Source organism: Canis lupus, chromosome 25 (assembly GCF_003254725.2).
Source record: "Canis lupus dingo isolate Sandy chromosome 25, ASM325472v2, whole genome shotgun sequence".
NCBI lineage: Eukaryota > Metazoa > Chordata > Mammalia > Carnivora > Canidae > Canis > Canis lupus.
In genome coordinates this window covers 25372601-25516779 of record NC_064267.1, presented here as the reverse complement: position 1 = coordinate 25516779, position 144179 = coordinate 25372601, and the positions used below count along the sequence as shown (strand labels likewise).

General features: G+C 34.7%; 1 protein-coding gene and 1 long non-coding RNA gene across 7 annotated transcripts; one reads left to right on the top strand and one right to left on the bottom strand.

Annotated features, from left to right (window-relative positions):
- Window positions 1-54785: 54785 nt before the first annotated feature.
- ADAM29 (ADAM metallopeptidase domain 29) lies at window positions 54786-128200 on the bottom strand. 4 transcript variants are annotated; one of them, XM_025462882.3, is made up of 3 exons: window positions 128099-128200; window positions 114939-115040; window positions 54786-57664 (listed from the first exon to the last, which is right to left on the bottom strand). In XM_025462882.3, exon 3 carries the CDS (start codon window positions 57460-57462, stop codon window positions 54817-54819), a length of 2646 nt encoding a protein of 881 aa, XP_025318667.1. In that variant the 5' UTR covers window positions 57463-57664; window positions 114939-115040; window positions 128099-128200; the 3' UTR covers window positions 54786-54816. The 4 variants fall into 4 exon arrangements, with proteins under 4 accessions (XP_025318667.1, XP_025318666.1, XP_025318669.1 ...); XM_025462881.3 differs by having other exon boundaries at window positions 54786-57619; XM_025462884.2 differs by lacking the exon at window positions 114939-115040 and having other exon boundaries at window positions 54786-57619; window positions 128099-128193.
- Window positions 128201-128212: 12 nt separating this feature from the next.
- On the top strand, window positions 128213-138253 carry LOC112670119 (uncharacterized). Of its 3 annotated transcripts, none has more exons than XR_007405919.1 (5): window positions 128213-128242; window positions 129354-129461; window positions 136883-137019; window positions 137203-137226; window positions 137529-138253. It is a non-coding gene; the product is annotated as an uncharacterized LOC112670119 (long non-coding RNA). The 3 variants fall into 3 exon arrangements; XR_007405917.1 differs by having other exon boundaries at window positions 128216-128287; XR_007405918.1 differs by lacking the exon at window positions 137529-138253 and adding an exon at window positions 137377-137516 and having other exon boundaries at window positions 128216-128287.
- The last annotated feature ends 5926 nt before the right edge of the window (window positions 138254-144179 follow it).

Below are 144179 nucleotides of genomic sequence, written 5' to 3'. Positions count from 1 at the left end.
ACCTACAAAGATAATCACAAATTGAAACTAATACAGTAGATGAATTCTGCCTAACTTGGAACTCAACAGAAATGGAATCTTACAGTATTATTTTATCTCTGACTTCTTTCAGTTTTCCTTGAGACTGCAAGATTTATTCATTTTACTATGTATGCTTAGCTCCTCTATTGTTCATGTTTTATTTTACAATTGTTGCACAGAGTTCCATTGTGCAATATTATGTATTATTTATCCATCCTACTATTTAGAATTTGGGTTATTTCCAGTTTGTGACAATTTTATTTTATTTAGTTTTTCAAAGATTTTATCTATTCATTTTTCTGAGACAGAAAGAAAAAGAGTGCATTAGTGGGAGGAAGAGCAGAAGGAGAGGGACAAGCTCCACACTGAGCTTGGAGCCTGATATAGAGCTTGATTTCACAACTCAGAGACCATGACCTTAGCTGAAATCAAGAGTCAGACACTCAACCAACTGAGCCATCGAGGCACCCCTGTGACAATTTTAAATAAAGATTCTATGAGCATTCTTGTATGTGATCCACATAAGCACTCCTTGATGTCTATAAATGCAGTAAATCTTAGAATATATTGATTGGGATTTATTTATTTATTTATTTTAAATATTTTATTTATTTAGTTATGAAAGACGGGGGGGGGGGGGGTTGGGCAGAGACACAGGCAGAGGGAGAAGCAGGCTCCATGAAGGGAGACTGACGTGGGACTGGATTCTGGGTCTCCAGGATCAGGCCCTGGGCTGAAGGCAGGAACTAAACCACTGAGCCACCTGGGCTCCCCTATTGATTGGGATTTAAAAAAATTCTATGAATCATCTCTATTCCTCTAGTTTTAATTGTTAATTACTGCCACATTGGTCCTTCTCTTTTTATTTAAAGATTTTCTCATGTGTCTGATCATAATCAATTGGGCATCTGTTCATAAATAAAACATTGATTTAACGTAGGTAATTTGAAAGAGTTTTTCCATAGTTATTTACTTATCAGTTTTCTTCATTTCATAATAGGAAGATTGAGGGCTCATTGAATGTGCAAAAATACAATCATGTCTTTGCTAGTGATTATAAAAGCAACAGACAAAATCAGAAACTATTTCAAATGCCGGATTGTGGAGGACTATGCAACTGGGCACTCTACACTCATTAGGTATCCTAATACTGACTTTTCCATTTTTACTGGCTGTGAATGGATACTCAGAACACGTTATAGATATTCAGCAGTCATATTACCATTATTTTCATGTCACTTCCTCTTTTTTTCCCTCCCTGAAACTTTTTGGGACTCTGAATGAAAGTGAGATTTCCATGCCCCACTTAGACTTTATGAAGTTTCTAGTTCCAACATGATGATTCCATATTTCCAATACTTTAAACAGATGATGTCTATGAACTCTTCCTGTCCTCTCCCAGTAATGATGTTTTAAATTTGTTATCATGTGTCTTCCCTTAGTGACAATCCATTTGTATTAAGGAAGATTCTGTCTACCATTTTGAATTGCTGTATTTAGGTGGTGTGTGTGTATGTGTGTGTGTAGATTAATTGTCACATTTTTTTTGCAACATTAAATTTTGAATTTCTTCTTAAAAAAAAAAGATTTTATTTATTTATTCATGAGAGACACAGAGAGAGAGAGAGGCACGGACACAGGTAGAGGGAGAAACAGGCTCCATGCTGGGAGCCCAATGTGTGACTCAATCCTGGGTTTTTAGGATCACACCCTAGGCCAAAGGCAGCGCTAAACTGCTGAGCCACTCAGGCTGCCCTAAATTTTGAACTTCTTGAGGTCAAGAAGAATTATCACACTCTCTGGTACTCAACTTTATAAACTTCTCAATACGATCAAAACTTATAATCCATTGAATTTATCACATTTAAACAATCTTTGCCTGTGCATGTCCTCCACATCCCATACTCAGTATAGTTCAAATGTCATGGGCAAATTTCACAAATTTTTTGTGTATTTGTTTGAATCACTTGTTTTCACTCTGTGAGTGATCCCTATATGGAACAAGACTAATCAAAATCAAAAACTATTTATAGGCTAACTATGTACTCATGATCAGAACTATGCTGAGGAAAACCTCAAATTCTGAAGAGTAGTTTCTTTATAAATTCATTAAAAATTAAGCTCACAAGCATGCTTAGTATCAACTGCTAACTCAGACTGATACCTATTTTTACTAGATATTTATGGTTTATTATTCTCTTAGTCATATGGATCACTCTTCTCTTCTCAATCTTGGAAAATCTCTCCTAAATTGACTCTCAGCTAATGGTCTTATCTAATAGTTTTATATATAAAGTAGAAGCAATCAATTTTCTACAAACCATACTTTACTTATGGGCATTCATGCCCATACATTCACTTTTTTACACTGGTTCCTGTATATAGCCAAATCCTTCACTTTTGTACTAGATTCTATTACCACTTTCTAAACATGCTTTTATTCCTTTATTTCTTCATAGCTACTTTTTTCAAGCTTACTAATGTCCTCTATGTTATTAACTAAAAAATTCAGATCTCAATTTTTATATCAGTCAGCTCAATCAGAAACAAGACGAGAATGCCAATTCTCATCACTTGTTCAGGATGGTATTAGAGGTCCTAACCTGAACAATCAGGGAAGAAAAAGAAATAAAAGTCAGCCATATTGTAAAGTAACAAAATGATCTCTATGTAAAGATAATATCATATTTTATATATAGATATATAAATATGTATCTATATCAATATCCCTAAAGACTTCACCAAATAATTATTGGAACTAAGAAATGAATTCAGTAAAGGTGCCAACTATAAAATCAATATATAAAAATCTGTTACATATCTCTACAGTAATAGCAAACTAACAGAAAAAACAAAGAAAATAATTCCATTCATAATTGCATCAAGCCACTCCCACCCAAAAAATACCTAGAAATAAACTTAACCAAGGAGATGAGAGACCTGTACAGTAAAAACTATAAAATATTGGGGAGAAAGTTGGACAAGACACAAATAAATGGAAAGATATTCTATATTTATAAATTGGAGGAATTAGTATTTAAATATCCATACAACCCAAAGCGATCTACAAATTCAATGATATCTTTATCAAAATTCCAGTAGCATTTCTTACAGAAAGAAACCATCAATCCTGAAATTTCTATGGAACCATGAAAGACCTTGAATATACAAATCTATCTTGAGAAAAAAAGAACAAAGTTAGAGGCATAATACTTTCTGGTTTCAAACTATATTACAGAGCTAAAGAATTAAAACAGTATGGTATTGGAATAAAAAGAGATGCATAGATCGATGAAACAGGAAAGTCCAGAAATAAATGCACACATACATAGTTAATTAATTTACAACAAAGGTACTAAGAATATGCAATGAGGAAACGACAATCTTCTCAATAGATGGTGTTGGAAACATTGGAAACCATATGGAAAAGAATGAAACTGGTTGACTGTCTTATACAATGCAAAGTAATGAACTTAAAATGGATTAAAAATTTGAATGTATGACCTAAAACCACAAAACTCCTAGAAGAAAACACAGGTGGTAAGTCGCTTGATCAATCCTGGTGATGAGATTTTAGATCTGTTCCAAAAGCAAGGAAATAAAAGCAAATCTAAAGATATATATTCAGTTTTTGTAAGTTATATATTTTTAGGAATTTATCCATTTCTTCTAGGTTGCCCAATTTGTTGGCATATGATTTTTCACAATATTCTCTTGCAATTATTTGCATTTCTGTAGAGTTGATTGTTATTTCTCCTCTTTCATTTCTGATTTCGTTTATTTGAGTCCTCTCTCTCTCTCTTTCTGTCTTTGATGAGTCTGGCTGCTGGTTTATCAATTTTGTTATCTTTTCAGAAAACCAGCTTCTGGTTTAATTTGTCTGTTCTATTGTTTGTTTGTTTGTTTGTTTTTTTTTTTCAGTTTTTATAAGGTTTGAGCATAAGATTTGGGTGTAAGATTAGGTAGTTTAACTGAGATTTTTCATGCTTCTTGAGGCCTGTATTGCTATAAAGATCCCTCTTAGGGTTGCTTTTGCTGCATCCCAAACATTTTGGTCCATTTTATGTTCATTGTCATTTGTTTCCATGTAATTTTTAAAAAATTTATTCTTCGACTCACTCATTGTTTAGGAGAATGTAATTTAAAGTCTATTTGTCCAGTATAAGTATTGCTACTCTGGCTTTCTCTTGACATCCATTTGCATGATAGATGTTTCTCATCCATTCATTTTCAATCTGTAGATGTCTTTAGGTCTGAAATGAATCTTTTATAGGCAGCATGTAGAGGGTCTTGTTTTGTTTTTCTTTTTATCCATTCCATTACCCTGTATCTTTTCATTGGAGCATTTAGTACATTTATACTCACAGTAATTATTGATAGATACATATTTATTGTATTTTGTTACTTCTTTTGTGGTTGTTTGTGTAGTTTCTCTCCGATCCTTTTTTCTCTTGCTCTTTTTCATGGTTTGTTGGTTCTCTTTAGTTATATACTTGGATTATTTTCTCTTAATGTTTGTGTATTTATTACTGATTTTTGATTTGTGGTTACCATTAGGTTTATATATAACATCTTGCACATATAGCAGTCTTTATGAAGTTGATGGTCACTTAATTTTGAGCCCATTCTCCATTCCTGTCCCCCTGACTACACACATATATTTTAGGTCCATGGTGTCAATTTTACATCCTTTTATTCTGTGAATTCCTTGACGGATATTTACAGAAATATTTATTTTTACTTTTTTTATGTTTCCTACTTTTCATACTCTCATTTATGGTCTTTCCATTCCACTCAAAGTGTTTTTTACTATTTCTTGTAGGGCTCTTTTAGTGGTTATAAATTCCCTTGGTTTTATTTGTCTGAGAAACTCTTTATATCTCCTATTCTGAATGATAGCTTAGCTATATAGAGTATTTGTGGCTGCATATTTTTTCCTTTCAATACTTTGAATATATCATGCCACTTTCTTCTGGCCTGTAATATTTTTGCTGAAAAACCTGATCATAGCTTCATGAGGTTTGCCTTGTATAGAAGTCTCTTCTTTTCTCTTGCTGCTTTTAATTTTTTTCTTTTTTGCTAGTTTTGTCATTTTAATTATTATGCTTCTTGGTGCAGATCTCATTAGGTTGATTTTATTGGGGGATCTCTGTGATATTCTGTATCTGGATATCTATTTCCTTCCTCAAATTATGGAAGTTTTCTGCTATTAGGTCTTTAAATAGGTTTTCTGCCCCCTTTTCTCTCTCTTCTTCTGGGATCCCTATAATGCAAATGTTATTTTGTTTGAAGGAGTCACTGAGTTCCCTAAGTCTATTCTTATTTTGCATAATTCTTTTTCTTTCACTTGCTCAGCTTGGTTAATTTCTGTTACTTTGTCTTTTGGGTAATTAATTCATTCCTTTACCTTATTATTTATTACATTAAGTGTATTTTTAATTTCAATTATTGTGTTTTTCAATTATTGTGTTTTTCATTTAGGATTTTATTTTATACTTCTTTGTTAAGGGACTCACTGATTTCCTCTTGTCTTCAGTCCAATGTGTATCTTAATAATCATTCCTTTAATTTTTTGCCAGGCATAAATTATCTGTTTCTTTTAGGTCTCTTGCTGTGATTTTGTCCTGTTATTTCATTTGGAACATATTCCTCTGTCTCTTCATTTTGCCTAATGCTTTCTCGGTGTTAGAAAAACCAGCAATGTCTGTTGCTGTTGAAAATAATAGATAGGTGCACACTTTTAATAAAATGTCCCTGACCCTCTTCTCACAGGATGTTGCCACTAAACTCAGGCTGGCCTGGGCTATTCCACAGAGTGCACACACAAGTGGGGATGTGGTACCATGAGCTGTGTATGTAGGTCCTCTTCCCCTGTAGATGCACAGTCACTGGGGAGACCGGTATAGCTAGGACCACTCTATGAACTGTGGGCAAGCAAATCATAGTTGCTGTTTTAACAAGGTACATACATCCTTTCATAGGAGGTCAGGAGATCCAATATTGGCAAGGTTTGCATGAGTCTTCTGGGGGAAGGGACCTGCAATGCCACAATTGAGGCAGGCCAGATGGAGGATAATTGAGGCAGGCCAGATGGAGGGGGTTGGGCTGTAGAGTAAACAAGTTAAGTAGGTACCTCCCTACAGGCAGCTGTGCATTCATGATGGGAGATGGGGGACATTAATGGCATCTGCCAGCTTCTTTTTCTTGGAGAAGTCCCTGAGCAAACTCAGATTAGTAACTAACTCTCTCTGGTGCATACCTTAGGCATTTTTCAAATTGCTGCTTCTAAGATGTATCTCCTTGGGCTGTTTGTTGTCCTATTTCTTTAAGGGTGGGGACTCAGCTTCCTATCAACCTTTGGGCAGCTCAATGATTTTAAAAGTTCCAAGCTTTAAGTCCCACTTGCTATAAGAATTCATGGTATTTGGCCCCTCTGATTTTCAAAGCCAAAAGCTATGGTGACTTATCTTCCCTGGATAAGCTCCTTGATGTGATAGTTTACTTCTTATCCCTCTCCATGCCCACAGCTCCTTCCCTTCAATGGCCAGATCTAAAGGTTTTAGATCCCCACCATATCTATGCCTTTCCTACCCTCCTCAATTTGGCCTCTTGTCTACATTGTGGAGTTTGTTTTGCTAGTTTTGGGGTCATTTTCTAGGTTATTTGCATTGATGTGAGTGTTACCCAGCTGCATCCATGGGACACAGTGAACCCAGGGTCCTCCTACTCTTCCATCTTCCTCCTTAGCCCCTATTTGACCACTATTTTTCCATAGGGAAGATGTGAAGACAACTGAAGTGTCCATCAATGGCAAATAAGTAAAGAAAATGTGAGTCTTGGGAAGATAGCATAGCGAGAAGATCCTGAGCTTCTCTCATGGACATTTTGTCTGCAACTACATATGTGCAACCCACTGTGAAAGTTACTTGAAGACTAGCATGACAGCTCTTGCACAGCTAAGGATAAAATAAATACATAAATAAATAAATAAATAAATAGCCACATTGAGAAGGGTAGGTGGGGCAGAGACATGGTTGGAAACCAAACTCTCAGCATGGCAACCCACAAGTGGAAGGGATATCATAGGCATGGAGGTCCTTCCTCAGAAATAACTTGTTTGAGTCCCACATTAATCATCCTCCAACTTTGGGATCTTCACTGGGAAGACCATTCCCCATAAAGTCTGGCTTTGAAAAATCACTGGACTTAGCTCAGAGAGCCAGAATGTTTTAGGAAACTGAAACTTTATTCTTAATGGGACAACACAATATACCATTCCATCCCAAAACCCAGAATAGAAGCCACAGTTTGTAAAGTGCCTGAGTTATAGGTGAAAGTGACTTAGTGACTCTTTAGGGCATTGCCAGAGGAGTAGAAATTTTCAGAAACTTTCCTCAGGAACAGAAGTTATATTTGGCACCATTTTTCCTGTTCTCCTTTAGCTCAGCTGGCCCAACTTTTGTGGGGGCCAGTTCTGACACTCTCCAAATACCTAGCTAGTGGCACTTTCTCTGCTTTGGCATTCTCCAGTGACCTGGCCTATCTTACCCACACACCCCAGAGGAACCATTCCAAAATGAATCCCACCACACCAACTGAGAAGCCTTGATAAAGACTAGCATTCCCCCAAAGGGACTACTGCCCTATGAATACATTGTATAGCCCTGGCCAGGACCAGCACCTCTCCAAAGCAACTCCTGCTCTTAGGAGTAAGATGAACCTATCTAATAGCTCACCCACAGCTGTTGCACTTAAGCTTCTCAACTAGCTGTGCTGGGGTCTAGACTTATCTAAAGGCATTCTTGCAATACCAGCAGCCTGGCCTTATAATCAGCCACTCCAAAAGTCCACCAACATGCCTGTACACCAATATGCCTGCCCACAATCCTGGCCCAATCACAATAGAAGGGCTCACACAGCTAACCAAAGAAACGTTCCTGGATTGCCAGGTTCTCTTGGTTGGAGGTATTACATTATTGCACCTCACAGGATGCTATCTACACAAGGCTACTACTTTTAAGATCAAGAGACAAAACTGATCTACCTAATGCATGGAAACAAACACAGAGAGTCTGAGAAAAAGAGACAAAGGAATAAGTTCCAAATGAAAGAACATAACAAAATTTCGGGGGGGGGGGGTACTAAATGTAATGGAGATAAGCAATCTATCTAAAAAAGAGTTCAAATTTACGGTCAAAAGATGATCATCAGATTTGAAATAACAGCAGATTAACATAGAAGAACTTCAACATATAGATAGAAAATATAAAAAGAATCCAAACAGAGATGAAGAATATGATAACTAAAATGAAAATTACCCTAGAGGGTATCAACAGCAAATTAGAAGAGGTAAAAGAATGGATTAGCAATCTGGAATATGAGATAGTGGAAATTATTGAAGCCACAGCAAAAAGAAAAAAATAATAATGAGGATTGTTTAAGAGACCTCTGGGACAACATCAAGCATACTAACATTTGCATTATAGGTGTTCAGAAGGACAAGAGGTAGAATAATTATTTGAAGAAATAATGGTTTAAAACTTTCCTAACTTGAGGAAGGAAAAGGGATCCAGGGTAAGGATTCACAGAGACCCCCTCAGAAAGATGAATGAAAGGAAATCAACACCAAAACAAGTAATAATTAAAATGGAAAAAAAAAATAAAGATAAAGAGATAATCTTAAAAGCAGAAAGAGGAAGGCAAACAATTGGATACAAGAGAAACCCCATAAGGCCATCAGCTGATTTTTCACCAGAAATTTTGCAGATCAAAAAGGAATGGTATGATATATTCAAAGTGCTGAAAGGAAGAAATCTACAACCAAGAATACTCTACCCACCACGATTATTATTCAGAATTGAAAGGGAGATAAAGAATTTATCAGGCAAACAGAAGTTAAAGGAGTTAATAAACATTAAGCCACCCTTATAGGAAATGTTAAAGGGACTTGTTTAAGTGGAAAAGAAAAAGCCATAACTAGATAAAAATTATGAAAGAAAAAATATTCACTGGTGAAAAATATATATATATTAAGGTAATAGATCAATCACTTATAAAGATAGTATGGAGGTTAAAAGACAAAAATAGTAAAATTAATTATATTTTCAAAGGGATACACAAAATAAAAAGATGTAAAATATGATGTCATATTCATACAATGTGGAGCAGGGGAGTAAAAATATGGTGCTTTTAGAATGTGTTCAAACTTAAGTGACCATCAATTTAAAATAGACTACTATGTATATAGTATGCTATATATGAACCTCAGCAAATTGAATTTGTTGGTTTCCCCATACAAAAGTTTACACTACATTATAGTCTATTAAGTGTGCAATAGCATTATGTATAAAAAACAATGTCAATAACTTATTTAAAAATACTTTATTTCTAAAAAAATGCTAACCACCATCTGAACTTTCAGTGAGTCATAATCTTCTGCTGGTGGAGGGTCATGCCTTGACACTGATGGCTGCTGATTGATCAGGGTACTGGTTGCTGAAGGTTGGGATGGCTGTGGCAACTTCTTAAAATAAGACAATAAAGTTTGTCACATTTATTGACTCTTCCTTTCACAAATAATTTCTCTGTAACATGCAATGCTGTTTAATAGTATTTTACTCACTGTAGGACTTCTTTCAAAATTGGGGTAAATTCTCTCTAACCATGCCAGTACTTTGTCAACTATATTTGTGTAATATTCTAAATTCTTTGTTGTCATTTCAATAATCCTCACCAGGAATATAGTCTATTTCAAGAAACCATTTTCTTTGCTCATCTATAAGAAGTAACTCCTCATCTGGGATTGCACATGTTCAGTCACATGTTCAACGTCCATTTATAATTTTAGTTTTCTTTCTATTTCCACTGCATCTAGAGTTATTTCCTCCACTGAAGTCTTGAACTCCTCAAAGTCATCAACAAGGGTTCATTCAACTTCCCCCACACTCGTTAATGTTGATATTTTGACCTTTTCCCATCATCACAAATGTTCTTGATAATCAGATGGTGAATCCTTTCCAGAAGATTTTTGATTTACTTTGCCTAGATCCATCACAAGAATCACTATCTATGGTAGCTAGACACATATTAAATGCATTTCTTAAATAATAAGACTTGAAAGTCAAAATTATTCTTTGATTTATGGGCTGCAGCATGGTTGCTGTGTTAGCTGACATGAAAATGACATTACTCTCATTGTACATCTTCATCAGCGCTCTTAGATGACCAAGTGCATTGTCAATGAGCAGTCTTACTTTTTTGTTTGTTTGTTTTGTTTTGTTTTGTTTTTTGAGCAGTCTTACTTTGAAAGGAACCTTTTTTTCTCAGTAGTAAGTCAACAGTGGGTTTAAAGTGTTCAGTAAACTGTGTCATACAGAGAAGAGCAGCCATCCAGGCTTTGTTATTCCCTTTTTAGAGCACAGGCAAAGTAGATCTAGCATAATTCTTAAGAGGCCTGTTTCAGAATAACAAATGAGTATTGGTTCAATTTAGCTGCCTTATCTCCTGACAAGAGAGTCAGCCTGTCCTTTGCAGTTCTGAAAGACAGGCAGACATTGACTTCTTTCTAACTATGAAAGTCTTAGATGGCATCTTTTTCCAACAGAAGGCTGTTTGATAGATATTGAAAATTCTGTTGTTCAATGCAGCCACATTTATTTACTATCTTATCTACATCTTCTGGATAACTTGCAGCTTCTACATCAGCACTTGCTTGCTGCTTCAACTTGTACTTTTATGGTACGAAGATAGCTTCTTTTCTAAAACGTCATGAAGCAACCTCTGCTAGCTTCAGACTTATTCTGCAGCTTCCTCACCCTTCTCAGCTTTCAAAGAATTGCATAGGGTCTGGGTTTTGCTCCAGACTAGGCTTTGTCTTAAGGGAATATTGTGCCTGGTTTCATCTTTCATCCAGACCACTAAAACTGTCTCCACATCAGCAATAACTGACTTACACTTTCTTATCATTTGTGTTTATTGTACTAGTACTTTTCATTTCCTTCAAGAACATTTCTTTGTGTTTACAACTTGGCTAACTCTTTGGTCAAGAGGCCTATATTTCAGCCAATCTTGGCTTTGGACATGCTTTTCTCACCAAGCTTATTTCTAGTTTTTTATTTAAAGTGAGAAACATACCTCTTTCTCTTATTTAAACACAGGCAATTGTAAGGTTTTGACTGACCTAATGTTGACAATGCTATGCTTCAGGAAATAGGGATGCCCAAGGAAAGTGAGAGAGATGAGGGAATAGTTTAGTCAATGGAGTAGTCAAAAGACATACAACATTTATTGATTCAGTTCACTGTCTTATATAGGTGCAGTACATGGCAATCTAAATAAAAATAGTTAATTCAGTGATCAAAAATCACTATAATTAATATAATAATAATGAAAACGTTTGAAATATTGCAAGGATCACCACAGTATGATTTGAAAAAACAAATTTAATATCTGTGAAGAAGGAAAAAATGATAAAATAGACTCATTGAACAATGGAACATAATATAGAATCTAGAAGTAGACATAGGCAAATATTGTCAACTAAGTTTGGGAAAATCACAAGGACAACTTGATGAAGAAAAACAATTACAGATCAAAAGGACATCCATATACAATACTAATGAGACTAGTAATAATAATAACCCAGATAGAGACCTTACGCCTTAACATCAAATCTCAAAATGAGTCATATACCTATACACAAAATACAAAACTGAAAAACTTCTAAGAGATAATGTGTGCTTTCCATGGATTTGATGAAAAATATTTAGATGAACCCCAAAAAAACCACAATCCATGAAAGAAAAATTGATAAGTAAAGCTTTATTTAAATTAAAAATTTATACTCTAAGGAAGACAATGTTAGCACAAGTTTAAGACTGAGGGAATAAAAATCATTTGTATATCATATACCTGATAAAAGATATATTGAATATATACAAAGAACTCTTAAACTCAACAATAGGAAAACAAACAACTGAATTAAAACTGGGCTAAATATCTGAGAAGACGTCTCACCAAAGAAGATATACACATTGAAGATAATAATGGGAAAAAATACACACATTAGTTTTATTGGAAATATGCACATTTAATACACTGTATTTTTATTTTTTCATTTCATGTTTTATTTTTTTAATTATTATTTTTATTGGAGTTCAATTTGCCAACATATAGCATAACACCCAGTGCTCATCCCGCCAAGTGCCCCTCTCAGTGCCCATCACCCAGTCACCCCATCCCCTCTCCCACCTCCTTTCCACTACCCCTTGTTCGTTTCCCAGAGTTAGGTGTCTCTTATGTTTGTCACCCTCACTGATATATTCACTTATTTTATCTCCTTTCCCTTTTATTCCCTTTCACTAATTTTCATATTCCCCAAAGGAATGAGACCATATAATGTTTGTCCTTCTCCGATTGACTTATTTCACTCAGCATAATGCCCTCACTCAGCATAATACCCCAGTTCCATCCATGTCGAAGCAAATGGTGGGTATTCATCCTTTCTAATGGCTGAGTAATATTCCATTGTATACATAGACCACATCTTTTTTATCTACTCATCTTTCGATGGACACCGAGGCTCCTTCCACAGTTTGATTATTGTGGACATTGCTGCTATGAACATTGGGGTACAGGTGTCCCGGCGTGTCACTGCAACTGTATCTTTGGGTTAAATCTCCAGCAGTGCAATTGCTGGGTCATAGGGCAGGTCTATTTTTAACTCTTTGAGGAACCTCCACACAGTTTCCAGAGTGGCTGTCCCAGTTCACATCCCACCAACAGTGCAAGAGGGTTCCCCTTTTCTCCGCATCCTCTCCAACATTTGTTGTTTCCTGCCTTGTTAATTTTCCCCATTCTCACTGGTGTGAGGTGGTATCTCATTGTGGTTTTTATTTGTATTTCCCCGATGGCAAGTGATGTGGAGCATTTTCTCATGTGCTTGTTGGCCATGTCTATATCTTCCTCTGTGAAATTTCTGTTCATGTCATTTGCCCATTTCATGATTGGATTGTTTGTTTCTTTGGTGTTGGGTTTAATAAGTTCTTTATAGATCTTGGAAACTAGCCCTTTATCTGATAGGTCATTTGCAAATATCTTCTCCCATTCTGTAGGCTGTCTTTTAGTTTCGTTGACTGTTTCTTTGGCTTTGCAGAAGCTTTTTATCTTGATGAAGTCCCAATCATTAATTTTTGCTTTTGTTTTCTTGCCTTCATGGATGTATCTTGCAAGAAGTTGCTGTGGCCGAGTTTAAAAAGGGTGTTGCCTGTGTTCTCTAGAATTCTGATGGATTCTTGTCTCACATTTAGATCTTTCATCCATTTTGAGTTTATCTTTGTGCCTGCTGTAAGATGGTCTAGTTTAATTCCTGTCCAATTTTCCCAGCACCATTTATTGAAGAGACTGTCTTTTTTCCCCAGTGGATAGTTTTTCCTGCTTTGTTGAATATTAGTTGGCCATAGTGTTAAGGGTCCACTTCTGGATTCTCTATTCTGTTCCACTGATCTATGTGTCTGTTTTTGTGCCAGTACCACACTGTCTTGGTGACCACAGCTTTGTAGTACAACCTGAAATCTGGCATTGTGATGCCCCCAGATATGATTTTTTTTTTTTAAATTCCCCTGGCTATTCGGGGTCTTTTCTGTTTCCACACAAATCTTAAGATGATTTGTTCCAACTCTCTGAAGAAAGTCCATGGTATTTACATAGGGATTGCATTAAATGTGTAAATTGCCCTGGGTAACATTGACGTTTTCACAATATTAATTCTTCCAATCCATGAGCATGGAATATTTTTCCATCTCTTTGTCTTCCTCAATTTCTTTCAGAAGTGTTCTGTAGTTTTTAGGGTATAGATCCTTTACCTCTCTAGTTAGGTTTATTCCTAGGTATCCTATGCTTTTGGGTGCAATTGTAAATGGGATTGACTCCTTAATTTCTCTTTCTTCAACGCTAGGAGCCTTTCCCCTAAGATCAGGAACACGACAGGGATGTCCACTCTCACCACTGCTATTCAACATAGTACTAGAAGTTCTAGCCTCAGCAATCAGGCAACAAAAATAATTAAAAGGCATTCAAATTGGCAAAGAAGTCAAACTCTCCCTCTTCACAGATGACATGATACTGTACATAAATACACTTTAAATATAGTTTTGCCACATGATCCAACAATCATGCTTCTAGATATTTAGGAAACTGAAAATATATCCGCAGAAATGTATGTGCATGTTTATCACAGTTTTGCTCATAATTGCCAAAACCTAGAAGTAACAAAGCTGACTTTCAATAAGTGCCTGGTTAAATGAACTATGGTACATAGAACAATGCAATTTTTTTCAGTGATAAAAGTAATAAACTATCAAACTATGCAACACAGATGAAAATTAAATTCATAGCACTGAGAAATGGGAGTCTCAAAAGGCAACACATTATATGGTAGTTCAGTCTAGTTTATGATTTTTTTTTTTTAAGGTTTTATTTGTTTATTCATGAGAGACACAGAGAGAGAGGCAGAGAGACAAAGGCAGTGAGAGATGCAGGCTCCATGCATGGAGCCTGATGTGGGACTCAATCCTGGACTCTAGGATTAGGCCTTAAGGCAAATGCTTAACTGCTGAGACACCCTGGCATCCCTAGTTTATGATATTTTGGCAAGTCAAAACCATATAGATGGAAAACAGAGCAGTGGCTTAAAAATGCTATGGGCTAGGTTGGCGAGAGAAATGAAAACGTGAAGACTAAGGATTTTTTTTTAACACAGGGAAACTATTCTGTGTGATATTATAATGGAAGATATGTGATACTTGAATGTATCTTTAATGCACAAAGAGAAAACTTAAGCAACTTTCAAAAATCAATGCTAAGTTATAGAATTCTGCAATGCAATGCTGACAACAGCAAAAGAAAATTTTAACTGTATTGCAAATATGATATTTCACTGAAGTGAGAAGGAAAAAATGATGATAACCTAAATAACTTTGGAATGGGTGGAAAACTGGAAAACAAATTCTGTGTGGTAAATTTGTTTGTCATGAGGATATCCAGTGGTTATATCCTCTGCATATACAGTGCATATACAGTGATCTTGAGCAAATAAGTAAATAAATAGTAAATGCTAAGAGTGAAATCCCTCAGTATTGCATTGTTTGAGGTGAGAGAGTACAGATAATCAAGAGGTAAAGACAAGAATAAACCATATGGTAGTAGAGTAGGATAAGATATATCAGCACATCAGAATGAACTCATTTGTAGCTTAATATAGATTGTTACTATATCTTTATGTGGGTGTTTGCGTATGGGCACACATGCAAACTCACTGCCTATATCTTAGTTTCTAATGCTATTCTACAGTAAAAGGAATTAGGGCTTCTTGGACAGATGACCAATTCTAGAACTGACACAGGTACAAAATGAGCCTAATACATCTTATAATACCAGAGTATTTCAAATAAAAAATGACCTTCTTATGTTAAAGGGATGCAGCAACTAACTGAAAATCCTTCAACGACCAAAGCTAGAGCAATCTGAGTGACAAAGTATAAAGTCAATATCCTGAGTTCGTACTGATATGGATAAATTACCAAATAAATAAATAAATGGGGGAGGACCAATTTCCTACACAGAATAATTCTAAATAATCTATATAGATATTCCCTCAAGGAGTTGGAATATGTCTCCACACCCCATAACTGTGGGCTATGTATAGTGATTACTTTTCAAAGAGTACAGTCTAGAAATAGGATTAAAGGAAGTAACATTACCTGTAGAAACCAAAGGCTAATTCAGCAAGATAATTAAGGTTAACATCATCACTGATAAATCCTGCTGATAGCGTGTACTCCTGATAGCATTGTGATGAAAATGGCAGTCTACCTCTGTGATCCTCCTCCCTAAAATCCATAATCCCAGTTAAGTCAAAAAAAAAAATCAGATAAACCTAAATTGAAGGACTCTCTATAAGAAATCAGACCAATACACTGAAAATGTCAAGGTCATCAAAAATAGGCAAATCTGAGAGTCACAGCTAAGAAGAGTCTAAAGAAATAAAACACCAAGTGTAAGGTCTTATCTCTTATAGAAAGCTGGGATAGGAAAAAAGGTCAGGTAAAATTAATTTTTTTAAAAATATGGACTTTAGTAAATAATATTGTATTAGTTTTATAAAAATTAGTTGTAACAAATGTACCATAGTAATGCAAACAGTTAACAATAGGATAAACTCAGCATAAGATTTGGTTTCCAGGATCTCTGAACTATCTTTGCAATATGTTTTTAACCTAAAATTATTCCTAAATAATTTATTTAAATAAAGAAATAAAAATAAGTTTACCTTATCACTCTAGCATTGAAGTAGGGAGCCAGACCACAGTTTCATGTGTAATTTTTATTCTTATGACTATCTAGGGGGAAACAACTGACAACTTTGATTATGTTTAATGTCATGCATGTTCAGAAATGACATTGGCTTTTAAATCTTTCCTTTATATACCTTCCATGTATGATTTTTGTAGTTTTTAAAAATCTCCTTTAATGATTGTTTTAAAATAGATTACAATAATTTTACAAAGTTTATACTCTCTACTGTATGCTTCTTTGAAATCATCATTTATATTTGGCATAGAACTTTAGGATTAAAGAGAGATAATGAAAGACATGAAATTAATGCTTGCAAAATAACTAAAATTTATTAATGAAGTTGTTAAACCATAGATCAATGTTACATTATTAAAGAAAATACATGCATCTTTTTACAGACACTGAGGCTGTATTCTCAGGAGTGAGGGGCCCAACAGGATTGCCACATAGGGCTTGTAGGTTTGGTCTTTTATTAAAAGCCAGCCAGGGAACCTAAATCTTTTTAACATATCCATTCATATCACCATTGAGTAGGGACTAATGGTAACATTTTAAATGACTTACTTCCTTTTTAGAGTCAATGATTCCCTTGGTTACCTTAGGGCAAGGTGGTCTGGCTTGTTCTCTTATCTCTAGTTTCCTTACACCTCAGCATTTTGGGACTTTTGTGAGTCTACATCTGTGGTCCCGTCCTAGTCCTGCCTAGTCCTATTTGTCCCTAACTCAATATGTATGACAAAAAGTAAAATAAAGATTCACAATTATTTTTCTTTCATTATTATTAGTATAACAGACCGATGAAAAAAGTTTAGATCGATATTTAGGCAGCTGTGATCTGAGGTAAGAATGTTCATAGGTCAAATAGTGAGATTATCAATTTTTTGTTTTACACTTTGCTTAGTGGTCCCATGTTTAGTATAATTATTCCAAGTACAGTTGACCTTTGGACAAGACAGTGAATTAGGGACAGAGCCAGACTACCCTGCCCTACATGTGGGTGGGGAGGGTGTCTTTTTTTTTTTTTTAATGATAATTATCTGTGACCCACAAAGAATAACCAGACTTTATCAAGGAAGTAAGCCATTACAGATGTTATCACATTGGGGCAGCCCAGGGTGGCTCAGTGGTTTAGCGCCACCTGCAGCCCAGGGTGTGATCCTGGAGACCCAGGATCGGGTCCCATGTCGGGCTCCCTGAATGGAGCCTGCTTCTCCCTCTGCCTGTGTCTCTGCCTCTCTCTCTGTCTCTGTCTCTCATGAATAAATAAATAAAATCTTAAAAAATATATATGTTATCACTAGTCCTTACTCCATGGTAATATCAATGGATATGTTTAAAAGGATTTAGGTTCTCTGATTAGGCATGCAATTAAAGACCAACCACACAAACTTCAGTGGCAACCTTGTTGTGACCCCTCACACTTCTGAGATCTTTCTGTCTTTGCTTAATAAACTTCTATCACTTTACTTACTGTCCTTTGTCTGTGAGACTCCATGGGACAAGAACCAAGCTCTCCCGTATCAATGGGAGTTAGGGACATTGATCTCCTGTGAAGTAGAAAATACACATGTAACTTCTGATTCTCCAAAAATTTAACTACTAATATCCTACTCTTGACTGAAAGTCCTACCCATAACATAGTCAATAAAGAAAAGAAAATATTAAGAAAATCATAAAAGGAGAAAATAATAAGTTTTATACTTATCAAAAAGATCTCGAACCCATGTAGTTCAAACCCATGTTGTTTAAGGGTCAGCTATATTATATCTTCCTCTACATTCTAATTTTCCTGATAAAATTCCCATTACATAACTACATTACTAGGTCATTTGAATTTAATCATGCTGATTATTGGTACAAAGAATGTCTTTTGCAAAATTATTGAATTTAGAACAAATTGGATTTATTAATTGCAGAGACAATATGTAATGATTAATTTCCCCTATTAAACAAAACAAAAATGATTTTAAAATTATTAGAAATTTTTCATTTTATAAAGGGCTCCTTTCCTAAGTCAATCATTATTTTATTTCAAAATATCAGTGCTATTTAATTAATGAATCCTGCTAACTAAAAGAGGCTTTTGATCTTTTTTTTATAATAAATTTATTTATTTATTTATTTATTTTCTTTTTTTTAAATTTTTTATTCATTTATGATAGTCACAGAGAGAGAGAGAGAGAGAGAGAGAGAGGCAGAGACATAGGCAGAGGGAGAAGCAGGCTCCATGCACCGGGAGCCTGATGTGGGATTCGATCCTGCATATCCAGGATCGTGCCCTGGGCCAAAGGCAGGCGCCAAACCACTGCGCCACCCAGGGATCCCAATAAATTTATTTTTTATTGGTGTTCACTTTGCCAACATACAGAATAACACCCAGTGCTCATCCCTTCAAGTGCCCCCCTCAGTGCCCATCACCCATTTACCCCCACCCCCATCCTCCTCCCCTTCCACCACCCCTAGTTCGTTTCCCAGAGTTAGGAGTCTTTATGTTCTGTCTCCCTTTCTGATATTTCCCACACATTTCTTCTCCCTTCCCTTATATTCCCTTTCACTATTATTTATATTCCCCAAATGAATGAGAACATATAATGTTTGTCCTTCTCCGATTGACTTACTTCACTCAGCATAATACCCTCCAATTCCATCCACGTTGAAGCAAATGGTGGGTATTTGTCGTTTCTAATGGCTGAGTAATATTCCATTGTATACATAAACCACATCTTCTTTATCCATTCATCTTTCGATGGACACCGAGGCTCCTTCCACAGTTTGGGTATCGTGGACATTACTGCTATAAACATCGGAGTGCAGGTGTCCCGGCGTTTCATTGCATCTGAATCTTTGGGGTAAATCCCCAACAGTGCAATTGCTGGGTCGTAGGGCAGGTAGGTCTATTTTTAACTCTTTGAGGAACCTCCACACAGTTTTCCAGAGTGGCTGCACCATTTCACATTCCCACCAACAGTGTAAGAGGGTTCCCCTTTCTCCGCATCCTCTACAATATTTGTGGTTTCCTGCCTTGTTAATTTTCCCCATTCTCACTGGTGTGAGGTGGTATCTCATTGTGGTTTTGATTTGTATTTCCCTGATGGCAAGTGATGCAGAGCATTTTTTCATGTGCATGTTGGCCATGTCTATGTCTTCCTCTGTGAGATTTCTCTTCATGTCTTTTGCCCATTTCATGATTGGATTGTTTGTTTCTTTGGTGTTGGGTTTAATAAGTTCTTTATAGATCTTGGAAACTAGCCCTTTATCTGATATGTCATGTGCAAATATCTTCTCCCATTCTGTAGGTTGTCTTTTAGTTTTGTTGACTGTATCCTTTGCTGTGCAAAAGCTTCTTATCTTGATGAAGTCCCAATAGTTCATTTTTGCTTTTGTTTCTTTTGCCTTCGTGGATGTATCTTGCAAGAAGTTACTATGGCCGAGTTAAAAAAGGGTGTTGCCTGTGTTCTCCTCTAGGATTTTGATGGAATCTTGTCTCAGTTTTAGATCTTTCATCCATTTTGAGTTTATCTTTGTGTTATGGTGCAAGAGAGTGGTCTAGTTTCATTCTTCTGCATGTGGCTGTCCAATTTCCCAGCACCATTTATTGAAGAGACTGTCTTTCTTCCAGTGGATAGTCTTTCTTCCTTTATCGAATATTAGTTGACCATAAAGTTGAGGGTCCACTTCTGGATTCTCTATTCTGTTCCATTGATCTATGTGTCTGTTTTTGTGCCAGTACCACACTGTCTTGATGACCACAGCTTTGTAGTACAACCTGAAATCTGGCATTGTGATGCCCCCAGCTCTGGTTTTCTTTTTTACAATTCCCCTGGCTATTCGGGGTCTTTTCTGATTCCACACAAATCTTAAAATAATTTGTTCTAACTCTCTGAAGAAAGTCCATGGTATTTTGATAGGGATTGCATTAAACGTGTATATTGCCCTGGGTAACATTCACATTTTCACAATATTAATCTTCCAATCCATGAGCATGGAATATTTTTCCATCTCTTTGTGTCTTCCTCAATTTCTCTCAGAAGTGTTCTATAGTTTTTAGGGTATAGATCCTTTACCTCTTTGGTTAGGTTTATTCCTAGGTATCTTATGCTTTTGGGTGCAATTGTAAATGGGATTGACTTCTTGATTTCTCTTTCTTCAGTCTCATTGTTAGTGTATAGAAATCCCATTGATTTCTGGGCATTGATTTTGTATCCTGCCACGCTACCGAATTGCTGTATGAGTTCTAGCAATCTTGGGGTGGAGGCTTTTGGGTTTTCTATGTAGAGTATCATGTCATCAGCGAAGAAGGAGAGTTTGACTTCTTCTTTGCCAATTTGAATGCCTTTAATGTCTTTTTGTTGTCTAATTGCTGAGGCTAGGACTTCCAGTACTATGTTGAATAGCAGTGGTGAGAGTGGACATCCCTGTCTTGTTCCTGATCTTAGGGGAAAGGCTCCCAGTGCTTCCCCATTGAGAATGATATTTGCTGTGGGCTTTTCATAGATGGCTTTTAAGATGTCAAGGAATGTTCCCTCTATCCCTACACTCTGAAGAGTTTTGATCAGGAATGGATGCTGTATTTTGTCAAATGCTTTCTCTGCATCTAATGAGAGGATCATATGGTTCTTGGTTTTTCTCTTGCTGATATGATGAATCACATTGATTGTTTTACTAGTGTTGAACCAGCCTTGTGTCCCAGGGATAAATCCTACTTGGTCATGGTGAATAATTTTCTTAATGTACTGTTGGATACTATTGGCCTAGTATCTTGTTGAGAATTTTTGCATCCATGTTCATCAGGGATATTGGTCTGTAATTCTCCTTTTTGGTGGGGTCTTTGTCTCGTTTTGGAATTAAGGTTATGCTAGCCTCATAGAACGAATTTGGAAGTACTCCATCTCTTTCTATCTTTCCAAACAGCTTTAGTAGGATAGGTATGGTTTCTTCTTTAAACGTTTATTATAATTCCCCTGGGAAGCCATCTGGCCCTGGACTTTTGTGTCTTGGGAGGTTTTTGATGACTGCTTCAATTTCCTTCCTGTTTATTGGCCTGTTCAGGTTTTCTATTTCTTCCTGTTCCAGTTTTGGTAGTTTGTGGCTTTCCAGGAATGCGTCCATTTCTTCTAGATTGCCTAATTTATTGGCGTATGGCTGTTCATAATATGTTTTTAAAATCGTTTGTATTTCCTTGGTGTTGGTAGTGATCTCTCCTTTCTCATTCATGATTTTATTAATTTGAGTCTTCTCTCTCTTCTTTTTAATAAGGTTGGCTAATGGTTTATCTATCTTATTACTTCTTTCTAAGAACCAACTCCTGGTTTTGTTGATCTGTTCCACAGTTCTTCTGGTTTCGATTTCGTTAAGTTCTGCTCGAATCTTAATTAACTCTCTTCTGCTGGGTGTAGGATCTGTCTGCTGTTTTTTCTCTAGCTCCTTTATGTGTCAGGTTAGCTTTTGTATTTGAGTTCTTTCCAGTTTTTGACTGGATGCTTGTATTGCGGTGTATTTCCACCTTAGGACTGCTTTTGCTGCTTCCCAAAGATTTTGAATGGTTGTATCTTCATTCTCATTAGTTTCCATGAATCTTTTTAATTCTTCCTTAATTTCCTGGTTGACCCTTTCATCTTTTACCAGGATGGTCCTTAACCTCCCCGTGTTGAGGTCCTTCCAAACTTCTTGTTGTGATTTAGTTCTAATTTCAAGGCATTATGGTCAGAGAATATGCAGGGGACGATCCCAATCTTTTGGTATCGGTTCAGACCCGATTTGTGACCCAGTATGTGGTCTATTTTGGAGAAAGTTCCATGTGCACTTGAGAAGAATGTGTATTCAGTTGAGTTTGAATGTAAAGTTCTGTAGATACCTGTGAAATCCATCTGGTGCATTGTATCATTTAAAGCTCTCGTTTCTTTGGAGATGTTGTGCTTAGAAGACCTATCAAGGGTAGAAAGAGCTAGATTGAAGTCACCAAGTATAAGTGTATTATTATCTAAGTATTTCTTCACTTTGGTTATTAATTGGTTTAAATATTTGGCAGCTCCCACATTCGGGGCATATATATTGAGGATTGTTAAGTCCTCTTGTTGGATAGATCCTTGAAGTATGAAATAGTGTCCCTCTTCATCTCTCACTACAGTCTTCGGGGTAAATTTTAGTTTATCTGATATAAGGATGGCTACCCCTGCTTTCTTTTGAGGACCATTTGAATGGTAAATGGTTCTCCAACCTTTTATTTTCAGGCTGTAGGTGTCCTTCTGTCTAAAACGAGTCTCTTGTAGACGGCAAATAGATGGGTCCTGCTTTTTTATCCAGTCTGAAACCCTGCGCCTTTTGATGGGGTCATTAAGCCCGTTCACATTCAGAGTTACTATTGAAAGATATGAGTTTGGTGTCATCATGATATCTCTTCAGTCCTTGTTTTTATGGGTTGTTCCACTGAACTTCTTCTTAAAGGGGAATTTTAAGAGTCCCCTTTTAAAATTTCTTGTAGAGCTGGTTTGGAGGTCACATATTCTTTCAGTTCCTGCCTGTCTTGGAAGCTCTTTATCTCTCCTTCCATTCTGAATGAGAGCCTTGCTGGATAAAGTATTCTTGGTTGCATGTTCTTCTGATTTAGGACCCTGAATATATCCTGCCAGCCCTTTCTGGCCTGCCAGGTCTCTGTGGAGAGGTCTGCTGTTACCCTAATACTCCTCCCCATAAAAGTCAGGGATTTCTTGTCTCTTGCTGCTTTAAGGATCTTCTCTTTATCTTTGGAATTTGCAAGCTTCACTATTAAATGTCGAGGTGTTGAACGGTTTTTATTGATTTTAGGGGGGGATCTCTCTATTTCCTGGATCTGAATGCCTGTTTCCCTTCCCAGATTAGCAAAGTTTTCAGCTATGATTTCTTTAAATACATATTCTGGCCCTCTGGCCCTTTCGGTGCCCTCGGGAACCCCAATTAAACCTGGATTTTTCTTCCTCAGGCTGTCGTTTATTTCCGTTAATCTTTTTTTTTATTTTTTTTATTTTATTTTTTATTTATTTATTTATTTGTTTATTTCCGTTAATCTAACTTCATGGTCTTTTACTTGTTTGTCTATTTTTTCCTCAGTTTCTCTTTGCCATCAACTTGTCTTCTATGTCACTCACTCGTTCTTCCACCTCGTTAACCCTCATCGTTAGGACTTATAGTTTGGATTGCATCTCATTCAATTGATTTTTAATTTCTGCCTTATTGGATCTAAATTCTGCAGTCATGAAGACTCCAGAATGCTTTTTTTTTATGCTTTATGCTTTTTTCTAGAGCTGGAATGCTACAGTGAGAAGAGTTCACGCTTCTATCAAGGTAGGAAGACGGGGGAAAAAAGCTTTATGCTTTTTTCTAGAGCCACCAGTAGCTGTATAATAGTGCTTCTGAATTGGCTTTCTGACATTGAATTGTAATCCAAATTTTGTAACTCTGTGGGAGAGAGGACTGTTTGTGATTCTTTCTTTTGAGGTGAGGTTTTCCTTCTAGTCATTTTGCTCAGTGCAGAATGGCCAAAAACAAGTTGTATTTGGGAAAAGGAGAAAAAGAGAGAGAAAGAAGGAAAGAAAAGAGAAAAAGAAAAAAGGAAGAAAAAAAGGGAAGAAAAAGAGAAAGAAAAAGAAAGGGAAAAAAGGGTGGGGGAAGCAAACAGAAATCAAAAACGAAAAAAAAAAAAAAAAAAACCCACGGGCGAGTATCTTCTGATTCTGTGTACTTTAAGTCCCTTGACTTCTCCTGGAACTTGTCCGTCTAGCTGGTCTTCTGGGGGAGGGGCCTGTTGTGCTGATTTTCAGGTGTTAGCACTTGGGGGAGCTGCTGTGCCCCTGCCTGGTGCAGGGCTCAGTGGGGGTTGTTTACCCCGTGAGGCCGCAGGAGGAACAGCCCCAGTGGCGGAGGCCAGCTCTGGAGCCCTAGAGTCAGCCCCCGCAGGAACTCAGGAGCTCTCCGTCTGCAGGGCCTGGTGGCTCCAGGGCGGGGCCGCTGATCTGCTCAGCTGGGGCAGGAGCGTCCTTGCTGGTCCTGGGCCCTCCCGGCCTCTGCCTGTCCACTGGGGGAGGCCGGATCCTTGGCTGTGTCCCACGCCAATGCTCCCGGGGCCGCACAGCCCCCACACGGAGTCTCTTCCTCTGCCGGAGCCGCCGCCGAGCTGCTCCCCGGGCCTCGCAGCCCCCTCCGCGGAGCCGCCGCCCAAGCCGCCCCCCCAGCTGCTCCGGGTCCCGCCGTGCGCGCTGCAGCCCTTAGGGAGCTCGGCGCACTCTCCCGGGGCGCAGTTGCTCTGTTACTGTCCCCAGGAGCCCGAGGGCATCCTCGCCCTCCTGGGTCCTGCTCCACCTCCCTGGGAGCCCCTTTCCGCCGGGAAGGTTGGTGCAGCTCCTGCGTCTCCGGGACGGGGCTCTCCTGTCCTGGGGACACTCGCCCCGGCCTCAGCCCGGCTCCTCGCGGGGCCCCTCCCCCTTGGAGGCCTTTTGTTTCTTTACTTCTTTTTCCCCGTCTTCCTACCTTGATAGAAGCGCGAACTCTTCTCACTGTAGCATTCCAGCTGGTCTCTCTTTAAATCTCAGGCCGAATTCGTAGATTTTCAGGATGATTTGAAGGTTATCTAGGTAATTTGGTGGGGACAGGTGATTTGGGGACCCTACTCTTCCACCGTCTTGCCCCTCCTCCGGCTTTTGATCTTAATATTCAAAAGTTCTCCCCTCTGCACTCTCTAATACAATTCCCATTATATGTTTAAAATTAGATTCACTTTCATTCTATAAAAGGACTTATCTAATTGATTTTATTATTTTTTTCTGTTATTCCATTTTTTAAAGTTTTTCTTTTAATATTTAAAATAATATATTTATAAATATACAATGGAAGAAAACAGGTAAGAATTCCTGCCTATCCTAATATAATATTTGTTTTAGCATTGAAATCACAATTTAAGGGTTAAATTTTGATTTTTATTTGTAACTAAACCAAACAAAGACAAGAGGTTAGAGCCATCAAGCTTGGCCATGAAGCAAATGGAACAAAGTTTGCAGATTTTGTTATTTTTTTTAATTCTAAAACTTTGAGTGCATTGAATTATTTTTAATTTTGATTAAAGTATAACATACACTAAAAAATGAACATATCACAGATATAGATCAAAGGATTTTCATGGTGAAATATGTCTATTTAACCAATATTGAACTCCAGAATCCTAAAATTACCAGCACATCAAAGGAATCCTTTAGGTTCCCTCTCCTTTTACCCCTCTTGAAGAGTAGGTCCTATCTGATTTCCAAGAACATAGAAGAGTTTTCACTTATTTTGTGACTTATAAAAATGGAATTATACAATATGCATTTTCTTTTGGCTAGTTATTTCATCAGTATTTTGTTTGTAAAATTCATATCTTTATATGACTTTACATCATTCATTCTCATTTCTGTGTATCCCAGCATTTGAATATAAGACAAGCTACTTATCCAGGCTACTGTTGATGGACTTTTTGGTAGTTTCTAGTTTCTTGGCCATCATAATTAGTATTTCATTAAAAAAAAAAGATTTCATTTATTTATTCATGAAAGACGCAGAAAGAGAAGCAGACACATAGGCAGAGGGAGAAGCAGGCTTCCTGCAGGGAGTCTGACCTGGGACTCAATCCCAGGACCCGGGGATCACGACCTAAGCCAAAGGCAGAAGCTCAACCACTGAGCCACCCAGGCATCGTATAATTAGTATTTCTATGAACATTTTATTACATGTCATTCAGTAACAATATGGAGACATTCCCATTGAGTCTATAACTTGGATTGGAATTGCTCCAGAGTATGTACCATCAAACTTAGTAAATACTTCAAAAGCAGTTCTCTAAATAGAGGCATGTTTACATATCTAACATCAATTAATGAGAGTTCCAATTAGTCCATATCCTTACTAACGCTTGACCATTCCAAAATTTTTATTTTAGTCACATTTGTGTAAGTAATATGTTATCAATTGTTGCAGTTTTAATTTCCATTCCCTTAACTATAAAAACTAAATACTTTTTCATGTTTACTGACCATCAAGAATCCATCAAGACCCAATTTTCTATTGGGTCATCTTTCTTTTACCTCTTTGGTTCAAAGTAGTTCTATATATTATGAATATATACCATTTTAATATTTTTTGCAAATACATTCTCCAAATATCCTAATGGCTTATATTTTTATTGTTTTAATGAAAGTTTTTGATAGAGAACCTCTTAACTTCAAAGTGTGATTGAATTTTTCTTTTAAATTTACAGATTTTTTTTTTTTTTTTTTGGTTTGAATAAACTTAGCCATTCCCAAGATTATAAAGTTGACCTGTGGGTTTCTTTTCCAATGGTTTTATTGATTTACCTCTAGCATTTATTATTAAATTCTTCTGAACTATATAGTGTGAACAGAGAAAAAGATATATCATTTCCATATGGATACCCAATTGACCCAGAACAAGTTATTAAAAAGACTATTTGGTCTCTCCATTCTATTTCGTTGGTCAGTGTCCACACTCTTAATTTCTATAGTTTTATCATAGTTCAGGATGCCTGGTAGCATAATCCCCTGCTTTTTTCTTCTTCAAGTTGCTATAGGAGTGGAAGTTTGGATTGGTTGTGTCAGAAGCTCCATATACATTCTCACCAGCACATCAATCACTTATCTAGTGAAAGCTGTTTTTTTTTTTTTTTTTTTTTTTAATATCTGGAATTTGCCTAAGGAGATATAACAATTGGAGAAAATCTACCCATAGATTATCCTAATTCTTTGGAAGAAGAGGGATAATCTGTGAGCTCTAATCTCCTACCCCTCTCAGGTTTTATGTCATATGAATTCTGTTCTAAACAGGTGTGGCCAAAATGATGGTGCCCACTTTAACTCTCAACTCCAAACATGGAACTCTGGTTTCATTCAAGCAGGTGCAAGCCACTTATGCAATGTTGTGGAAGCTCACTCCAGGTGGCCATGGCCTAGCCCAACCACTCAGCTCCCACTCATAGTTTGGTTCTGCTCCAGATTAGCAGATCCAGAATTCAAACCTCATTCCAAGGTTTCATGTTAAGACCAGCAAATCAAGAAGACCAGGAAACACTAGGCCTTATACAGTGGAAGAGTTACTTCAGAAGTAGACCATTATACTAAAGACCGAAATATCAAGGCATAGACTATGCCCATATAGAGAACCAGTTTGTTTTCTATATTTAGGAATCTGTTTTTTTCTTTTTTAATTTGTTTCTTTTTTCTTTGTTCATGTGTTTTGTTTCTTAAATTCCACATATGAATGAAATCATAGAAGATATAGACAGCTTACAAACACATGAAATGATGTTCAACTCTACTAATCATCAGGAAAATTCAAATCAAAACCAAAATGAGATATCACCTCACACCTGTTCAGAAGAGATAAAATCAAAACCACAATATAACATGTATTGGTGAGGATATGGAGAAAAAGGAATCCTTATGCATTGATGGTAGAAATGCAACTGTGGAAAACAGTATAAAGACTCCTCAAAAAAAAATTGAAAATAGAATTACCATATTAATCCGTAATTCCACTATTGGGTATTTTCTCAAAGAAAACAAAAACATTAATTCAAAAAGATGTATGCAGCCCCATGTTTATTGCAGCATTATTTATAATAGTCAAGATATGGAAGCAACCCAAGTGTCCATTGATAGATGAATGGATAAAGAATATGTGGTATATATATATAGACAATAGAATATTACTCAGCAATAAAGAGAATGACATTTTGCCATTTGCAACAATATGGATGGACCTAGAGAGTTTAATGCTATGTGAAATAAGTCAGTCAGAGAAAGGCACAAACTATTTTAACTAAGTGACTCATGCTGACTTAGTTGCTAGAATTAGCAGATCCAGAATTCAAAACAACTATTATAAATCTATTCCAAGAACTACTATTCAAAAGAAACTACTTTATGAATAGATAAAAATGTAATAACCAAAGAGAGAATATCAATAAAAGATAAGAATTATCAAAAAAGAGCCACATGTGAATTCCAGAGTTAAAAAGGCAACAAATCCAATGAAAAATCTCTAAAAGAATGACTTGATTTGGCACAAAAAAATTCAGTGAACTTGAATATATATAAATAGAGAGGATGCAATATGAAAAAAATAATCAAAAATGAAGAAAAATAATGCAACTAAAACATGTTGGACCAACATGCCCATGATGAGAGCTTCAGAAGCAGAAGGGAAAGAAATTGGGGGAAAAAATATTCAAAGTAATAATGACTGACATATCATACTAAAAATTATGAAAGTCCAAGACAATAAAGAAAGTCTTAAAAGCAAAAAGAAAAATGATTTATCAAGTATAAGGAAAGCACAGTAAGTTTGACAGCTGACTTCTCAGAAAAAATAAAACTCCAAAGGCAGTGCAATCACATACTCAGCATGCTGATGGGAAAAAAAAATCAAATAAAAATCCTATATCTAGCAAAAATATCCCCTCAAAATCCAAGCATAATCAATGATGTTTTAGATTTTAAAACATAACAAATAAAACAAAATACAAAAAGAAAAAAATAGAGTGAACTTGTTTTCAGGAGTCTTGCCTTATAGAAATACCAAAGGAAATTGATACTTCTTTTTTTTTTTTTTTAAATTGATACTTCTTTTGGAAGAAAGTGACACCAGACTGTAATTCAATCCCATACACACACACACACACACACATACACACAAAACAAAGAATACCACTCAAGGTAATTATTTAGATACTGATAAAAGATAGTGTAAGTACATATTATTCTCCTCTGATTTTAAAATTATTTGCACAAAACATTAATTATAAAATTATATTGTTGGACCTATAATATAGGAATGTGATGTATTTGACAATAGCAACACAAAACAGGAGGGTAGGACTGAAGTTGGATTAGAATAAGGATAGACATCATTTCGAATACACAGAAAAAATTAAAGTCAGAAAGGGGAATAATATTTATCTGTAACCTCTGACATGTACACTAACATTGTTTGGCTAGCAAACTAAAACTTAAGTTGTGGGAAGATTTATCGGATTTATTTTCTAAACTCAAATTTGTCCTCTTCTTTCTTATAGTAAATCTGAACTACTGTGATTTTCTTCCTCTGGTTATTTTGTTCAATTTTTTTTAAATGTAAAACTTACTTATTTGACAGAAAGAGATAGAGCACAAGCAGCAGGAGAAGCAGAGGGAGAGGGAGAAACAGGCTCCATAGTGAGGAGGGAGCCCAATGCAGAGTTTGATCCCAGGACCCTGGGATCACGACCTAAGCCAGACGCAGATGCTAAATTGCCTGAGCCACTGGTGCCTCTATTTTGTTCACTTTTTAAAAAAGGAAAATAAATGTAAAAATTAAAATAAAGAAAGGTCTCAACCAAAATGGTAGCAGGTACCTCTTTTCAGGAGTTAGGGGTGGACGGAGGACAGCTTTCAGCACAAGCGTCACTACGTTTTTTGTCATTTTAAAGGACCACTTGACATTGCAGTGGCATTGATTTTTATTGTTTTAGATCCCCTCTATGTTATAGGTCTGAGGCAAACAATCACTTTTCAAAAAAGAGAATTGGACATAAGATGTAGATATATTTTGAACTACATTCTGTGCCAGCTTTCACTTCATCCAATATCAGGTATCATCATCCCATAAAGGTAGTCTGCATCCCAGTGTTGAAATGAGTCTAAAAAATAGTAGAATGATCTCTTAAAAAGTGAATTTTTTTTCATGCTGAACTCTTCTGTACAGGATATCTTAGAAAATACATTTTACATGCTTACCACAGTGACCAAAACAATTATTTTGGGTATTTATTTCTCTGTTACAACTTTGAGTTGCACTCTTTGTTTCATGGCCAAAAATTTCCCTAAGTTGTTCATCATGGTTATTATATTTCTTTTCATAACAGTAGCCACATTCATGGGATCCTGTTCTGCACATACACATCTTCTGGACACTGAAAAGATATCCTATTGCACCACAATGGAAATTCATATTCATTCTCTTCTTTTCTACAATTTCATCTGATGGCATGAATTTGTAGTCTGCAACAAAATATAAAAGCACAGTAAGCCTCAGGACTCAGCAGAGTTTGAAAGAACACCTCTCTTTTATACAGTGCTCCAAGGATCTCTTCTTAGGGAGATCTCTTCAAGCTCCTCTCCTTCAACCACACCGTTGCCACTGTGCTGTAGAAAGATATCTCTTGAATTTTAAGAGTTATGCATAGATCATTTTTATACAATGGTGTTATAAAAATAAGCTGTATTTGCTGCATTTATTTTAAAAACTGCATTTGCTAAATTTACTCATCTCTAACTTTGTTGGATACATTATATACACTTTTTACTCATATGTACACATTTTTTTCATCATGTTTCATACCCAAATTATGATTGAGTTCATGAGTCACAGTGAATGCAAAATCTCTCAAATTGATTCCTCTGAAACTTTCAAATACACAATCAACTTGATGCTTACATATCCCTGCACATAAGTGATACTCAAAGTAATGTCAGAATATTTATTTACAAAAAGATGGAGGAACATCAGGATGCAGGAGAGAATTCAGGCTGATTATCTTCCAAGTGCAAAAATCTTTCAGTGACTTATCTTTATCAATTGTTTGCATGGGGTTTCCTTGACTCCATATCACAAACCCAAATAAAACTGCATCAGTTGCCCGTGAATCAAAATAAGAATTCACTATATCAGTTACAACGCAGATTTCCTCTTGCATCTTTGAGATATTACTTTCTGAATAAAGAAATCAAATATGGTCCACCAACAACTATCAGTTTAACAAGATATATGTGATTCTATTGTCCCTCATAAGAATTGTGTTTCAGAGAGGAATTATTCCTCTCTTAAAACTTCAATTGTTCTACTTCTGTTAAGCCACATTTTATGGGTGGAAATTTTGTCTCCTCAATCAATTTGTCAATCTTATATACCAGATGCTTAAATGTAGCAAAAAGCCTTTTGGGCTCAATTTCATAAGCAATATCATTTATTTATAACATTTCTCAAAAGCCACCAAAGCTGAGGGAAACCAAGGGTTTCAGGTCCCTTTTCATATAATCACAATAGTAGCAGTCATTTTGACCAAAGGCTAGTCCCTGATTTATTAATGAGATGCAGTAAAAAATGGAGGCTCTAACTGCTAGGATAAATGAGGCAGATGAGAGAATTACTGACAAAGAAGACAAAATGATGGAGAAAAAGAGAGATAATTACTGGATCATGAGGGGTGATTTCAAGAAGAGAGATAATTACTGGATCATGAGGGGTGATTTCAAGAGATAAGTGATACCATAAAGTCAAACAATATTAGAATAATTGGCATCCCAAAAGAAGAGGAAAGAGGGGAAGGGGAGGTAGAAGATATATTGAAGCAAATTATAGCCAAGAAATTCCCTAATCCAGGGAAAGAAACAGGCATTCAAGTCCAGGATGCACAGAAAACCCTGCTCAAATCAATAAAAACAGGTCAACTCCACCTTCTTGCAAATCTCAAAGACAAAGAGAAAATCCTGAAAGCAGCTTAAGAGAAGAGGTCCATAACCTGCAAGGGTAGAAATATCAGACTGGCAGCAGACCTATCTACAGAGACCTGACAGGCCAGAAAGGATTGGCATGATACATTCAGGGTGGTATATGAGAATAATATGCAGCCAACAATATTTTATTCAGCAAAAATATCATTCAAAATAGAAGGAGTGATAAATGCTTCCAGGACAAACAGAAAAGAATTTGTGATCACTAAACCAGCCCTACAAGAAATACTAAAGGAGTTCCTTTAAGCGAAGAGAGAATCTAAAAGTAACATAGACTAGAAAGGAACAGAGGCAATACAGAAACAATAAAATGTAATACAGGTAATAAAATGGCACTAAATTCACATCTTCCAATAGTTGTGCTGAATGTAAATGCATTAAATGCTTCAATCAAAAGACACAGGGTATCAGATTGGATAAAAAAGCAAGACCCATCAATATGTTGTCTGCAAGAGACTCATTTTAGGCCCAAAGACACCACTAGATTGAAAGTGAGGGGGTAGAAAAACATTTATCATGCTAATTGACATCAAAAGAAAGCTGGGGTAGCAATTCTTATATTAGACTAATTAGATTTTTTATTTTTTAGTTTTTTAAAAAAGGTTTATTTTTTTATTTTAAAGAGATAGAGAGAGGGATAGAGGGAGAGAAAGTGAAAGAAATAGTCTATGTGGGGGGAGGGACAGAGGGAAAGAGAGAATTCACAGGCAGACTCCCTGTTAAGCATGGAGCTGATGTGAGCTCAATCCCAGGACCCTTAGACCAGAGCAGAACCAAGAGTTGGACACTCAATTGAGTGAGCCACCTAGATGCCCTCAAATTAGATTTTACAACAAAGACTGTAATAAAAGATGAGGAAGGGTACTATATCATAATTAAAAGATCTATCCAACAAGAAGATCTAATAAGTGTAAATATTTATGCCCCTAACATGGGAACAACCTATTATATAAGCCAATAATAGCAAAATTAAAGAAACATATTGGTAATAATACAATAGCGGTAGGGGACTTTAACACCCCCACTCACTGCCGTGGACAGATAATCTAAGAATGTCAACAAAGAAACAAGGGCTTTGGATAACACATAGAACCAGATGGATTTCACATATATATTCAGAGCATTCCATCCTAAAGCAACAGAATACACATTTTTCTCAAGTGCACATAGAACATTTTCCAGAATAGATCACATACTGGGTCACAAATCAGGTCTCAACTTCACTCGGATCATTCTCTGCATGTTTTCAGGCCACAGTGTTTTGAAACTGGAGCTCAATGACTAGAGAAAATTTGGAAATAAACCAAGTGCATGGAGGCTAAAGAGCGTCCTACTAAAAAATAAATGAGTCAACCAAGAAATTAAAGAGGAATTTAAAAATTCATGGAAACAAATGAAAATGAAAAAAAAAAAAACAAGCTGTTCAAATCCCTTGAGATTCAATAAAGGCAGTCCTCAGAGAGAAATATATAGCAATAAAAGTCTTTCTTAAAAGACAAGAAAGGTCTCAATTATACAAACTAACCTTACCGCTAAAGGAGCTGGAAAAAGAACAGAAAATAAAGCCTAAACCCAGCAGGAGAAAAGAACTAATAAAGATTAGAGCAGACAAAAAAAAAAAAAAAAATTAGAGCAGAAACCAATGAAATAGACAACAAAATAACAGTACAAAAGATCAGTGAAATTAGGTGATTCTTTGAAAGAATTAATAAAATTGATAAACCCTGGCCACATTTATTAAAAAGAAAAGACTCAAAATTGTGAATGAAAGAAGAGAGATTACAATGAATACTGAAGAAACACAATTATAAGAACAATATTATGAGCAACCGTATGCCAACAAATTAGGCAATCTGGAAGAAATAGATGAATTCCTAGAAATGTATAAACTAGCAAAATTGAAACAGGAAGAAATAGAAAACCTGAATAAACACATAACCAGCAAGGAAATTGAAGCAGTAATCAAAAATCTCCCAACAATGAGTCCAGGGTCGAATGGCTTCCCAGGTGAATTCTACCAAACATATAAAGAAGAATTAAGGGGATCCCTGGGTGGCTCAGCAGTTTAGCGCCTGCCTTTGGCCCAGGGTGTGATCCTGGAGCCCCGGGATCGAGTCCCGCATCAGGCTCCCGGCATGGAGCCTGCTTCTCCCTCCTCCTATGTCTCTGCCTCTCTCTCTCTATGTCTATCATAAATGAATAAATAAATAAATAAATAAATAAATAAATAAATAAATAAATAAAAGGACAAGGACCATATGATACTCTCAATAGATGGAGAAAAAGCATTTGACAAAGTACAGCATCCTTTCTTAATTAAAATGCTCCACAGTGTAAGGAAAGAGGGAACATACCTCAGTATCAAAAAGCCATCTACAAAAAACCCACAGTTTTTATTCTCAATGGGGAAACACTGAGAGCTTTTTCCCTAAGATCAGGAACATGATAGGGATGCCTACTATTATGACTGTTGTTCAACATAGTACTAAAAGTCCTAGCCTCAGCAGTCAAACTCTTACTCTTCACAGATGACATGATATTCTATGTGGAAAATCCAAAAGAGTAGAAAAATTGATAGAACTCAAACAAATATTCACCAAAGTGGTATAAATTCAGCAAAGGATGTAAAATAAATGCATAGAAATCAACTGCATTTCTGTACACTAACAACGAGATAGAAGAAAGACAAATTAAGGAATTGATCCCATTTATAATTGTACCAAAAACTGTAAAATAGCTAGGAATAAACCTAACCAAAGGGACAAAGGATATGTACTTAGAAAGCAATAGAACATTCATGAAAGAAACTGAGGAAGAATTAATACTTACTCTTTGAAGCTCTTTCAAAATATAAAAATAGAAGGAAATGGAAAAATGTTCCATGCTCATGGATTAGAAGAACAAATATTGTTAAAATATCTATGCTACCTAGAGCAATCTATACATTCAATGCAGTGCCTATCAAAATACCATCAAATTTTTCACAGAGCTGGAACAAATAATCCTAAAATTTATATGGAACCATAAAAAACCCTGAATAGCCAAGGAATGTTGAAAAATAAAACCAAAACTGGTGGCCTCACAGTTCCAGACTTTAAGCTCTATTACAAAGCTGTAATCATCAAGACAGTATGGTACTGGCACAAAAACAGACACATAGGTCAATGGAAAAGATTAGAGAACCCAGAAATGGATACTCATCTCTATGCTCAACTGATCTTTGACAAAGCAGGAAAGAATATCCAATAGAAAAAAGTCTCTTCTACAAATGGTGTTGTGAAAACATCAGAAGAATGAAACTGGACCATTTTCTTGCACCATACTAAAAAGTAGACTCAAAATGAAAGGAATACCTAAATATGAGACTCAAAATTCTATAGGAGAACATAGGCAACAACCTCTATGACTTCGGCCACAGCAACATCTTGCTAGACATGTCTCCTAAGGCAAGGGAAAAAAAAACAAAAATGAACTATTGGGACTTCATCAAGATAAAAAGGTTTTGCACAGCAAAGGGAACAGTTGACAAAACCAAAAGGCAATCTTCTAAATGGGAGAAGATATTTGCAATTGTCTTACCAGATAAAGGGCTAATATCTAAAATCTATAGAGAACTTGTCAAATTCAACATGAAAGAAAAAATAACCAAGTCAAGAAATGAGCAGAAGACATGAACAGACATTTCTTCAAAGAAATATAAATGGTCGACAGACACATGAAAAAATGCTGAACATTACTTGGCATCAGGGAAATACAAATCAATGCCACAATGAGATACCACCTCACACCAATCAGAATGGCTAGAATTAATAAGTCAGAAAATGAAAGATGTTGGTGAGAATGTAGATAAAGGGGAACCCTATTATACTGCTGGTGAGTTGCAAGACGGTAGGGCCACACTGGAAAACAGTATAGAGGTTCCTCAAAAAGTTAAAAATAGAGCTATCCTGAGATCCAGCGATTGCACTCTAGGTATTTACACAATAGATACAAACTTAGTGATCTGACGGGGCTCTTGCACCCTAATGTTTATTTTTTTATTTTTTTATTTTTTAAATATTTATTTATTTATTTATTTATTTATTTATTTATGAGAGAGAGAGGCAGAGACACAGGCAGAGGGAGAAGCAGGCTCCATGCAGGGAGTCCGACGCGGGACTCGATCCCGGGACTCCAGGATTGCACCCTGGGCCAAAAGCAGGAGCCAAACCGCTGAGCCACCCAGGGATCCCCACACCCTAATGTTTATAGCAGCAATGTCCACAATAGCCCAAACTATAGAAAGAGATCAGATGTCCGTCAACAGTTGAATATATATATATATATTACTCAGCCATCCAAAAAACTGAAATCTTGTCACTTGCAATGGCATGGATGGAACTGGAGAGTGTTATGCTAAGTGATGTAACTCAATCAGAGAAAAGACAATAATCATATGATCTTACTCATCTCAGTCATATGTGGAAACAAAACAAAATCATAGGAGACAGGAGGGAAAAATAAAACAAGATGAAATCAGAGAGGGAGAAAAATCATAGGAGATTCTTAATCATAGGAAACAAACTGAAGGTAGCAGGAGGAGAGGAGGAGATGGGGTAACTGAGTGATGGACATTAAGGGAGGCACTTGATGTAATGAGCACTGAGTATTATTACTGTTGAATCATGAACTCCACCTCTGAAACTAATAATACACTATATATTAATAAATTTAAATTTAAAAATAAGGGAATTACTACTTACAAAGACCATGGCATTGGGAGTACCCAACCAAAGACCACCCAGAAAGGGCTAGAAACTCTTCCTTCCAGAGGAGAGTGATCCTCACATGTACCAGCGTCTCATTCACAACCATTATTGAGGAATCATATGGATCCACTGATGAAAACAAAAGAGAGCAAGTATAGAAATATTGCTGTTCTGTCTCCTCCATCTAAGCTGGCTGTATGCAGTGCTGATTTTTAAGGATGTATCATTTGGGAGATTGAACCATCAGATAAGCAACACTATAAAAATTAAAATAGGTATGGGAATGAGGGCAGTTATGAGCTTACTGGAATGAAGAAGAAGTGTCTGGGATGAAAGTGATTAGTATTTGACTCAAGACATGACTCAATATACTGCCTTGGATGTGTTCTTAATATTGGGGAAGCTGAATGAGATTGGAAAGGTAAAAGAGACAGTGATGAACTACTAGTAATTATCAACCTATCAACTATAGGTTAATTATTAAACCTGGATAATTATTAAACCTGGATAATAATTAAACCTGATAATTATTAAACCTGGATAATGGACACGTGGATTCGTTATACTACTCCCTAAATATATCTATGAGTATTTATCTAACCAGTTTTTAAATCAAAAACGTCTTGGGGAAAAGATGAACATAAATCTTGCTTTTCTGGGAGTATTTCTTTTTTTTCCTTTCTTTCTTTCTTTCTTTCTTTCTTTCTTTCTTTCTTTCTTTCTTTCTTTCTTTCTTCTTTCTTTCTTTCTTCTTCTTTCTTCTTTCTTCTCTTTCTTCTTTCTTCTTCTTCTCTTTCTTTCTTCTTTCTTTTTCTTTTGTATATTATTTTTTTATTGGAGTTCAGTTTGCCAACATATAGCATAACACCTTGTGCTCATCCTGTCAAGTGCCCCCCTCAGTGCCCATCACCCAGTCACCCCATCCCCCTGCCCACTTCCCCTCCACTATCCCTTGCTCGTTTCCCAGAGTTAGGTGTCTCTCATGTTCTGTCATCCTCACTGATATTTTCCACTCATTTTCTCTCCTTTCCCTTTTATTCCTTTTCACTATTTTTTATATTCCCCAAATGAATGAGACCATATAATGTTTGTCCTTCTCCAGTGGACTTACTTCACTCAGCATAATACCCTCCAGTTCCATCCACGTCGAAGCAAATGGTGGGTACTCATCCTTTCTAATGGATGAGTAATATTCCATTGTATACATAGACCGCATCTTCTTTATCCACTCATCTTTCCATGGACACCGAGGCTCCTTCCACAGTGTGGCTATTGTGGACATTGCTGCTAGAAACATCGGGGTGCAGGTGTCCCGGCCTTTCACTGCATCTGTATCTTTGGGGTAAATCCCCAGAGTGCAATTGCTGGGTCGTAGGGCAGGTCTATTTTTAACTCTTTGAGGAACCTCCACACAGTTTTCCAGAGTGGCTGCACCAGTTCACATTCCCACCAACAGTGTAAGAGGGTTCCCCTTTCTCCACATCCTCTCCAACATTTGTTGTTTCCTGTCTTGTTAATTTTCACCATTCTCACTGGTGTGAGGTGGTATCTCATTGTGGTTTTGATTTGTATTTTTCTGAGGGTATTTAAATTTATATATGTTGACTTGACATAAATATTAATAATTTTTCCTTTGAATTTCAAATAGTAAGTTATTTGGTCACACTACTCAAGAGATGTATATGTAAGAAACAGTAATAAATTATTTTGAAAACTCTTTCATGGTAGTTCACATATACTGCCCTATAGCACAATAACTTATTTATTATTTCCCCCATATTATTCTCTTCTAACCCTGTAAAACTGCAAGGTGTTAATTTCAAGGTGTTAACTGTTAGTATTCACTGTAATGCTAGGTTAGTTCAATTAATAATAAACAATAGCATAATTTAAATGGGAAGTATTTTTAGATGATAGATGTATGTTACCAAACTGTGTTTATGATTTATTTCATTCTTAAGAAAAAGAACATATTTCAAGTTCTGTGACCATATGAAACTGTAAAATAAACTAAATGAATTAGGAAATAGTTGGAAATTGAGGGACAAGGGAAGTAAGGACAAAAGGAAGTGGCTTTAGAATTGAAGAGGAAGGGGCGCCTGGGTGGCTTAGTCAATTAAGTGTCTGCCTTCAGTTCAGGTCATGGTCCCAGAGTCCTGGGATCAAGTCCAGCATCCAGGTGTGCATCCGGGTCCTTGCTCAGCAGGGAGCCTGCTTCTCCCTCTACCTCTGCCAGCTGCTCCCACTGCTTGTGCTCTCTTTCAAATAAGTAAATAAAATCTTAAAAAAAAAAAAAAGAACCAAAGAGGAAATTAATGAATCTGAAAAAGGGAGAGGAAAATTTTTGTGAAAGGTGGGATTTTCTCTGTGGGGGAAAAGCATTAAACTAGCATTTTTAGAATTGCAAGAGATCAATCTTCAAATGTATTTATTTTGTCTTTGTAAAAATGAAATATCTGGTACTATCACATCAGCTGGAATACTCTCTTGTTACAGTCTTTCTTTATTAAAGAATTAATATAACCAGATAATGGTGCAGACACTACTACACACTTGGGAAAAAGTAAATGAATGCTATAGGCCTAAATAAGCTAATGGCTAGCTTACTAATTTGGGCAGAGTAGTTAGGATACGAAGAGACTTGAAGGGCTTGTAAAATTGCATTCCATATTTTACATATAATGTGCCTGTTTTATTTTTTTAGAGAGAGAATCCATAGGCCTTATCAGGTTATAAAGATATGAGATTATTTAAGTCAATGACAGTAAGAACCTCTGCCCAGTTAAAAAAAGAAATAGAGGAAAGAGAAGTCTGTTATGAGAGATCTAAAACACACTGATCAAATATCACTTCTCACAGAAGGTAATATGAAAATGAAAGATGCCTAATTCAGCACCTATCATCTCCTGAATGCTTTATTCATGTCTGTCTACATTTTCTACCTTGATTCAGTATGTCTTGACCTCTTCTCTCTCTGGAATTATTTTCCTGTCACTTCCTTTTATGAAAAGCAACACCAATTGACTCTCTCTTCACACTTCTTCATGGAGAGCTCCTTGTTTTTAATTCTACTTAATTCTACTAAAACTTATATCTCAAAAATTTGAAGCCCTATAGAGGGGAGGATTCCCATTGTCAGAATCCCCATGTGTCATACAGATTAGATATTTGGTTATAGTTTTCTTTGATTACCAAAGCCCCTTCCAAAACACTAAACTTGGAAGCCATCTCATTAAATCACTATTTACCTTTTTCTAACTCTTACTTCTCAAAGAATTTCATCTCTGTTATATAAATTTATTTTCCACCATCTTATCCATATTCTGACTATGCTTAGCAAGCAAGTGGACAATCTTTGTAAGATTCGGGGTTTTGTTTTGTTTTGTTTTTTACCTTTACAACTCACTTTCATTATCTCTAGCCATCAACCTGTGGCCATGACCTATATTGCATTATCCCTGTCAACCATCCTGGCTCTTCCATCTTAAATAGATCAAAATTTTTATTCTTAGTCTAAAATTATTCTTGAAATAATTCTTAGGGTCTCAAATAACTTTTCTTTCTATTTTATTCCACTTCTTTCAGTAACACATTTTTTTAAATAGACTATTTTTTAAAAAATTTATTTATTTATTCATGGGAGACACAGAGAGAGAGAGAGAGAGAGAGGCAGAGACACAGGCAGAGGGAGAAGCAGGCTCCATGAAGGAAGCCTGATGCGATACTTGATCCCGAGGCTCCAGGATCATGCCCTGGGATGAAGGCAGGTGCTAAATGCTGAGCCACCCAGGGATCCCCCTCAGTAACACATTTTTTTCCATTCCATCCTCATGCAGCCTTGTTCTGAAGTCCATTAATCCAACCACGATTTGCCCTGCTCCTCAATCTAAAAAGAACTGATTCTTTCACTGCTACAATTCTACATTTTTTTTCCCACAAGTTGTTCACATTGACTTTCAATCATGGTTGTTTAAATATTTAAATCAAGAGTTCCTCATTACTCTTATTTAATACAGGATTCAATATTTGTATTATACTTTGATACCAGGTTTCAGATAAGAAGAAAGAACTTGTTTCAAGCTAAACATTATCTTCATTATTAAGGTGAAAAGAACACGTCATTTACATAAGTACTTTCCTGATATTAATGGGTAGGCACCATGCAAAGTGCCAAAAGCACATAAAAAATAACTCAAGATCACAAGATGAAACCTCTGAGGATAAGCATCTCTAAATTGTGAGTAAAATACTAATTTGATCTTTATGTTTTAATGATATACATTTGTTCCATACTTGCTATGGAGTCCTGAAAGTCATTATAATAGAAAGGGATTACTAATGAAAAATATTGTACTGTTATAAAGAAACTTAACCTATATAAAATTTCATCAGAATGTATTCCTTACACCTCAGTTTGGGATCAGATAATAAGAGGAGAGTAGATGTCAAAGAAATTTTGAGCCAGAATCTTTATCCCACTAATTAGGATATCTTCACTAATTAGTATTTGATGACTCCAGAGATCAAATTTTCTGAGAGTATAACATTTTCATTCATAAATGTAATAATGCCACTAATAGTATATGCCAGACTTTCTATGCATCTTATATAAATGCCTTTCCTTTCCAGTTCCTTCAAATTCATCAATATCTGAGCCCTAATTACCACGTCTCTCTTACTCTCATTCATAGCCTAAATCACTGTTTTATAAACTGTAATAACTTCCTAAAACACCTTTTTGTGGATCTCAACAAAATAAAATACAACTGAAAGGATATATTAAAGGGAATGAATCCTAAACAAGATGTGAAAATTTGGCAAGAAATAATCCAATTGTATGTGTGTAAGTGTGTGTGTGTGTGCATGTGTTTGTGCACCTATTCATGAATGCACATGTAGTGGATAATTCTGTTTTCACAGTTAAACTTCTTAAATGACTTAACTAACAGAAAAATTAGTAAGGTCTTCATGATTCTTTCTAACTATATTGCTTATAGTTTTTATCACCAATCTTATATACAAAGATTTTTACATGGAGACTTCACATGGCAAAGACTTGCCCAGTATCTCTCATTTGATTAAGATCAAGATTTAGCTGCCTAGCAACAGGACTTTTTCAGTTTCATACACCATGGCAACTGGCTAAAGTCCCTCCCAACTGTGGCTTTACCACACCCATCCAAGCTTTATTTCTAATTTCTTTCCAATATGAATAAATCCAACTAGCTTTCTTACCCACATCTTACATTCTTGTTTAAGCACTTCAGTTTCTGTACTTTCATTCATACTATTCTCCTGTTCCCGGATTGTTTCCTTAATAATGAATCATATTGGGAAGCCTGGGTGACTCAGCGGTTTAGCGCTGCCTTCAGCCCAGGGCATGATCCTGGAGTCCTGGGATTGAGTCCCACGTCAGGCTCCCTGAATGGAGCCTGGTTCTCCCTCTGCCTGTGTCTCTGCCTCTCTCTCTCTCTGTGTGTCTCTCATGAATAAATAAATAAAATCTTTTAAAAAATGAATCATATTATAGAATACTTGAAGGTCTAGACAGAAAGTTTGCCCCTATTATCAAACCTTCTCTAAGGAAAATAAACATCAATAATTATCTCTAAATCTCTTTTTAATAATTAAACAATATCTCAGAGACTTTAAGTATCTGCACACAAATATGCTTCAACCTCTAAGAGAGAACTGTTGAACTGTCAGCAAGAAAAAAATAAAAGTAAAATTCAGAAGAAGAGAGAAGTGGACAAAAAAAAGTGTGGGAATAAATTTAATAAGTAGATGGACTAGCTGGCAGTTAAAAATGTTAATCTGGGAAGTCTACATTTAGCAGTTTGTTTGGGATAAGTTACAGAAACAAGTTCAGCTATTTATTATCTTTGAGAGTTCAGCTTTAGGACAGGGGGAGATTTTTTCTGATATTGTTTGCCAGTATGATCTGATAACATCTTTCCTTTATGCTTTTATCTAAATAAGTGTAGACCTGTTCCTTCTCCCTAATTGGACTTTCTCATTTTTCCATAGTTTTGGTCACAACCAGTTCACAAAGGACAAAATTGGACCATGATGATTTTAATATTTTTGGCTTAATTTAATATACAGACATATTTAATTGCCTAGGTATTAAGTGGGTAGGAGGGATACATGCATGAGAATATCGATATGCATAGTGCAAAAAATTTGGCTCTATCCAATTTTCTATACACTTTAGTTTTAATCAGATGGGTAAGACTAATGGTTAATTGGCTAACTTTATTTAGCCATGGTTTTCTTTTCATAACTGACTGTTTTATTTGTTTGCAAATCTTAGGCAAGTATAAAAGATGTATTAGTTTTGTTTTAGTTGAATTTTATACTTGAGAATCACTCATTTATTTAAGACGATTTTTTAAAAGATTTTATTTATTTTATTTTAGAGAGAGAATTTGAGCAGAGGGAGGGATGATAGGGGAGGGAAAAGAAGAGAATCCCAAGCGGACTCAGGGTGTTGAACACAGAGCTGATGTGGGGCTCAATGTCATGACCCTGAGATCATAACCTGAGCTTAAGCCAAGAGTTCAGTACTTAACCAATTGAACCATCCAGAAACCCCACGACTACTTTAGGCATTGACTTTATATGTGCCTGTTGAATGTCTAAAGTTTAAGTTGTTTCATTTTGGTGGGGACAAACAAAAATTGTGATCACATATTTTGATCTAGGAACTTTGGGCCAGAGTAAAGCCTGACACACAGAGATAAAAATCTAGGGTCTTGGATCACTCATGATAAGTTACTACATTTGGTTCTTAATAAAATGAACAACTGAAGGAGTTACATAAGTACTTAAAATGCCCACCTGTCCATATACAGAACACATCTTTATATGATAAACTTGAGAAGTCCTTTTGATTAGTTAAAGAGTACATTGGAAGGGTTTTATATTGAGGAGATAGAAATGTTTTATTATGGCTACGGTAAGAAATAATTACCTATATTTAATAGATCTGATTATGGAGGGAAAAAATTATCTGGGGGAGGTTGAACAAATCATGCAATAGTTTTGTATGATTTCCTAAATAAATATTTGGGCTCTAATTAAAAAAAAAAAAAAAGATTTATTTGACAGAGAGCGAGAAGCAGACTCACTCCCATACAAGGAGACTTACAGGACTCTGGGATCATGCCCTGAGCTTGATTCCAGGACTCGAGGATCATGAACTGAGCCTAAGGCAGATGCTTAACCGACTAAGCCACTTAGGTCCCGAATGGACTGTAATTTCTATAATTAGTTTCGTGTCCCTTTATTTTCTGATGTCTTTGGGTTTCTTTGAGGATATGGGAAATATTAGTCATCAGATAATTTTAAGGTTTTATATATATATATTTAAATTATATATATATATATATTTCTTCTTCATCCATCCATTGATGTAAACACTTAGGTTGTTTACATGTTTAGCTTATTATAATAATGCTCCAATGAACATGGGAATGCAGATATCTCTTTGATATAGTGTTTTTGTTTCCTTTTGATAAATACAAGTGTGCTGCGAGATATTCTAGGTTCGGTTTCAAACCATCACAATAAAGCAAATATCACAATAAATCAAGTCAAATGAATTTTTTGGTTTCCTGGTACATATTATGTTTACCCTATCTGACAACCTATTTAAAATGTACAGTAGCATCATGTCTAAAATAACCCAACATATATACCTTAATTTGAAAATACTATATTGCTAAAAAACACTAAGCATCATATGAGCTTTCAGCAAGTTGTAATCTTTTTGATGGTGGAGGATTTTGCCTCAGTGCTCATGGCTGCTGACTGATCAGGGTGGTGGTTGCTGAAGGCTGGGGAAGGGTTGCAATTTCTTAAAATAAGACTGAGCAGTGAAGTTTGCCAAATCAATTAACTCTTCCTTTCTTCACAAACCATTTCTCTGTAGCATGCAATGCTACTTGATAGCACTTTACCCACAGTACAGCTTCTTTCAAAAGTAGACTCAAATCTTTCAAACCCTGTCACTGCTTTGGCAACTATGTTTATGTAATATTCTAAGTCCTTTGTTGTTATTTTAGTAATCTTCACAGTGTCTTCACCAGAAGTAGATTCCATCTAAAAAAGCCATTTTTTTCACTCATCCATAGGAAGCAACTCCTCATCTGTTACTGTTTTATCATAAGACTGCAACATTTAAATATTATAATAATAAAAAGGTTTGAAATATTGTGAAAATTACCACAAATGTGACACAGAGACATGAAGTGAACAGTCTGTTGGAAAACTGGTCCCCATATAAATAATAGTGAAAGGGAATATAAGGGAAGGGAGAAGACATGTGTGGGAAATATCAGAAAGGGAGACAGAACATAAAGACTCCTAACTCTGGGAAACGAACTAGGGGTGGTGGAAGGGGAGGAGGGCGGGGGGGTGGGGGTGAGTGGGTGACGGGCACTGAGGGGGACACTTGACGGGATGAGCTCTGGGTGTTATTCTGTATGTTGGTAAATTGAACACCAATAAAAAATTAATTTATTAAAAAAAAAAGAAAACTGGTCCCCATATTCTTACTTGACTCAGGATTGTCACAAACCTTCAATTTGTAAAATACGCAGTATCTACAAAGTGCAATATAGCAATGTGCACTAGAACAAGGTATGCCTGTACTCAGAAGTGGATTTGCTAGATGATATGGTAGTTCTATCTTAATTTTTTTGAAGAACTTTTATACTGTTTCAATGGTGGCTGCATCAATTTACATTCCTACCAACAGTCACAAGAGCTCCCTTTTATATACATTCTTATTAACACTTATTTCTTGTTTTCTGATAATAGCCATTCTAACAAATGTAAGTTGATATTCATTGTGGTTTTGATTTGCATTTCCCTGATTAGTGATAGTGAGCACCTCTTCATGTACCTATTGGCCATTTGAATGTTTTATTTTGAAAAATATCTACTCATATGTTCTGCCTAATTTTTAAATATGATTGTTTTTTGTAGTTGTTTGAGTTATTTGTATAATTTGGATATTTACTTCTTAACAGATACATGATTTGCAAATATTTCCTCTCATTTGATAGGTTGCTTTTTTATTTCATTGGCTTCTTTTGCTGCACAGAGCTTTTAAATTTAATCCCATTTGTTTAATTTGCTTTTATTGTTAAATAAAAAAAATACTAACAAGATCAATGTCAAGGAACCAGTCTTTAACCCATTTTGAGTTTATTTTTGTGTATGGCACAAAACAGTTATCAGTTTCATTCTTTTGCGTGTGACTGTCCCAGTTTTGCCAACATCATTCATGGAAGAGATTATCCTTTCTCCATTGTATATTTTTGGCTTTTTGCCATAGATTAAATGACCATTTATCTGTGGGTTTACTTCTATGCTATATTGTTCCATTTTATGTTTTTATGACAATATCATATTGCTTTAATGTAGTTTTGTAATATAATTTGAAATCAGGAACTGTGATGCCTCCAGCTTTGTTCTTCTTTCTCAATATTTCTTTGGATATTTGAGTCTTTTGTGGTTCTATGCAAATTTTAGGAATGTCTATTTCTGTGAAAAATGTCATTCAAATTTTCATAGAGATTGCATTGACTTTGTAGATTGCTTTGAGTAGTATGTTCATTTTAACAATATTAATTTTTCTAATCCATGAATAGAAAATATCTTTCCATTATTTGTGTCTTCTTCAATTACTTTCATTGATAGCTCATAGTTTTCAGTATACAGGTCTTTCACCTTCTTGGTTACATTTATTTCTAAGTAAAGCTATTTTAAATGGGCTTATTTAAAAATCTTTTCAGCTAGTTTATTATTATTGCATTGATGGAAAATTATTTTTGCGTGTTGATTTTGTATCCTGCAATTTTACTGAATTTATTTATTAGCTCTAGCAAGTTTTTTAAATAAAGTTCTTAGCATTTTTTACAGAAAATATTATGGTATATGCAAATAGAGACAATTTTCTTTGTTCTTTCATTTTATTTTATTTTTTCTTTATTTGTTCTTTTCATTTCATTTTATTATTTGAATGTCTTTTATTTCTTTTTCTTGCTAAGTTGCTCTGGCTAGTATTTCCAGTACTATATTGAATAGAAATGGTGAGAGTGAGCATGCTTGTCTTGTTCCCGATGATTGAGGGAGAGCTTTCAGCCTCTCCTCATCTAGTATGTTATTAGCTGTGGGCTTGCGACATTGTTGAGTTATGCTCCTTTTAAACCCGAGTTTAAAGTTGAGAGTTTTCATCATGAATGGATGTTGAATTTTATAGGTTTAGTTATTTGTGTATGTTGAATCATCCTTGCATCCCATTTAAAGAAGCATGTGCTTCTTTAAATGTGCTGTTTAATTCAATTTGGGGGTATTTTTTTTTAATTTTTTATTTATTTATGATAGGCACACAGTGAGAGAGAGAGAGAGAGAGGCAGAGACACAGGCAGAGGGAGAAGCAGGCTCCATGCACCGGGAGCCTGACGTGGGATTCGATCCCGGGTCTCCAGGATCGTGCCCTGGGCCAAAGGCAGGCACTAAACCGCTGCGCCACCCAGGGATCCCCAATTTGGGGGTGTTTTGTTGAAAATGTTTGCAACTATCTTCATCAGAGATATAATGGCCTGTGTGTGTGTGATGTCCTTAAATGTGATGTGCTACATTAACAAAATAAAGGATAAAAACTTATAATCATCTCAATAGATGCAAACCTTTTTATTTTATTTATTTTATTTTATTTTATTTTATTTTATTTATTTTATTTTATTTTATTTTATTTTTTATTATTTTATTTTATTTTATTTTATTTTAATTCAGATTCCTTCACAAAATGAGTTGAGCTGGTGCTGGGCTAGAGCATTAATTAGATTGAGTTCACATGCAGTTAGCCCAACTACTAATCTCCTGCAAAGAACTGAACTTATGAATTGATCTTATCAATGGTTGAGTTAGAGGGGAATGGACTATGGTTTTAAAACATTTTAGTTTACCTTTGCATTCAACTTCAGCAGAGCCCAGTAATCCAAGAACAGTGAGAATGTACAAGAGAGTAAATTTTCTCCACTTATCAAAAGCATTTTCTATGCTTCTGATTTCTTAGCAATCTCAGGGGTAGGATGTAGGTCTAAGCCACATAAAGATTTCTGTGACTGGGGTCCTTGCAAACCCAAGTCTGTTCTACCAGTTTATATACTGTTGGCAAAGTCTCAGTTGGTTTCCTTTCTTTTTTGAGACATCATTGACATATAACATTAGTTTCAGGTACACAATATAATGATTAATGTATATATTACAAAATATTATATGTGTATATATTGCAAAATGTTATATTTGATGCTGATATAAATAAAACTAATTTTTAATTTCATTTCTTTATGCTTGGTTGCTGAGGGCTAGAAATTGAGAATGGAAACTGACCTTATAATCAGCTACCTTCTTCCATTAACATAATAATTCTAATAATTTGTATTTTCTAGGTATAATGTAATGTCATCTGTAAATAACAAGTTTTACTCCTTCCATTCACATCCTTTTATCATTTTATTTATTGTATTTATCGTATTATTCTGTCTAGTGTATCCAGTAACATGTTCAGAAGTGGCAAGAAGGTGCCATTTCTGTCTCTTCATCAAAGTCCTTAGAAAGTCTTATATACTTCACCATTATATATAATGTTCTCTGTAGGTAGTTTTTGGTCATTTTTTTTTCTAGAGAAATCTAATTATATTTAGGAAATTCCACCCTGGTTCTTATAAGTTATTTTACAAATGAATGTTGACTTGATGAAATAACTTTTTGTGGCTATTGAGAGATATTTTTCTGTTACTGTTATTGTAAATTATAGAGTTTTTTTAATCAAAAATACCTAAAACTTAAACAATTTGATCATAATGATACATTATAGTTTACAAAAACACTGAAATTTATTTGATATATAAACATTTTAAGAATACTAGATCTAGGCATCTGGGTGGCTCAGTCAGTTAAGTTTCTGCTTTAAGCTCAAGTCATGACCCTGGGGGCCTAGGATTCAGCCCTGCTTTTGGATCCCTGCTCAGTGAGGAGTTTGCTTCTCCCTCTCCCTCTGTCCCTGCCCTCCACTCGTGCACTCTCTCTCAAATAAATAAGTAAAGTCTTTAAACAGTGTATTAGATCAACTCATAAAAGAAATTGCTTTGCAAATTTTGCCCTTATCACGTTTGAGATTTAAGATACCCCATACTCAGAGTTTTGAGCCATTGTTTTTTCCCTAAAGTTCTTGAAAATTAATTGTATATATATCTTGTATTTTTGGAATAGTTGACTTAAAAAATTATCTGGGACAGGCTGATTCTTTGAACACTAATTCAATCTCTTTAATATTTATTTTGAATGTTGGCTTGGTAATTTAGATTGTTCAGTAAACTTGCTTATTTATCCAAATTGTCAAGTTTATTGGTAAAATACTTCCTATTCTTTCCTTATACCAGCTTTTTTTGTGATATCCCCTTTTCATTTTTGCTCATGGTAACCTGTATTTTCTCTCTTTATTTTCTTCATAAGTCAAAAGAAGGTTTTATAATATTTTAATTCAATGAAACAAATTATACTTTTGCTGATTTTCTCTATTGTGCATCTGTTTTAATTTCACTAGCTTTTTCTTCTAGTTTTATTATGACATTCTCTCTAACTATGTTAGATCTAAAGTGTTGCTATTTTCTTAATTTTTGCCATGGAAAGTTAAATCAATGTATCCTCAGTCTTTTTTTTCTAATACAGGTATATAAGACTATATTTTCCTTAAAACACTGCTTCAGTTGAATACTATGGAACTTACTATATTGTAGTTATTTATATTTCAGTTCAACACATTTCTTAATTTTTGTTTTATTTCCTCCTTGACACATAGATTATTAAAAATAATTTTCTTTCCAGCTGTGATATATTATGATCTATAGTAAAAATAAATATTTGGCATTCATCCTTACTTTTGGCAGAGCACCTAAAACCCTTAAAATTTCCTAAGTGAGGAGAACAATACAGTTGTCTTTTGGCTACATTAATGAAGCTGCTTTTGGAAATCACATAAAAATGGTGGCTGGCTGCCAGCATAGGCAACAATGTGATTAGAGAGTTAGAACTTTTAGTTTCACCCTGTCCCCCATCACCACTTCTATGGAGGAAAGAGGAGTTGGAGATTGAGTTAAATTACCAATGGTCAATAATTTAATTAATTATGCCTAGGTTGTGAAGCCTCCATAAATCCCAGGTCAGGGGTTTGAGAGCTTCCTGGTTGTTGAATACATGGTGAGGCATGGAGAGGGGCATACCTGATAAGAACATTAAAGCTCCTTTCTCCTTCCACTTACCTTGCCCTATGCATCTCTTCCATCTAGCTGCTCCTGCTCTATATCCTTTTGCAATAAAACCATAACCTAGTAAGTAAAATGTTTCTTGAGTTCTGTAAACTAGTCTAGCAAATTAATCAACCCCAAGGAAGGGCTCATTAGAGCCTCCAAACTATAGCTGGTCTGTCAGAAGTACAGATAATACAGAAATGTGGGTGTTGTGCGATTTAATTTTGGCAAAGAAAAGTTTGAAGTCAATAAGGGCGATCAGATTGCACAGCTCATTTGTGAACGGATTTTTTATCCAGAAATAGAGGAAGTTCAAGTTTTAGATGACACTGAAAGGGGTTCAGGAGGTTTTGGTTCTACTGGGAAGAATTAACATTTATGCCAAGAATAGAAAATGAGAAAACATACTTTTTTCTTAAAAATAGTTTTTGTTTAAAGTATTTTGATGTTTTGCACATCTGTAAATTTAATAGCTTTAGCTTTTAAAACTGTTTGGTTTTCTTAAGATTAAGGAAAAGATACCTCTGTTGGGGTCCCATAAAACCTTACTTGCTTATGTTTTATGCATTTGATTATTGTATAAATAAATATATGTGATGACCTAATACAAACCGTTTGTTTTTTTAATCAAATGTATATCAATTACAGATCCAAAAAACCTTGTATTATTTAATTCACTAAATGCTACCTCTTAAAGTTATTTCATTGCTTTGTAAATCATAAGCAGTGGCTTTCATTCAATAAATTTTTCTTTCACAGATATAAATTATTGTATGAACTAAAAAGATAAAAAGTTGAAGTTAAAAAAAAAAAAAAAAACAGCAATCTTATAGGCCTGAGCCCTACCCTATGTGATCTGGTGCTATTTCCCAGTAGACAGGGTTAGAACTGAATTGAATTGTAGATTACCCTGTTAGCATAAGAGAATTGCTTGGTGGTGTTGGGTACTGTCACTGTACATTAGAATGGGTGCAAAATTTTAGTTGGTAATCAAAAGTGAGACCAGTGTCAGGATTGTATCAGGCAACTGGAGTTTTTTTAGTTATCTCTAATGAGGTTGACTTCTAGATTAAATATGTAAGCTTTAGAGAAACCACTCTTCTTGATTAAAGCAATATGAAATTTGTTGATGCATTTTTCTGGCCCACCATAAGGTGGCCTTTGGTAAGAATCTATATGCAGATGAATTAAAGTTAATTTAGCCACTTTTGAGTTTATTATTTCCTTTTTTTATATATATATATAATACACCTAGTTTTTAAATATGTACTGAAAATCTTATCCTGCAGATTTATTTTTCTACTTTATCTATCACAATAAAGAGAATTGATTAGAATTATCCCTCTTGGTGATTGTGGATTTGTCTATTTCCATAATTTTCCTTATATATTTGAAGTTATATTAGTGGATGCTTACACATTTAGGGTGTTCTAGCTCTTGATTATTTGCCTTTTATCATTGCAAAATATTCCACAGTTTTTTTTTTCTATTTTCAAATACCTTCATTATATTTGTTTCCCTCACTTGTTTCCTTCTATAGTCATCAAATACTACTTATTATGCACTTTTTCTTCAGTTTCTTATATTTATATAATCTTATCATTTTCATGGTTACCTTAAAGATTGTGGCATGCATTCTCAACATCATGTATCACAATCCATATCATTGATTTACCTCTTCCCAGTACTGTTATATGCTCAGACCTGTTAACTGCCTATTGCATGCCTCCCAGCTTTTGTGATAAATATGTTTGCATTTTGTTCTGTACATATTTGTAATCCATAGATACTAGTAGTATTGTTTTGTACATTAATTTTAATTTTTTATCCACATACTTAGTGTTTTTTGTATATTTTACTCCCACCTGCATATTCATGCTTCTTCCTGGTAGGTTTTTACTTACTAAAAAGAAACATATTTCTTTGAGTGTGAACTGCTGGCAATGATTTATTTACCAAAGGAAAGTTTTGTTCTTCTTCATTCTTGAAGATTGTTTTCATAAATTAAAGAATTCTAATTTGGCAATTATATTTATTGAGTAAATATCTTATTCCATGGGATGCCTGGGTGGCTCAGCGGTTGAGAGTCTGCCTTCAGCTCAAGGGATCCAGGATCGAGTCTCACATCTGGCTTCTTGTGGGAAGTCTGCTTCTTCCCTCTGCTTAGGTCTCTGCCTCTCTCTCTCTGTGTCTCTCATGAATAAATAAATAAATAAATAAATATTTAAAAATATATCTTATTCCATTATCTTCTGCATTCAAACATTTTGTTGAGGACAGCCAACTTTCATTGTCATTCCTCTTAAGATATGATATTATGTACCTGGCAGCTCTTACTTCTCAGTGTCTGGTTTTCAAGTTATACAATGATATTCTTAAGTGTGTGTTTGTTTATACTGCTTGAAATTCATTGAGTTTTTTGGATGGTGTGTTTCCATGCTTCTGGGAAATTCTCTAACTTAATCTTTTTTATTATTTCTATTCAATTATCTTTCTCCTTTTCGATGAGGACTCTAATGATTTTTGTTTTTTTTATATATTTCACATATCACTTATCTTAATCTTTAATATTTTTTGCTATGTGTGTAATTTTTTTCACTGACTGTTCTAGTTAATAGTTAATTGAACAATGCAATATATATTTCAAAGTGTTTACTAATTTCCTAAATTTAGATATTTTATTTTTTCAGCTCTAGAATGATATATTTGATAACTTTGAATAGATTCTAATTTTCTGGTAAAGAGAATCTTTCCTCTTTCACATAGTTCATTTATTTTTCTTTCAGTTTCTCTAAAATAGTAATCATGCTGAATTTTTTTATTATCTTTTTCACTCTGGATCATATTTTGGATGACTTCTGGCTCCTCTTTTACTGTGTTTGTTATTTTCTCTTTATTATTGGTCATAATTTCTTCCTCGATACATGTGATAATCTTATAGTCTGCTACATGTTATGTATAAAGAATCATAGGAGTTTAGGGTAGAATTTCCTTTGACGAGAACTTTTCATTTTTCCTGTTTGGAAGATAGGTCAGGTGACTGATAATTCCAAAACAATTAACAATTGATTTTTGTCAGAAACTCAAGACACATATATCTTACTGTACTTTTTATTGAGAGCCCATATGCTTTTATTTTCTCAGCTATGAAAGCAATCAGTAACTATGTTCTGTTCTGATACGCAAATCTTCTAAACTCAGTTCTCTACCCTATATTCCAATCTCCTTCAAAATCAGGCTAAATTTTTAACGGGAAGGTAATACATGTCCTTTAGGAAAATCCCTTCCACTAGGTCTTTGCCTCCAGAGTAAAACAGATTACAGATATTTCTTCCTTTAAAAGCTTCAACCTTCTCCCCAGCCTCCCACAGAGGACTTAAATTCAGCTAATGTGGTGTAGAGAAAAATGATTTTGAATTTGATCCCTATTAAGTGTCCAATCTATCAACCTAGTCTCTTTTACACACTAAGAAGTTTCAGTTTCTCTTTCTTCAAAAGAGGCCTACTAACTGGAAGGGCCAAGTGGATCTTCCCTTTGAATTCAGAATCATCACACTACAGGGAACAATCAGTTTTGTCTCAGGGAAAAAAGTGTTGACATTTCTCAATGTTTTCCTTTCTTTGTAGTTTTAAGTCTTTTAATCTCCATTTCCTTCACAGTTCTCTGATACTTTAAATATATAATTAAATAAAATGTGTTCGGTATTATACAATTGTTTTGTTTTCTGAGGGGAAAAATGACTTTATCTTCCTAGACTTACCTAGAATCAAAAGCATTTTCTTTATCTCATTTTATAACCAAAGAATCCTCCAAAATGAGAGACAACTGATATTATTATCCTATCCTTTCTTTTTGTGGTTGGAAAATTGCAATAAATTTTAGTACTTTACTCAAGATGATCAAGGTCACTAGTAAAGATATATCAAACAAAAACTTCTGACACCTCCTCACTTTCAGTTTCCTCGTTATGCCAAGACTAGTACTGTAACAGTCAGGATTCATTCAGAAAAAGTAAAACCACATCAGTGATTTTAGAGGGATAGAATTAAGTATAAGAATTGGGTAAAAACATATATGGAAGAATAGAACAAGTTAAGGGAGATACTATGCTGCTAACTGGTGAGTAGCCATTAAATACTAATTGTAAGAGAGTAATTTCATTCAAGGAGTTGAGGAGCAAAGGGAAAAGCTTGGGGGTTACTTAAATCAAAAAGACTGCATAGATGTGACACTCCGAACTCTGACAGTAGGTTCTTCTAAGCTGATGAAGAAGATTTGCAATATTGGTAGAAAGCTAAAAAAATCTGAGACTCAGAACTCTGGTGACAGCACACCAGACAGCTATGCTGCTATCTCTCAGTCTGACAATGAAGTTGGTCTGGAGTAAATTTAATAATAATAATAATTATTATAGCTATAATGTAAACAAATAAATGTTATATATAATAGTATATACATTTACTACGTAAAGCTGCCAATGTAAAACATGTTGAGGTGATATTGACATCAAAAAGTAGATAGATGTCTGGATTTCCAAACTCTCACTCATTCTCCCTGTTCCCTATAGGAAGAAGGCTGGTAGAGCAGAAATGCGATCCCTGTAATGCAGTGTACAAAATGGGAAGGGGATTTGAAGCTGAGAAAGTTACCACGGTAACTTAAAAACACATACACAATCCACGTGCCATGCCTTTCCCCAGAAAATATAGACAAATTTTAGGAAAAACAAATCTTCTAATTGTTTAAAATAATGAAGAGTAAGTATAAATATTTTAGGGATTGCCTTTTTTAATGCACCTTTATTTGGGTACATTCTTTGTGACTGATGGCCTTTGTTTCCCACTTGGGCCAACTGTTACGCTAGATTGACTCTTAAGAGTTTGCTGTGATTTTGAAGGCTGAGCTGAAAGCTTTTGCTGTGATTTTGAAGGCTGAGCTGAAAGCTTTTGCTGTGATTTTAAAGGCTGAGCTGAAAGCTTTTGCTGTGATTTTGAAGACTGAGCTGAAAGTTTTTGCTGTGATTTTGAAGTCTGAGCTGAAAGCTGTTGCTGTGATTTTGAAAACTGAGCTGAAGGCTTTTGCTGTGGCTTTGCAGGCTGAGTCGGAGCCTTTTTCTGTGGCTTTGCAGGTAGAGTCGGAGCCTTTTGCGGTGGCTTGGCAGGCTGAGTAGGAGCCTTTTGTGGAGGTTTTGCAGGTGAAGGTGGAATCATTTTCTGTGGCTTTGGGGGTGGAGGTGGGACTTTTTTCTCTGGCTTTGCAGGTGGAGGTGGAACCATTTGCGGTTGTTTATCAGGTTGAGCCGGAACTTCTTTTTTCTTTCTCCTCATACAAAGACAAAGAAGACAACATAATAAAAGAAGCAACCAAAAAAGTGAGGCTATTAACAAGTACTTCTTCTTTATCTTTTCTCTCTTAGGGGGTGGGCCACTATCAATACTACCTCCATTGCCCCTAATGAGGCAGTTGGGTGGGTCCCAGAAAGAGTTGCAATGGCAGTGATGTTTATTGTTGCAAATGCCCCTCATGTTACAGAATTTAGGCGTACAATTACTATCCAAGCCAGATAAATGGACACACTTCCTGTTCATGCAGATATGTTCTGGGCCACACTCTGTGCCATCTTTCACTTCTCCAAGATCAGGTATGGTCATCCCGAAGTGGTAGTCGATACCCCAGCAGATGACATTATTGAAGTGAGTATGAATCACGGTGGAATGGTCTCTCAAAAGGGGCATTTGTGTCACATTATCACACTGAATTCTCCCACACTGGCTGTCTGAGACATTACATTTTATATATGTAGACTTGAGGATGCCGCAGTTCCCAAAACGGTCCCCACGAGTGTTCATGCTATTGTAGCAACTAGGACTTGCACTTATTGCATCTTCGCCAAAAATCTGCTTACACTGATCATTGCGGTTGTTACATTTCTTTTCATAGCAATAGGCACTTTCATTACAAGGAATTCCATCCTCCACATATACATCCTTTGGGCAAAATGGGGATCTTCCATCGCACCACTCTGGAAGATCACATTCACTGACCTCTTTTCTACACATTATTCCTGGTGGTAATAACTGGCAGTCTTTGCAACAAAGCCCAAAAGCACAAATAGACCCATAGGTCAGAGTGCAGTTTGTCAGACAGCAGGCATCTGTTGAACAACTCTGTAAAGATCCACAGTCACACTCCTCATCTGCTTCAACAATACCATCCCCACAACGCTTCTTTGAAAATATGTCCTTTGGATGTGTCTTGTAGAACAAACATTGTGCAAACTGTAAACTATATGACCAAAAATAAGAATAACTACAATTGCTAAATGCAGTTACTGGTGGGTTTGAAACATGCATTATACATTTAGGATGTCCACACTTACAAAAAGCATCATCATGAGTCATACCCAGATTATGGCCAAGATGATGAGCTATTGCAATTGCAATCTTGTTCAAGGTTTTATTTGTAGTAGTAATAATTGCACAACTTTGCAATGGCTGACACATTCCATTACGATAACCTAAACCACTCATTCCTCGTACTGTTTGATTTATAAAAAGATGTACAGTATCATGTTGCAGGCGCAAACCAAAGTTACTATTTTTCCAAACGCAGAAATATCTCAGAGATCTATGTGCATCATTTACTTGAACATAGTTTCTTTCAGTCCAGAACTCCAAACCAAACAATGACAGTTTAAGACCCATTCCATCATAAATGGAATCCACTATATTTACCATAGCATATAGGTCCTCATTAAACTTTGAAATATTCTTTTTTATATGAACATATAGACTGTGGTCCACCACCACTGCTAATTCCATAATATACATATGGACCCACCAGCTGGAATAAGCACTTTGCTTCTGAGTAGAATTATTCATCTTTTGAGACTCCAGTTGGGATACAGTTTCCTCTTGCATAAAATCAGAGTTCATGCCTGAAATTTGAGTCTTCTCACTATCCATTTTATACACCAGATGTTCAAATTTAGTAGAAAAAGTCATGGGCTTAATTTCATAAGCAAAGTCATTTATCTGTAACAATCCTTGAAAGCCACCAGAACAGGAACTGAGAGAAACCAGGGATTCTGGGTCCCCCTCCACATAACCGTGGTAGTAGCAGTCCTTTGGAACAAAGGGTTGGTCCTCGAGGAGAGCACCTTGGTCTGTGTAGGTGAACACTGGGAGGTGTCTAGACAGCAAATACTTCTTGGCCTTCATGTGGACAATGTGTCTCCTGCCCCCAAAACGAAGGCTGTAAGAGAGCCAGCCAGAAGGCTTCATGCCTCTGCTGGTGTCAGGTATCTTCAAAGGAATCACTACTTCTGGGGTATTCTGATATTGGGGGTCTTCAGCCTGGGGGTATTCACAAAAGGACAGAAATACCCCAAGCCAGGGTAGCAGGGGTATGATCCTCATGTACAGCAGAGCTTTAGTCAGAGTCATTATGAAACCACCATTATGGAAATATTGGTCCAGAAAAGAAGGCAGGCAAAACTTGAGGTCATAGATGCTCTGGCTTCTTATCCTGTGCTGGTCAGTGTGCCGGGCTAATTGTTAAGGATCTATCTTCTGGCAGAGTTGAACCATTAGAGTATCAGCCCTATAAGTAAAACAAAAAGCAACATATGGCTGAACGTGGTTATGCCTGGTGGAGAAAAAGAGAAAGTCATACAATAAAGATATTAGTGTTTTGACCAAGGAATGACTCAGGAAACTACCTAGAATTTGTTCTTAAGTATTGAAAGAGCAGAAGGGGGATAAGGGTATACAGAAGAATGAAAACTGGCCATAGATTTATAGTTAGTAAACCTAGATGATGAGAAAATAAGGATTTACTGTATTATTTTATAAATATGCATATGCATAAACATTTCCAAAATAAGTAGTTAAAATAAAAGGGTCTTTTTTTTAAAAAATAAAAATAAAACAAAAAGTCTTAAGGATAAGGTGATCATATATTGCTGAGAATGTTTCAGTTTATACATGCTAAATTGGCATAAATAATAGTACCTCTTTTTTAACGTAAATGATAAATTACTTATTACCTAAGATACATATTTTTAAAAAATCAGTCTTATGTTATTTTTTAATCTCTCTTATGGTGCTTACCATATACTTCCCCAGAACAAAAAAAAAATGTTTATTTTCATTTCTTTTTTCTTCCCTACATTGTTCTTTTTACTAAGCCTTTCTGGAAATACTAGAACATTATTTGTGTCTTTCACAAATTTTAGTATCTCCTATAATGTCTATCTTAACTCTTTATATAACAAAAATGGTTGACTTGACTTTTTTTATTCCTTGGAGTGTTACTCAAAGGTGTTTATACTTTATTACATTTTTAATGCAAAACATTATTCAAAAATCATGGCCAATTTAGTTTCTGGAATGAGGTCACATAAACTCATTTTCCCTGTTTGTTCCCTCTAAATACAACTAAATACTCTGAAAGTAATTCAGTGAAAAAAATAAAACAACCTCTGAAAGCTAAAAATCAAAAGGCAGACTGCCTAGACACTTCTAGACTTGAGGAATGATAACTAGGTGAATTCACTGAGTTTTCTTTTAATTTCTCATGTATATCTTCCAAATTGGGTGCTGGAGAGGCCTTTAACACAGAACCACCAGCACAGACAAAAACCTCAAGAATAGTTTTCTCTTTCTGGATAAATGACAGAGAATGAAAAAAGCATAATAAAAAAAATAGTAAGGTGTTCTAACACCTGCTCTTGAGCCAAGACACACACACGTGTGATTCAGAGTGGCAACTTCAAAGACTTAGAGGCTAATCCCAAACATAGTCCATAGTCACTGCACTGATGGACTGTTTAATCCCCCTATTTTGGCAATATAATAGCCTTGGTAGGCAAGCCTAATCCTCATCAATAACCAGATAATTAGTTAACTTATCTGCCTTCAGAGGCAGCAGAAAAATCCAAACAATCTGACCCAATGTCAACTCAACAACTAGGGCAGAAAATAGAAGGCTCTCATAAAGCCTGATATCTCCCATCTTTCTACCAAGTGACATGAAGAAACAGAAGTCTGCGGGCTTCTGCTCTTCCTGCCTCCAGATCTGAGCATGGACCAATGACACGAGGTGGTCCAGAAAAGGCATCAGACTAGATCAAGCAGATAAAAGGGATCACTGGACTCCTAGTCAGATAGAGATCACTGTTAATTATTCAGTCAAAAGAGAGAAAAAGACTGGAAAAGAATGAGGAAAACAAAGGACTTATAGAACATCAACAAGAAGATCAAGATCCACATGATGGGAGTCCCAGAATGAGAAGAGTGAGGTCCAGTAAACTCCTTCAAAGAAATAATGGCTGAAAATATCCAATATCTAAGGAATGAAATGGACATTCAGATACACAAAGCCCCAAATGTATCAAGTAAAAGGAACCAAAGAAATCCATGCCAAGACTCACCACAATCAAATTGTAAAAGGTCAAAGACAAAAAAATTTGAAAGTGGTGAGAGCAATATGTCATATACAGAAGAATTACCATTAAAACTATGAGTGAAAGTTTGAACTGAAATTTTGCAGGTTTGGAAGCAGTGAAATGATGTAGTCAAAACATTTAAAGAAAAAAAAAACCTATCAAGAATACTATATTTGGCAAAATTGTCTTTTAAAATAAAGGAGATATTTATATCCAGACAAACAGAAGAACCCCCTTATGAGAAATACTAAAATGAGTTTTTCATGTTGAAATAAAAGAATGCTAAATAGTAACATGAAAGCATGAAAAACATGAAATAGATTATATACATGTATGTTCATATATAAATATATATACATATATTCACATACACATATATACAGATATGGTATGATTCTATGGTGGGTTAATCACTTTTAATTCTAGTAAAAAAAAGATAAAAGCATGCAAAATAACTATAACTATAAAAAGTCAAAATATGCACAGTAAGAATAGACGTAAATTGTGACAATAACATAAAATATGAGCTGAAGAAAAGATGAAGTATAGAATTTTGGTACGTTATTGGGCTTAAGTTGTTATCAGTTTAACATAGACTACCTTAACTATAAGATATGTTATGTAAGCCCCAAGGTAACCACACACATAGACACACAAACACAAACTATAGCAATTACACAAAAGAAAAAGAGAAAGAAACCAAGAATATCAATATGCACACAGAAAATCAACAAAACACAAAAGATTAATAGGAAAGTAACAAAATATCAATATCAAATTGTTCCTTATTGATAATAATTTAAAGTTAAACTCTCCATTGGAAGACACGAAGTAACTGAATGGATTTTAAAAATAAGGCTCAATATATAAGCTGTGTAGAAAAAACTCACTTTAAATTAAAAAAAAAAAACACACAACTAAAAGAAAATATCGGAAAAAGATTCTCCATATAAACAGTCACCAAAAGAGAGTAGGAATGAATATACTTATATCTGGCGGAAGAGAGTCTAAGTCAAAACTGAAAGAAGAGATGCATACATATATACATATATATGCATCCAACACCAGCACATCTAACTATGTAAACATTCACAGAACTGAAGGGAGAAATTGATAGCATTATAGTAAAGTAGGAAATTTCAATACCCCACTTTCAATACACAATAGAACCTCCGGGTTACATATCACCAAGGAAATAAAGGATTTGAATAGCACTAAAGACTAAATCTATCTAAGAGACATATACAGAATATTCTACCCAATGGCAGCAGGATACAAATTATTCTCAAGTACCCACAGATATTTCTCCATAATAGATCACATATTTGGTCACAAAACAAATCTTGACAAATGCAAAAATATTAAATTACACCAAGGTATATTTTGTAATTATAATGTAATGAAACTAGACATCAAAAACAGAAATAAAAGCAGAAAATTCACAAACTGTTTGAAAAATTGAAACATTCTGGGACAGCATGGATCAACAAAGAAATCAATAAACAAAATAAACTAGAAAATACCTTGATAAGAATAAAAATGAAAACACACATACTAAACTTTATGGGATGCAGGAAAAGTTGTTTTAGAAGTAAAGCTTATAGTGATAGATGCCTCAAGAAATAGAAAGACCTCAAATAACTTAATTATACACTTCAAGGAACTAGAAACAGAACAAACAAAACTGAAAGCTGGTAGAAAGAGGGAAATAACAAGCATCAGAGCATAAATAAATGAAACAGAGACTTAAAAGACTAGAAAAATATCACTAAAACTAAGAGTTAGTTCTTGGAAAAAATAAGAAAAATTGATAAACCTTTAGTTTGACTCAACAAGGAAAAAAAAAGAGGGCTCAAATAAATAAACAATGAAAGAGATGTTGCAACTGATACCACAGTAGTCCCTTATGATCCACTACTATAAATAATTATACACCATGATCAAGAAGGATTTATCTGTGGGATACAAACGTGGTTAAAATGTAAAAATCAATTACTGTTATATACCACATTAAGATAATTAAGGATAAAAATGTGATCATCTAAAAGGATGTAGAATAAGTGTTTGGTACAATTTTCATGATAAAAACTCTCAAAAAACTAGGAAGAGAGCAAGATTACCTCAGCATAATAAAGGCTGTGTATGAAATCCAACAGCTAAAATTTTACTCAATTGTGAAAAAAAAGAGAAACTTTTTCCTCTAAGATCAGGAGCAAAGTGAGAATGCCCATTCTCACTATCCTTGTTCATCATACTACTGGAAACCCCAGCCAGAGTAATTAGGCCACAAAAAGAAATAAAAGCATCCAAATTGGAAAGGAAGAAGTAAAATTGTCTTCTTTTTGCAGTCAACATGATCCTATACACAGAAAACCATAAAAATTCTATTTAAGAAAACAGTTAAAAATAATATAGGAATTCATTAAAGATGCAGAACACAAAATTGACGTGAAAATCAATTGCATTATCATGTACTGACGATGAATAATCTGAAAGGAAATTAGAGAAACAATCTCATTTATAGTTGCACAAAAGAAATAAAATACTTAGGAATAAATTTCAACAGGTGAAAGACTTGTACACTGAAAACTATAAAACATATGTAGACAGGGAGGGGCAAGATGCCAAAGAGTAGGGTCCCCAAATCACCTGTCCCCACCAAATTACCTAGATAACCTTCAAATCATCCTGAAAATCTACGAATTCGGCCTGAGATTTAAAGAGAGACCAGCTGGAATGCTACAGTGAGAAGAGTTCGCGCTCCTATCAGGTAGGAAGACGGGGAAAAAGAAATAAAGAAACAAAGGCCTCCAAGGGGGAGGGGCCCCGCGAGGAGCCGGGCTGAGGCCGGGCGAGTGTCCCCAGGACAGGAGAGCCCCGTCCCGGAGGAGCAGGAGCTGCACCGACCTTCCCGGGCGGAAAGGGGCTCGTGGGGAGCTGGAGCAGGACCCAGGAGGGCGGGGATGCCCTCGGGCTCCCGGGAACACTAAGAGACACCTGCGCCCCGGGAGAGTGCGCCGAGCTCCCTAAGGGCTGCAGCGCGCACGGCGGGACCCGGAGCAGCTCGGAGGGGCTCGGGGGCGGCTCCGCGGAGGGGGCTGCGCGGCGGGAGCAGCTCGGGGGAGGCTCCGCGGAGGGGGCTGCGCGGCCCGGGAGCGCGAATCCACCAGCGCAGGCGCCGGAGCACAGGGCGCCGGGACACAGCCCAGGATCCGGCCTCCCCCGGGACAGGCAGAGGCCGGGAGGGCCCAGGACAGCGAGGACGCTCCTTCACCGAGCTGAGCAGATCAGCGGCCCCGCCCCGTGCCTCCAGGCCCTGCAGACGGAGAGCTCTGGAGTTCCTGCGGGGGCTGACTCCAGGGCTCCAGAGCTGCGGCAACCACTGCGATTGTTCCTCCTGGGGCCTCACAGGGTAAACAACCCCCACTGAGCCCTGCATCAGGCAGGGGACAGAGCAGCTCCCCCAAGTGCTAACACCTGAAAATCAGCACAGCAGGCCCCTCCCCCAGAAGACCAGCTAGACGGACAGTGGAAAAACAAATTATTGACCAAGCAGCACTGGAAAGTTCCAGGGGAAGTCAAGGGACTTAGTATACAGAATCAGAGGATACTCCCCCTTGTTTTTTGTTTTTGTTTTTGTTTTTTTTTTTTTTTGCTTGTTGATTTCCGTTTGCTTCCCCCCTTTTTTATTTCTTTTTCTTTTTTTTCCCTTTTTCTTCTTTTTTCTTCTCTTCTCTTGTTTTCTTCCTTTTTTCTTTTTCTTTCCTTCTTTCTCTTCTTTCTTTTTCTCCTTTTCCCAATACAACTTGTTTTTGGCCACTCTTTACTGAGCAAAATGACTAGAAGGAAAACCTCACCTCAAAAGAAAGAATCAGAAACAGTCCTCTCTCCCACAGAGTTACAAAATTTGGATTACAATTCAATGTCAGAGGCCAATTCAGAAGCACTATTATACAGCTACTGGTGGCTCTAGAAAAAAAGCATAAAGGACTCAAGAGACTTCATGACTGCTGAATTTAGATCCAATTGGGCAGAAATTAAAAATCAATTGAATGAGATGCAATCCAAACTAGAAGTCCTAACGATGAGGGTTAACGAGGTGGAAGAATGAGTGAATGACATAGAAGACAAGTTGATGGCAAAGAGAGAAACTGAGGAAAAAAGAGACAATTAAAAGACTATGAGGATAGATTAAGGGAAATAAGTGACAGCCTGAGGAAGAAAAATCTACGTTTAATTGGTGTTCCCGAGGGCACCGAAAGGGCCAGAGGGCCAGAATATGTATTTGAACAAATCATAGCTGAAAACTTTCCCAATCTAGGAAGGGAAACAGGCATTCAGATCCAGGAAATAGAGAGATTCCCCCCCCCCCAAAAAAAAATCAATAAAAACTGTTCAACACCTCGACATTTAATAGTTAAGCTTGCAAATTCCAAAGATAAAGAGAAGATCCTTAAAGCAGCAAGAGGCAAGAAATCCCTGACTTTCATGGGGAGGAGTATTAGGGTAACAGCAGACCTCTCCACAGAGACCTGGCAGGCCAGAAAGGGCTGGCAGGATATATTCAGGGTCCTAAATGAGAAGAACATGCAACCAAGAATACTTTATCCAGCAAGGCTCTCATTCAAAATGGAAGGAGAGACAAAGAGCTTCCAAGACAGGCAGGAACTGAAAGAATATGTGACCTCCAAACCAGCTCTGCAAGAAATTTTAAGGGGGACTCTCAAAATTCCCCTTTAAGAAGAAGTCCAATGGAACAATCCAGAAAAACAAGGACTGAAGAGATATCATGATGACACTAAACTCATATCTTTCAATAGTAACTCTGAATGTGAACGGGCGTAATGACCCCATCAAAAGGCGCAGGGTGTCAGACTGGATAAAAAAGCAGGACCCATCTATTTGCTGTCTACAGGAGACTCATTTTAGACAGAAGGACACCTACAGCCTGAAAATAAAAGGTTGGAGAACCATTTACCATTCAAATGGTCCTCAAAAGAAAGCAGGGGTAGCCATCCTTATATCAGATAAACTAAAATTTACCCCGAAGACTGTAGTGAGAGATGAAGAGGGACACTATATCATACTTAAAGGATCTATCCAATAAGAGGACTTAACAATCCTCAATATATATGCCCCGAGTGTGAGAGCTGCCAAATATATCAATCAATTAATAACTAAAGTTAAGACATACTTAGATAATAATACACTTATACTTGGTGACTTCAATCTAGTGCTTTCTACACTCAATAGGTCTTCTAAGCACCACATCTCCAAAGAAATGAGAGCTTTAAATGATACACTGGACCAGATGGATTTCACAGATATCTACAGAACTTTACATCCAAACTCAACTGAATACACATTCTTCTCAAGTGCACATGGAACTTTCTCCAGAATAGACCACACACTGTGTCACAAATCAGATCTGAACTGATACCAAAAGATTAGGATCGTCCCCTGCATATTCTCAGACCATAATGCCTTGAAATTAGAACTAAATCACAAGAAGTTTGGAAGGACCTCAACACGGGGAGGTTAAGGACCATCCTGCTAAAAGATGCAAAGGTCAACCAGGAAATTAAGGAAGAATTAAAAAGATTCATGGAAACTAATGAGAATGAAGATACAACCATTCAAAATCTTTGGGATGCAGCAAAAGCAGTCCTGAGGGAGAAATACATTGCATAACAAGCATCCATTCAAAAACTGGAAAGAACTCAAATACAAAAGCTAACCTTATACCTAAAGGAGCTAGAGAAAAAACAGCAAATAGGTCCTACACCCAGCAGAAGAAGAGTTAATAAAAATTCGAGCAGAACTCAACGAAATCGAAACCAGAAGAACTGTGGAACAGATCCACAAAACCCGAAGTTGGTTCTTTGAAAGAATTAATAAGATAGATAAACTATTAGCCAGCCTTATTAAAAAGAAGACAAAGACTCAAATTAATAAAATCATGAATGAGAAAGGAGAGATCAATACCAACACCAAGGAAATACAAACGATTTTAAAAACATATTATGAACAGCCATACGCCAATAAATTAGGCAATCTAGAAGAAATGGACACATTTCTGGAAAGCCACAAACTACCAAAACTGGAACAGGAAGAAATAGAAAACCTGAACAGGCCAATAAACAGGGAGGAAATTGAAGCAGTCATCAAAAACCTCCCAAGACACAAAAGTCCAGGGCCAGACGGCTTCCCTGGGGAATTTTATCAAACGTTTAAAGAAGAAACCATACCTATTCTCCTAAAGCTGTTTGGAAAGATAGAAAGAGATGGAGTACTTCCAAATTCATTCTATGAGGCCAGCATCACCTTAATTCCAAAACCAGACAAAGACCCCACCAAAAAGGAGAATTACAGACCAATATCCCTGATGAACATGGATGCAAAAATTCTCAACAAGATACTAGCCAATAGGATCCAACAGTACATTAAGAAAATTATTCACCATGACCAAGTAGGATTTATCCCTGGGACACAAGGCTGGTTCAACACTAGTAAAACAATCAATGTGATTCATCATATCAGCAAGAGAAAAACCAAGAACCATATGATCCTCTCATTAGATGCAGAGAAAGCATTTGACAAAATACAACATCCATTCCTGATCAGAACTCTTCAGAGTGTAGGGATAGAGGGAACATTCCTCAACATCTTAAAAGCCATCTATGAAAAGCCCACAGCAAATATAATTCTCAATAGGGAAGCACTGGGAGCCTTTCCCCTAAGATCAGGAACAAGACAAGGGATGTCCACTCTCACCACTGCTATTCAACATAGTACAGGAAGTTCTAGCCTCAGCAATCAGACAACAAAAAGACATTAAAGGCATTCAAATTGGCAAAGAAGAAGTCAAACTCTCCCTCTTTGCCGATGACATGATACTCTATATAGAAAACCCAAAAGCCACCCCAAGATTGCTAGAACTCATACAGCAATTCAGTAGTGTGGCAGGATACAAAATCAATGCCCAGAAGTCAGTGGCATTTCTATACACTAACAATGAGACTGAAGAAAGAGATATTAAGGAGTCAATCCCATTTACAATCGCACCCGAAAGCATGAGATACCTAGGAATAAACCTAACCAAATAGGTAAAGGATCTATACCCTAAAAACTATAGAACACTTGTGAAAGAAATTGAGGAAGACACAAAGAGATGGAAAAATATTTCATGCTCATGGATTGGCAGAATTAATATTGTGAAAATGTGAATGTTACCCGGGGCAATTTACAGGTTTAATCCAATCCCTATCAAAATACCATGGACTTTCTTCAGAGAGTTGGTACAAATTATCTTAAGATTTGTGTGGAATCAGAAAAGACACCGAATAGCCAGGGGAATTGTAAAAAAGAAAACCATAGCTGGGGGCATCACAGTGCCAGATTTCAGGTTGTACTACAAAGCTGTGGTCATTAAGACAGTGTGGTACTGGCACAAAAACAGACACATAGATCAATGGAACAGAACAGAGAATCCAGAAGTGGACCCTGAACTTTATGGTCAATAATATTTGATAAAGGAGGAAAGACTATCCACTGGAAGAAAGACAGCCTCTTCAATAAATGGTGCTGGGAAAATTGGACATCCACATGCACAATAATGAAACTAGACCACTCTCTTTCATCATACATGAAGATAAACTCAAAATGGATGAAAGATCTAAATGTGAGACAAGATTCCATCAAAATCCTAGAGGAGAACACAGGCAACACCCTTTTTGAACTTGGCCACAGTAACTTCTTGCAAGATACATCCGCGAAGGCAAAAGAAACAAAAGCAAAAATGAACTATTGGGACTTCATCAAGATAAGAAGCTTTTGCACAGCAAAGGATACAGTCAACAAAACTAAAAGACAACCTACAGAATGGGAGAAGATATTTGCAAATGATGTATCAGATAAAGGGCTAGTTTCCAAAATCTATAAAGAACTTCTTAAACTCAACACCAAAGAAACAAACAATCCAATCATGAAATGGGCAAAAGACATGAAGAGAAATCTCACAGAGGAAGACATAGACATGGCCAACATGCACATGAGAAAATGCTCTGCATCACTTGCCATCAGGGAAATACAAATCAAAACCACAATGAGATACCACCTCACACCAGTCAGAATGGGGAAAATTATCAAGGCAGAAAACCACAAATGTTGGAGAGGATGCGGAGAAAAGGGAACCCTCTTACAGTGTTGGTGGGAATGTGAACTGGTGCAGCCACTCTGGAAAACTGTGTGGAGGTTCCTCAAAGTGTTAAAAACAGACCTGCCCTACGACCCAGAAATTGCAGTGTTGGGGATTTACCCCAAAGACACAGATGCAATGAAACGCCAGGACACCTGCACCCCAATGTTTCTAGCAGCAATGTCCACAATAGCCAAACTGTGGAAGGAGCCTCGGTGTCCATCGACAGATGAATGGATAAAGAAGATGTGGTCTATGTATACAATGGAATATTACTCAGCCATTAGAAACAACAAATACCCACCATTTGCTTCGATGTGGATGGAACTGGAGGGTATTATGCTGAGTGAAATGAGTCAATCGGAGAAGGACAAAGATTATATGTTCTCATTCATTTAGGGATTATAAATAATAGTGAAAGGGAATAGAAGGGAGGGGAGAAGAAATGGGTAGGGAATATCATAAAGGGAGACAGAACATAAAGACTCCTAACTCTGGGATACGAACTAGTGGTGGTGGAAGGGGAGGAGGGTGGGGATTGGGGATGAATAGGTGACGGGTACTGAGGGGGGCACTTGACAGGATGAGCACTGGGTGTTATTCTGTATGTTGGCAAATTGTACACCAATAAAAAATAAATTTATTATTAAAAAATATATAAAACATATGTAAATGAAATTAAAGAAGACACAAACCAATGGCGGGACATCCCAAGTTTCTGAATTGGAAGAGTTACTATTGTTAAATTGTCCACATTACCCATCAAAATCTAAATATTAGAAAAATTCCCATGCTATCTCTATCAAAATCTCTATTGCAATTTTACAGAAATCGAAAAAACAATACTAAAATTCATATGAAACACAAAAGGCTACAAATAGCCAAATAAATCTTGAGAAAAAAGAAAAAATCAAGAGGGCCTGATTCTGAAATATATTACCAAGCTACCATAATCAAAATAATATGGTACCATCTAAAAGGCAGAAAATCAATGGGACGGGACAGAGAGCTTAGAATGTAATCTACACATATATAACCAACCCAACTTTGATTAGGTTACCAGGAATACCAACAATGGATAAAAGAGAGTCTTGTCAACACATGATGTTGGGAAAGGTGGATATGCATATGTAAAAGAATGAAATTGTACTGTTATACCATACACAAAAATCAACTCAATTGATAAGGGGGTACAGAGGAGAGGATAGAATGGAAGTCATCAATCAATGGGTATAAAGTTTCAGATAAACAAGATCAATAAGTTCTGTATATTTACTCCATAAGATTGTACCAACAGTAAATCATAATATAAAAGAGAAATGAAATTTAACCAATGCCAATATTGAGATAAACTATATGCTAAAATTATGTGACCAGAATTTTAAAGCAGCCATTATAAAAACAGCTTAAATAAGCAGTTATGAATTCTCTTGAAACAAATGAAAACAGAAAATCTCAGCAGAGAAATAGCGATAATAAAAAAAGAACAATTGAACATCCATAGGTAAATAAAATAAACCTCAACTAAAACTTACATCTTAAACAAAAAAAATCTCAAAATTGATCACTTACTTAAATGTTAAATGGAAAACTATAAAACTTTTAGAACAAAATATAAGAGAAAAATCTTCAGGGCTTCTGGGTGGCTTAATCAGTTAAGCATCCGATTCTTGATTTTGGCTCAGGTCATGTTCTTGGGGTCATGGGACCCAGCCCCATGTCAAGCTCCAAGCTCAGTGAGGAGTCTGCTTAAGATTCTCTTTCTCCTTCTGCCCCTCCCCCACATGCAACCCATTCACACTTTCTCATTCTCTCTCTCTCAAAAAAAAAAAGAAAAAAGACAAAATTTTCATAATCTAGGACTAAGCAAGAAGTTCTCAGACTTGACTTTAAAATCAAAATCCAATCAAGGAAAAGTTGATGGTTGTGCCATATAAACAAATTAGCAAACAAATAAATTTCTAGGCCAAAGATTCAATAAAGAGGATAAAAAGGAGTTATTACATACTGGGTGAAAATATTTTTAAATCACATATTTGTAAAAGAAATTGATTCCATAACATATAAATAACTCTCAAAGTCAATTTTATAAAATAAGCAATCTGATTACAAAATGGTCAAAAGGCATAAATAAATATTTTATCAAGGAGATTATATAGATGTATAACAAGAACATAAAAGTATCATCCACATAATTAGCCAGCAGAGAAATTTAAATTTAGACCAACAGAACTGTCATTATACACTTGTTAGAATGGCTAACATAAGAAATTCATCAGGAATGTTCTGTGATTTCTAGATCTCTCCTTTCATAAAAAGCAACAATAATATTATTTCTATTCACACTTTTTCATGGAGAATTCCCAATACCTGCTGCTTTTATTAAAACCTGGCTCTGGGGATCCCTGGGTGGCGCAGCGGTTTAGCACCTGCCTTTGGCCCGGGGCGCGATCCTGGAGACCCGGGATCGGGTCCCACGTCGGGCTCCCGGTGCATGGAGCCTGCTTCTCCCTCTGCCTGTGTCTCTGCCTCTCTCTCTCTCTCTCTGTGTGCCTATCATAAAAAAAAAAAAAAAAAAAAAAAAGAAAAGAAAAAAAAAAAAAAGAAAACCTGGCTCTGGAGCCACTCTGGTGGCTCAGCGGTTTAGCGCCACCTTCAGCCCAGGATGGGATCCTGGAGACCCGGAATCGAGTCCCATGTCAGGCTCCTGCATGGAGTGGAGCCTGCTTCTCCCTTTGCCTGTGTCTCTGCCTCTGTCTGTCTCTCTCTATGTCTCTCATGCATAAATAAATAAAATATTTTAAAAAACCTGGCTCTCAACAGTTTGAAGCCTTATGATGTGGAAGCTTCCATATGCAATATGGTTCAGAGGCTAGAGCCTTTCTTCAATTGTCAATGACAATTCCAAATCACAAATTCAAGAACCACTTAATTGCTTTTGACTTTGTTTCTTACTCTTCTGTAAACCTTCCAAATCAATCCTACATAAACTTCAATATGTATTTTTTTCATTTATTTCTCAAAATACATATTTTTTATTTAAATTTATTTCTCAAAATCATAGAAACTTTAACTGAATATCTTTTCTTTTATTACCATAATTTTTCAGTAACTTACTGGCTTTTACTTCTGTCCCTAGAAAGTCTTATTTCAGACTTCACCAAAACAACCAATTGGATTGGCCAAAATCCTCAACACAAACTAGATTGATGCTGACACCTGCTTTCTCTGACACCAAAGTGGCCAGCATTGATGGAACAAAAGAAACAACAACAAGCAGAGAATATCACTTCTAGGTGAAGCTTAAAAGCAGGAGACAAACAGAATTGGTGTGTTATATCCTGAGACTAACAAATTCATGACACATTTTGAACCTTCTGTTTTTTCAATACATATATTTTGTTCTTTTACCCAGTGCCTTTATAACTCTCTGACTTCCAACACTTCTTCATGGTGCTTGGAAGCATTTCTAGTGCTAACAAGAAGACATCTAATTTCACAAAATACCTGGAGAAAGGAACAACATTAGATAAAATTTCTGAGGCAAACATGTCTAGCATGAGTAAAACCCTAATATTTTTATCTGCTTTCTGTCTTTCCTTGATTTAAAAAATATTTAAATATAATTTGCTTGAGATACATACACATACACACATATTTGCTACATATTATCGAATATCATTTTCAAGAAAGAAAGGAATTCTGAAAGATATTTCATTGTTGATAGCCCAAACCATGAAAATCTTTATTAAATTTATTCCTTAAGGGCAGCCCGGGTGGCTCAGCGGTTTAGCACTGCCTTCAGCCCAGGGCCTGATCCTGGAGGCCTGAGATCTAGTCCCACGTCAGGCTCCCTGCATAGAGCCTGCTTCTCCCTCTGCCTGTCTCTGTCTCTGTCTCTCTCTCTCTCATGAATAAATAAAATGTTTAAAAAAGTTTATTCCTTAAACTTCAGGCTGGAAAGAAATCATAAGAAATGCTGGCTGAGGTTATGCACAGAAAGAGTAGTTATTTATGACTCCTCTAATCTTAGAGGCTAGCTGTGGAGCATAGAAGAGATTTTCTCTGGGTACATATGACAGTTTGACACCTGTTGGTGTCTTCCATTCTAGTAGTCCAAGTCAGCAATATTCTCCTCACTGAACTTTTTCTGTTTCTCTGACTTCAGTCAAACCATCCTAATGGAACAAATTTGAACATGAGCATTTCATGTTCTTTAACTTAAAAAAATGACTATATAATAACATTTTGTTACCAGAATATTAGACAGAAGACCAAAGTAACAAAACACATCTATTATGAGAAAAAATTGGACTTATTAATTTTCTTATATTCTAGGCCAGATTAGAATAAAGAGTATAATGATCAGTTTAGTCATGTTATTAAACTAAATGACCCTGTGTTTTTGATAGTTTTGAATATCATTTTTTCTAAGCACTTACCCAGATAATTTTATTTTTATTGAGCAGCAAATAGTTAAGAAGAGTTCTATTATTTAGTATTGATTTAGTCTTTGAGTTTATACTTACCTGCTGGATATCTAAATTTTAAGTTGTTTTATTTATTTAAAGAGAAATTATATATCACATATTCTAGCTTAGGAACTCTGGAAATACCTGTACATACCAATGGAATTTTGTATTGTGGATCACTCCTGATAGGTTAGTACATTTAACTATTGAAGAAATGTGAGCAACTGAGGAAGCAATTTTATGTAAGCTCAAAGAGCACTGATCCATCCACAAAACAAATCCCTAGTGATACTAAACTTATTTTATAGTCAAAATATTTGAGGCATATATGAAATTCTACCAGATAGAAATTTCAAATCCCCATCTTCTCTAAGTATTTGAGAGAAGTATCCTCTTTTATAGAATAATACACATTCATTGGGCACACAATGTAATAAAAATCTTTTTTAAGATTATTTATTTATTTATTCATTACAGACACAGAGAGAGAGAGAGAGAGAGAGAGAGAGAGAGAGTGAGGCAGAGACACAAGCAGAGGGAGAAGCAGGCTCCACGCAGGGAGCCCGACATGGGACTCGATCTTGGGTCTCCAGGATCACACCCTGGGCCAAAGTTGGTGGTAAACTGCTGGGCCACTGGGGCTGCCCTGTAATCAAAATCTTAACAAGGAAATATTGGAAGTATGTAGCTGACAAGGTATTAAATATTTTCTCAACGTAGCCTGGTAAGAAAGTTTCCTGTAATCTTTGGGGCTGATATATGATAGGTTTCTATTCTCCATATGCGACAGTCCACCCAGTGACCATGAACCCATCTGATTATTGCCTCTGTACTTTTAGAAATTTCTCCCATGGTGAAGCTTCTTTCACCCATGGTGAAATCCCATGGTGTCCTTCCTTCGACGAGTCTTGCCTTATGCTCCATTAAGCAGTGTTTTGGACCACTAAGGCTTGGTTATTGCAACTTTCCTCCCAGAGGATCCAATTTCTTATTATCACTGTCCAAGGAAGAATTATTTGTAGCACTATTTGTTCAATGTATTTATAATATATTACTTCAAAGTTGTCAGTCTATAGCAACTGTTTTATGTTTAAATGAATAAATAAACAATTCATAGAAGAATCATTAAAGAAAAATTAAATTATAAGGGATGTGCTTAAATTTTAGGGCTGAGACAGACAATTTTTTTTTTTTTATGATAGTCACACACACACACACACAGAGAGGCAGAGACATAGGCAGAGGGAGAAGCAGGCTCCATGCACTGGGATCCCAACGTGGGATTCGATTCCGGGTCTCCGGGATCATGCCCTGGGCCAAAGGCAGGCACCAAACCGCTGCGCCACCCAGGGACCCCGAGACAGACAATTCTACTCTTCCTTACCGTTATTTTTTTATACAACTATAACAGAAAGCTCTTTGTTTGCCTCCCTTTATTATGCCTTTTCTTGTCATTATACCCATGGATTGGGTTATATGAAAAGTAATTAGCTTTAAAAAAAATTTTACCCTCTCCTCCCTCTAGAATGTTCTATCAAACTCGTCTGCTTAGTCATTACAAGGCTCACTTCCTCTGTGAACCATTCTTTAATTTATCACTTCCTGGAATTGAGTGAGCAAATAGTTATATACTCCATTAAATTTTAAATCTCCATTACATGAATTAATATTATCCTAATTAAAGATGACTTTTCATTCTATTTTGTAACATTACATGCTATATATATGTAAACAGCACCCTAAAGAGGATGTATATGATTCATTTTATGGACACTACATACTCAAAGCATTGGTTGAAAGAGATAATATATATTAGATTCTTTAAATTCTTTACCTCTATGAGCAACAGGTACTGTTTACAGTGTCATATTTTATACATTTCTTAGCTAGCAAGTTGAGTCAAATAAATAATATAATACTCAGAAATACCCTGAAAATTTGTGACATTGTCTTCATGGCATTCAAAATCTAACATACTTAACATATTATTTTTAAAATGGTTCCCATAGCTACTTAGCAATAGCATATATAATGTCTCTGTGATGTCCTTCATTACTCTTAAAAATCCCAGTGTACATAAAATTCTGATTATTTAAACAAATGGTTGTGAGCATGTAGTTTGCAAAGCAAGAGTATAAAAGTCTATCTGAACTATCTGAATCACAGGCCACTTTGAAAAGACACATTAAGGCAAATACATAGAGAGACAATAAGAAGATCAGTGGTTTCTGGTTTTGGGGGTGGGGTGTGGATAGATAGGCACAGAACAGAGGATCTTTAGGGCAGTGAAAATGATATTATACTGATAGATATTTGTTAATGATTGTCCAAATCCGTAGAATATATGACACAAAGAGTAAATCCTTTACAAAGAATTCTCTGATAAATCAGGCCTCAGTATCTGTTTTATAAGAACAAAGGATTTAATCTTTTTTTCCCCACTTAACCAAAATATTTATTGAACACTGACAATGTGCCAGAAATTCAACAAGTTATTGGGGTTACAGTGATAATAATAAAAAAAAATAGAAATAACTTGTCTCAAGTGGGTGAAATTTAAGTGTAAGAAAGAGCTAGCTGTGCAAAGAGCCAGAGGAGGAATTCACCAGATCATGAAAGTCTTAAGTGAAAATTTCAGAGAAGGAGCTCACTATTTATTATGGAGTCACATAAGATAGAACATATTTAGAGAAAAGAAAAAACTAAGTGTTGTAGAACTTAACATTAGAGAACAAAGGAGACAAAGAATTAATAACTAGAGAATATGTTGTCATGAAAACAGGAAAAAGAGAGCCTGCCAGGTCAGGAAGATGAGTAGTGGACCTGCCTATTTGACATGATGGATCACAAATTATTAGGTACCTTGATAAGAAGAGTTTTACCTCTTTGATGGGCAGCATAGTGCATGAAAGAAGGAAGAGAGCATATGTGTACAGATATCCTTAGAGGAATTTTGCTGTCAAGATTATAAAGGCTACAGGAAGAGGAGTGTTTGTAATAAAGGTGTGATTTTAGATGATGGAGAAAGAGCACAATTGTGTACAGAAAAGATTGATCAAGTAGAAAGAGGAAAAGCTATAACGTTGGGTAGGAAACCAGTAAAGTGGAGAAGAGGGAGTGAGAGCTATATATCTAAAGGAAAATATCTTTGAAAAAACTGAAGAGGATATTGAACAGAACCAAATAGAATGATGTTTTTTTTTTTTTTAATTTTATTTATTTATTCATGAGAGACAGAGAGAGAGAGGCAGAGACATAGGCAGAGAAAGAAGCAGGCTCCATGCAGGAAGCCCGATGCAAGACTTGATCCCCGGACTCCAGGATCACGCCCTGGGCTGAAGGGAGGAGCTAAATCGCTGAGCCAACCAGGCATCCCTAGGATGATGTTCTTTTTTTTTTTTTTTTTTTTTAAGATTTTATTTATTTATTCATGATAGACACAGAGAGAGAGAGGGAGGCAGAGACACAGGCAGAGGGAGAAGCAGGCTCCATGCCGGGAGCGGGACGCGGGACTCGATCCCGAGGCTCCAGGATCACGCCCTGGGCCAAAGGCAGGCGCCAAACCGCTGAGCCACCCAGGGATCCCCTAGGATGATGTTCTAAATGAAATTTCAAACCAATTGAAATGAAATGGTTTTTGTTAGGGTGAAGAAATCCCCAAACCTTGTATTTGTAGATTTATCTGTGGTTCTATGAAGGATTTTTGTTTGTTGAATTCTATTTCTCAGTAAGCTCTGAAGCTAGATTGTTAGCTAAGAGAGAACAATGGAAAGAAGTGGGAATTACAAAGAAGCTAAAAAACATTTTATTAGATATCACATTGGTGATGTATTTGTCTCTTATACCATAACTTCTTTTCTATAGCAAGGTTTGCACAAATCTTATTTAAGTAAATAAGTATAAACTTATTTAGATTTATAACCTTATCTCTCAAGCTAACTTATATTACTTGAAGTAAAATACCATTTTTATTTCTTCTAATTAATGTATTATTTTCCCAGAACTTTATCCCACACAAAATATCTTACAAAAACAACTGCCTAGTAATATATATGAATGTATTGAGTTGGGTTGAGTCATACCTAACATTTACATGTCTATTCTGTTAATTACTTAATTAGTTGTAATGAATTAAGAAGCTCAAGTTATGAAACACAGTGTCAAAAAGTCTGAAAACGACCTATATTCCCAAGAAAAATATAGTATAAATCCTAAAGGCTTATCTCAAAACTAAGAATAGAGTATGGAGAGGTTGCCTTGCTTGATACTCTGGTGTTCTTTAATTCTGACCTGATATATTTATCTATATATATAGTGTATATATAGTAGATTTAATGCATATACTATATATGCTTATATATAGTATAAATAATGTATAATATATAGAGATGTATAATAATATATAGATGTAATATATAAGAAAACCAGTGCAGTTATAAAAGTTTTCTTAGGATTAGTGATATGGCAATAGTTCCTATACACCAGTTGGAACATCTAGAATTAGAAAAACAGAATACTTTCTCTGACATTTGATGACTTTCAACTAAAGACTGAGTAACCATCACTGTCCTGGTTATTAAAGACATAAAGATGACAAAAATATAATTCATTTCAGAGATGTGTATACTACTTTATTGGGACTCAAGTATCATTAGTATGCCAAGGCTGCCATATTAAAGTACTACAGGCTGAGTGGCTTCAACAACAGAAATTTACTTTCTCATAGTTCTGGAGGCTAAAAGTCTGAGACCAACGTGTTGGCAGGACTGATTCTGCTAAGGGTCATGAAGGAAGGGTCTGGACTATTTATTTCTCAAGCCATCTTTAAGCTTTCTTTTCCCTGACTCTTTACATTATCTTCACTCTATAAATGTCTGGGTCAAATTTCTTTTTCTTATAAGGATACCAGTCATATTGGATTAGGGTACACCTCAATGATCTCTTTTTAACTCAATTACCTCTTTAAAGGATTACCAAATGCAGTCACATTGTGAGATACTTGGGGTTTGGACCTCAACATATGACATTTTGATGGTGCAATTCTTCCTATAATAGTGTATAATCATGTTAAGAACAAGAATGTAAATTCTGAAGTAAAAAAGAGAATAAATGGATTGAGCTTATATATGCAAATCAACAAGTTATTTATTAGAATTTAGGCATATATGTATTTATATGCAAACATATATAAAATATGTAACTTGTATACATATAGCATAAACTGATTTATATCTTATAAAACACATTTTTTGTAACAGTGTTATTTTCCTTCTAGTATACAATATTTGGAGTAATTTCTATTGAGAGAATTAGAAAATCAAAAGAATATGAATAAAAGTAATATTCATAATAATTCACTGTTTATGCAATGAAAACTTGAGAAAAATGAGAAAACACAAATTTAGAACTTATCCCCATGTTATTTGCAACGAAAAATGTACTTAATATATGGAAGCAATTTAACACAATGCAACATAGTACAATCAAGTAAAAACAGATAAAGGGCATCTAGTTTGAAAAGGAAGAAGTAAAACTTCATGCAAATAGCATGATCCTTTATATCAAAAGTACTAAGAAACACACTAAAAACTTACAGTGAGTACAGAAAGACCACAGCAAACAAGGTCAATATTTAAAAAAATCAAATACATTTCTTATACTATCAATGAACAATAAAAAATTGATATTAAGAACACACTTTGAATAACAGAGCATAAAAAATTAAAATACTTAGAAACAAATTTGACAAAAACAGCAAAACAAAACAAAGAGCAAGATTTGTACACTGAAAATTAGAAAGCTTTCCTGAAGGAAACAAAAGAAGATTTAAATAAATAGACATTGTATCTTCAGAAGTTGGAAGATTCATTATTATTAAGTTGGAAATCATTCTCAGTTAGTGTATAGAGTCACCTCAAACCCTATCAAAATTTCAGGAGGGATATTCTTAAAATACTGACTAAGTAATTCTAAAATTTACATGGAAAAACAACATACCTAAAATAACCAAAACAATTTTGAGAAAAAAAAAGCTGAGGGGTTATCACTTCCAGAGTTAAAAATATAAAACTGCAATTATCAAGAAAGTGTGGTACAGGTGTAAGGATAGATATATAGATGAATAAAACAGAATTATGAATGCAGAGATAAATCTTTATTCCTATAGACATTTGATTTTTGAGCCACCTGGGTGGTTCTGTGGCTGAAAACTTAGTCTAAAAAGAGGGACTGGGACATCTGGGTGGCTCAGTGGTTGAGCTGCCTTTGGCTCAGGTCATGATCCAGTGATCCTGTGATGGAGTCCCACATCACGCTCCCTACGGGAGCCTGCTTCTCCCTCTCCCTATATCTTTTCCCCTCTCTCTGTGTTTCTCATGAATAAATAAATAAAATCTTTTGAAAAAATAAACTCTTGCCACACACCATATTAAATGGAGAAATGGGTTGTTCCTGACTTCAGTTCCCCTCAATAGAAAACCAACCATTAGCTCTCCAAAGACAAAGCACCATTGCAAAAATCTCAGAATCTAGAGGCTGAAGCTATTTTAATGTGCTCTGTCAGACATGAGAAAGCTTTTAAGGACATAAGCTTCGAAACTTACAATACCCTTAAAAGTCATATTTAAGAGTTCAAATATCAGTTTTACAGCTCATGAGCTATTGTGATATAAATAATGCCTAAGTTGAAATATATTTTAGATTCTTTCTAGATTTCAATACATTTGTTTGCCAGAGATTTCAGAGTCATTCATTTAACAAAGAAGATAAATTCTAGGTTTCCAATAATTATGCAATTATTTGTTTACCTTAATTTATGCTAAAGAGAGAAAGAATTACTATGAGTAATCTAGAATGATTAGAGAAGCCTAAAATCAATAAACTAAAATGAAATAAAAAGATAGGAGGAAATACCAAGGTATATGAAGTGTAATAAACTCTCAATATTAAGGAAAAGTTTCATGTTAAAAATATTCTTGGTACAACTACATGAGAAACCTATGGGACTGATAATTCTTAATGTTGTTGTCAAAAAAATGTTTCTATAGCTAGTTATGCAAATTCCTCATCAGTTAAGCTTTCTAAATTTCATTCTCAAAATAATTAACTCATACCAACCAACAGACAAAACACCCCTAGATAGCAAATCCTTTTGTATTCCACACACTACAGTGAGGCCTACCCATTGTCAACTTCAGTGTAGTAAAGAACTTCCAAATAAATGTTGCAATGATAATATGATCTTACCAGATAGTTAATAATTTCAGTATTTTCAATAACCCATTTTCTCTTCTGTTAATATGCTTACCAGAAAAAATATAGACTTCCACTCTTTTGAAGTTATACTTATGATTCATGGATGGGATGTTTTAGGGGAAATATGTAGTGTTCTTTCAGGAGTAGGAAGACAGACAGATTCCAAGTATGCAAAGCCTGCATATATATCTAGAATTTTCGGAATAATATAGACTGATAATTCTCTGTTTCCAATTTTGGTGAAGCAATGGTGTTCTACTATGTAAAATCAAGTATATACACACACTGTCAGGTCTAGAAAACCTGCTCCCTGATAAATATCCTCAAATGATCATAGATATCCAGGAGGAGAAATAAATCAGAGCATTATTAGTGAGAGGAGAGAGTGGTATTTATCTGATACTGAACATTAGAGGGATGGGATAAGTAAAGTGCAGTGGAAACACATTATAGAAAGTTTGCAGCTTTGTAAGATAATCTATTTTGAGATCATTTGATTAGCAACTTTGATTCCATATGCAACCTAAGTTTCCCTATCCTTGGTAAGTTAACATATTTGCAGGCTTCAGAGATTAAGACACAAATTTTTGGGGAAGGCTGTTTTTCTACCTACCACACTCACCTTTTCCCATTCATTTTCCTGGGAACTCATTCCATTGTCTTTTAATCTGCATCTATTCTCTTATTTGTTATTTTTTTCTGGGAATATAGAGTTCATATCTTTCTCTTTTATATTTATCAAAATGTCATACAATAAAAGTGATACCAGCAAGCTTCTAGGTTGGTCATCATATGGAGGTGGAAAAGTGGCATGCCCAGAATGGCCATGGAAGCTCACACACTTGCCCACATACTTTGCTTTATATAGCTCTTCAATCTGACATTTCCTGAGTTATATCCTTTTATAATAAACCCATGATCTAGTAAAGTAAAATGTTTTCCTGAGTTCTAGGAGTTCCTTTAGCACATTAATCAAACACAAGGAGGGGTTCATGGAAATCTCTGATTTATAACCAACTGGTCCAAAACACAAGTGACAAACTGGTCTTGAAATTGGTGTTGAGTATGAGGAGGGGAGGGAAGGGGCTGTCTTGTGGTCTGAGCCCTTAACTTGTGAGATCTGATACTATATATGGGCAGATGATATCAGAATTAAGTTAAATTGGAGAACACTCAGTTGGTGCTACAGAGTTGCTTGGTGTGAGAAATAAACCCATCTATTTGGTGATCAAAGAACCAGAAGAGAAGTAGACTAGTGAGTTAGGGACAGATAAGGCTGGGCAGGGAAAGATAAGGGAAAGTCCCAGAGTCAGGTTCTCACAAATCTCTGGGCTCCCATAAATCCCCAGGACAGTGAGATGCAACAAAAACAGAGAAAAGGAAGTAAATCTTGGCCCCTAGCTCTAAAATGCTAGGGAGTGTCTTCCTTTGATGGCTATCAAGTCATCACGGAGACTCAAAACTGTCAAATGTCATTCACTCAAGAAATCTCTAGGCTTCAACTCTCTAGTCAGGTATTCTATAAAAGGCCAGCCAAAAAGCCCTCAGTGGCAACTCTGTCGGGACTCCTCTCACTTCTGAGAGTTTTCTCGGTATCTTTGCTTAATAAACTTCTATTGCTTTTACTCACTCTCCTTTGTCCACGAGAATCATTCTTCAACTCCACGAGGTAAGAACCAAGCTATCCCCCATCACTCATCTGTGAGTAGATTATTGAGAGTAGAGGAGAGCTCTGTTTTGTTTTGTTTCTATTACACTTGATATCAGAAAGGTGGGGTTTATCAGAATGGCCCTAGCTAACAGAAATATGTGGTTTGGGAAGAGAAAAGATAAAAGGGCAGGAAATGAGGAATCTTTAAATCCTGGGTGGTCACATGGTCACCCATGGCATGCAGCAGCAGCTGTACTGCAATCAATTATTAAAGGTAAAAGTTACTTAGAATTTAGAAGTGGATCAAACTCCTGGGGAGTTGGTTCACTGGATGCCTAAGGAAATGCAAACTAACAAAAGAAGTGAGAAAAATTCAATTCCTTGGTTATTGTTATATGTAATAGCTAAAATGAAATTAAGAGAATACTGGCTCGATTATGGATGTTAGATCACATTCAGAGTCTAATAGCAGTTTTAGCCACTAAACTTAAAGCTGGCTTCTGAGGGAAAACATTGTTAGAGACAACAGAAAGTATCTCCAAGACTTCTTTGGTTACCAAGAAGATAGTCCATGTCAGGTAAGAGCAAAGCCAAGAAACTATTAAAATTGGGGATACAGCATGAAGGAGCTGTGTCATTTTGTGGATGCCAATCATCACTTCCTGAAGAACTTTTACTAAAATGGATTGTAAGAGTAATTCAGAGGCATTATCTTTGGTTTTGAATGCCACAGGGTGAAAAAGTATGTTTGGCTTGACACAAGACCCACAGCACGCTATCGACAATCCTAGATGGCTTTACATGATCCAGACACAAAGTAGGTTATTTCCAGAGAAAAAAATCAGCCTGATAGTCTGAATAAAATCCTCTATAAGGTCTGTTTATCCTGAGAGGGGAAAACTGCCTGTCTACCTCCTATAAAAGCCAAGTGGAACACTCTAGAAGAAGCAGCTGATATACTTTATCTGCAAGTTAGGTGTTCCTAGGCTCTTGATAATTGGGATAATCACCCACCAAGTATGCTAATTATCCAGGCCCTGATAAATGTCCTGGTTAAAAGAAACCCCATTAAAACTTATGGCACAACTAAAAGGAAGTTCAGATCAAATTTGGTCTCTGAGCTTTCCCTCTTGGGTCTTCAGATGGTAACAAAAACATTAGGTTAATTAACAGGAGAAGACAGAAAGGCAGAGCAGAAAGTCAAGGCATTGGATTTCATAAGGTGGAGATAAGACAATTAAGAAATAGGATGAATAAAGCAAATAGTGATGAGTGAAACAAAGAAGAACCAAAAAGGGAAGTCAGGAGATTTGTTCCAGAAGGATGGAAACCTTTAGAGAGTTGTTAAGAAATGTGATGAGTGGGGATCCCTGGGTGGCTCAGCAGTTTAGCGTGTGCCTTTGGCCCAGGGCTTGATCCTGGAGTCCCGGGATCGAGTCCCACGTCAGGCTCCCTGCATGGAGCCTGCTTCTCCCTCTGCCTGTGTCTCTGCCTCTCTCTCTTTCTCTCTCTCTCTCTCTCTCTCATGAATAAATAAATAAATAAGTCTTAAAAAAAAAAAGAAATGTGATGAGTAATGCAGACATTGATGGGGTTAAAACCAAGGTTTTTTTTTTTTTTTTTAAAGCCTCTAGTGATTTATTTTTTTTTAATTTTTTAAATTTATTTATGATAGTCATCACACAGAGATAGAGAGAGAGAGAGAGAGGCAGAGACACAGGCAGAGGGAGGAGCAGGCTCCATCCCCGATGTGGGATTCGATCCCGGGTCTCCAGGATCGCGCCCTGGGCCAAAGACAGGCGCTAAACCGCTGCGCCACCCAGGGATCCCAAAATCACGGTTTTAAAACAGCACTAGCAAAGGCTGGATAGGCCCCTAGCAGGTTCCCTAACATAAAGGGACCCCCAAACAATTCTGCTATATTTACCTCAGCTTGGAGAAATTTAAAATGCCAGATACAGAGATTACAATGAGAAACTTGACCAACAATGCTTGGGGATAATGGTTAGACAGATTAATCAAGAGAAAGATTGAAAAAAGAGCCAGGTCACTTGGCTCCACCCTTGGCTGGAGGCCTAATGTCTTTTGCACATAATGGTTAAAAGGTCAGGGGTAGCAAAGAAAAGTTCCCAGAACTTCTATAGGAGTTCCATGCAAATGGGCTATGGTACCAAAACTCATTCAAGGAGCCCTGACTCAGGCTACAATTAAAAACTCAAAAAACATAGGATAGATAGCATCACCAAAGTTGGAATGTTTATACAGGTTTTATGTAAAGACATAAACTACCTGGATGTATGGGAATAAGTTCTTATGGGAATGGATATTATGTCTGGCAAGAAACATTTCCCCTAACTCCTATTATAAAGTCAAAATCTACTGATGAAGTTCTATTGGAGGCTATAGGTAGGGATGTAAGGATTGATGGAATTGAGTTAGGGACGAACAGGGCTAGCCAGGGCTTAGTAGGGGGCTATGGAATCAGGCTGACAGAAATCCCAAAAATGCTGAGGTATAAGGAAGCCAGAGTTAAGAGAGCAAGCCGGACCACCTTGCCCTAGGTGTGGGCGGGGAGGGTGTCTTTTTATGACAGTCATCTGTGACCAACAAAAAATAATCAGACCTTATAAAAGAAGTAAGCAATTAAAGATGTTATCACGGGTCCTTACTCAATGGTGATACCTATGGATATGTTAAAAGGATTTAGGTTCCTTGATTAGTCTTCCAATAGAAGACCAACCTTACAAGCCTTCAGTGGCAATCCCATTGGACCCCTCTCACTTGTGAGAGCTTTCTCTGTATCTTCACTTAATAAACTTCTATGCCTTTACTAATTCTCCTGTGTCCGTAAGATTCATTCTTCGACTGCATGAGGCAAGAACCAAGCTCTCCCGTACCAGAATCAAAGTAAGGTTTATAGGATAATTGGTACGTGTGAATGACCTTATATGAAGTAACTGTGTATTTTTTTTTTCTTTTTACCAAATCATATTATGGGGATAAACACTGTATGTGGCTGGGGAACCTTTCCCTTACCTAGTATTATAAAGCAGAAGGCATATAAATCTGCCCTTCAAATAGTATTACTTGGACATGCTAAATGGGAACCAGTATGATTGCCTGATCCCAAACAGAATAAAAGCTGGCATCTGGGATGCCTGGGTGCCTCCGAGGTTGAGCTTCTTTCTGCCTTAGGCTCAGGGAGTGATCCTGGAGTCCCAGGATCGAGTCCCACATTGGGCTCCCTGCATGAAACCTGCTTCTCCGTCTGCCTGTGTCTCTGCCTCTGTGTGTGTGTGTCTTTCATGAATAAGTAAATGAAATCTTTAAAAAAAAAAGAATGTTGGCATGCTGGTAGGAGCAAATTCTCTGCAATAGCCCTATATGGAGCTTAGACTAGGGATTATGGTAAAAACTGGTTAGTGCCTCCCAATGGCAATCACTAGAACTTTGGACTAATGAATTTGTTTGAGGAGCATTCATTTCCTTGCTATCAGACTTTAATTGAAGATACTTTGATGAAATGATCTTGAAACCTGAAATACCAATGTTTTGGGTGATGTCAGATAAATGCTCCAATGGGAATGACCATACCAAGAAGAGATACAAAATAACACAGAAATGGTTTAGAAAGTCTAATGGGGAATGCATGGATATATACCTGGGGAATGCAAAAAGGAGATATTCACAAGCAGGGAGACTGGTTTCCCATAGGACGGACTTTGGAATGCATGAGGAACTGCTATGTGACTAAGTAATTCTTGCCAAGGGAAAAGGACATTGGTATTATGACTAAACTATTTTTTCTTTCTTCCCCACATCACCTCAACTTTTAAAAAAATTTCCTCCTACTCGAGGTACTGCTCACAGGAGCAGGGCTTCAACTTCAAATGCTGGAAGCAGGGATGATTCCTAAGCAAGAAACTAACCGTAAACTTAAACTGGACTGCTTAATATTTTTAAACCTTTGTGTCAGAATTCCACAGAGTCTGATGGAAAGGGTTATGCCTTCACCACATTGGGTAGAATTGGAATTAACAATGAATGCCTATGTTGCCCAGTGGTAAAAATAGCCCACTAGTTTTGCACCTATGTAACCTTATCTTGCCTTATGAACTGGAGTGGACTGAAGGGAGGCACTTATTGGACTGGTATTGCTGCCAGCACTTTAGACCAGCACAGTGGCTGAACCAAATGTCCCTTAAGGTACAAAAATTGGCTAAATAAAGAAGGGAATCATAGCTCCTAAGAGTAAAGGGATGAATGAATGGATTATATAATTAGAGAAAGCCAGTATTACATTAACACCTTGAAAGAGGTTCAGAGTAATAGATGATATCTCTTAACTCCGTTACACCAAATGCTTGAAAGTAGAAAGTTTTATGTTTGCTGAGATTACTCCTCGTTTTAGAACCAGACAAGATCTTCAGTGGAAGCCTGCAAACTTGAGTGGCTGTACCCTGGTACACATTTTCTTTTTTTTTCCCCTGGGACACGTTTTCATATGCTATAATGATAGGCTGGACTAATAAATAATGTCTGAATGTAATTTTAGTAATGCTCTAATCACTTTTGGCTTTTGTGATCATTCTGTTCTAAGAGACACATGTTTGAAGACCAGGACGTGAAGTGTAATAGTAGGATTTAAAATAATAAATATATATTTGGTCTTCCTCTATTCCTGGCACATACCCCCTGAAAGCCTGGGAATTTGCTAAGAGGTAAGAGCAATATAGGTGTCTTTCTTATTCATACCAAGTCCTTTTCAACCACACCGGAGTTTATGTTAACAAGCTGATTTTTGGAAAGCCCTCAAGTAGCCTAAAACTAGGGGCTGATTGCCAGAGGAACCAATCATGTGATCAGAGGTTGGGATTTTCAACTTCTGGATAGGAACTGAGGGTTGAATTAATCATTAGTGGTCAGTGATTTGATCAATTGTACCTATGTTATGAAGTCTACATGAAATTCCAAAAAGATGGGGCTTAGAGTAGCTTTCTGATTGGTGTAGACAGGAAGATACTAGGAGAGTGGTGCACTGCAGAGGACAGGGCGATATGTACCCCTTCCCTCATACCTTGACCTATAAATATTATATTTCTTATTTATATAAACATGCATATTTATACAATAAATATAATGTATTATGTATACTTGGATTAATCATATAAATTATTTTATATTAATTACATATAATTAAATTATAAAACACAATATTAGTATATTAATATCAATATATTATAATACATTAATGTATTATTATATACCATCAATTACATTAATTATATAATCAATAAATATAATATATTGGTATGTATATATATTTTATGATATAATATGATATATAAAAATTATATATATACATATGCATCACAGTTAGTGACATTTGAGGAAACAAGTGTTTCTAATACAGAATATAGAAGGATAAATTACTGCATTACAGAGAAAGACTAACAACATGGTCAAGATCCAAAGTTTCCTTTTAAGTAATTGTTCCAAAGTAATATTCAGTGAGCTTTACTTATACATTTGAGCAATTTCTAATTTCTGAGAAAGTTATATTAATTATACTTCATTTTTTAAGTAGAATAGTATGCAGTTGACATAAGTCATATTTTCAAAGGATATTAACTGATATGTCAAAATACTTGGTATTTATTTTTAACTATAAAACATGATAGAAAACAAGTAATATGATCCCAAGTTTTTTGTTGTTTTTTAAACTTTTTTGATCCTAAGTTTTTGAAATGATGTGTAATTATCACATCTGTTTATGTATGTGCATTACTATCTATAAATATTCTTATTTGTATTTATTAATTTTTGTATAGTTTTTTATAAATATTAACTTTGGTTTTCTCTGGAATTGTGAGTTTAAGTGTTATTTATGCTTTCCTGGTAACACTTTTATGTAATTTCAATTTTTCTTTCAAATACATATGAATTCTATAATCAGGACAAGGAAGCTTTTTTTCTTTTTAAGTGAAGACATTTTACAGGGTTCCAGGGTTCAGCAGTAGAATTTTGACATCCTATATGGAAGTTGTTTTTATATTTTGCATTTGGTTATGTGGTTTTATTTAAAATATACAATGATAGTGGGGTGTCTGGGTGGCTCAGTCAGTTGAACATCTGCCTTCTACTAAGGTCATGATGTCCGGATCCTAAGGTGGAGTCCCGCCTTTGGCTCCCTGTTCAGTGAGGAGTCTGCTTCCCCCTCTCTCTTTGCTTTTTTTCTTGCTTGTGTTCTCTCTCTCAGATAAGTAAATAAAATCTTAAAAAAATAAAATGTACAAAGATATAAAAAGGACAATGATGATGACATTGTAAAAGAAAAAGATACTGATGGTAATTTTTCTAAGTCAAATACTAGAAAATGAGGAAATTAAAGTGTCTAATGACAGATCTTATGTGATGGGAAAGTCCCTGTGGCCATTGAACTCTCCTGTGTGCAGCTACTTTCTACTTCCTCTCTTTTTCTCTCTTTTCCCCCAGGATTATCCCTTGCATGCAGAACTACCAATAGCAACAGTGAGGGAGTAGGATTCTAGTAAGTTTCAAATTAGGAAATGAGTTTCATAAAATTCAAGGAACTGGTAGGTTATTTGTAATGATGATGTGTGAGAGTTTTATATATCCCCCTTAGACAGTAGAAATTTATAATGCACATTTAATTAATGGTTCATTATAAGGAAGTCAGAATAGTGTCATATTGGGCCCAGTGCTGCCAAAATATTTCTTTTTACTAGTACTAAGGTCATTTTTGAAAGTTTATTTTTTTTAAAACTATATATTCTCCTTCAGATTTCTTTCTTATATGGACTCATGTGATAAGATGACATAAAACTAAACATAGGTAGTCAGTGAAATTTAAAAAAATCTAAATTATAATAATGGCCTACATATACATATACATATACATATACATATACATATACATACATGCATGCATTTGAAGGCCGGCAGCATCAACTATGAAACTGATGTGGAAGCTTATATGAGCTTGTATATTCCGGACTTGTGGTGGGAGTGGCAGCCCTGAGGATCTCTGAAAGGACTTCAGGGTCATTCTTCCCATGTTTTAAAGTGTAGTGTATGTTTGCAGCCAAATAGCTATATGATGTGGCAGTATAGGGTCTGAAAAGCCCACGACCTTTTTTAAGACATTTCGTTCATTCTCTGCCCCCTTCAGTTTAAACTGGCAATTTTCCTGCTAAGGTAATTATGTCCAATTCCAAAACTGCTTCCACATTTTAAGGTATTTTTAACAGCAACATTTCACTTCCACCTACCAATTTTTCTCTGGGTCACTTTGGGTTGCTCTATACCATAGACTGGATAGTTTACCCGATAGACATTTATTTCTCCCAGTTCTGAAGGCCGAGAGGTCTGAGGTCAAGGCACTGACGGATTTAATCCTGCTTAGAGTCTGTTTCTTGGTTTGCAGACAATTTCCTTTATAATGTTATTCAGGGTATTAGTGTTTACATGGTGGAGAGAGAGAAAACCCTTTTCTTTTTTCATCATCTTATAAGGGCACTAATCCCATCCCCTTATAAGGGCTCTACCCTCATGACCTCCTTTATCTCCCAAAGGCTCCACTCAAAATACTGTCACATTGGGGATTAGGGCTTCAATTTATAAATTTGAGGAAAATACAGACATTCAAACTATACACTTGTGATTATAAGTAAAAATTAAAATGAAATCAATAGTATATTTAAAACTTATGGCACAGCGCCTAGCACTTTTTAAGCATTCCAGTATCACTGAGAGTGTGAATTTTTAATATAACATGGGATGGCACATATAAAGACTCTTATTAACTATGTATATTCTAGAAGGACATATGTATCAAGGAAACTGAGTAGAGTATGCAATTAAGTGATTGTATACTAAAGGTTTTTTACTTGATGGAATGAATATGCTTTTCATATTGCTAGTATATTTCTAGTTTTACTCAACAGTTTTTTCTGTGTATCATGCACAGGTTATATTTTTGACATATATTTTCTTTAGAATATATAGCTTAGCTAGAAGTTAAGTCTTTATGGAAATTTTACTATACGAATATTTTAAGATATAATGTCAATGCCGTTACTTTTAGAGAAAAGGTATTTCAAAGCAGTCTTGTATACTTCCTTCAATTTAGAATACTTTTACATGTAACTAGAGGTGTGCATCAAAGTATTCCAAAATTTGATAATACACAGAGACTTTCATTCTTGGAGAAGTTACAGTCTCCTTATCATCTAGTTAGGATATTGGACTAGATGCTTTCTAATTTTCACACTGCTTCTATATATTTACTTTTATATATAAGAAACATGTAGTCTTTTTTAAAATTTTTATTTATTTATGATAGTCACACACAGAGAGAGAAGCAGAGACACAGGAAGAAGGAGAAGCAGGCTCCATGCACCGGGAGCCTGACGTGGGACTCGATCCCGGGTCTCCAGGATCGCACCCTGGGCCAAAGGCAGGCGCCAAACCGCTGCGCCACCCAGGGATCCCTATAGTCTTTATTTTTAAGAAGCCTATACTTTGGATAAATTAATTTTTGAAGAGTTCAAATGATATTAGGGATAAAATAATCATGATGAAATATGATCAGGGCTGTGGTGGCTCCAGATTTTCTATATACAAGAACCTTAGGTTGAGAAGAGGTGGTTGTGAGAAGCTAGGAGACTTGTTTTAAGCTGCATTTCCTCAGTCATTTTGCTGATTTTACTTAGATTATATACTTTTGAAATATTTCAGGATGCTGAAGAAATTTATTAAGGCTCATTTCCTGCCCCTCCATCAACAGGCCACAATTTAGCTTTAACAAGGAAATGAGCCCTTGTGAAAATAATTATGATCAGAAAAGGTTTTAGGGATGATTTTAGAGAATATAAACATGACTTGAGTCGTGAAGAATAATAGAAGAGTCACAAGGAGAATCACAAAATAATATTTGGCACACAGAAGGCCATCACAAACATATCGATTAGACTGATGGGGGGGAAGAGATAAAAGAAGGTTGCTCCATACAGAGATACCATTGTGTAAAAAGTCAGAGAGATATGAGATTTGCTTTATTGCCCTGTGTAAGGATTTGGACAGGAATAGAAAGCCGAAATGTGCCTTGTATTTGTTACAAGGTTTGTATTTTATATTTATTATATAAAGTTGTTTCAAAGTTATGAGAAAAAACCGAGGGATTCTAAGAAGGTGAGTTATATGGCAGATTTATACTTTTACAATGTGTGACTCTAGCTGTTGTGAAGAATAGCTTGGGGTTACCAAAGCCTGGAGCAGAAATGTCTGTCAAAAAGTATTGCAATGCTTCAGGTGGTAAATGAAAGGCAGAACAAAAGTTCTGGAAATAGGAGCACAGTCCTTATAGTTTTTGGGGCTAGTTCAATACAAAAGCGAAAGGTAGACACATACACACACACACACCTTTCTGTATTTCTGGCTAATGGATGGTCGGGCAACTTCTATGGACATTTACTATAATAGAATATTGGAAGAGAGGAACAAGTTTGATGAGACGGTACATTTAATTTTGATCTTAATAAAAGTATCTCTAGAAAACATTTCTTATTCAGAAATGTGTCATTTGAAGACCAAAACATTGGGCATCATCAATATATAAATAATAAAGATAGGTGGTTGAGGCAATATATAAAATGAGAAAAGAGACTCAGGGTAGGAATGTAAGGAATGGCAATATCTAATACATAATGAATTTAAGGAATGGTGGTACCTAATATGTAATGAATAAAAAATGATCTTTTCTAGATAAATATAGAAGTATCACAAAAAAATGCATGTAGGGGTTAATTGAAGTTATAGCTTGAAATTCACAGTGAGATTTTTGTATTTTAAGCTGCATTTTGAATAGGAGGAAATGTTATGTAATGGTTGGTAGGAAGAACATAGCAGCTGAAGTGACATGATATAATAAAGGCGGGTCATTAAATATTTCAATTTCCTCTGCATATAAACTTAATTAACTAAAATTAATGTTTTTATTATATGTTTAAAATATGTACTGAGTAATCTTGCAAAACTATAATTTAGTAAGAGAGAGGTCTAACATTTTGTACTTGATATATATGTCTGCGTTGGGTTTTTTGTATTTGTTTTTGATGTTTTAAGGTGTTTTTTTTTTTTTTTCAGTTTTTGTTTGGTTGGTTGGTTTTCCTTTTTTCTCTACATAATGTTGTAACCAAGAGTTTCCAGTTAAGAAGAACTTCTCAAAAAATAACTAAAAGTAAACATCTATTCAGCAAAATCTCAACTATCATAATTAGCCTTATTGATACAAATTATTTGTTATTTTGAATTGTTACAAATTAATACTGAACATAATTTGCAGACTCTTTACGATATTAATCAAGTGAATTTTTTTGAGGCATTCATTTATTTAACTGAAACAAAAATGTGTTGGTTTATGACTTACATTAGAGATATATAATTATTTATTGAGTACTTACAATATGCCAGACATTATTTTATGCCTTTAACTTTATATTCCTTAATTTTAAGTGCTTGCACTCTATGAAGTAGTGTTAATCCACCTTTACTTGGGAGGAAACTAGAATTTAGACAGAATAATTATCCTGAGGTCTTAAAATTAGAAAGTGACATAGCCAAGTGAGATTATCTATAATATATATTTTGTAATATGAACATTGAATATAGATATATATAATTTTCAGATTAAAATATATGCTATTTTTAACACTCTGGAGGTCCCTCATTCTTCCTCCCAGTGACTATCTAATGCTTCCAAAGGTAATCATAATTTGAACCTCTATTACAGTAGATAGGTTTTACCTAAGTTTGAAATGCATATGAATGTAATTATAGAGTATATGTTTGTTTTGTTCTGGTTTCTTTCACTCTTTATTATGTCTATGAGATTCATTTATATTATTAGAAATAGTTTATTCTTTTTGTTTTTGTATGTTGTTACACTGTACAAATATTGTAGTTTATCCACTCTACTAGTCAGAAAAAGCCTTTTTCCAGTTTGGGGCTATTTTATTATTTTATTTTATTTTATTTTATTTTATTTTATTTTATTTTATTTTATTTTATTTGAGAGAGAAAGCATGTGAGTGAAGTGGGGTGGGGAGGGGCAAAGGGGGAGGAAGAGAGAGAATCTTAAGCAGACTCCAGACTCAGTGCAGAGCCCCACACAGGGCTCGATATCACAGCCCTGACATCATGACTTGAGCCAAAATCAAGAGTTGACACCTAACTGACTGAGCTACCTAGGTACCCCGCAACAATTTTAAATAAAGTTAAAAAATAATAAAATAAAGTTGCTGTAAGCATTTTTGTAGTTGTTTTTTGGTTAATATAAGAAATCCTTGAATGCCATCAAACTCTGAATATTAATTATTTTCAGAATTAATATAGAATTCTATACTAATAGAATTGTTTTAAAAACTTTCTTCTGTTCCTGAGTTGTCTCAATTCCCTTCAGCATTATTTACTGTTGCCACATTGGTCCTTCTATTTGTTATTTTAAATTTTTCTCATACATCAGGTCATCTTTAGTTGTCTGGACTTATTTTTGATTGAAGGATATATAGGTTTAGTATAGACAGTTTTAAAAGATTATTTTTGTAGACACATCAATTTCTTTATTGTACAATTGGATAGTTGACATCAGTTGTCAACAATAATGTACTCTTAACTTAGTGTGAATAGAAATAATAAGGAAAGATTTCATGTGCTAAATCACAGAAGATTTTGCCCCTGGGTGTTATATCCATGTTAGGTGTTCTGACCTTATAATATATTCAGTCAGTCTTCACCTAGATCTTTGGTTTCAACCTGTATTATATATTCCCCATCACACTGAAGGTGAATGAGTAGATATTGGGAACACATGTACAGATATTTGCTTATGTATCATTATTATTTCTATCTCAATTCCCACATCTTTTTTTTTCTTTTTCTGAAACTTCCTGGAACTTTGAAAGGGAGTGTGCTCTTCATTGCTCATTTAGACTTTTCCTTGAACTTTCTGGTTATACACTATGATTCTATATGCATTTTTTCAAAAGTTTATCATTTTATCTTTTTAAATAAGTTTTTGTTTAAATTCTAGTTAAAATACAGTGTAATATTAGTTTCAAGTGTACAATTTAGTGATTCAGCACTTACATACAACACCTGATGCTCATCACAAGTGCCCTCCTTAGTCTTCATTATCTATTTAACCCATTCCCCTCCACCTCCCGTCTGATAACCATCAGTTTGTTCTCTACAGTAAATAGAGTCTGTTTCATGGTTTGCCTCTCTTTTTTTTTTTTTTTAATTTTTTTAAATTTTTATTTATTTGTGATAGTCACAGAGAGAGAGAGAGAGAGAATGAGGCAGAGACACAGGCAGAGGGAGAAGCAGGACCCATGCACCGGTAGCCCGACGTGGGATTCGATCCCGGGTCTCCAGGATCGCGCCCTGGGCCAAAGGCAGGCGCCAAACCGCTGCGCCACCCAGGGATCCCTGCCTCTCTTTTTATGATCATTTGTTTGTTTTGCGTGAAATCATATGGTATTTGTCTTTCTATGACTGACTTATTTTACTTAGCATAATACTCGTAGCTTCATCTATGTCATTGCAAATGGCAAGATTTTATTCTTTTAGATGACTAATATCCAAGATATGTGTAAATATATATATATATATATATATATATATATATATATATATATAATCACATTTTCTTTATTCATTCATCAGTCAATGGAATTTGGGCCCTTACCATAATTTGGCTACTATAGATAATGCTACTATAAACATTGGGGTGCATGTACTCCTTCAAATTAGTATTTTTGTATTATGGGAGTAATACCTAGTAGTGCAATGGCTGAATCATAGAGTCGTTCTATTTTTAACTTTTTGAGGACCCTCCATACTGTTTTCCAGAGTGGCTGCACCAATCTGCCTCCCCACCAATAGTATAAGAGGGTTCCCCTTCTCCACAACCTCAACACCTGTTTCTTATGTTGTTAAATTTAGCAATTCTGACTAGTGTGAGGTGATATCTCATTATATTTTGATTTGTATTTTCCCTGATAATGAGCAAAATTGAGCGTCTTTTCATGTGTCTGTTGACCATCTGGATGTCTTTGGGAAAATGTCTATTTGTGCTTTCTGTTCATTTTTAATTGGATTATTTGTGTTTTAGGCGTTGAGTTTTATAAGTTCTTTATATATTTTGGATACTAACCCTTTATTAGATATGTCATTTGCAAAAATCTTCTCCCGTTCCAAAGGTTGCCTTTTAGTTTTATTTCCTTTGCTATGCAGAAGATTTGTATTTTGATGAAGTGCCAATAATTAATTTTATCTTTGTTTCCCTTGTCTCAGGAGACATATCTAGTAAGAAGTTGTTATGGCCGTGTCAAATAAGTTACCGTCTGTGTTCTATTCTAGGATTTTAATGGTTTCCTGTCTCACATTTAGGTTTTTATCTGTTTGAATTTATTTTTCTGAAGGTTTAAGAAAGTGGTCCAGTTTCATTCTTTTGACATCTGCAAACTCTTCTGGTATAAATTACTATAAACTACTGCTGCTTTAAACATATTCTCATGTGTCTGTATTTACTGGCATTCCATTTGAATTTGGGAAGGTTTCAGTTTCCCCTTTTGAATTACTGCATTTAGGTTGCTTGTGTGTATGTCTGTGTGTGTAGGACAAGTCTCTTAAGTTAGATGCTTTAGATCATTCATTTTAAGCAATATGTATGAAGGCTTCTTCAGTTACTCACATTTGAGGACATATACAACAGGAGTTAAAAGAATGGAGAAAAAAAAAGAAAAAAAAAAGAATGGAGAAGAGAAGACATTGTCAAAAAATATTAAATTTTCAACTAGTTGATAAGCTCAGTGAGGCATTCAGATACACAAACAGTTCTTAAGTTTATACTGAGAGACTAGGTTAGTGATTATGCCACTAACAGTGTATAGAATGCAGGTATCTAGTTAGGAAATCTGACCAGAGAGATGAAGAATAACTTCAAAAACAGTCCAATGTAGGATATTTAATTGCTGATACTGAGCATCTGCAATGTAGTTGTTATTGGTATGGCTTACATCCATTTTTCCCCCCTGGGTGGTTCTGATTTGTACCTGTTGTCTCAGCATACTTAGTAATACTCTTCCCCTTTTGCTCTCAAAAGTATCTCAAAGTTTTGACAATAAATTATATAGTCATCTTGTTTAGTTAACATTTGGGGCATGCTTTCTATGTTTCTATCAGTACACTAAAAACAATGCGGTATTACTTCATACAATTCTCCGAGGCAATCTTAAGAGTTAAGTCCTATTACTATGCCCATCTTCCAAATGGTGAAACTAAATCTTCACAAATTTCACATAACTATGTGATTCCTGCAGTCCAAAAGCAAACCCAAATTTCCTGACTCACAATCCTACCTTTTTTTTTTTATCATTGGGCTATACAACTTTTCCAATAATTATTGAATGAATGATGAAGCAAAATACTTTAGTAGATGTTCAAAGAAGGGAGTAATCAATGGAACTATGATATTGTGAACCCATTCAAACAAAACTTCTATATGAATTGAGACAACCAGATTAATTTGACAATTTTGTGAATTTAATTTGCTTCCCAGATACCTACGCCTCAAGTGTATTGGAAAGCAGCAAGAGGAAAAAGAAAATCTTACCATTAACTATTTGTGAGGTACAAATTCATTTTAAGAGTAAACATTTTAATTCAATAAGAAGTATAAGCAGGCTCCTTAAGAGCTGGACCTACATCTCATTCATTCCTGAAGCTCCAATTCCAAAGGGAGCATAGGTATTCAATAAAAATGTATCTATGAGTATTCATATTGTTTTTGTCCCAACATTTACACATACCATATATAGAGAAATCAGTATGTACTTCTCTGTAATGGATAATTGAAACTACAAAATATATTTTTAATTGTAACATTAAATCCTACACTTATGTCTTATTTTACTGTGATATTATGATTTTTCCCCTGTTAGAGAAGTCTCAGTTTGTACCAGACTGTTGTAATAGTATGGGTAAAATTCAACAAGTTTTCTCAAAACCGGGATTCAAAATGATACCATAATAGTGGCCCAGGTCCACTAGTTAAAATGTAATTTTTATAAAAATATATTTATTATATATATATTTATTTATACTATATATACAAAATATATTTATATATAATATATATTATGAAAGATACACTGCAATTATATAATTTTCATTTATAGAGAGTTCTTTTTTAATGATATAAATTTTAATGATAGTGAGGCATGCACATGCTTTAACACTTTGGAATACTACACAAGTTCTGTGCTATATTACCCAGCTTGCATTGATTGCTCTGTTGGGTCTGGTCTTTCACAAAAGACATAAATGTTATCAATGCTACATTGTATTATATTACATTTGAATAAAAAAATACTACAAAGAGAAAATCCAGGTGTAACCTCCTCCAAGAATTGTTCACTACGGTCTCAACTCTCACAGTTCTAAAAATTCTCACAGTGTTCTAAAAATGTGCTGTTTGTACATGTGATCATTGAGCTTATGGACTTTGCCCCCCTTACTTACATATTTTATTCTCACAAGAAACCGAGTTTCCTATGGGAAAGAACCTTGGCATATAATACACATTCAATGCATTTCTTATGACATGTCTTGCACTAAATGCAGATACTTCCATTATGTATGTGTTATAATACTGTTTCGGTTAAAAGGTGACAAATATCGACTTTTTCCAGGAGATTACTGGCTTTTCCGGACAAGAACCCCATCAATGGTGTAACTGGGGTACTTTAACAAAAAAAGAAAAATAATCCACAGATCTGGCAATTCTTTCTCTTCATGTTATGAGGCCTATAATATACAAATATATTTATAACTATATGTATGTACGTATGTATCCATACATTTTTTTCTCTGTACATTTGAGTAATCTAATATATACTACACAGGTAAATTGAAAAGACTACTTCTCCTTAGTAGGTACATCTTTCTAAGGGAATAGGGCATTGTTTTTACCTCTTAACCTGTCTTTTTGCATCTAATTATGTATCAGAGAAGTTAGTTATGAGGCAAGTTGAAGATCTCATAGACATGCTAAATAAAATGCTGATAGACCCTTCAAACTGAACTATAACAACGACTTTCAATTCTATCTATGCGTTACTATATCCTGTAGAATCTGTAAAACCCTAGAACTTCCGAGTCAATCTCTGGAGAAGAAGCTTAGATACATTACCTTAAATCATCTCAACAGATACACAGCCCACAGTGAAAAGCGATGTGTTAGAATAATGCACATTAATCAGACTTTTCAACTGCATCTCTTACGTGCAAATTTGATAGGATCCCAGGGGAACAGTATGATGTGAAAAGCAAATTTTCTGAAAGGAATTGCTTTGTGTATATAGATTTCTCCTTGTTGAAAGGATAAAAGTAATTAAATAAAACTCTACTGAGCTGATAAAAGACCCATGAAGCTACATAAAAATATGTTTCACCATAATCTGCAGGTCATTTAAGACATATTGGTATGGAAAATGTTAATTTGCCAGGGTTAAAATAGTCCTTTAAAAATCTAGATTGCTGCAATTTCCAAAAAGAACAAAATGTATAAAGAGAAATAAAATAATATTGACCTTAGTGTTCTGTAGAATTTTAAATTCCCAATTCTGTTGAAAACTGTGGAGGATATTCACTGAAAAATATTGTGAACCAACCTCTTCATTCATTTATAGACCAAATTAGCAGGAAGATTCCTGAAGTAACATTTCCAAAATTACATTATCTTACATGTTTATTTTAAAATTATTATAAAAATATGTGCTCTGATTACTAGAGAGAGGATTTATGATTGAGAAAGAATATGGCATAATTATATGAAAGTCTGGAATTATATATGTGCAGAACTCTCAATCCATTAAAGTAAAATTCAGATGAAATCTTCAGACTATCATGAAGGATTGAATAGATGCACTTATAAACATATAAGAATATAGAGGAGTAGCAATTATTCTCATTCTATACATTCTCATTCTCATTCTATACATTACAAGTGTAGTCACCAAACCTCATCATTTTAATATTATTGATTATATTCTCTGTGCTGTATTATTCATATCTGTGACTTACTTATATAACTGGCAGTTCATATGTCTTAATCTCCTTTATCTATTTTACCTATTGCCCCCCTCTCTGGCAACTACCAGTTTGTTCTTCACTTTTAAGAGTCTACTTTTTTCTTTGCTTGCTTCTTTGCTCATTTGTTTCATTTCTTAGATTCCACATATAGGTGAAATCATATGATATTTGTCTTACTCTGATTTACTCGACTTAGCATAATACTCTCTAGGTCCATCTATATTGTTGCAGATCTCATTCTTTTTTATGGCTGAATAATAATTCAACAAATATATATACATCACCTACTAATGTATTCATTTATTGATGGACATGGGTTAATTCTGTATCTTGGATACTTAAATAATTTTGCAATAAACATTGAAGGGTACACCTGTTTTTTTTCAAATTAGTGTTTTTACTTTTTTTTTTTTTTTTTTTTAGATTTTATTTATTTATTAATGAGAGGCAGAGGGAGAAGCAGGCTTCATGCAGGGAGCCCGAGGTGGGACTCGATCCCAGGTCTCCAGGATCAGGCCCTGGGCTGAAGCCAGCACTAAACTGCTGAGCCACCCAGGCTGCTCGTGTTTTTACTTTCTTTGGGCAAATAGTAGTGGAGTTACTTGATCATATTTAAACTATTTTAAAATAATTTTTAAATTATTTTATTTAAAAATTATTTAAATTATTTAAAAATAATTTTATTTAAAATAATTTGTTTTTAGGAATCTCCATAATTTTCCACAGTTGCACCAGTTTACACTCCCACCAATAGCACATGAGGGTTCCCTTTTATCCATTAGAAAAAAAGTTTAAAGTTCCATCATGTTGTAACATATATCAAATAAGTATGATGTCTCTTGCTTTGTTCTTTCTCAAGATTGCTTTGGCTATTTGGGGTCTTTTGTGCTTCAAATGAATTTTTATTTTGTTTCTATTTCTTTAAAAAATGCCATTTAAATTTTGATAAAAACTACATTGATCTATAGATCACTTTTGGTGTCTTCCTCACCAATGTGTATAATCATCCATGTACACGTTTCTCACCTCCTTGGTTAATTTTATTCCTGAGTATCTTATTTTGAGAGATGCTATTATAAATAAAAGATTATTTTATTAATTTCTCTTTCTGATCACTTGTAATTAGTGTATAGAAACACAATTCATTCTGTGTTCTGATTTTGTACCCTGCAACTTCACTGAACCAGTTTATTAGCTCTAACAGTTTCTTTGTGGCATCTTGGTGGTTTTATGTGTATAATATTGTCATCTGAAAACACAGACAATTTTGCTTCTTCCTCTGGATACATTTTAGTTTTGTTTTGTTTTTTGTTTTGTTTTGTTTTGTTTTTGTCTTACGTCATTGCTCTAGTTAGGACTTCTAGTATATGTCAAATAGAAGTGGCAAGAGAGGCACTGTTGTTTTCTTTCCAATCTTAAAGGGAAAATTTTAGTTTTTTATTATTGAGCTATTTTTAGTTGTGGATTTGGCATAGAAGACCTTTATTATGTTGAAGTATATTCCATCTAAACCCAACTTATTAAGAGTTTTTGTCATGAAAGGATGTTGAATTTTGTTAAATACTTTCTTTTGCATCTATTGATTATATGATTCTTATCCTTATTTTATTAATGTGATATATCTCTTTTATTGATATGTGTATGTCAAACCATTTTTGCATCCCAGGAATAAATTTTACTTAATTTGGTGTATGATCCTTTTAATACATTGTTCAAGTCTGTTTGCTGATATTTTAAGAAGTTTTGTATCTGGGATGCCTGGGTGGCTCAGCAGTTAAGTGTCTGCCTTCGGCCCAGGGCGTCATGCTGGAGTCCCTGGATCGATTCCCACATTGGGCTTCCTGCATGGGAGCCTGCTTCCCTCTCTGCTTGTGTCTCTGCCTCTCTCTCTCTCTCCATGTCTCTTATGAATAAAATAATTAAAATCTTAAAAAAATTTTTTTTGCATCTATATTCATCCAGAATATTGACCTGTAATTCTCTTTTCTTGCAATGTCTGTCTGCCTTTGATATTAAGGTAATGCTTCTCTTGTAAAATAAGTTTGAAACTGCTCCATCCTCTTCAATTCTGGGGAAGAGTTTGAGGGACTGGTATCAAATCTTCTTTCAATGTTTGGTAAATCTGACCAAGGAAGCCATCTGCTGCTGAGCTTTTCTTTGATAGGTGGTTTCTGATTACCAATTCAATCTCCCTCTTTGTAATTGGTCTGTTATGATTTTATATTTCTTCATGATTCTATATTGGTAGATTGTATATATCTAAAAATTTGCCCATTTCTTCTAAGTGGTCCAATATGTTGAGGTATAATTGTACATAGTAGTCTTTTATGACTCTTAGTATTTCTATTATTTCAGTTGTAAGTCTCCTCTTTCATTCCTGATTTTGTCTTCTCTTGCTAAAATGTCATTGATTTGGTTTATCTTTTAAAAAAAAAGTTCCTACTTTTGTTTCTTTTCTAACATCTTCCTATTCTCTATTTATTCCAACTCTGATATTTGTTATTTCCTTCCTTCTACTGATTTTAGCTTAGTTTATTCTTCTTTTTCTAGGTCTTTGTGATTTTTTAGATTATCTGAGATCTTCTTTTGTTTTTATGATTTTATTTATTTATTCATGAAAGACACAGAGAGAGAGAGAGAGGCAGAGACACAGGCAGAGGGAGAAGCAGGCTCCATGCAGGGAGCCTGACGTGGGACTCCATCCCTGGTCCAGGATCATGCCCTGGGCTGAAGGTGGCGCTAAACTGCTGAGCCACTCAGACATTCCCTGAGATCTTTCTTCTTAATGTATTTTGTAGCATTTATTGCTACAAATTTCCCTCTTACAACTGCTTTGGTGCATCTCAGTTTAGTATGTTTCTGTTTTAATTTGTCTCAAGATTTTCTAAAACATCCCTATTAAATTCATCCTTGGCCTATTGTTTGTTCAGGAGCATGTTGTCTAATCACCATGAAGTTGTGAATTTTTCAATTTTCCTCAATTTTTCAAAATTCCTTCGATTTTCCTGGACTTGATTTCTAGTTTCATATCACTGTAGTCAGAAAAATTACTAGGTATGAATGACTTCAGTCTAAAATTTGTTAAGACTTGCTTTGTTACCTAAATAAGATCTTCCTTGGTATATGTTTTATGTCTACTTGAGAAGAATATGTATTCTGCTGCTATTGGATGAAATGTTCTATGTGTCAATTAGATTCATCTGGTCTAATACATAGCCAAGTCCACTGTTTCCTTGTTAATTTTCTGTCTAGATTGTCTATCCATTATCAAAAGCAAAATTTTGAAGTGTCCTTTTGTTGTATTGTTATTTATTTCTCCCTCCAAATCTGTTAATACTTACTTTATATGTTTAGCTGCTCAGATGTTGGATGCATAAGTATTTGTAATTATTATGCCTTCTTGATGAATTGACATCTTTATCATTATATAAGGACCTTCTTTGTTCCTTACTACAGTTTTTGACTTAAATTCTATTTTGTATGGACAAGCATAGCTATCTCTGCGTTTTTTGTTTCCATTTCCATTGAATATTTTTGCATCTTTTCACTTCAGTCTATGTGTGTCTTAAAGCCAAAGAGAGTCTCTTATAGTGAGTTTTAATTTTTTCATCCAATCACTTTTTTTTTTATTGGGGAATTTAGTCCATTTACATTTAAAGTAATTATTATAGATGTGGATTTACTGCTTTAATTTTGTTAATTGCTTTTGTGCTGTTTTCTAATATTTTTTTCCCTTTCTTCCTCACTTGCTTGATTTATGATTGGATGATTTTTTTTTCATGTATGCTTTGATAGAGTTCTATCTTTTGTGTGTATAGAGGTTTTTATTCTGTAGTATCAGGATGCTTAAAACATCTTAAAACAGCCTACTTTTGACTGATAACAACCTAACTGGATTTCATACAAAAGCTCTACATTTTTATTCTCTTACTAAACATTTCATGTTTTTGATATCACAATTTATATCTTTATATTGTGCATCTATGAACAAATAAGCTATTGTTATTTTAATGCTTTTGTCTTTTAAATTTTTTATTATTTATAAGTGATTTATACACCACTATTTTAACATTAGTGTCTTCTAAATTTAACTATATTTACCTGATGTTAATTGGTTAATTGGTAACCAATTAACATCCTTTTGGTTTCAGCTTGAAGAACTTCTTTTAATATTTATTGTAAGGCTGGCATATTGGTGATGAACTTCTTCAGCTTGTTTGGGGAAAATATCTAGCTCTCTCTCAATCCTGAAGGATGAATTTGCTGGGTAAAGTATTCTTGTTTGGCATTTCCCCCTCGGCATTTTGGATATATCTCACTCCCTCTGGACTGCTAGATTTCTGTTGAAAAATCCACTGACACTCATCTTAAGAGTTCCTTCATACATAGCAAGTCACTTTGTTCTTGAAGTTCTTGAAGTTTCTTGAAGTAACTTTTCTTTTAAGTTCTCTTTGCCTTTAGCTTTTGGCAACTTAATTATAATAGGTCTCTGGAGTCTCTTATTTGGTATTCTTTGGTCTTCCTACATCTGGATGTCTCTTTCTTTGTACAGTTTTGGGAAGTATTCAGCCATTACTTCTTTGGATAAGCTTTCTGCCTTCTTTCTTTCTCTTCTCTTTCTGGGATCCTGTAAATCATGTATTATGTCCCATAAATCCTTTAAGCTATCATCACATTTTTCATCTTCCTTTCTCTTTTGATTTTCTAATTGTATGATTTCTATTCTTTTTGAGTTCATTAATCTTTTCTTCCATTTGATCTAGTTTGCTGTTAAACCCTTATACTGAATTTTTCACTTCAATAATTGTATTCTTCAGCTCTATGATCTCTGCTTGGTCCTTTTTTATATTTTCTGTCTTTTAGTGAAATTCTCATTTTATTTCTGCATTCCTTTCCTTATTTCAGTGAGCATCTTTATGATTGTTTTGAGCTCTTTTTGGGTAAACAACTCATGTCTGCTTCTTGAAGGTCAGTATCTAAACATTTTGTTCTTTTGTTTGGAACATGTTCTCTTGCTTGTTTATTTTCCTTGCCATTGATTTCTACACATTATGTAAAATAGTCACCTCTCCCAGTCTTGACAAGACTGGCTCATGGAGGAGATAAATCTTGTCAATCAGTCTAGTCTGAGCTCTTGGTTATCTCTCAAACCTTTGTGTTTGTTCAAGCTGCTGTGTGGATTCTTAGTGGCTTCCAGTAGATTAGGGTATACTAACACCTGTCACTGTTCCAAAGTTTTGGGAAATGCCCACACATCTCTTTAGGTTCCTGGAGAGCAACTAATTGCCTGCCTTTAGCTCCCTGATGAAGACTAATTGAGATATTGACCCTTCAGTCAGCAGCGGAGAAACTCAGGACGTTCGATATGCAGCCCAGCCCCTATCAGGAGAAATCAAGAATTGTGTGTTTTTGCCTACTCATTCTCTGCTGAGCCAGAGGGAATAGTCACTGGAAATGCTTGTACACCCATATAGAACTACTTCTTTAATATGTGTAGTCCTAAAGAATTCACAAAAGTCAAACCTCATTAGCTCCCAGAACTAGGTGACTCAGGAACCAGTTTCTTGTTTGGAAGCCCTAACGGTTGGGTGCTAGATTTAAAACAAAACAACACCAACAAAACCTTCTTCTAGGAAAAAGCTGGAAACTTGGTTTGAATGTGCCCACTAGCTCTTTCATGTTCCTAGGAGGATCCCAGTAAGCCTCTCTCCCATGTAGGCTAATTAGAAGCCAGAACCACAGGCAACAGATGAAAATGTATGCATCGTGTCTCTTTCTGAAAGAAACTGGGAGATGAGTGTTTTTGTCTTTCTTCTTCTCTGAGCTCAGTGTTTATTTGTGGGGAATATACATATACCCACTTAAAAACTGCTTCTCTGTTTACTATAGTCCTATGGGAGTTGTGAGGGAGTTCGTTTATTTGGAAGCCTGTCCTTTGAGTGGCAGCCAAGTTGGGGTGCTAGATGTGTGGACATCTTTCCAGGGAAAGCTGGTGGCTTTGTTTTATTGTTGGAAGAAGATGGAGGAAGACTCTGGGGGAAGTGACCATTACCTTTTTTCAGGCTTCCAGGAAGATCCCAATCAGCAGCCAGGTAGATGAAGGCTAATTAGAAGGCAGTCCTCAGGCAGCAGCTATATATTTCCTTTAAGATTTCTGATGTTGAGCACTTTGTCAAGTACTTGTTACTCATCTGTATGTCTTCTTTGGGAAAATAGCTATTCAGTTCCTCTGCTCATTTTTTAATTGGATTATTTGGATTTTTTCACTGAATTATATAATTCTTTCTATATTTCATATATTATCCCATTATCAGATATGATTTATAAATATTTTATCCCTTTCAGTAGGTGGTCTTTTCATTTTGTTGGTTTATTTTGCTATTTGTTTTGATGTAGTCCCATTTTTTTATTCTTCTTTTGTTGCCTTGGCTTTTAATGTCAAACTCTGAAAGTATCACTGCCAAGACCAATGTCTAGGAGCCTACTATCTAGAATTTCTTCTAGGAGTTGTCTGGTTTCAAATTTTACATTCAAATCTTTTATCTTTCTTTAATCTTTAAGAATTCAAATCAAATTGAGTTCATTTTTGTGTATGGTATAAGATAGTGGTCCAGTTTCATTATTTTGCATGCGGCTGCCCAGTTTTCCCAGCACTGTTTATTAAATAGACTATCCTTTCCCCATTGTATTCTTGGGATCTTTGTTGTAAATTAATTTAGCATATATGGATGGACATATTTCTGGTCTCTATTATGTTCCATTGATCTATGTGTCTATGTTTATGACAATACCATACTGTTTTGAAATCTATAGCTTTGTAATATAGTTGTGTGTTTTTTTAAATATTTTATTTATTTATTCATGAGAGACACACACACACAGAGGCAGAAATATAGGCAGAGGGACAAGCAGGCTTCCTGTGGGGAGCCCAATGTGGAACTCAATCCCGGGACTCTGGGATCATGCCCTGAACTGAAGGCAGATGCTCAACCACTGAGCCACCCAGGTGTTCCTAAAACTTTAGAGTATCTTTGGGTATATTTAAAGTAAGCTTCCTGAAGCTCATATATAATTTGGTCTTGTTCTTTCATCCAATCTGAAAATCTCTGGAGTGTTTGGGTCATTTACATGGGATATATTCCTTTTTATTTGTTGGAAGGGTTTGAGAAATATTGCTATTAACTCTAAATTTTTGGTAGATTTTATCAGTAAAGTGATCAGTACCTGCACTTTTGTTTGTTGGGAGGTTGTTTTGTTTTGTTTTTAAGATCTTTCTCCTTCTTTCTTTCTTTCTTTCTTTCTTTCTTTCTTTCTTTCTTTCTTTCTTTCTTTCTTCTTTCTTTCTTTCTTTCTTCTTTCTTTCTTCTTCTTTCTTTCTTTCTTTCTTTCTTTCTTTCTTTCTTTCTTTCTTTCTTTCTTTTTCTTCTTTCTTTCTTTCTCTCTCTCTCTTTCTTTCTTTTTCTTTTTCTTTTTCTTTCTTTCTCTTTCTTTCTTTCTTTCTTTCTTTCTTTCTTTCTTTCTTTTTCTTCTTTCTTTCTTTCTTTCTTTCTTTCTTTCTTTCTTTCTCTTTCTTTCTTTCTTTCTTTCTTTCTTTCTTTCTTTCTTTCTTTCTTTCTTCTTCTTCTTTCTTTTTTCTTTCTAGAAAGCTGGGAAAGGAGCAGAGGGAGAGGGATAAGCAAGCAGCCTCTGTACTGAGCACTGAGCATAGAATCTGAGGCTGGGCTTGATCTCATGATTCTGAGATCATGACTTGAGCCAAATCAAGAGTCGGACACTCAACCAACTGAATAACCTAGGCGCCCCTGTTGGGAGGTTTTTGGTTCCTGATTCAATCTCCTTACTAATATTGGTATATTCAGGTTTCCTGTTTCTTCACGACTGAGTCTTGGTAGAGTGCATATTTCTGAGAATTTATCCATTTCTTCTAAATTGTCCAACTTGTTAGTGTATAATTGTTTATTATAGCCTCTTACAATCTTTTGCATTTCTGCGGTATCAGCTGTAACATTTCCTATCTCATTTCTGATTTTATTTACATTCTCTCTTTTTTCTTAGTGCGTCTATTAAAGGTTTCTCAATTTTACACCTTAATAATTCCAACTCTTATTCTTTGCTGTTTTTTTTCTATCTTTAGGTCTGTTAAAATTTGCTTTATATATTTAGGTGGATGCAGAGATATTTACAAATGTTCTATGCTCCTGGACTGAGGAAAAGTTTCTCTGTAGGCTAAATATTCTTGTTCATTTATGACTAGGGAGCAAAGTAGACGTCAGTCTGAAGCATTATTCCTGAGTTCAAATCTCAGCACTTATACTTACTAGATATGTGAGTAAATGATCATACGTTTGGTTTCTTTTTTTTGTAAAATGGAAATGAAATAAAATAGTAATGTGTACTCCCAATTAAGGTTTTGATGGTTAAATGAGATAATCCAGCTTTAATATTTAGGGCAATACCTATCATACTCTATGTATTTAATAAATAATAGTTATTATTATTTTTAATTACAACAAGTGGTTTCTCATTTCCAGGTTATTCTTTTTAACAATAAAATATGCTTTCTTGTATACTGAACAGGAAACAATTCTCTAAATAAATGTATTTGGAGGGAAACTAAGTGTTTAGAGCATTTGAGACAGTGTTTCTTTGTTTGATCTCATATCTGTAGAAACATGTGTATGGGAACTCTGCTTTCACTTATCTTTTAGTAAGCCAGAAAAAAAGAAAATACACATCATGAATTTCTAGATTTTTTTCTAAGTCTTTTAAAGTAATTTTGTCATTAATTTTCATCTAACATTTGATCTTCCGTCTGGTTTGTTTCTCTGTTTTTCAGAGCGCAGGCCTTTGCATCAGAAACTGGTTAAGGACTTCCTTTTTCCTTTGAAATGGATACATTTCCTGGCCTCTTAATTTTGGCATTAGTATAAGAGGTATGAAAACTCTTTCAGATTTAATAATGTAAAACAAATTCTGTCAGAATATTTGTATTCAGTAGTTGAAAAGGGAAAACTGCATAAAATCACTACCCTATCACACTATAGGGTGTTTTCTTTCATCCTATCTTTAAAAAAGACCACTTAATCAATTCTATATTTGTTAGCATGAATATATGAAAGGAGTAAGATCTCTTTGATAGTTTAATAGTTTTTTTTAATGCCAACTTTTTTAGAAGTTTTAGATTTACAGAAAAAAATTTCAAATACAGTGCAGAGAGTTCCCATATACTCCCATGCCCATTTTTTCCCTATAAGTAACATATTAAATTATATGGTGTGTTTTCACAATTAATGAACCAATATTGACATATTAGACCAAGTCTATGTTTTTTTTCAGATTTTTTTTTCAGATTTTAACATTTTTATCTAATGTCTGTTTTTAGTTCCAAGATTCCATCCAGGATACCATATGAAAACAAGCCACCAATGCCTTCTTAGGGTCTTTTGTCTGTGGCACTGTTTTTGATAGAAAAAAGCCTTTCATAGAGTTCTGGCAGGTATTTTGTGGAATATCCCTGATGTGAGGCTTATCTGATTTTTTTTTTTCATGATTAGACTGAAACTATACATTTTTCTAAGGAAGGCCACAAAAAGTAATGTGCCATTTCATGACACTATATCAAGGGTACCTATTAACATGATTTATCACAATTGATATTGACCTTGATCAGCTGACCTGGTAGCATTTGTCCAATTTCTCTACTGTAAAGTTACTCCCTCCTCCTTTTTTATATTGTATTCTTTGGCAATATGTCATTTTGCATAGCCCATATCTAAGGACTGAGGAACTATCTACTTCGCCTGAATTCCTAACACCCACTAATCCTTGTATTGTCTTTTTCACTGTCTTTTACAGAATCTTATTTAAATGAAATCATATACTATGTAAACTTTCCAGATTGACTTCTTTCACTTAGCAGTATGTACTTAAGCTTCATCTATGTCTTTTCATTGATAAATTGCTTTTTTTTTTTTTTTAAATTACTGAATGCTATCCTTTATATTGATATACCACAGGTTGTTTATTCACTTGCATATTGAAGGTCACTTTGGTGGTTTCCAGTTTTTGGTGATTAAAAAAAGATCTGTTATAAACATTGATGTGATGACATACTGAAAAAATTTTCAAATTGTTTGCATAATACTCAAGAGGGTGATTGCTGGATTTTATGGAAAAATTATATTGAGCTTTGTAAGAAACTTAGAAAATGTTTTCCAAAGTGTTTATTTATACCATTGTGCTTTACCAGTAAGAATGAGAGTTATTCTCGCTCTGCAATTTTTTTTTTAAGATTTTATTCATTTATTCATGAGAGACAGAGAGAGAGAAAGGCAGAGACACAGGCAGAGTGAGAAACAGGCTCCATACAAGGAGCCTGACGTGGGACTCAATCCCAGGTCTCCATGATCAGGCTCTGGGCTGAAGGCAGCACTAAACTGCTGCGCCACTGGGACTGCCCTTGCTCTACATTTTTACTAGCAACTGGTAGTGTCAGGTTTTTTTGGATTTTGCCCATTCTTAGACCTATATAGCAGTATCTTATTTTAATCTTAATGACAAATAATACTGTTTGCTGTTTGTTTAACAGCAATTATCTATGTTCTTTGATGGGAGTGTCAGTTCAAAGTTTTTTCCCATTTTAAAATTTGGCTTATGTATTATTGTTGCTGTTTTATGGGTGATTTGTATGTTTTAAATTATGTCTACTATCATATAGGTGTTTTGCATATATTTTCTTTGGGACCGTGACTACTTTTTATTTTCTTTATAGTATCTTCTACAGAACAGATGTCTTTATAATTTTTATGAAATCCAATATATCATCTTTTTCTTTTATGTTACTGGTGTTTTATCTTAAAAATTATTGCCAAAGCACCTAGATGTTGTCCTGTGTTTTCTTCTGAAAGTGTTACAGTTTCATGTTTCACATTTATGCCTATAATCCATTTTTAATAAATAGTTGTGGAAGTTGCAAAGTTTGTCTTTTGATGATTAATATTTCCAGCACCATGTCAAGATGGTCTTTTCTATATTGAATTGCCTTTATTACCTTGGCAAAAATCAGGAGAGTTTAACATGTTTGTGTGGGTCTGTTTCTATGATCTCTATTTTGTTTCAATAAAGTGTATATTCTTTCACCAATACTATGCTGTTTTTATTACTATACATTAAAGTGAATCAGAGGGCATGGGTCCTCCAACTTTGTTGTTTTTCAAATGTTGTAGGTTAAGTTTTTGACCTTTCCTTAAAACTTTAAAATCCATTTTTCAATATCTACAAAAAAGCTTCCTGGATTTTATGGGAATTGTGCTGAGTCTGTAGATCAATTTGGGAAGAACTGATATATTAAAGGTATTGTTTCCAATCCATAAACATGGAATCTCTTTTTTTTATGTGGATATTCCTTGACTTCTTTCATCAGAGTTTTTCTTTTTCCCCACATAGATTCTGTACATATTTTATTATATTTAAACTTTTTTTTTGGAGCTAGTGGGAAGTTTTAAAAAAAAAATCTCCAAATATTTAAGAATTTCTCAGCTATCTTTCTATTTTTTAAAATTTCCTGTGCAATTATGCAGTGATCTAAGAACATATTTTGAATGTTATATATTCTTTTAAATTTATTAGATTGTGTTTATGACCCAGAATATTCTATATGAGCTTGAGAAATGTGTATTTTGCTGCTGTTGGATGGAATAGTCTACAAATGTCAGCTAGATCCAGTTTATTGAGTTTTGTTCAAGTCAGCTATATCCTTACTGATATCATGCCTACTGGATCTATCAGTTACTGAAAAAAGAGCATGTTAAACTCTCCAATTATAGTGGGTTGCCTATTTCCCCTTATATTTCTCTTCATTCTTGTTTCCTATATTTTGACACTTTGTTGTTAGATGTATGCATATAAAAGACTGTTAGATCTTCTGAGATAATTGAGTTTTTATCAGTATGTATTTTCATCCCTGATAAATTTCCTTTTTCTGAATTCTGCTTTGTCTACTCTGGCAGTCTTATCTTTTCATTGGTGTGTTTAGGTGGTATATAATTGATATCATTGGATTAATATCTTTTATATTTGTAACTTTTGTATTCTTTGCACTTGTGCTTTGTTGTTTTTCTTTTCTACTCCTTTTTATCTGACTTCTTTGGTTTTAATTAAGCATTTTATGATTGCATTTTCTTTTTTTTTTAATTTTTTTTTATTTTTTATTTATGATAGTCACAGAGAGAGAGAGAGAGAGGCAGAGACACAGGCAGAGGGAGAAGCAGGCTCCATGCACCGGGAGCCTGATGTGGGATTCGATCCCGGGTCTCCAGGATCGCGCCCTGGGCCAAAGGCAGGCGCCAAACCGCTGCACCACCCAGGGATCCCTTATGATTGCATTTTCTATCCTCTCTCAGCATATCACTCTTTTTTGATAACGTTTTTTAGGTCTTGCTTTATTATTTATACTGTATACTTATAACTAATCTAATTCTACCTAAAGCAATGCTAGATCATTTCACATGCATTGCAGGTATATTTTAACAGCATTTAAAATTTTCCCTTCTCTTCTTTACAACTTTGCTGCCATTTATTTCACTCATCTATATGGTATAACTACCCAATACATTTTTTTTTATTATTTTAACTACTAAATTATTAATATCTAGATTAATTACAAGAAAAGGAAATGGAAGTATTTCATTTTATTTTATTTATTTTTTTTATTTATTTATTTATTTTTTTTTTAGTATTTCATTTTACCTTAACCTTTTCCAACACTCCTCCTTGATTTTGTATATCTGAGCTTCTGAGCTATATAGTTTTTCTTCTCTTCCTTAAATTTTTTCTTTTTTTTTACCATTTCTTGTACTGCATTTGTGTTTGAGGAATAATTTCACTGGATATAGAATTTTTGCATGGTGAATTTTTTCCCCAATAGCTTAAATATCTTATTCCATTCTATTCTTGTTTTTATGGATTCTGATTTTTAAAAATTACATGTAATTCTTATCTTCATTTCTCTATAAGTAAGATGTTTTCCCCTGGCTTCTTTCAAGTTTTTCTCTTATTCTTGATTTTCCATAGTTTTAATGCGACATGCCTAGGTATAGAGTTTTTGGTATTTATCTACATGGTGTTTGGTTGGCTCTGTGTTTTTTATATTCATTGATTTTTGACAATTCTCAGCGATTATTACTTTAAATATTTCTCACTGTTCGTTTTTCTGTTTCTTTTTCTGGTATTCTTGTTATGTTATGATTTGTGTAATTGTTTGACAGTTATTGCATATTCTATTTATTTTCATTCTTCTTTTCTCTTTGCTTTTTAAGTTGGGAAGTTTTTAGTGGCACATCTTTAACCTCATTGATTATTTCCTTGGCTATGATCAATCTATTGATGAGCCCATCAAAGGTATTCTTCATTTCTTTAAGTGTTTTGTTGTTGTGTTTGTTATTGTTGTTGCTACTAGCATTTTAAGACTACTTTCTTAGAGGTTTTTTTTTAAGATTTATTTATTTATTTATGAGAGAGAGAGAGAGAGGCAGAGACAGAGACAGGGAGAAGCAGGCTCCATGCCGGGAGCCCGACGCGGGACTTGATTCTGGGACTCCAGGATCGCGCCTGGGGCCAGAGGCAGGCGCTAAATCACTGAACCACCCAGGAGGGTTCCCTCTTTCTTAGAGTTTTTGTCTATCTGTTTACATTACCCATCTATTTTTGCATGTTATCTGCTTTTTCCAATGGAGCCCTTAACATATTATTTATGTTTAATTTAAATTTTGTTTGATCATTCCAAAATGTATGTCATCTCTCAGTCTAGTTCTGATGCTTACTTTATCCCTTTAGGCTGTTTTTTCTGCCTTCAGGATGAGTTATAATTGTTTTCTTAAAAGCTAGACATGATGTACCAGGTAAAGGAACAAAGCTAAATAGGCCTTTGGTGTAAAGATTTATGTTACTTTACCTTAGAATTGGGTTGTGTCTAATGTTTGCTGTAGCTGTAGATATCAGAGATATCAAATCTTTTCACTTACTTTTTTTTTTTTTGCTTCCTTTGTTTTAAAGCTTTTCCTAATAACTCTTAGAGTTGTAACTTTTAGCTGTCATAGCTATCCTGCTAGTACACTGCACCCTATTAATGTAGTGTTAAGATATGAGAGAAAGGAAGCATTCTATAACTTTGTGATTACATTTTAGTCTTTTATGGGTTTTTGTCCACAGTCTGCGATCTTCACAAGTGTTTTGTAGCTTCCACATCCCCTTGGATGAGACAGGAAAGCTAGAGGTGGTACAGGTGATTAAGTGTCCTTCTCCCAAGTGAAATAAAGCTCTACTCAAATCTTTTTCTTTGTTAGGTAGACACTTGTTGTGAGGGTGTTCTGGAAATATTTGAAAATGGTGTCTTTGCCCTGCCTCATTCCAGAGCTATGAGGATATCTCTTTTGGCTCTTCACCATTTGAACTTGGTAGGGTTCCTGGAAGTAAAACACACAAAAGGGTAGGGAACTTCATAAGGTAACTTCTCTCCCAACGAGATTTTTACTCTCATGCTAACCTACACTCTAGCCCTAGAGTTCATCAAAATTACTTTGAAAATGTTCCTACACGTTTATGCCTTCAGTAACTTCTGCTCCAAGTAAACAGATCCTAAGTGTGACTATATTTTCCTGTCTCTAGATTTTAGATGAGAATTTGTTTTGTGACTTCAACTTTCTGATGGGTCCCAAATAAGTCATTTATTTCAGTTTGTTTACTTTTTTTGTTGTTGAAAAATTGTATGTGGCAATTTTCAGGATCTTAAAATGTTGGAGACAAAACCAGAATTCTGCCATGATATTTTTAGGACTTAAGCTGATCATAATTGGATCTGTAGGGATATTTCAACTAATTAGTTACTGCTGTCAACAGACTTAAAAGGAAACATTGTGTTTTATTTACGTTGTGATTATTAATATTCCCTGGTGACAGTTACATTTCACTTTTTATTTGAAGTTTATATATGAATCTGAAATTGCCTTCACATTTTGAAATACTTAAGGAATTTTGACACTTAATGTTCATTTCTGCCAAACCAAGATCTTAATGATTAAAAAGAATAATCATAGGCTAATTTATCAGTTGGATAAGTAATAGAGGGATTCCAGTTTGGTCTGATTAATTGTTAGCATAACTGTTTGAATCTGGCTCTCTAATGGACTTATTTATTTCTCTTTTCATTGCATATTTAGAATTTCACGTGAAAATTAAAATTATTTTACTAAAAACTTCCCATGACTTCTATACTCTTGTAGCTTAGAAGCTCTTTAAGATTTGACCATAGGTGAGCATTCCCAGAGACACAAATAGGAATTATTTCCACATATATCCACTGTAACAGGTAATAATATGCCTTCTACACATTGACACCTTTATTTAATAAAGGTTTGTTAAATCCTCAACACATAAAATAACCACAGAGATATATTTGTATCACATAATTTATAATATATAATATCATGTGCTATTTCTTCTCAAATGATAGAATCATGCTATGTGCATATCCAAATTAGATTTAAATCTAAATTTAAAACTCTATCATATTTAAGTGTATGCTTTGCTTACTTTAAAATTATAACTAAGGTTATTTTAGGTGTCATGTATATATATGTGATATATGGTTCTGATGATTATACTCATAAAATGGAATACTAAGTATTCTGTAAATGTTATTTATACATGTACATGCAAAATGTTATTCTATATCTGCTATTCATAAAATTGTCTATAATTTTACATGCAGTCTCTATTGAACTTACATTTTCTATTTAAAAATTAAGTATAATTGGGAGAAATTGATAAATATTTCTTATGTAATCTCTGATTATATTTTATAAATTTTACATATATTTTAAGAAAAAAATATTATCCTGGGGCAAGAGTTTGAAAGAGCAATGTAAATAATCAATTGATTTTAAAACATAATTTTATTGTTAAAAAAGAATTCTTTCCATTTGATGTTTTAATTTCATCGTTCACCATTTCATTTTAGATCATGGATTAAATACTATAAGAGAGTAACATGTTTCTTCAATTATTTCTTCAAAAATCTGTCCATTATGTACTTATTTGAAAACCACTATAGACTTCAGTATTCTAACATATTCAAAACATCAACAGGAAAATACAATATTGAAATTCTACATTATTTTTTATATAATTTGACTAAAAGTTGCTGTACCAGAAATGAATCACATTACAGATTTTTAGTTGATAGTGTTTTGCTATTTTATTTCTTTAAATACAGAATACTTGAGTACTTTAGAACGTTACTAACAAAACCAAAAGAATAATTCTGATGAACTGAGAGCATTATTTTCAAAAATATACAGAAAAGGTATTTATTTACAATATTGGATTAAAGATTTTGCAATAAGCTTCCTATTCATATGAATTATATAAATTATTTCATGCTCTAGAACTTACATAGAGAAACTATTAAAAATGGATATTATATCAAGAATAGTATTATGAGATATTGGGGAAACAATCTATTGCTTGCACTGAGATTAGGTTAGATTCTACCCAAATTGTACCAAGTTGAAAAGTAAAATTGGCTGGAGTCCAGATAAAAGCAATGGATATAAAGCACAGCACTTTCTAAGTACCTCGCATGATTTATATTGGTAATTAGTTGGAGGATTGGAAAAAGAAAAAGCGAAGAAGAAAAATTTAGAAGTTATTTAATAAAATGTTACCTCGTGATTATCTCACTAACTTCTTCTGTTGAAAGTTTCTCAACACAGAATCTGATGTCATAGGGAAGAGGTGGGAGGAGAGATGAGGAGGGTTGTACCACTCTGTTAGCAACAAATAAAAACATTTGGTATGAAATGAGATATGTATAGTATGTAAACAATCAACATGTTTTAGGGTAAGCATTTTGTGATTTTTTTTCTCCCAAATCCAGCATATTTGGGAAAAGGGAATATGAACATATGCTGTACATAAAGGAAAATATATACCTTACTGGGCTGGCAGATACATGCGAAGGTTTTGTGAGAGAAGTAGTATAAAGTAATTGATTTCTATAGAAATGAAATTTACAAAAATAACATATAAGAGAGTAATTCCATTATTTCTGTGCATTTGCTCAGAACATTAGGTACATATACACACATCACAGTAGTACGAAACAAATCATCTTTTGTATACTGACTGCACCTCAAAATCCTCGCTTCTACATTTCAGAAGATCAGATACAGATGATTTGCTTTCAAAGACTGTTTCTTCTTCTTACTCTATAGAAACTATCTACTATCTTCTACCCAATCTTTTATCTTAGTTCCTCATTAGTACTTTTTATCTACTATTTTCAGTCTCTTCTTTTCATCATTTCTTTTCTTATCTACTGCCTTTAAACACTCATTTTTCATTATTAAAAAAAATAGGAAATTTCCTTCAACTTCCTTCCATCTTGGAAAACTTTCTAATTTTTATCATTTTTATTTTCATGGTCAAATTTTAAACTTGTTTGTTCATTTGTTTTATATGATTATTTTGTTTTTTTATTTTTAAATATGGTACTTTTGCATGTATGACATGGACTTTTAATTTTCTATATTTTCCCTAAACTTATTTTAAGGCAAATTATGGAAACCATAATATTACATTCCATATACTTTCATAAGCATCTCTAAAGAAGTATTTTCCTGCATAGTTAAAATAACACTAAATCTAACAAAATTAATTATTATTTTTAACACCAACTAATATCTGGTGCATATTTAAATTCCCACTTATGCTCAAAATGTTCCATATAACAAGTTTGTCCAAACAGAATCTAACAAAAATAGTCTTTGTGATGTGATCTTAGAACCAAAGTTTGGGGCAGCCCTGGTGGCTCAGCGGTGAGCCGCCTTCAGCCCAGGGCATGATCCTGGAGACCCGGGATCGAGTCCCACGTCAGGCTCCCTGCATGGAGCCTACTTCTCCCTCTGCCTGTGTCTCTGCCTCTCTCTCTATGTCTCTCATTAATAAATGAATAAAATCTTAAAAAAAAAAAGAACCAAAGTTTGGTTTATCACAAATCATCTTTTAAATACTTTTTCGACTTACTGATAATTCTTCCTAAAACAATAATTTTGTTACACCTGGCAAATAGTAATTTTTTTTACTTTACTTTCATTTTCTTTTCATTTTTAACATACAATATAGGCTTGTCCTACATCATTAAATATTCTTGGAGAACAAGATCATTCATGGCTTCCTAATAGTTCATTGTATGAGGGTGCCATAACTTCCAATTTCTCATTATTGAATACTTAGTATTTTCTAATTTTTCATTATTGTAAATTATATTTTTATTAATTTATTTATCTGTATTTTTGTTTGAATTTTGCCTGTTCTCTTAAGTTTGAGTCCTAGAAAGAGAACTGCTCAAATTTTATGAATATTTGTAAAGGTTTGTTATGCAGAAAGCAATTGGCTTCCAGAAAACTATTTTTAACACATTAAAAAAAACTCACTTTTATTAAATAAGAGAGATTAAGTTCAGCCTAAATAAACCATTTTAAAATCCGATATATGCTCCCTTGTTACAATATAGATTGTAATCACTCAAAGGCATTCTGATTTCTTTTGATAATGATCTGCATAAAAGTTGTGCTTTCTGTAACTTTCAAGGCAGAGGGTGATTATTTAGTAAATGCAGGTTTATAATATATTTATGACCTTTCAGAGAGGAGTCATATAGATGTATCTCTGATATCTGTGAATATTTCTTTATTTCTACAGAATCAACTAATATTTATGGCTTATAACTTTGGCTACTATGAAAATATATCGGGATTTTGATGGACTGACCAGTTGTCATCCACTTTATGAACAATTAGTAAAACATTTCATTTCTAAAATTCAAAATGGTCCTCTCTTTAATGCAAAAGAATAATGCCCTAAACACCTACTTTGTGCTGACTTAAATCAGCCACTTTTATAGGGAGAAAGAATTCTGAAAGCACTTAACAAAAAATAGCAAAGCTCTACAACTTCTTTTTTTTTTTAAGATTATTTATTTCAAAGGGAGTGGGAGAAGTAAAGGGAGAGGGAGAGAGAAGCAGACTCCCCACTGAGCATGAAGGTCAATATGAGGCTCAGTCTCCCAACTTAGAGATCATGGCCAGAGCCAAAACCAAGAGTTAGATGTTCAACCAACTGAGCTACCTAGGTGCTACAAAACTCTATAACCTCTAAACCATCAATTAAACCCTAAAGGGTAATTTTTTAAAGGTTTATTTATTTATTTATTTGAGAGAAAGAGAGCACATGAACAGGGGGAGGGGTAGAGGGAGAGAGAGAATCTCAAGCAGACTCCACACTGAGCATGGAGCCCAACATGGGGCTCCATCTCATGATCCTCAGATCCTGACCTGAGTTGAATTCAAGAGTTGGACCATAACCAACTGAGCCACCCAGCACCTCTAAAATATTTTTTTAAGTATCAAGTAGAAGTCACAGATCTGAATTCAGTCTAAAATAACTGAACTGAAAAAAAATACACTAGAGGGGTTCAACAGCAGGTTTGATGAAACAGAATTAAGGATTCATGAATGCAGAGGCATATCAGTGAAACTCTCCCAATCAGAGTAGAAGAAAGAAAGAGAGAAAGAAGAAAGTAAGTTAAGATAGAGTAAGGCACTTTATGGCTTTATGGGACAATATCAAGAAGACCAATATTTACATTATAGGGGTGTCCAAAGAAGAGAATAAGAAAAGGGCAAAAACATGTTTGAAGAAATAACAGCTGAAACATTCCCTAAGCTGAAGAAGGAAACAGACATCCATCCAGAAAGCCCAAATTATTCCAAATAAGTTGAATCCAAAGAGATATACACCAAGACATATTATACTTCAAATATCAAAAGTTAAAGACAGGGGAGGAATCTTAAACCAGTAAGGGAAAAATAACTTTTTATGTGCAGGGGAAATCCCATAAGGCTAACCACAGATTTTTCAGCAGAAGCTTTACAGGCCAGAAGGAGTGGCACAATATATTCAAAGTACTGAAAGAAAAAACTTCCAGCCAAGAATACTCTACCTAGAAGAGTTAATCATTCAGAATTGGGGGGGAAGACAAAGAGTTTTTCAGACAAGCAAAGTTAAAGAAGTTCGTTACCATTAATGGTAAAAAAGAGAGTGTTAATGATTAGTTACGCATATCAAGATAAAAAATGTAAAATGTGACATCCAAAGCTGAAAAATGTTGGAGAGAGTAAAAATGTAGAGCTTTAGAATCCATTCAAACTTAAATTGTTATCAATTTAAAATGGACTACAATGAGCATCTGGGTAGGTGAGTCAGTTAAGTGTCTGTCTTTGGTTCAGGTCATGATCCCAGGGTTCTGGGATTGAGGCCCTCATCAGGCCCCCAGCTCAGAACGGAGTCTGTTTCTCCCTCTCCATTTGCCACTCCCTCCCTTGTGCTCTATCTCTCTCTCACACACACACTCTCTCATAAATAAATAAATAAATAAATAAATAAATAAATAAAATCTTTAAAATAAAAAGGGACTGTAATAAATATGTTATACACAATCCTCCTAATGATGAAGCAAAACCTATAGTAGTTACACAGAGGTAAAAATGAAAGGAATCTAAGCATACCACTATTGAAAGCCATCAAAGCACAAAGGAAGAGAGAGAAGAAAGAAGCAGAGAGGAACTCCAATACAGCCAGAAAACAATTAACAAAAAGTGATAAATATGTACCTATCAATAACTACTTCAGATGTATATAGATCATATATGTATATATATATGCCATATCTTCTTTATCCATTCATTTATTGATGAACACTTGGGCTGCTTTCATAATTTGGCTATTGTAATAATTCTACCATAAACATAGTTGTGCCTGTATCCCTTGAACTAGTGTTTTCGTATTTTGAGGGTAAATTATAATTGCTGAATCATAGTTATATTTTTAACTTTTTGAGGAAACTACATATTGTTTTGCACAGTGGCTGCACCAGTTTACATTCCCACCAATAGTACAGGAGAATTTATTTTTCTCCATATCCTTGCCAACACTTACTGTTTTGTTTTTGTTTTTGATTTTAGTCATCTCAACAAGTGTGAGGTGATATCTTATTGTAGTTTTTATTTGCATTTCCCTGATGATGAGTGATGTTGAGCATCTTGTTATGTGTCTGTTGGCCATCTGAATGTCTTTTTTGGAGATAGGTATGCTCATTCCTTCTGCGCATTTTTTTTTTAAAGAAATTAAAGATGACACAAAGAAATGGAAAGACAGTTCATGTTCATGCATTGAAAGAACTAATATTGTCAAAATTTCTATACTACCAAAGCAATCTACAGATTTAATGCAATCCTTATCAAAATACAACAGCATTTTTCAGAGCACTAGAACAAACAATCTTAAAATTTATATAGAACCACAAAAGACTCCAAATAGCCAAAGCAATTTTGAAGAAGTAAAGCAAAACTGGAGGTACCACAATTCCAGACTTCAAGTTATTTTACTATACAAGCTATCAATAGAATAGAAAACGGAGAAATAAATCCACAATTATATAGTCAATTAATCTTCAACAGAGACAGTTTCTTCAACAAATGGTGCCAGGAAAATTGGACAACTACATAGAAAAGAATGAAACTGAGCCACTTTCTTACAACATACACACACACAAAAAAAATTCAAAATGTGATACCTAAAATCATAGAAATCCTAGAAAAGAGCACAGTTAATTTTTCTGACATTGGCCATAGCAACATTTTCCTGATATGTTCCTGTGGCAAGGGAAATAAAAGCAAAGCTAAACTAATAGGATTACATCAAAATAAAAAGCTTCTGCACAGTGAAAGAAACTACAAAACTAAAAGGCAACCTACAAAATAAATAAATAAAAAAATAAATAAATAAATAAATAAATAAATAAATAAATAAATAAAGGCAACCTACAGAATGAGAGAAGATATTTGCAAATGACATATCTGATAAAGGGTTAGTATCCAAAATATATGAAGAATTTATATAATTTAACACCTAAGAAATAAATAATCCAATTAAAAGCTGTTTTTTTTAAAGTATATATAAATATTGACAATGAGAATCAAAGTCTAAAGGGCTAGACTCACCAAGAAAAGGTGAAGAGGCTTAAACTTAGAAATGAAAGATTTGGCTTTACAAGTGATACCACAGCAATATAAAGCATCCTAAGAGACTAATAATTATTTGCCAATAAATATGAACACTTATAAAAAAGCATAAATTTTTAGAAACATACAGTCTACCAAAACTGAATCATGCAGAAACATAAAATCTGAACAGACTAGTTACTAGTAAGGAGATTAAGTCAGTAATCAAAAACTCCCAAGAAATGAAGGACCAGGACTAGATGGATTTACTAGGAAATTTTACCAAACACTGACAGAAAAATGAGTACTAATCTTTCTCAACTTTTTCAAAAAGAAAAAAAAAGAAGAAGAATAAAAAAAAAGACAAAGACAAGGAAGAGGAGGAGGGAACACTTTCAAACTTATTTATGAAGCCAGCATTACCTTCATTCCAAAAATTAAGAATGCCACATAAAAAGATTACAGGCCAATATCCCTGATGAGCGAACATACAAAAATATTCAACAAAATATTAGCAAACTCAATTCTGCAATACATTAGAAGGATCAAGTGGACTTTATTCTTGAGATGAAGAATAATAAATACTGAAATAATGTGGAGTATATAGGAGACTGTATCTCAACACAATAAAGGCTGTAGATAACAAGCCCTCATCTAACATTATATTCAACAGTGAAAAGATGAAAAATTTCCCTCTAACGCCAGCAGTGAGAGTGCCCATTCTTGCCACTTTTATTTAACATAGTATTGGAATTCCTAGCCAGAGCAATTAATTGAGAAAAAGAAATAAAAGGTAAACAAATTGGAGAGGAAAAAGTAAAACTGTCACTATTTGCAGATGACATGGCACTATAGAGAACTCTAAAGGCTCCACCAAAAAACTTTTAGAAATAATGAATAAATTTAGTAATATTGCATAATACAAAATCAATGCACAGAAGTATGCTGTCTTTATACACAAACAACTGTCAGAAAGATAAATTAAGAAAATTATGCCATTCACAATTTTATCAAAAAGTTGACATACCTAGCAATAAATGTAACTAAGGAGGTGAAAACCTATACATTGAAAACTATAAGACATTTGATATAAGAAATTGAAGGCAAATGACTGGAAAGATATTCCATTGTCATAGATTGGAAGAACTAATATTAAAATGTCCATAGTATCCAAAGCAATCTACAGATTCAGTATAATCAATATCAAAATTCCAATGGCATTTTTCACAAAAATAGAGCAAATCATACTAAAATTTGTATGGACCATGAAAGACCCCAAATAGCCAAAGCAATTTCAAAAAGGAACAAAACCAGAGGCATCACACTCTTTGGCTTCAAACTATATCGCAAATCCATAGAATCAAAACAGTATAGAATTGGCATGAAAATGAGCACATAAAAGGGCACCTGAGTGACAGTCAGCTAAGCATCTGCCTTGTCTCAGGTCATGATCCCAGGATACTAGGATGCAGTCCTGCATCAGGCTCCCAGCTCAACAGGGAGTCTGCTTCTTCCTCTCTCTCTGCCCCTCCCCTCCTGTTCATTCTCTCTCTCAATAAATAAACTCTTAAAAACAAATAGGCACATAGATCAACGGAACAGAATAGAGTTCAGAAATAAACCCATGAATATATGGGCAATTAACTTAGGACAAAGGAGTCACAAATATACAATGAGAAAAGGATCATTTCTTCAATAAATGCTGTCAGGAAAACTGGGCAGCCACATGCAAAAGAATGAAACTGGACTTCTATCTTAAATATACACAAATAACTAATTCGAGATGGGTTAATGACTTGGATATATGTTTCAAAATCATAAAACTCCTAGAAGAAAACATGGGCAGTAACCTCCTTAACATCAGTATTGGGAGTGATCTTTCTGGATCTAACTAAAGCAAAGGCAACAAAAGCAAAAATAAACAAGTGGAATTAAATCAAACTAAAAAACTTTTGTACAGGTAAAGAAAACATCAACAAAAGGACACCTGTGGAATAGAAGAAAATATTTACAAATTATATATTTTACAAGGAATATATAAAATCTATAAAGAATTCATACAACTCAATAACACAAAACAAACAATCAGATCAAAATATGGGCAGAAGACCTGAATGGACATTTTTTCAAAGAAGACATATGGATGACCAACATGTACATGAAAAAAATGCTCATCATCATTAATTATCAGAGAAATGCAATGAACCCATAATGAGATACTACCTCACATCTGTTATAATGGCTTTTATCAAAATGATAAGAAATAAAGTTATTGGCAAGAATGTGGAGAAAAGGGAACCCTCATACACTGTGGGTAGGAATGTAAACTGATACAGCCACTGTAGAAAAAGATGTGGGGTTTCCTTAAAAAAAATAAAATAAATAGAATTTTCATATGATATAGCAATTCCACTTCTGAGTTTTTATCCAAAGAAAACAAAAACACTAACTCAAAAAGATATATGCAGACACCTGTTCATTATAGCATTATTTATAATAGCCAAGATATGGAAACAACCTAAATGTTCATCAATGGATGAATGGATAAAGGAAAAACAATATATATATATATATATATATATATATATATATATATAGCCATTTTCAACAACATGGATAGACCTTGACAGCATTACACTAAGTGAAATAAGTCAGACAGAGAAAGGTAAATACCATATTACCTTACTTGTATATATATAAATAATAAGTAAATACATCACTGCTACTTTTGCAGGAAAATATATGTACTCATTATATAAATAGTAGTTTCTGTAACTCTCCTTTTTGATGTCACTCTGTATATATCTTTCAGTACTCTGTGGGAAAGCACCATTTAATATTTTTATCTTCTGTTATATATAAACATGAAAAAGAGGTATTACAGTGCATAGCCATATAACACTACATAAAGTGAATGTTAAGAACCATTAATCATTTCTTTTAAAGCGGCTCCTCTGTGTTAAAAATCCTATTTAAAAATGATCTCATTATCCAATATGCATTTTTTACTCATATTTTAACCTTATTCTTCATAATTCCATTTTAAACAATGCTATAGTTTCAACTTTATGATCATCCTCATTGTGAAAAAGATGAATTTCCTTTCAGAGCATTCTCATGCATAAATCTTATCTTCATAGGAAATACTTAATTTCTGGATTTTATTCCTTTATACTACTGGAAGTTATCCAAATGTTACAGACCAATTTAATAAATTGGTTTTCAAACAAAAGTTTCATAATACAATTATTATGTATACTTCTGAAGATTAAGAAAAAATCATTTCATTTCATGTGTGTGTGGAGAGAGAGATGGAAAGACAGAAAGAGAGAAAGAGACATTGCTTTGATTTTTATGGTATTTAACACAGATATCTTTTTAAATTGACTAAATATTTTCTTGAAACATTACCAAGTATTTATGCAAATATATTCAGGTATATCAATTATAATTATATTTTACTTGTCCTTAAAATGAAAAAAAGTAACTCAAAGATACATACTCATTTTTAAACAATTCAGCCTTCTATAGAATAAGAATTGAAAACTCTTTTCTTATTCTTAATCTCATGCTTCTTCCCAGAAGTAACAATCATTAACAAGTGGGTGTATATCTTTCCATTTATTGTTCTATAGATTTATATTTTCATAATACTTGTTTTGTGTGCTTTCATATCTTTTAAAGATTAAACATTGATCCTAAATTAACACAGGGTATACAGTTAGAATATGCAACACTCATACATGGAATTTGTATTTCACTAATAATGCAGTGATATATATCTTTTATTCTTATCCCCTATGAGTATCATTAGTTTTAATATGAGAGTGAATGTTCTCCTATTACATATCTGTGATGCAAACATAATATTCAGGTGCCAATTTTTTTATGATTGAAAGGAATACTACCTATTAAATGTATACTGATATTTTCATCTATATATTTTATGAGAGCAATCTATAGATCTGCATTCTTAGGCAATCCTTGTTCCACAGCATCTCATTCAATGGTCTATTGAAACATTTTTATTTCATTATATAACACTTTTGGATACTCTGTATTTTCAAAGAACCATGCTGAGTATACATACTGTATATCCCAGGAGTTATTTTCTTGAAAACTAGCAGAGTAAAAAGAAAAAAAAAACCAAAAAACTAGCAGAGTACTTTGTAGTTTTTAGAATATTTCTTTGATGTTTTTAGGGTCACTCTTAAGTTCTAAGGATATAAACATTGATTATTGTTATTTGTAATTGCTTATTTCTGATTTGTCCAAGTTGACAAAATTCTATTGTTTTCCCCACTTTAGCTTAATACAGGAAAAAACAACGTGTTGTTGATTTTGTTGGAGTATAAAAGGGCAATAATGATTGTTTTCTATGGAAAAAATTGCTATCCTTTGTAGAGCAGTGATCCTCACTTAAGCATGCCTAACAGTCCCTTGTTACACACACAAAATTATGGGTGCTACCACATGAGATGCTAGTTTTTTCAACATTGGTTCTTTAAACACTACTCTCTACTATTATCCTTACACTGAGTAGTTACAAGAGCACTTTGGCAAATATACTCCTGGAGGAGGATCTACATTGTTGCTGAATTTCTTGCTTATGAACAAACAATTATGTCATCCTCAATAGGCAACTACTCACCTCATTGTTTCCTAATCCTAAGAGTCTACAGAACCAATATGGGAGTTTTAGCCAAAATATTCAATTTAATGATTCTTTGTTCCCCAGTATATTAATAGTAATTACAGTGAATAGTAATATTAATAGCAATATTTAAAATGCCAGATTAACTTGTAGGAAATGCAAGCACAATAGTCTTCTCCTAAAATCACATATATCCACCCTCAAAACACAACATTATATCTAAAATGACTCTATTCTGGACTACTGCTTCCTTTCCAATTAAGTGACATTCTTGGCTAAGAGTTGATGACATTGTCTTATTTCCCCTGGCTAGTCTCTGAATTATATATAGCATGTAGAATCCACTCTATTTTGGGTTCTTTTATAAAAAATGAGGAGGCCTGAGCAGAGAACAAAAATTCCAGAATTCCCTTTGAGTGATTAGGATTTGGATCCTAAGAATAAGGTCTGGTTTATATCATTCTTTAAGGTCTATTTATTTATTTGAGGGAGAATGAGAATGTGAGTGGAAGGAGAGGCAGAGGGAGAAAGAGAAAATCTCAAGCAGATCCTGTGCCAAATGAGGAGCCTGAGAGGCTCAACACAAGGCTTGACACAGGGCTCTCATGATTCTGAGATCATGATCTGAGCCAAAACCAATCTAATGTGTAACCGACTGTGCCAGCCAGGTGCCCTAGTTGATCTCATTCTTAAATTCATTTAACTCTTCTTCTGAGATTTAAAACTCATGGACCAAAATGGAAAGCAGATGGTGTCTTCAGTGACAAACCTTAATGTAGATATCCATTTAACAAGGTAACACATACCAGTCTGGTTTTTGGATAATAGCCAGTAAGCTTTTATACTGCCAACTAAATGTCAGTTATTGGGGATTATTCCATGATCTGTTTCTGATCAAAATTTCCTTATAGGTTTATCAAATAGTATTATATAGTTTTGGCACCACTCATTAATAGATAATGAAGTTTGTTTCTTCACTAATGTTGATTGAATACAGTGGCCAATTTGTCCTAAATATGTGGGTAATGACATATAAAGTTTTTTCAGGATTTCATATGAGGTCACAGGCAGCCACTCTAGGTGTAAAAGGGATTATTTCCATGTGTAATAAATACTTTTTTCTAACTCTGGAACAAAAGAACTGCATTGTATAATATTTCATAATATTCTCTTTGAGTTTCTACAGACACAATTTGTTGTTGTTTTGTTTTGTTTTGTTTTGTTCTGTTGAGAAGTAGGATTTTGGTTGGGCTTAATGTTTGGCATAATGATCAACCAGGACATTTACATTTACTTTGATATCTTTTTGAATGGGCTTCTGTCTTGAAAATAGCCAATTCATTAAAAAACATTACAACTATTAAATGCCTATAATCTGCTGACCATTCTAAATTAGGGTTCCTTCTTAGGTTAAGCACTTTAATGCTCTATAAAGCTTTCCAAAACAATAAACTATACCAAAAGCATTTCCACTATTAGCGTATATATAAAACCACTTCATTTTACTTAGCCAGGAAGCTACTGAAGTGACAACAAATTCTGTCATCTGGACATATTTTTGCCTCTGGGAAGGAGTCGTATTCTAGCGGTAAGTTGAGATCTGTTACAATGTATCCTGCCTGATGCTTTCCTGGTTTTAGTCTTAAAATATAATCAACAGACAAACATTAAACCTAGATTTCTAGGCATGTTGTAATAAACTTATTAAAGGCATTTTAAAAAGCCTATTAGATATTTAAGAAACAGTGTTTAAAGAATTACGAGTTTCCCTTCTATGGGGAAAGAGAGGCAGGATTTAAAGCTGCCAGTGGAGAGCAGTAGGGTTTTTTTTTTTGTTTTTTTTTTGTTTGTTTGTTTGTTTTTGTTTTTAAATTCATGATAGTCATAGAGAGAGGAGAGAGAGGCAGGACACAGGCAGAGGGAGAAGCGGGCTCCACGCCGGGAGCCCGACAGGGGACTCGATCCCGGGTCTCCAGGATCGCGCCCTGGGCCAAAGGCAGGCGCCAAACCGCTGAGCCACCCAGGGATCCCCCAATAGTTTTTAAAAGCTGAGGATCTCAGTGCCATAGCCACAAGGAATTAAATTCTATCAATAACCTAATGAGCTGGGAAGAGGACCTCAAGCTCCAGAAGAGAACTACAAAGTGGCTAATGCCTTGATTTCAGTTTACAAAGCACTGAGCAAAGGGCTCATATAAGCCTTCTCTGGACTCCTAACCCCTGGACATTGTGACATAATAGGTGTAGGTTATTTTAAGCACCTAAATTTGTGCTTTGTTGTTCAGCAATAGGAAATTAATACCTTTGGAACTCATAGCTTTCCAGTGAGACTTAGGAATCATCTGTGTGATCTCTTACTTACTAATCTGGGAAATTTATGAAGTGTTACACGTTTTTAGGAGTGAAAAATATCCCTCCTTGGGATAAATTATGTTCCAAAAAAATAAACTTTAACAAAATTTTTACTTCTTTCAGAAAGTGCATAGCCTATTAGAGATAAGACATAAAGTAAATAGAATTACTTTCAGAGCTCAGTTGCATTTTAGAGTACTGTAAAAGATGATCGACATGTGAAATAAAAAAAAAAAATAGGACGGTTTAGGAATCCTTGTTGAGGACTTTGATTTTCCCAGGAGGAAGCAATGAAATGACTCTTTGGATAAAAAAAGATGCTAAAAGAACAGAAAACAGATCTATAGTTATGAAATATGCAGCTTTGTGGTGCACAAAGATAAAAGAATACTCGGATTTGCTACTACAGGTAAGTAGGGAATGATTATTATATGTATGCTGCTAAGATTCTGAACAAATCTATATCCCTACTATTTGGATATTTTTTTAACCTAGAGAAAAGAATCATTATAAGGAAGAGTACAAGGGTTAAGGGCTCATTTTTCTATTAGATTTTCATCTTCTTGATTTTGGTACCCTTTGGTTCTGGTTTTAGAGAATATAAGGTGAATCTTGCTAGATGTTTGGAGGGACTGATAGATTGAGTCCAAATTATATTGGAAAATTAGTATCACTTATGCTCAGAAGTATGATTACTTCTTAGATCTTTGACTTCTATTAAGAATACAGGTAAATCATTGTTTAAATTATCTATGACCTGATTATGAGTCCTCAGGAATGTCCAGGAATGGGCCATCAGGAGAGCATCTGTTTTATAGTAAATCCCCCACACTACACCATTTAGTTAGTGGATGTGATGTCACAAAGGAGGAAAGAATGTTTCTCAACTAAAAGTCTGACGGTAACAGTTGGGCTGGGCATATAAACTGTTTGATGGTTATTGAAGGTACTTGGCCCATGATAGTTGTTGGCTCCCAGGGAGAGGTTAAATAAGAGTGTTAGAATATATGAGAGATGTCATAAGGCATATCGATCAAACCCTGCAAGATTATCATTTAATATTTAGAGAAAATGGATCTTATTATATAAAAGGAAATGTCACTTGATTCCATCTTGGATAAATTTCATTAATTGCCCCACTTTATTTTTTTCTCTGTTGTTTTTTAGCTAAGAGAGTGCAATTATTTATCTAATACTCTTTCTGTTCAAAGTATGTAAAAGTGAGGAATTAAGAAAGAGTCTATAAGAAAGATCTTCTAAAGAAAATCTTTTGCCTTTGCTAAGTAGGATTTAATGTTTCTCTGTCAGGTCTAGCTTTACTCTTTTTCTATATGAAATTTCACTTTATCCTCCACTCTGGGGCTCACTGGAACAGATCTTTTCCTTACATCTTTCCCAAATAAATTCTACTTTTATTTTTACTCACATCTTCTCAGTGTGGTGGTCAGGAGCTAGAGAGATGAGGGTTTTTCTTTGCAGTTCAGGCTAAGCTGCAATCCTAGTAAGGTACTATAAACATGTCCTAGATATGATGCCTTTACAAATAGCCCTTCCCCTCCTCCAGAGGTCATGTTGGGCTGAGTATGCATTCCACCCTCCCTGGGGGGATTTTTCCCCCTTCTTTTTCTCTCACAACTACAGTAGGTTCTCATCTGTACTGTCAGGCAACAGATTTTGATGATTTTGCATATTAGGGCTCTGTTTCCATAAGGAGATAGAGATGATGAGACAGGGCAGATGTTAGCTAAGACATTGCTTCACTCTCCAGATCGCATCATCAGGAAGTTTTCTTAAGAAAAAAGAAAAAAAGATATATGTATCTCCAGTCTTCTCTGTAAACATTTGTGGGGTTCATGGAGGAAAAACCTGTAAAAGAACAATGATGTGAACATCATTGGTCCCATGTGATGCATTCAGCTTTCATGCTTGTGCATTCAGACATTAGCAATCGGTTAAAATCTTCTAATTGATTCTTATTTTTTTAAAAAAGATTTTATTTATTTATTGTACAGAGAGAAAGAGAGAGAGTAGACATAGAGGGAGAAGCTGACTCCCCATGGAGCAGGGAGCCCAACGCAGGGATCAATCCCAGGACCCGGATATCATGACCTGATCCAAAGGTAGACACTAACCACTGAGAAACCCAGGTGCCCCTACTTGATTCTTCTCACCAGCTTATTCGCCATTCAATATTTTGTCTCAAGTAAGCAAATTCCTGGGTCTTGTTTCTCCCTGAGAGTGCTTCTCACATTCCTGATTTTATGTTAATATTTTCCCATTGCAATTTTCATGATCTAATTAGAAAATCACAAACTTGCAGTTTTTCAAGTTTGTTTTTTCTTATTGTAAAGTAGGAGGGAACACAAATTCTCCACATCTCTGAAATAACATCAGAACCCAGTAGCTGTTTTTTAATGCAATTTTCCTACCATTTTGTTGAAGTAAATCTAAAGTGTTTTCCAATACTGTGTCTGAAACAAAGCCACTTTTTCTGGGAAGTCCGTTGATCACTAGCTGCGTAAAATAGTTGGGAGATTATAATAAATAACAGAATAAATTAGAAAATAATGTTAAATGCTAAGTTCCTATTTCCATTTTTGCATGATTGTTGTAATCAATTTTTGAGAACAGAATACTTATAAGTCAAAACAATAACTCATGTGTTTTTTATTACATGACTCAATACTAAATTCAAAAGCAATGAATTTGTTTAGATGGAACTTGCAATAATAATTTTATACTTTAATTCTATATTCCATAGTTGGTAGTAATTTGTCAACAATGATCCTATATATGAGAATATCAAGCCGTACAATAAATCAACTTTTAAAATTAATAGCAATGTGAAACTAATAGTTTAACCAAAATCCTAACCTCAATAATATGTATTCATATCAGAGAGGAAAATGTAATTTCAGGTTTAAATTATTGGCAAGGCACTGAAAGATATTCCCACTGATCCCACCAGTGAATTACATTTATATATATCTGTATCCATATATAAATATCTATAGGCCTATAAGTCAAACTCTGGTTTATTTTGGGGGGAGGTTATTCTCAGGTTAAACACACAGTAATCCAAATAAGTTTGCATTTCCTTTTTCTTAAATAATTCAAAGTGTAACGCACCTGGGTGTCTCAGTTGGTAAAGTATTTGACTCTTGAACTCAGATCAGATCTTGATCTCACAGTGGTGACTTCAAACTCTTACTAAAAAAAAAAAAAAAATTCAAAGTATAGGAAGCAGTCCTCAAAGGAACTAAATTCTGTCATTTTACTTCTCGTACTTGACCAGTACACAAGCTTCTATAAAAAGTCAAAGGGAAAAAATAAATAAATAAATAAATAAATCGTCAAAGGGAAACAGAAATGGAGTGTGTATCACACATGTCTGTGATCATCTTTCTTAAATTATCAAATCATGTCCATCAGTCCGATGTCTGTTTTGTGAGGCCAGGGAATGTGTAAGAGGCCAAATATCATTTTAGTTAATCCTGTTATGATATTAAATGATATGGGTTATAAAAAAACCCTCTTGGTTATAGCATATAGCCTGGAGTAATACTGAGTATAGTAAGAAGTACAGTTTATTTAAATGCATATGTTGTGCTACAAACTTAATTGAAATGAATCCTGTTTAAATTCCAGATGAGCGGGGCACCTAGGTGGCTCAGTCAGTTAAGTGTCTACCATTGGCTGAGGTCATGATTCCGGGGTCCTGGGATCAAGTTCCACATCAGACTCCCTGCTCAGTGAGGAGCTTGCTCCTTCCTCTCTCTCTTCCATTCCCCCTGCTTGTGCTCTCTTACTCTGTTTCGCTCAGTCAAATAAATAAGTAAATGAATAAATAAATACATTCTAGATGAAATGTACTATGTTAAAAATTCACAATTGTCTACCCTACAGAAAGACAACACTTCAATTAATCCATTAGTGCCCAGTTATCATTAACCTAACAAATAGAAAAAAAAAAAAAAACACAAAAGCCTATTCTCTCTCTTCCTGTTACTGAAAGTCATCCTAAATATTGAAAATATTCAAATCTCTCAAAAAAAATAAAAGCAAAAATGTCCAGAATCATCACAAGCAGAATGACAAGGCCTACAATGAACTGTACATCTCTCATTTGAAAGCAATTCCAACAATTAATTTCCATGATCCAGTTTTGCATTCTATCTCTTTTTTTTTTTTTTTAAAGATTTTATTTATTCATGAGAGACACAGAGAGAGAGGCAGAGACACAGGCAGAGGGCGAAGCAAGCTCCCCACTAGGAGCCTGATGTGGGACTCGATCCAGGGACTCCAGGATCACGCCCGGAGCTGAAGGCAGATGCTCAACCTCTGAGCCACCCAGGTGTCCCTGATTCTATTTATTTCTGTCTCTTCCTCCAAATTGATTTGTACCAGCTAATTCATAAATTTATTATTTAGCAGGGTCATTTCTCATAATTCAAATTGGATCTCATTTTACAGAAAAATAGGATTGACAGCAACAATTAATATTCAGATTTTTTACTTTTGTGATCATATATTTTGAAATAGCAAAAATATTTTGGTTCTTATAATAGAGGGCTCAACAAGTATTTCATGAACATAGGTAATTAATGGAAATTGTGCTACCATGGAAACTGTAGTAATCATCATTATAGGAATACTTTTCATCCATAGTGATGAGACAAAATTATAAAAGTTAAAGATTTTTATAGTGAAGTTGAATAATTATAAATTTATAATATGAAAGAGTAGCATTTATTGATCCTTTATAGTCTATTTTTAAATTTGCTTACCTTTAATTTACTTATCATAGTTTTTCAATAGTTTGTGAAGTAGTGCAAAGTTGTAACTTATGTCATCTAGAATAATTTTAATGAGTAAACAAAAATAAACTATTGAGTTATAAAATAAGTTTACAAAATATGTAGAGAAATGTAAAACATGTAAGGTTTATTATTTTATTTCTGTCACCATCTGTAATTATTTACAAAGTCCAATTCAAATGAATTCTATGTTATAGGTATGCTTTCTAATCTATAGGAATTTTCAATGAAGAATCATTTCTTAAACATACTTTGAATAAACTGAGTTTTATCATATGTCAGGAAAGTACAGCCTTATTATTAACTTAAAGCATTTATTTTAAATTAAGTTTTGAAAGTCATATAATTTCTCTAAATAAGTATCCCATTATTTCAATTACTTATTGAAATAACAAAAGTTATTTCAATATTTGCTTATTAATATTGTGGTAACATGGCATCATATAAATATACATTATTCTCTAAAAACAATGCCTCTCAAATAACCAGGAATAATTGTCACTTCAGGAATGGTATGATTTCCTAAACAATACCGTTTTTTTTTTTTTATTTGAAAAGCATATTTGCAATATTATTGGTAACTAAAAGAGGCAAAAGTGGCTGTAGGTATGTGGAACAGGACAGTGAATGAAATGAATAAAATACTTATAGAGATAACAAAGTTGTGGAAAGTAAATGAATAAAAAGATCATTTAAGAAATGCTATAAAAATAATACACTTAATTTCATATTTGATATAAAATGTTCTGGAACTGAGTAGTTGTGCTAGTTAAAATTGAGAGCCCAATAAAGGGGACTATTACATTTGAGCCAATACCTGAATACAAAAGAGCAATCTGTAATGCAAAGATCTTCGTGAAGAACTTTTTGCCTAAGAGGAAAGTACTATGCACTATGTTGAAAGTAATTCTGAAAACAGGAGAAAAGATCGTTTTGACTAGAGTATAGTAAACAAGAAAACGTTTACAAAGTAAGCCTTGAAATAAGCAGAGGCCAGGTTTGGTAGCAACTGGGAGGCAGGCCTGGGTAAAAGGAATTAATTTTATTGTAAGGAACGCTGGAGGTTTTATGCAGTTTCTTTTAGGAAGGAGTGTGAAATTATTTCATTTATATTTTTAGATGTTCTATCATTTTTCTGAAAGATTTTCTCCTCACTCTGCCATTACTCATTACTCTGGAAAGACTAGATAACTTTTGTTACATGAGAGTAGGCAGACCAGTTAAAAGGCTATTACAATGTTCTAAATGAGAAATAATGGTAGATCATGTGGTATTTGTAAAGATAGTGAAGAGTGAGGGAATTTGAAGTATACTGAAAGTAAAATTACTGAATTTGCTGATGGGTCTTATGTTGGGATCAAGATAAAGAGAATCAGAAATGTCCCTTAAGTTTTGAAGTATATGGCCACGCCATTGTCTGAGAAGTAAAGATCTGGAGGAGAAACAATTGGCGGGGATGAAGAAGGTAGTTAAGAGTTGCATTTCTGGGGCAGCCAGGGTGGCTCAGGAGTTTAGCGCCACCTTCAGCCCAGGTCGTGATCCTGGAGACCCGGGATTGAGTCCCATGTCTGGCTCCTTGCATGGAGCCTGCTTCTCCCTCTGCCTGTGTGTGTGTGTGTGTGTGTGTGTGTGTGTGTGTTTCTCATGAATAAATAAATACAATCTTTAAAAAAGGAAGAGTTGCATTTTGGGCCTTAATTTTTTTTTTTAATACTCAAAATATATCTAGGAGGATCTGTCAAGGACTCAGCCAAAATACGATTTCAGAGCTCCCTTGAGATATCAGACCTGAAAATACAAATTTGAAAGTCTTGGTCAAGAGGACTAGATGACATCACACAAAAACTATGTGGTTAGTGAGATAGGTGTCTTATTAGGAATCCTGAGGAATTCCAACACAAAGAGTTCAAATAGAGGACAAAAACCTAGGAAGAGACAGAGAAGGAGCAACAGTGGTTAGAAGGGGAATCAGCTAAGTCTTGTATCTCTAGAGTCAATGCTGTCTCAAGAGGAGATATCTGAGGACTAGGACTATATTTTCTGAGAAGTTGAGTAATATAAAAAGACAATGCTGTATCCACTGTACCAGAATGACAGGAATTTAAATCAGTCAAAGGGTTGCAAACAGACTAGAAGTGAAAGAAGTAGAAAGAAAAAGTATTCGACTCTATATGCTTGATGAGTTTCTCAACTTTTTATTATATCTATTTTTAGATTTTTTTAAATAAACCAGAAATAAATAAGCAAATAAATAAATAAATGTCTGTTTGTTGGTCTATTCTTATTCTAATAGGTTCCACAGCTCCTTTTCTCTATCCTGTTTTTTCCTCCCAGTGTCATTATATGTACTTATGGTCTGTTATTGGAGTTTCATATATAATTCCAGGTTGGGGCTTGGTGCTTTGTACCAAAATGTGGTTAAATTCTTTTGATTCAGAAGCAATTTTTATGCCATTTTTTAATGACTCACTCTGGCCAGAATCTCTGACAATAATGTACAATCACATTTACATCTTCTGTAGGGTCACATTGTATTGCTTAGACTCCCTCTATCAATATAGGATATTAGAAAAATTATTTTTTATCTAAATGCAGTTTTTTTGAAGTTATTGAAATTCATCTGCCACTTTGTGGCCCACTCACACTCTCTTCCTGTGATATTTCCCATTGAATTGACATTTTGCTGCAGAAGAAGCCTTAATGTTGAGTGAAAAGTTTTAGAGAGTACTACCAATAAACACTTTGTAGACACTTGAGTCTATTCCTTTGTTGATTTCTAGCAAGGAAGTAGTTGTCTTTTAACTAACCAGAAAAGTTCTGTTAAATCCTCTTTGACAAAGTTAAAGATATGGGAGAAAGAGTGATAGAAACTCTGAACATTCAAACTGTGTGATTTGTTCCAGTTTACACAGTGGGGAAAAAAATGAACTTATGGTTTGTAACATCAATGTGTTTTTGAAAACATCAATTATGATAATATTTTATAATCTCCAAGAAACAATCCTTAACAATTCACTTTTTTATCTCTAAGAGCTCTTTTATTGCTGCCTGTTAACTTCTTTTTTTCTTTTTTCTGAGGGGTTCTCCTTTTGCTTCATTATCACCTCTTGGTTACTTAGAGCCAAGGCCCAGTGTGATAGTCTTAACATGGCTAAGTGACATTTCTAGCTACTTCTTAATTTTCCTAAAAGAATCCCAAACATTTTATGACTTAAACAAATTTAAAGATTAGTTTGTTTGTTTCCCAGAAACATTCTAACCAATACTTGTAATTAAAGCTTCTAGAAATAATAAGGCCAAAAGAAAGCTGTATATGAAAGTAGGGAAGGAAAATAAAATGTGTTTTTTGAATAAACAGTATAAAGTATATATTTTAAGAGAAAAAGACTAATTTTGTCCTAATGTAGAATGACTGTTGTTTGTTTTCAGAATGTGAAAGAGGAAAAATATAATATAAACAATTATTTTAAAAGTTGTAGGTCTAGAGAAAAGGAATTTTGGAAAGAGAATTTCATATATGGTCAAGCTGACTAGATTGAAATGGACTATTTAAGTTTTTAAATAATGAGTCAATATTGTGAGTACACTGGTGTAAAATGAGAATTTCATTTCTTCCAGTTAAAAGAACAAAGTTTTCTTAAGCTATTTTAATGTGCTTTTGATAGACATAAAAAGTTTTTTTTTCTTTTTTACCTTTTGGGTAATTTTTTTGGAGAGCAAAGATTTTAAATCTTATCAAATAATTTCCTATGCTTCATGTTGTCTTTATCAGATCTTTGATTACTTAGAAAACTGAAATTTCTCAATATTAAAAGAGCTAAGTTTTGTTCATAATTATCTAGTCTTATATTTGCTTTTAAAAACTTCTGTGGTCACTGTGGTTAAATAGATTTTGTATTATTTCATAATGATCTGTGGTTCAAGTTAGTCAAATGTTCAAAACTTTTGATGTTTTTGACAACTACCTAAAATCAATTTCTAGGGATCCCTGGGTGGCTCAGTGGTTTAGTGCCTGCCTTTGGCCCGGGGCATGATCCTGGAGTCCCGGGGATTAAGTCCCACATCAGGCTCCCTGCATGGAGCCTGCTTCTCCCTCTGCCTGTGTCTCTGCCTCTCTCTCTCTCTTTCTGTGTCTCTCATGAATAAATAAATAAAATATTTTTTAAAAAGTAAAAAAATAAAAAAAAAATTAATTTCTAAATGGGGGTCTTTTTAACTTCAAACTAACCTTGAGATATCCCAGATGATCCCTGGAAAATTACAGAGAATTTCTCTGTCACACTGTAAAAGAGGATGTTAAAATTAATTAGATTTATTTAATATATTAAATTACATGGGAAGCATTGTCAGAAGCAATGATAAACTCTAAGTTGTATGTGTATGCATATACATTCCTAACATAGGTATTGTAGAAATTATTTGAAATTCATAGATTTGTCAATACTCTCAGTCTATTATAAATATGTTACAGAAAAAGTGGCATTTCCTTTTTTTTTTTTTTTTTAGATTTTATTTATTTATTCATGAGAGACACAGAGAGGCAGAGACAGAAGTAGGCTCATGCAGAGAGCCCTATGTGGGACTCCATCTAAGGACCCCAGGATCACAACCCAAGCTAAAGGCAGATGCTCAAGTGCTGAGCCACCCAGGCGTCTCAATGGCATTTCCTTATTAAATAAATTATCATTAGATCTTTAATCATGGCCATTTTTTTTTTTTTTTAGTTTTCTCATCATTTGCAGCAGTTTGACCCTGACACTTTTGCAAAAGTGCTTCATCTCTAAAGAGATTTATGGAAAAGACTGACAAGTACTCTAGAATATAGTTTTCTGATAACTATCAGATCATACCACTGATATAGGTAAGAAACTTGATAACAAGTGAAAAAACTGAATTCAAGCAGAATAAGAAATAATAACATGAGTCTGAAAAAACTGATAGGCATGATTATAAATTTTCTTACAACTTTTTCTTTGAAACATTGCTAGTGCCTAATGTGTTATTTTCCTGGATTTAAGAAAATATTTTTTTCTTTTTTCTTAAGCTATCTATGACTTACAGCAATTTGGTAAGTATACCTTTGTAAATAGAATTGAAATATTTACTTTTTCTCTCTACCTCATCCTTCTAGAATTTGGGAACTTACTGAGTTGCCTTATTTTTTTGGTAATGTTATTATTTGCATAAGTTCAATAAGAATTTGTTCTCCTTATAACAGGACACAATTGGAAACCAAAGCTTTAAATGGAATGTCATACTTGGGAATATGCATAAAATCAGATAAAACAACACAGTTAAAGAAAAATAAGGATGACTTCATGGAGCCAATAAAGTTTCTTGTTAAAAAAGAGCCTTGTATCTTGCCTACAGGGTTCCTGGCAGCCTCATCAGCTGAGTAAGGAAAGTTATTACTCAGGATATCTTGAAGACCTCAAGATGAAAGGAATTAAAACTATATAGGTACAACAAGTGAAGCCTGATGGCAAGTCTCTGATGTGGCTTCTTAGTCTGCAGAGGCTTTAAAAGTCCAATCTAATATCATGTGAAAAGTTCCAGCAAAACAGATTTAAAAAGAGCCTATGTGGTCAGTCACTATTCTTGCTGCACTTATATAAATGATCAGTCCATGTTTAAAGAGAACAGACTTGTTTTTTTGTTTTTGTTTTTTTTTTTTTTTTGTAAAGAAATTAGTTTTACTATAATTATATTTGCTAGAAATGAGATCTGGATGCCAATCCTATCAGTTTTCTCAATTATCTGACCATGAGTCTAGAAACAACACTTCTAATTTTCTCCCATTCTTCTGATTTGGAATCTTTAAGTACAAAGACTGTTTTTGAACCTTCTTGGAAGAGGCCATCCTTCTCACTACCCAGATAGCTGTCAAATTTCAGGGACTCGAACCTTGGATCTACCTCTCCCAATCTGATCTACTGCTCCCAAAAAATATTTTATAAATTACAGTATTCACATTTCTGAAGCTTATTCAGCATTTAATTGAATACTTATTAGTGTTTAAAGTTACCCTAAGGCTTTTACCAAACACTAGTTAACTCTCAGTATATTTTTTGGAAGTGGATTCCATAGGAATTTATAATAAGAAATCATTCAAATATCAAAATACAAAATAGCTGTTAATAAAAAAACGTAATGCCCTTTACCTGTACTTTTATATTATTTATTTTTATTCATGTATATATACATGTATGTATATATATTGTATATATTGTATCTACATATATATGTATAGTGTGTTTGTATATATATATATATACACATATATACATACACACACAAAAAAGAGAAATGTACCTTAATGAAATGATAAACGATTTTTAGTTACAAGATGACCAATTCAGTCTTATTGCTAAATTTGTAGGTTTTTAGCCTAACATCTTGTACCACAAAATATTTTATTCATAAACTATGTGATCCCTACTTCACTGAGATGATTTAAAATAGCAAGATTTAGAAAGATTTCTTTCTTTTTAAACCACAACCTTTGAAAGATAATAATTCTAATCAAATGGTTTGACGTTAGCAAATTTCTTCACTTTGAAGAAATGTCCAAGTTAACATACTTCCAACTACAATATTTAATATTGAACAGTGTTTAGTGTTCAATGACCTTACCTCTATGATGACTTTTTGTTTATTTCTCAATTTGTTTTTTTATAGACTTTCATGGGAACAAGGGAAGTGGTTGAATGTAGCTATTTCAGCTCTTCAATGAGGTTTTGTCTCAAAAAATGCCTTGATATCAAAGTCACACAACTGAAGGAAAGCACTGAAAGATTACCAAGCAAAATATTTGATAATCTAACCAAAATAAAAAGCAATTTTTGATATAAAAAATACTGTTTCAATTAGGATATTCAATATTGCTTCTTAGAGTTATATTATGTAATATCAGCAACTGCAGTGTTTTTTCCAAATTAATATGAATGCCCTTGAATTAAAATTATATAATACATCAGATAAAAACAGAAATCTCATTTATGAAAAGAATACTAATCAAATAACTAGATAAAATATAATAATATTAAAGATGTTTTATTTTTGAAAAGATATAATTTCAGAATTAACCTACAAAATCCACAAAAAAATAGCAAGCCAACCAGTGACCTATAACTTTTAAAATGTACTTCTCCTGAGTTCTTAAATTCTAAATAGATAAAACTGTTAAGAAACAAAAATTAAAAATATATCAGAGTCCTTTAACCTTTCATCACTGTGTGCTAGCTATGCTTGAAGTGAGGTGTCTGATATATTCTGTTCTTATAGGAAAAAAGTCATCCAAATTCCACAGAATTAAGCACACTTTATTTAGCAAGGCTCCAAATACACAGTGAGTGTTCCTTAAATGGTACATAATAATTATCACAACAATGGATCATACTATTGAATAATAATTCTGCTTGATACATGTGTTATAGGATACATTTAAATGCTAATTTAAATTCATTTAAATTTGAAAGCAATATCTTCCTCTTTCAGAATGAAATACTGCCTTAGCAATTGCTCATTAGTGGAACTTTAATGAAAAGAATAGGCTTAGGCAATCATTAAATCTTTGTTTTATACTAAGTAGAGTTTAGTGTTATTACCAAGACATTGTTATGTAATAGGAACACTTTTCAGAAATAATCTTAACTTCCAAATGTCTGTAAACTTTCAAAGTTCTCAATGTTTGTCTTTATGATTTGTCAAAAATGTGAGATGACTTTCAAATAGAGACATACACAAATATATTAATGCCATTTGTATGTTTGGTATAAAGAAGTTTAAACAACTACATAAGCATCCTCATTTTGGGTATTTGTTTTTTCTGATATTCTATATCACTTAGGTATAGTGATTATAAATGGTTCTGCTAACATGACTGAGGTCACTGTCTCTATCTGTGCATATATGAGGCAGTTATGATCAAGTGTAAAATAATGGTAAACCTGACTAGTACCATGAAGTTTGTTATAATTACGTTTCCTTTCTTTATAGTATCTTAATGAAAACTCACTATTGTCCATATAATGACACATTTCACAAATTTATTTGGCTAATTTCATGCTGAGTTATTTCAAATTCTGTGTCCTTTCCCCAAATCACATCATACCAAATTTCATATCACTACCTTTCTGGGAAGTTGATATGGTGATTGTTACATTATTCAGTATACTAAATGTAAAAGAAGCAAATGTATTTATTCTCACTTAATGCATCCTATATGTATTAAATAGCAAAAATTTAACTGAGTAAATTTGAGGATCTAATTGGCTTTATTGAATGATTAATGAATCACACAGCATCCCATCTAAGAAATAGAAAATGAGGTCCAAAGAACTACTGAAAGGGAACGGTTTTTAAAGTCTAGAAAAGGAAGTCATAAATGAAATATACATATTTCAGGCTTAGGCAACCTACCTATGGAGGGATAGAAGGAGACTATGTGGGCAGATTATCTCATTATGTTAACCAGAGAATTCCAGATTGACCAGTTAAGATTACATTCCTAAGGAAGATTGTAACTATGATTAGGTTAGGTATTGAGTCATCATGGGCTTAGCACAAGTGACTCCACTGGGGCCTGTTAATTTCTATTTTTAATGATTCACCCTTTTGGACCAGACTCTCAGCTTAATTGAAAGATGTAATCAAAATTAAGGTATTAGCACACTCTCAACAATCCTCTTCTATTCTCACAGTTCTGTTGTTCCTTTGTGTGATATCTGTAAATTATGGTGTTTTCACTTAACCCCTGTGATATTCACAGGTCATAGCTTCAAGTTCACAATCTTTAATATCATCATTCTCTTCACTCTTTTAATGTTACAGTCCTAACGGAATCATTTGCTTGACAGTTAGTGGCTACAAGCATGAAGTTGAAGCTTTCCAAAGAATACAATGCTCCAGGGCATTATTATGATTATAATAAGCAGGATAACTTCCAGTGTTTGGTATGCACTTTAGAGCTATGGTTTCTGAGACCCAAATCAACCAAAATCAGATAAGTCAAAGAAAGACCCTGCTGAAGGAATCACCTTTTTAAGCCAAATGGCTTACTTAGTTATATTTGGAATTGAGTTTGAAGTTACCTTCAAGAGTTAATCCAGATGTAGCAGGTGATGTTGACCACAGCACAGACTCCTCCTTTTTAAGCTAAGAGATAATTAAGGGCTATAATATTATGAGGGACAATTGTGGCCAGAGTCTAAGGATCTTTGTTGGGCAGCTATTATTAGCAATAGGATCTGAAATCTCTTCAAGAATTAAGGACAGTTCTCTGAACACATTTCCATTTGCATTTACTCCCAACCAGGGAGGTATGACACTTGCCAAAGGAAGCAAATCCTGAGTCAATCCCCCAGTAGGTCCTTTCTAACTCAATAATGTAAATTCAGGAGTTTGTCAATGATATGTCTTAGTTCACTTGTGAAAAATTAGATACACAGTTTTTTTATAGCCTTTTTTAAAAAGATTTTATTTATTTATTCATGAGAGACAGAGAGAGAGGCAGAGACATAGGCAAAGGGAGAAGTAGGCTCCATGCAGGGAGCCTCATACGGGATTCGATCCTGGGACTCCAGGATCATACCCTGGGCCAAAGGCAGGCACCAAACTGCTGAACCACTCAGGGATCCCCCTAGGGGCACAATTTGATACTATAAGAGGCATTGCCTGGATGTGCACCAGTCATCTAGGCATTCATAAGTCCAAAGAGAAAGATAACCACCATAGACAAAGATAAACCCTGTTGGGACACAAACCATTCCTGTTAAGGAGATACTGTTAATAGATTCATTCACAGAGATTGCTGCATTTATCCATTCTAGCCAAGGATCAGTGAGATTTTTAGCACATATGGTAAGAAAATCTCCTAGCCTGAAATAGAGTCATTCCAAATAACCTTGTAGGGATGGGTGCTTCTAATCAGATATCTTAGTGAATAGGGGCAGATCTGATCTAAATAATTGTGGGAACATGGGGTACAAATGTACTAAGATTTCCATAGGTTATTGTCTAAATGGGGTTGTACAGATATAGTCAGAGAAAAGACAAACAAGGTACTGGATAATCTGGTTGTAAAAGTGAAACTCAGTAAGACACTTCTAAGGGGAGGTCAATTGTAGTTTGCAGTAACATTGGGATTAGAAGAGATATTAATCACAAGGAGGATCAGGGGATCTCTTGCATCATGAATAGATCAGAATTTTTTATGACAAATGCAGCAACATGAAAGGTAATCCACTTGAGCAATGGCCTGAGAAATATGAATAAAGGCATTATCTTTCCAGGCCAATGCTAGAGCAAAGGGAAAAAGAGAAAAAAATAGATAATAATAATATAGATATTAACAGTTTGTCCTTTTGATTACTGGTGTCTCTGGTAAGGGCATGAAGCTCTGCTTGTTAAGCTGACTTAGCTTTGGGAGGCTTCTCCTTTCAAGTAGTTCATATCGTGTAGTAATAACATAACTAGCTCAGAAATACTTTTTCATATGTACAGTATGAATCATCAAAAAATAAGATTAAATTCAGGTTAGTTAATGGAATGTCTTGTAAATCAGGACATCGTATCACAAAATGGGATGTTAGTGGGACTAACTTATATTAGTCCCACTAATATAAAGTTATGGGACTTGCTTATATTATGCAGAGGTAGTAACCACTGCAGAATTAAGAATGTTGCAACATTTAAGATGCAGATTAGGTGGTGAAGCAGGAGAATCTCATAGGAGGTTGGTTCACTTGTAGAGAAATGTTGAGCCAATTCAGAATTAAGACTTTGAATAGTGTATGATTTTTAAATGTCATTTCTTAGGGTTAAATCTGCTCACGCTTCTACTAATTTTGTGGCTGCAGCTATAGCCTTAAAACAGCTGGGATAGATGGGCATGAGCAACTAAATCAAGTTATTTGCTATAATAAGCAACAGGCCTGTGTTAATTACCAGGTTCTGGTGTGAGCCTTCTCAGGGCTTGGTTATCTCTTCCATGCATTAACAAAGTGAAAGGTTTTTGTACAATTAGGTAGCCCTTGGGCAAGCAGTTCTTACACAGCCTGTTCGAGTCTTCTGAAGGCCTTTTTATGTTTATTTTCCCGAGGAAGGAATTCAGGAACTGAAATTTTAGTAGGTTCTTAGAGTGGGGAAGCCAATGGGCAAAAAATAGGAACCCATAGTCTACAAAAACCAGCCAAGCCTAGAAATCCATGAAATTCCCACTTGGTGGTGGGCCTAGGATATCTTCAGATTAGTTTAATCCTTTTTAGGTAGCTGGATCCCTTAAGTGCTTAGATTATGACTTAAGTAATGAACAGGGATAATTGTAATTTTTCCTTAAAGACTTTCTGTCCTTTTCAAGTAACTTTTGCAGCAAATAATTGCAATCTTTTATGGATGCCTCTGTAGTAACTGAGCACAGCAAGAGGTTGTCTACATATTGCAAGAAGTTCTGTTTCCCAGGGAACTGAAAGATACTTAAATCAAGATGGAGTACTTAGAAGAAATCAGAAGAGGTCCCAGTGAACCCTTGAGGTGTGGCTATCCAGCTATATTGTTGATTGTTCCAGGTAAAGGTAGATAGATATTGCCTGTGGAGGTCTACAGGATGCTAAAAAAACTGAACAAAAGTCTATAAAAATGAACCACTTTGAGTCCAGTGGGACTTGGGACAGGGGTTTTGGGTTTGGAACAATTGGGAAATTGAGAACAACTATGCTGTTAATAACTCAAGTCCTGGACAAATTGCCATCCCCTCACATTAGGTTTCTAAATTGACAAGATGGGTCTATTATAGGAGCTGGAACAGGGAATGGTTAGCCCCTGGGCAAATAGATCTTTTGTTATTGGAGCGATACCTTGTGTAGCCTCAGGCTTTAATGGATATTGAGCAATTTAGGACACGATGTGGGATGTGGTCATATTTATCTGAAAATTTATAGACTCTGCAGTTTTTATTCTCCTGATGTCAGTATTAGAAGCAGCCCACAGACTTTGGCCCTAACGATGACTCTAACTAAATTC

Bases quoted from the DNA above. Each gene is read 5' to 3' on its own strand.
- ADAM29 (XM_025462882.3), bottom strand. From the start codon at position 57,462: ATGACTCTGACTAAAGCTCTGCTGTACATGAGGATCATACCCCTGCTA.